This window comes from Pagrus pagrus (assembly GCF_965226575.1).
Source record: "Pagrus pagrus genome assembly, chromosome: 18".
In the NCBI taxonomy this organism is placed as follows: domain Eukaryota; kingdom Metazoa; phylum Chordata; class Actinopteri; order Spariformes; family Sparidae; genus Pagrus; species Pagrus pagrus.
The window spans coordinates 4,849,681-4,993,859 of record NC_140202.1 but is presented as its reverse complement, the minus strand read 5'-3'; the positions used below and the strand labels follow the sequence as shown (position 1 = coordinate 4,993,859).

General features: G+C 42.4%; 3 protein-coding genes across 5 annotated transcripts; all 3 read right to left on the bottom strand.

Moving 5' to 3' along the window:
* Positions 1-5,613: 5,613 nt before the first annotated feature.
* Positions 5,614-8,694, bottom strand: gsc (goosecoid). The gene is made up of 3 exons (XM_084380954.1): positions 8,313-8,694; positions 7,408-7,667; positions 5,614-6,153 (listed from the first exon to the last, which is right to left on the bottom strand). Exons 1-3 carry the CDS (start codon positions 8,626-8,628, stop codon positions 6,004-6,006), a joined length of 726 nt encoding a protein of 241 aa, XP_084237080.1. The 5' UTR covers positions 8,629-8,694; the 3' UTR covers positions 5,614-6,003.
* Positions 8,695-68,462: 59,768 nt separating this feature from the next.
* On the bottom strand, positions 68,463-94,006 carry dicer1 (dicer 1, ribonuclease type III; the record flags this gene model as incomplete). Of its 3 annotated transcripts, none has more annotated exons than XM_084382050.1 (29): positions 93,889-94,006; positions 90,382-90,489; positions 89,875-90,110; positions 89,602-89,764; positions 89,337-89,467; positions 88,019-88,153; positions 87,774-87,934; positions 87,411-87,579; positions 86,618-87,090; positions 85,863-85,995; positions 84,504-84,746; positions 84,170-84,324; positions 83,948-84,080; positions 83,703-83,778; positions 83,460-83,599; positions 82,750-82,929; positions 82,398-82,611; positions 82,133-82,286; positions 81,775-81,957; positions 81,352-81,457; positions 80,964-81,139; positions 79,719-80,493; positions 79,267-79,419; positions 78,070-78,714; positions 77,716-77,971; positions 76,605-76,873; positions 75,452-75,614; positions 75,221-75,296; positions 68,463-75,017 (listed from the first exon to the last, which is right to left on the bottom strand). In XM_084382050.1, exons 3-29 carry the CDS (start codon positions 89,986-89,988, stop codon positions 74,852-74,854), a joined length of 5,742 nt encoding a protein of 1,913 aa, XP_084238176.1. In that variant the 5' UTR covers positions 89,989-90,110; positions 90,382-90,489; positions 93,889-94,006. The 3 variants fall into 3 exon arrangements, with proteins under 3 accessions (XP_084238176.1, XP_084238175.1, XP_084238177.1); XM_084382049.1 differs by having other exon boundaries at positions 89,875-90,078; XM_084382051.1 differs by lacking the exons at positions 68,463-75,017; positions 75,221-75,296; positions 75,452-75,614; ... (15 more) ...; positions 84,504-84,746; positions 85,863-85,995 and having other exon boundaries at positions 86,614-87,090; positions 89,875-90,078.
* A 2,540-nt stretch (positions 94,007-96,546) lies between these two features.
* On the bottom strand, positions 96,547-139,896 carry clmna (calmin a). Its single transcript, XM_084380706.1, has 13 exons — positions 139,497-139,896; positions 111,885-111,946; positions 109,830-109,925; positions 109,592-109,675; positions 109,411-109,503; positions 106,736-106,932; positions 106,438-106,631; positions 106,004-106,086; positions 103,717-105,885; positions 101,279-101,457; positions 100,457-100,547; positions 100,293-100,345; positions 96,547-99,094 (listed from the first exon to the last, which is right to left on the bottom strand). The coding sequence occupies exons 1-13, from the start codon at positions 139,579-139,581 to the stop codon at positions 98,971-98,973; spliced, it is 3,510 nt and encodes a 1,169-aa protein (XP_084236832.1). The 5' UTR covers positions 139,582-139,896; the 3' UTR covers positions 96,547-98,970.
* Between the last annotated feature and the right edge of the window lie 4,283 nt (positions 139,897-144,179).

The following is a 144,179-nucleotide window of genomic DNA, read 5'->3' as shown; positions in this document are numbered from 1 at the left end:
CTCTGTGGTTGTTTTTCTGATGAGTGCATCGCCCTCGTACAAGAATCTGGGGAATTTCAGTTCCTACAAGCTTCTTTTTTAATGCCAATTTTAATAGAATTTTTTTAAAATTAAATTTGAATAATTCTTAACTTTGCCGGTGTTGTAATGTGTATATAAGCATTTTTTCGAGTTAAAAACCAAAAGAGTATTGTAAATTTTTCAAACAACAAAATCCAACTCATCTGTCACAGAACATTTTGTACAGTATGAGCACTGTTTAGCAACATTTTGAGATCAAATTTTCATTTGTTGCTGTGAATCACTGAGTGTCTCCATTAAGTGCTACACAATATGTGCTATACAAATATTCTCTGGTCCATTTAGCTGTAGTGTTCATGAAGACTTTTCCAGGTGTAAAATGTGTGCTGGTGTTCAGTTGTTCTCTGGGGAGGTGTTTCTACGACCAGCACACATTAAGCTCACAGCAACATATAGAGAGCGCCGGCGTGTCCTCCACAGCTGGGTGTTTGCAGGATATCAATGTGGAGGATATTTTATGCTAATTTTAAAATTAAATTATGATCACATTTAAATGACTCAGCTATGTTGGAACAAAGGTGTGTATATAATACATTTCAGAGGGAGCGTGGCTGTAATGTGGCAGCGCTTTGTTCAGTCCTGGACTGAAGTTATTGTGTTACACAGAGGAGGTGACGGTGGACGCTGTGGCTGCAAACCGCAGGACTGTGACACCGGAGAACAGGATTTATGTCCTCCGTCCTGGGTGTTGTTATGCTTAGGCTCAGTTGAGGCTTGAGGTTAAGGAGGGATGGTGGCTTTGCCTGAATATTGAAAGTGTAAATATATTCTGTCTCGTGCTTTAAATCAGTGTTGACGTCAATATTCACAACCCGGTTCCGATTCTGACAATTTGTTCATCTTTTTTTTTTTTTTACATATATTCAACTCAAAACAGTACAAAGACAATATATTTTATATTTCAATGTCTACAAATAAAATAAAAAAACTGTGTTAGTTTATCAGGTTTATTCTCCCTTTAAAAGCTTCAGTGCAGTGTGTGTGTGTGTGTGTGTGTGTGTGTGTGTGTGTGTGTGTGTTACCTACAAAAATGTATACATGTTGAGCTGAAATTACTCGATGTCTAATTATCATGTTTTTAATGTGAACAACAGGGGGTGTGAACTGGTGGTCACCTTTAAATCAGCAGGCAGGTCTGCAGGACGGAGGATCTGCCTTCTTATGACTGTACGTTAGCTGAGAGCTCGTACGTGCTGTGAGCTCCTGTTGTTAACAGCAAACCACTGGCTTTATCAAGATTAACACATACTTTATGATGCATTTATTAGTGGTTAATTATACACTTGTAAACATCTCACTGTGTTTTTTGCAGGTAGCAGATCTAAATTGAGAACAATGTTTTATTTTATTTTAAAGGGTAATAATTAATTAACTTTAACTAGGGATTCATTAACAGTTTTTTTAAAGATGACTTTTTGGGGCTGTTGCCTTTATTGGTTAGTTCAGCTGAAGACAGACAGCAGAGAGAGAGAGAGAGAGGACGACATGCTGCAAATGAACCTGAGCCACTAAATCTTTTACGAGGCCTCAGCTCAGGAGTGAGCACTACGAGAGGTCCGGGTTTATAAAATGTGGAGAAGCACAAAAACGCACAGCACAAAGAAACAAAGCAGTACAATTATTGATGTCAGTACATTGAAGTAAACTGCATTTTGTAAAAGATGTTCTGAATACATCAGTAATCACATAAACACAATTTAATAAAAGTCCACTTGTAACTTCAAAACTGTGAAAGCTGAGATGTTGTTTATCTAAAATGTTCAGATAAAAAAGTATTTTTTTTTAAAAATGCTCGAGCTGCATCAAAAATAAAACTAAGATCATTTACCATTTTATTTGTTCATGTATGATGAGTCTGTTGACTGAAGGTCTGGACTCATCTGCACTGAAGCACGAGGACAAACAGGAGCTGTGAGCCTCTCCTCCATTCTGCATCCTCATTTATTTATCTTTGTACGCAGAATACAAGCCGACAAAGGTATTAACCTGACACAGCCTGTCAGCAAGACCGGCTTTAATATGACGAAACAAAAATACAAGAGCCTCCTCGAGGCAGTCTGGATCTTCAGCGGATTCTCAAGCACATTTTTAATGACTCAAATAATCAAACAGTAACGACAGAGCAGTTGAACCCGTTGGTGATCCAGCATCAAAAACTCAACTATTTTAAAAAATTAAATTTGCCACTTGAACTGTAACAGATTCCATATGGGCACGCTAAAGCTCTGACAACCTGAGGAAGGTGCCATTAAATCCATCTGAATGAAGGAACACAGGCAACATGATTCATGTTCAGCCCTCAGAGGAACAATCCTTTGTTTCAGAGGAACATTTCACTTTGCTCTTCTGACGCAGCTCAGCTGGACTCTAGACGTGGTGGCAGTAGCTGTTGTTTGAGTGTTTGCTGTGCAGATTACAGTGCAGCTGTCAGGACGCACGTCTGCAGCGTTCTGATAATAAAACATTGTTCATAATCACCAACAAACGCACTGAAGGAGCTCCCGCTCATACTGTCATTAACACTGCACTATAACTCACATTACAGCAGAACCTGAAGAACAGAAGTCATCGACCCAAAGGTCAAGAAAAGATGGAGAGAGTGTGGAGGGGTTCACACCAACAGGGAATAAATCATATACTGTATCAAATTATGATTCAAGTCAGGAGACACCTAATTAAAAATGCTATATACATCCACACGTCTGCTGCTCGATGCAGATAATACTTATAATAACACCACTGTAGAAAATATGAACTTGAGTTTGATTGGAGTGACCAGAGTGTGGTGCGTTCAGTGTCCGCTCACATCAACCTCCAACTGTTTCTCAACAAATCTGACATACTGGAGGAACTTTTTTTTTTTTTTTGCATTTTCTATGTATGGAAGCATTAAAGAATGTCCGCACATTCATATTGTTACGCTTTTTTAAGATGACGGGCACATACGTATGTAATTCTGAATATGCAGTGTGATGTATTTTTATTCATAGTTATTTCCATTATTGTTTTTAACCTCTGTAACACTGGATCTAAAGCAGTATTTCTCAGGTGTGTTATTCTCCCCAGTTTCTGCTGTACTGTGAGGCTACAACACACTCTGAATGTGAATATATAAAAGGAGAGAACGCAGCCGGAGCAACGCAGCCGGGCCGAACGCTTCTGGGTTGTTCAAGTGGAAAAATGTGAGGCTCAACAGTTGGACTGTCCCTGCAGCGTGTCCAGTGTCTGAGGTCTGTGGAGTTCACGGGACATTAAAGAGGCAAATTATCATTTTAACAGAATGAGGATCAGTTTACTTTATTAACTGGTGACGAGCACCCGTTAATCTATGAGTCCATCTACAGAAAATCATCTGATGACCTAATGAGTAATTAAACTATTTATTAAGTAATAAAAAATAAATCAGTTGTCCCCTGTGAGGACACCTCCAGAGCTCACTGGTCAGATGGTTATATGTCAGATCAACATGTTGTTATAGTTTAAAATAATAAAGAGCCTCTTCAGTGACCACTGTCAGTTCAGGTCTGATAGCAGCAGCATGAAGGACTGATGTCAGACAGTTTGAGGGACACATTATAACACCAGCCTGAGTGACGCCTGCTCGTCTCATCATTCTTTAGCTTCTGGGCGACTGTGTCTCCCAGACGGAGCTCAGGTCTCCAACCTGCCAGCAGACCTTTACATAGACACCATTTAGACTACTGCTGTCCTTCACAGCGTTAGACCAGTCAGAAGACTGTCAGTGATAGAAGCAACATAAAGTGGAATCACAGCCACAATAAGAGTGAAGCAGGAGGTTGTTTTGTTGTTGTCTGTGTTTACACTGAGCTTCAGCTGAGACAGTTCCTATTAACTGTAACACTGGTGGACGGACACATCCCAAATATAGAGACTTAAAAATATATATTTCACCCTCCGAATAATCATTAACAAATGTTATCATAATCACAACTAAAGTCAACAGATTGTCACTATTATTTATAGTATTACGGTGTGCAATGGTTCTGCATGAGGTTTGTCCAAGTGGTGTTGCCGTAGCCCAGCAAGAAGGGAAGGAGAGGAGAGGAGAGGAGAGGAGGAGAGGAGGAGAGAGGAGAGGAGAGGAGAGGAGAGGAGAGGAGAGGAGGAGAGAGGAGAGGAGAGGAGAGGAGAGAGGAGAGGAGGGGAGAGGAGAGGAGGAGAGAGGAGAGGAGGAGAGGAGAGGAGAGGAGAGGAGAGGAGGAGAGGAGAGGAGGAGAAGAGGAGAGAGGAGAGGAGGAGAGGAGAGGAGGAGAGGAGAGGAGAGGAGAGGAGAGGAGGTTATTATTGGAGGTGTCTGTTATCTTTGTCATTACATCCAATGAAAAAAAATGGGGAAAAAAGAAAAAAACAGATCAATACAAAAACCTATCAGACATTACTGCAAAAATGAAAACAAAGACTTCATGCTAAGTGATTTAAATATATATATATATATATATATATATATATATATATATATATTAATGACAGATTTTAATGCGATTAGTTTGAGGGCTGCTGGCTGCCTGTGTTTCACTTGTATGTGACAGGTATTCATCTTTATCACTTTGAATATTTTACAGACTAATAACTGAACTAATGGATATGATCATTATAGTTGCAGCAGGAGAAAATATGAGATAACCAAACACAGGCCTCCACCCAGCAGTACACACCTCTGTGTTGGTTCTATAATTATTATCATGTCCGCTTTTATTGTCCAGAGATCACACTGAGCTGTGTGTCCTATAAATAAACTTATTTCTCAGCATGAAGGTCTAAATGATATTTATAAGCCTTCTCCATAATTAAAATTATTTGTATCTTGTGTTATTAAGGTATGTTATTACATATTCTAGTGAGATATATTTACATTAGATAAAATAAAGTATCTTTCTTTTACGTACATAAATTATAAAATGAAACAACAAAGACGCACTGAGCTCTGATTTTCAGATTTTTTTTTTGGCCGCAAAGATTTTTTTTTTATATAGTTATCATATAAAATCTGTGATCACATTTTACCTGACACAAATATAATATACAGCTCTTTATTTCCACTTACTGATGCGCGCGTCTCCAGCTTACCTTCACAGCACGAGGACATTTATTCGTTTTTAAAAGTTAGAACCAGCTCGCGCTGATGTGAAACGTCCCGACAGTGACAGTCAGATGTCCTGCGACACCAGCCGTGATGCTCTTCCTCCTGCGGTCTACGCGTTGTCCCTGCTCGGACACGCGCTCCACGCACTGACTGCGCGTTTACACGAAGCGTCCGTGCAACAAACCAGTGAATTGGCCGACAGCGGCTGATGTTCTACTTCTGACGCACACGCTTCATGCAGCGCTTGATCACCGGGCTGATCTCCAGCAGGAGGAGATGCTGAGGCCTACTGTTCAAACCACGAAGAAAGAACCAGACAACGTGTTGATGGTGTTTCATTAGTATTTTAATGTATACTCGTTGTCCTTTTACGTAGGTTTTCTTATTTTTCAAAATAAAGTAACATAGTAAACTGGTGATATTGTTCACGCAGCTCAGTGCGGCTGCGCTCCGCCGCCGGGTGTTTTTACAGTCTCCACATGTTTCCCCTGCGGCTGCTGAGCGCAATGAATAATGTTACAACGGAAGAAAATACCAGAATTACAACATTTAATATCCATAAAAATGTCACATATAACATTACGATATATTCAGACGTGTCAGTCGACCCGCCGGGCGTCACGTCCCGGCGCAACACCAGCTACAAAAGACTTAAATTAAATATAAATAGCGGACACAGATCAATAATAAAATGTAGATATGTACAACTGTGCAACATGGCAACACGTCGGGTCACACCAGCGGCATGTCGTGGAGTCCACTACACTGTGTGTGTGTATGTATGTGTGTGTGTTTGTGTGTGAGTGTGTGCGTCACTATCAGCTGTCTGAGTCCACCTCGCTTTTACTCTCCTCGGTTTTCTCCGCGGACGTTTTGGTGGATTTGTTCCATTTCTGAGAGTTCTCTGATTCCTCTGATGAAGAGCGCTTCTGCCTCCTCCACTTCGCGCGTCTGTTTTTGAACCAAACCTACGTGATGGAGAAAAACAGGTTTAGTTTCTAAACCAGGAGGCTGTTTAAAGGCAGCGTCCGGGCGGAGGAGGCTGACAGGAGGCCGGGCTGCGGGACCCGAGTCACCTCATGCGCTCAGGACGGAAACCTGCCAGCGGGTCATTTTACACAGCTGCGGTTTTTATCTTTTCATCATGTGAGGAACAGTGTCTGTGTGCAGCTTCCTCTGTCTTATTTAGGAATTGATTTTATTTTTTTGTTTCGTTTTATTTAAAAACTTATATAAAATCATTTGATGGCCAATGACCTGCGGGAAGATCATCGGATGAGTTTTAATATTATGTTATATATTATTACTGTGACGCTACAATAACGGAACCCGAAGATTCATCTTATTATTATTATTATTATTATTATTATTATTATTATTATTATTATTATTATTGTTACAGACAATATATGTGTGCTTTTGTAACCCACACGGGAACACGTTGAGCCGCAGTGTGCCTCCAGATGATCACAGCTCTGCTGTAAATGAATTCAAACGTCACACAAAGAATAAAGTAACAATAATAAATCAAATCTGCGGCTGCAGTAAATCACCTGCTGTTGATAACAGAGCTGAGCTCTTGTTTTAAAGTCAGATAATTTATGTGACCTACTTTTAATTTTCTTCCGTCAGTTTTCTTTTTTATTTATTTTATTTCAAATTAGGATGAAGAGCCGTGAAACTGTAGAGAGAGAGAGAGAGAGAGAGAGAGAGAGGCCGAGACCACAGTCTGCTCCTCATTTCTCTTTTTTATTGTCTTTCTTTTCTTGTCTTAGTGTTTGTCTTCTCCCTCAGCTCAGACATTAACCTGCAGGTCTGCGCAGGAACATCTCGCTTTACAAGATGATTCCATTTCATTTAATTACATCTCAGCTCTTAGTTTCATATTTAGTCACCGACTGTACCGGTGATAACATTTAACTGCTCATAATCATTTTATAATCATGACAGTATCAGTCACTGACTGAAAACCTGCGCCGACAGATAATCAGCCGCAGGTTTAATACAGAGCGAAATAATATTATTATCGAAAATGTTCTCATCTTAAAATTCAGTAATAATAATAATAATAATAATAATAATAATAATAATAATGTGAACGGGGCTCTGTGTCTTCAGTCTGAAGTGTAGGATGAGAGCAGCTGACTCGGTTCTGTCTGTGTTGGACCGTAAAACAATCAGAATCATGGAGTTCATGAAAGGACGCAGGAAGCTGCACTGACCTCGACCTTCTCCTCCCGGAGGTGGACTTTGCGGGCCAGCTGCTCCCTGGTGCCGACGTCCGGGTACTTGGTCTCCTGGAACAGGCCCTCCAGAGCCTCCAGCTGCTCGTCGGTGAAGATGGTGCGGTGCCGCCGCTTCCTGCGGCAGTGCAGCTGGTTGAGGAGCTGCAGCTCGGTCCGCGACAGGCTGCTCATGTTCATGTAGGACATCATCTGGTGCGGGACCGGAGAGATCAGCACCGAGCCCGGACTGTCGTAGCCTGCACGGTGAGAGCGGGGAAGACATGTCGAGTCACACACATGTACAGTGTTCATGATGGATGAGAATATTACAAACCGAGCCTTCACTTGTGTTCGTGCAGATCACAGCTGATGCGTAAAGACGCGGACATTTCGGAATGAAACTTCGGAATAAACTTTGTCATTTTATGCGCGCGAATATTTTAGATCATACTTCAAAAAAAAAAAAAGAAAACAAACAGCTCAAACAGTCCTTTCTTCTTCTGTAAATAAAAGTATGTTCATGTGAAAACAACGACGATATGTGTCCCGGTGTCTGGACCGGCACGTAATTTAACGTTCAGTCTGTTATTTTACCCAGAAGATTAGAAATAAATATTTAGTGGTAGGAAGTAAATGTGTCTTTAGATTTAAAGACAACAACATGTCCAACATCATGAGACACAGATGGAAACTTTTAAGGAATCAGTCAGTCAAATAAAGTGTTATCTTACATTTTGTATGTTTATCACCCAGTCTGTAAAAACAGTCTGTAAAAACACTGGTTCATATTTTCGTTACTGTTACTGAGGAAAATGTTCTAATTAAAAGCTCGGTTCTGTTCTGATTTCCACGCTAAAATTGCCAAAGTTGGTGCAAAGTGAGCGGGAGTCTGGCTGTCCTACCTGCCGGGATGCAGGGGCACTGCTGCGGGCTGAGGCCGGGCACAGAGCTGCAGCACGGCGGACCTCCTCCGGCGCCCTGGACGTGCAGCTGTCCGTAGTAGTAACCGTTATATCCAATCCTGGTCCCGTTCACGGACTGAATCCCGGGGGGAGAAGGTCCGCAAGTAGCCGAGTACAGTCCGTTGTAGTCGGTGTAGATAGAGTCCGTGAGGCCGGCGGACAGCACCACCGGGCCGCTCCGGTGCAGCAGCAGCGGCTCCTTGCAGCTCGGCCGGCCGGACAGGATGCTGTCTATGCTGAACATCCCGGCGGGCATCACACCGGTGCGCGGCGGCTCGGAACAGGACGGGCAGAACTGGAGAGAGTGAAAAGTGCTCGGTCAGATAAAATGTCCTCCTGAAAGAGTTCCGGGGAAAAAGTTCTCCTAAAACTGCGTCATGATGACTCTGGAGGCTACTTTTCTTCCCTGCATGCGCGAATCCGCGAGCTCGTCTCGGGGATGCGGACTGTTGGGTTTAGTGGGACCAGTTAGAGCAGGGCTGGTTTTATAGGCTGCTGACGTCACGGCGGAGCGGCGGCTCTGGGATCAGCTGCTGCAGCTCGCGCAGTGAGCGGCCACAGGTCTGTGTATTGAGAATTAATTCAATTAAGATTATCCGCACTGTTTGCAGACTTTTGGAAACTGTGCTGCGGGTCACACGGGCTCTTCTACAGAGTAATCCGATTATTTCCTTGTCAGCGAAGGCATCATAATGTATGGAGCCTGGCTGTAGATGAGGCTGAGGGCGGACTGGGCCTTCATCAGAATCTACAAATTACACTGGACCAACACATACAGTCAGAACCTGGGTCAGAGCAGGGAACAGTTTCTGTTGCGCCTAATTTTATCAAGTAATTTAACCGTGGAGGAAACTCAGCGCGCACATTTAGATTTAAATGTGATTATTAATTCAACAATTGTAATTCGTAATTTCAGGCCTGTTTATTAAAATAAATAAAACGTGTTGAATTTTATCTGATGAATAAAGAGGAAGTATCGCTGCTGTGTGTGAATGATTATTATAATTCTTATTAATGAGTGAGCGGCCTGTTGGTCTGTACACGATGTGAGTGTAGGTGCAGTGAAACTGTCATCGAGCTTTTATTTGTTTGCCTGCCTCCTCCTCTCCTCTCCAGCACTAAATGAATATTAACCATATTTCCATGTCGGACAGAAGCCGCTCAGTATTATATCCGGCCTTCATTTCATTATCCGTGCTCGGCTCTCCGCGGGGCGCAGATCAGCGCGCCTCCGCCGCGGCAGCAGCTCCTCTCTGCGGGTCAACAACAGCCGAACATTTCCCCCCTGACCGGGATAAGATAACGGCCCATTATCGCCTCCATTCAGCCGCAGAGAGAACTTATTGCATATTTACATCGCTAATCAACACGGGCTGAGTGGTGGAGGAGGAGGCGCTCAGGGGGCTGTGGAGGAACGTGGATTCCCAGTTCAGACCTTAATGGGACTCATGATTGCATTTAGCACTCAAAGGGGTCTTAACACATGCTCATGTCAGGCTGACTGATAAGTTTGTGATTTGAAACTGCGCCGCTTAGTTAGAGATGAGGAATGATTAGCGAGCCGCGGCCGCAGAGCTCTATGTGCTCCATTAATGCCTCCAACATCCGAGTCTAATCATCTGAGTTAGTCCATCAGTTTACAGGTGAACACACGCTGACCGTGTCACTGCTGACTCCTCATTAAACCAGAGGACAGAAGGAAGCAGTTTATAAAGTTACCTGCTCAGAGTGTCCTGATGTATTTCAGCCATCAGTTAACAGAGCACACAGCTATTAAACTACTGAAGCACACCCAGCCTTATAATAAACACAGTGTGGTAATATATAACTTGATACTCGGTTCTGTATGTGATATTACACCGTGTGTGTCTTTATGAATTCTTTCTGTCTCTGTGCGGATCTTCGGCTGCTCTCAGCTGCTCAGTCAGGATCATTCATGTTGTTACTAATATAAATCTGATCACAACACACCGTCTCTGACTCCGGACCGGCCGACCACAGGGCCCCGAAATATAGGGTTTTAAATCATTATGGTGATATGAGGCTGTACATCGCACAAATGTTGTTTTTTCTTAGTTTAAAGGCTCATTACAGTAAAGTGACGTCATCTTCTGAACTCACCGGACTGTGCTGCTTCTTCTGATACTCGTCTTTAGTCATTACCTCCACATCACTGATGGTTATCGACCATCGTGTTCATATATCCTCAAAGCACCAACAGTCTCTATCATTATAACTATCTGGTCGGAAAATATTTGATCTCGTCGCTCAGTCCTACATTTAAGGAAGGATCAGAGAGGTTTTAGATGTTTATTCTGTTTCACAGTTCAGCCTAAAATATTGTGATATTATTTCAGAGACCAGCCTCAGATCCTCCCTCACTGCCAGCAGCAGAAGTGAATCACTGTCACACCATAACATGTGTCTGTGTTCATTGTTACCTCTGAGGATTAAAGCAGAACCACTGACCAGGTCGTCATTTTAAATAGTGCATGCATTATAAATGTTTGTCCATCACTGGTTTTACCAGAACTGACTGGAGGCAACAGATGACAAATAAGTTCAGAAAATCACAAAAATGAAAAGTGTCTTCAAACATCAGTCATGTTCTACATGTATGTACAGAGTGGTTGTTTTTTGTTTTCTAGCAGTTTTCCACGTGTGACTCAACTTGAATTAATAATTCAGCCTTACATCAGCTCAGCCAGTCCACTTTATAATGTGTAAAAGTGTACATATTTATAAAACTCTATAATAACCATTGTTAATAAAGGATAAAGTCAAAGTTAATTATTTTTTAGATAATAATTATGTCACCGTTAAAAAACAATAAAATGCTTTATTAACTATTTATTGAGCAACAGTGAAGCTTTATAAACATCAGCTGCAGCTTTATGATGGGCATCAAAATAATGATTATAGATGACCTGCACAGTGTTTATTAATAGTTGTTTAATCAATGATTTATGAGACTTTGTATTGTTTGTTAGCAGTGAAGTGACTCAACTAAAGTGTAGTTAACTACAGATGTACATGTATTAATGATGTTATTATAGAGTGTGAGCTGAATGGGGAACGTGAGGGTAACAGACCTGTTGTTAGCTGAAGGCAGCGCTCCATCAGCACAGGATTAATGCTCTTTACTGTTTAATTCAGAGCCTCAGTTGAGCTGAAGATGAAAATCTCTCAGCTCTTAATCACTTCTGTTAGAGGAGAGTTCAGTCACACTCAGCAGTTTAGGTTATAGTTATTCTATACACGCTGGTAGCAACACAACAATCAAAACTGGATTTTTAGGTTTAAAATAAGATTTAAATTATATTCTCTATCTATATTTCAGCTCAAATCATTTGCAGGTGGGTCCATTTTGAAGGTGGCACATTTTACTTTGTGTGTGATGAGTTTTTCGTCCTCTGCTGCAGCCATGAGTCTGATGGGAGCTCTGCCTGTGTCCTTTTCATATGGAAACACGTTGTTGTTGCTGTTCTGTAATACAGTCACACTGTGATTCCAGCCCAGTGCAGAGTGGGAGAGAAAAAAACAGCCTTATACTGTTATTATTTTCACATTTATTTCTATATTTCTACTTCCAAGTGGAAGTGAAAGGACCGAATCAAAAGGGATTGCTGTAAAACGAAACGTCCATTTGAAAATAAAAGCTGAGGAAAAGTGCAGTGAAGGCAGCACTTATAGGTGAATAGAAGCGTCAATCAGGCTGCAGATGGAGGCTGAAGACTCACAAAGCTACAATAGCAGATGCATCTTTATATATCAGAGCCCTGATCTGTAAAACCTGGTTAAATACGGCACATAAAACAGGGAGACTTGGTAATGCATCCTTCAGAGAGGGGATAAATACATGGTGAGGCTGTCCAGGCTTTCACACTGATGTCTCTTTACATCTGACTGCAGCAGCATCTGCATAATTTACATAATCACAACATCCCAAAATACCCAACACACACACACACACACACACACACACACAGATAGATAGATAGATAGATAGATAGATAGATAGATAGATAGATAGATAGATAGATAGATGAAGAATGAAAAAGAGAGCTGGACACAGTATTCTGGGGTTCAAAACCCGTCATACACAGACGACCCATCAAGAAGCTAATGTTAGCTGGTTTGTGTGTTAGCTTGGTGTTGGAACACCGTCACTGATCAGGACATTTTTTTGTTAATGTGCATCATGAAAGCACAATACAAACTGAAGAGATAAGGGTGTTTTGGTGGCTCCTGAAATTTTACCAGTTTGATGCCGTGTCTTGTCTCAAAATCTGGTTTTAATACGTATACTATTCTAGTTGATGTTAACTCATAAACACATTTATATTATAAGTATATCATCAAATTGTCACAGACTGACACAGACGTGGATCGTGATAAAATGAACATGTTTGGTATGTGATGGTTTAGACTAGCAGATTACTAACAGAACCATTTGTTCCTTTTTATATTAATCATTTTAAATAAACACCTTTCATGCACTGATGATATGATATGATGATATTCATCTTTAATAAATGGTACATTTTATAGTTGCTTAATAAACAGTTTATTAAGCAGTTGTTTATTGTAAAGTTACCACTTTACAGTTACTTTATAAATGGTCTATGAAGCATTTTATTATTTAACTGTGAAGTAGCTGTTAACTAAAGTTTAATTAACTGTATTTTACCATTTATTGATGGTTATTATAGTGTGACCATATTTTGTGATATAATTAAATATGACATGATTTACTTTTACTAACTTTAACTCTGACTTTCACTATTATTATTATTTTTACAATCAAAAGTATTTTCATCATAACCTTTGATATTTCTCACTGTCTCCTCTGAACTAACATTATCTTGTCCGTCCTGTGAACACACTGAAACAGACGCAGGTTAGAGGTGTTCAAAGAAATACAATACAATGAATGCATGTGTTTGAATGTGAGTGATTGACACACACACAGTTACACATACAGGCTGGTGCGGTGCCAGACAGGCCTGTGTGTGTGTGTGTGTGTGTGTTTACTTCCTGTGTATTTGAAAGGAGACTTGGAGAACTTAATTAACAGACCTCTTTAAATCCCATTTATCATGGTGGACACCCACACACACACACACACACACACACACACACACACACACACACACACACACAAACAAACTTAAAATGGCTCCAAGCACTGAGATTTGAAAATATGTTATTTACAGCCTCGCTCTTACACCCACCTCAGACTAGGTGCACGCTAACACTGTTAGCTCAGCAGCTCCAGTGAAGAATTCAACTTAAATAGCATCTGCTCAGATCCGTTTGTGATCTCGGGGCTTCAGGAGACGTATGGAGACATTTTATTTAATTTTATGTTTTGTTTTTTTCTGTTTTAAATCAAGTCTCCAGCTACTTCAGTTGTTTAGCAGAATGCTGCAACTCTGTTTTACTGTGAAGCTCCAGAAATGTTTTGTGGACTACGAGACTTCACCTGACTTTATATCATCAGGAGGAGATGATGACTGAGTGAGTATGTGTGTGTGTGTGTGTGTGAGTGAACACACACACACACACACACACACACACACACACACAGACATCCTGATGTATTGTTCATATAGAGGCTGCAGCCTTCTACACTGCCTGGCTGGGGCTGCGTTCACCGTCCACGATGAAGCCCATGTGTTGCCCAGAACCACCCCCATCGCCTCATTCTCTCTCCACACACATACACACACACACACACACACACACACACACACGCACACACACACACACACTTTGTTTGAGAACTGTAGAACTGCTTGGTTCTCAAACAAAACCACAAAGTGCCTGTGGCCTGACCACAAATGTAATATCTGCTCACACATCAAAGGACACGAATCACAAAATGTAGTTTTTGTTCAGCACTCTTGTACTTCACACATGAGGTTCGAGTGAGTTGTAAACGGAATAATCCCTGCACGTAAAGGCCTCTGCCTACTGGAAACCAAGCGGTGGTGATGAGCGATGCTTCCTGACAGTCCTGTCTTCTCTGAGACACAGAGGTCTTCTTTCACGGCTGCATGAGGAAAATTCATTTGAGCCATTTTATCAATCTGAATCACAAAAGGAACTGGAACAGTTATATGGACTCACCAACTCTGCACACTGAAAGAGGAAGAGCCCCACCACATTAATATACTGCTTAAAACACAGGATCATTAGTCCCCCGTCACTCCTTCAGTATGAGTCAGTGAACCATGTGGCATTAAAAATGTCTTGTACCAAAAAAACAGACAAAAGGAAACTCACCAACACTCTGAAGAGGATCTGAAAATGTCTGACTTTGGCTACTCCTGGTGGTACTATCAGAGATTACACTGCACACACACACACACACACACGCATCACACACACACACACACACACACACACACACACACACACACACACTGCAGCAGCTGTGAGGAACATTTTCATTTGTCTACATATGAAATCAAACACCAACAAAACAAGTTGACAGATGCTGTGATCAAGTTCACACTTGAACATTGTTCCCGTGAGGTTTTTAAAGGGTCAATATCTGTATTTCTTAAAACTGTTGCTACAATGATATCAATCAATCTAATAATATGGCAAGATTTGAGTGATTACTGTTAACATTGTGTTTTTCAGTTTCTAAATATTTCACTTAAATCTCTACACAGAGGAGCTTTACACTAGTTAGCCACTTCCACTGTAACTACATCTAAAATGTACTGTACACACAAGCATAACACAAGTACAATCACAAAAACAATACATGCCAATATATAAAGGCCCCCGGAGCCTCTATGTATATGTATATGTATATCTATATCTATATATATATATAGATATACATATATAAAGGCTCTGAGGGGCCTTTCCCTTTATTTTTCTGTTTCTCCTCTTTTGCACTGATTCGAGCCAATCAGAGTGATTGTTCTCACTGACGGGCTGTGCTGCCGATTGTACACATCAGTCAGCTAAAAATCCACCAACATGGGCTGACTATTGCCAACAGTGCGGCAAACACTGCAACAACTAGGGCCACAGATGCTCACTGACGGCCTGACACTGGCTGACGGCCGACAGTCGGCCCGGTGTGTCAGGGCCCTGACCTCACCTGACCTCCTCCTTTGCTCCTCCTATCATTACTGTGCTTATAGGGCTTTGTGTCTTGAATGTAAACACATGTTGTTTGTGTTTGTGCTTCTTGGGAGGAAATTCTCTTCTTCTCGTCATGAAACTGTTGAGTAAAATGTCAACCAAAAATACACACACCAGGACCTCGAGTGTAAAAATCTTACAGTAAAGAAAGTATTCACATAAATTCTGCCACGTCAAATTGATTTCAACGTCGAAATTGTCTTAACAGAGAATGAAAACAGTGCAAACAAATCAGCGTGTTCTTATTTCCTGTGGTTTTGTCGATGAAATGCACTTTAGAGGCATTTAAGTCTGTCTCCCATTTGGGCTGATTTTCCTAAGAACAGCCCTGAGCTGTTGGCGGCAGCAAGAGTTCAGATTTCAGGAGTCACATGAATATACAGACTATTCAAAGAGGGGGCGAATGCAAACGCGTCCATTTTCAAAATGGCAGTGTGGTACCTGCTATTGAGCCATTGCCTGTGTCCAGTCATTTTCAACTTAAATGGTTTCAATTCAGTGCTAACGTCATGCTGTCAGAGGACAGAAAAGGCCCAGCCTCTTTCTTTCAGGGGTCATCAATCATTCATTATAACCAGAATCCATCAGCCAATCCTGGTAATTACTGATTACAGGCAGCCAGTCATGTGGCAGGATCAAGGAAACACACTCACACACATCTGCACGCTGCTGTCTGACCGCGTGTCATGTCAAGGATCAGAAACACATTTACACATTAGAAGGTCTGAAACATGCTCTCTGACTGCCCTCGTCTTTTCACAGAGGTGCTACTTAACACACTTTGGAATTATAAGAAATTCAAATCAGCTCTGCAGACGGTGGCAGGAACATAATGGAACCTAGAATTATTCTATCAAAACAAGTCAGCACCGAGGCAGCCGGCATGGATTCAACACATTAGAATCTAAAACTCAACACTGCACTGCACTTTAAAATGTTTTTTACATATCCACATAGGATTCCCATGAAAGAGTGTGAAAAAGGCACTTAGAGCATATTTACATCCAGCTCCCTTTACTTCTGACTGCTGTGTACGTTTTCACTTCATTATACTTCTCTGTTCCAGTCATCACACAAGTCTACATGAGATGTTTCATGGTAAACATCTTGCACAAATTATATATTGTTGTGATTATTACAAAAACTAGTGCCTCATGTCAACGTTAGCCATAAGCTACCTGAAATACCATTGCAGGGTGCCCACAGCAATAAGACTCTCCATCGACACTTGTCATTGGTCATAAATCTCTATGATATGGTGCTTTGGAATGAGCATACTGTATCTACATGTAAGTTAGTGTACATCATCATAAATAGCGTCTGACCTGTTCATGTGAGTAAAGGTTGATATCAGGTGAGAAGTGTTACTAGTTACATTAAAGAAAAGCTCTGGAGGAGAGAGCCAGGTGCAGAGCCGGACCTTCTGGAGGAATAAATGCCCAGAGTCACCCAGAGAAATGTTCACAGACAAGGTAACGTTTTAAATCTGTGTGTAGAAAATAAAGCATGAAGACACTCTCAGTGCTCTGATCTCTTTCAGATAGCAGGAGGCGGACCGGCCATCAGAGATATGGGGAGCAAATGATGGAGAGAGAGGTGACATGATGACATAAAGCAGCTTTCAGGTACTCAGCAGCTGCATATTTCAGCATGTGTTTGTGCTTCCAGTAGCTCTGGTATAAGGCCCAGACGTGGACAGTTTCCAGGGCTGGTGGTAATCACCTCTATCACACAATACTGATCTAGGATCTGTTCTCACTGCAGTGGTGAGGCAGCTGCAGTCTGTCTGACCTGAGCACAAAAAAGTAGGAAATCAGTAACATTTTGTGCAAAATTGTCATGTCCACAAACCACATTTCCCATAAACCCTCTTTTTTCTGATTTCAGTCATCTTTGTGATCAGCCATCTGTCCTCAGCAGAGAAACTCCTCAGAGTATATTTGAACAGGACGGAGCTAAATATTTACCAACTGTTCGACTTTAAATAGCTCACTTGACCCACATTTAGAGACGGGCTCATTCATATTACATCTGAGCAACACAACCACTACTATACGACCATTCTGCGTGTTGGACTTTGTTGGACTGTTTCAAGTTTTGTTCCAGGCCAAGACAAAAAAAATCATAAATGGAGATAGATGCAGAAAGACCCTCTCAGAGGAGGAGAAACAAAAAGACCCAACAACAAGGAACCAGTGGAGGAGCTGGAGTACAAATAGGAAGATGTGAAATAAAGAACTAATTATAAAGAGGCAGTGGACAGCAAATCAACAAGGTGAACAACACTACAGATACAATAGACTTTCTTACATTAACAGAGGGAAAAGTTAAAGCATCAGTTTCAGGGACCAGCAGATCTGACTTGGTAAATACTCCCTGTGATACGAGGCCTCTGTGGTCTGGGTTTGGTTTCAGAGTCCAACAATGGCCACAAAGCTGACAGTTGCTCTGATGGTAATGATTTGGCAGTCACATCCACGTTATTTATATCCTAGCTCATAATTTTTGTCCAGATGTGAATGCACCTGACATAGAGTCTGGATATGTTGTTTAAAAAGGACGAAACACGTATGCAGGCAACTGAGGATGAGGAGGTACAGAAGTATCTGTAGCTTCCTGTATCTGTATCTGTTCAACCTGAGAGTATTAAACCACGTCAGCTCATGTGATGTGCAAAAAACTCACATGCTGAATGGGAAATGTACTTTACTGACTTCATGAAGGTAACGTTACAGAGGGGAGAGGGGAAGAAAGAGAGAGAACCAGAGTCTGTGGTGAGTTTAATAAGAGGTTGACCTGAATTCAAACACACACTTAGCTGACAGCTAATGTATAGTAAAGTTATCTGGCTTTCAGGGGAGGACAAACACTCGCATGAGTAACTTGAGAAAACACAAATGATCATTTGGTCAAACGTACTTCGCTGATGGTGAACACACCGTTAAACAACCACTGCTGATGAAAATGTATCTGATGTGAATCATGTTTAAGTTTTAGTTTAGCTGTCGGAACATTTGGGATAATATAACAGCTTAATAAAGAACAAAGGTCTGGTCGTTTTAAGACATTTTATTGCAGAAATGTTGCTATATTTAATAATGTGTTTCCTTTGATTAGTGACCAAAAATCAACAAATTAGCGGCCTACTACTGAACAAAACATGTATTTGTTAAAGATCTGTGCTGTGAATGGTGTCAGAGCCCATTCAAGGCTTCTCAAAGATGCAATAGTGACATCAAGTGGTAATAAACTAATGTTAACTTTACTGTTAATGTCATTTCAATGCACATTGTTCCTCATATCCCTCTTTACTTGTCTATTTCAGTGTTTTAGGTCTTCACAACTGCCATTTGTCCAACCATACTGCCATAGCAACGGTTAACAAGACATGACATTTACCTGCTCAGAGGAGGCAGAAGGTCTATCTCACACCTACATCGTAACTCATTTGTATAGTACGTCCTATTTTTAGTTAATGTGTAACAAACTTAGCTACATTTGAAGCATAGCTGGTGCTACATGCTGCTGGAGTCTGGTGTCCTGTGTACTCTGTTAACTGTTCCCTCCGCTATAAAGTGTGGGGCCGCAGTGATTCGCAGCCTACCTCCACTGTACCTTGAGAGGCTTGATAAATACCAAGTGTGGTGGCATACCACCAAGACCCAGGGCAGCAGGGGAAGGGGAGCACGGTGCAGCCCTGAAACAGAACCAGATTGTTGAGATCTTGGAGGTATTACCTAGCCAGCACCTGGCCTGCGTGGGTCCCACCCCTGTGTGTAACTCAATCTAGAAGCTTAACTCTGTCGAGCTACTGGCAGAGGTCCCCCATTAATCCAGTACAGGTGCCAACAGTGCAGGGAGAAAACATGCTTCATACATATTGTGTTCAATTTGCAGGACTTTTTTCATTCTATAGCTGTTTATTATAGTTCACATGGACGAAATACACAAGGCACATGAACACTGAGTGAAGAAAATAAAGGAAATCAAGCAGGAGGAAACGCTCAGATACTTTTCAACAGAATGACGTAAATCCTTTAAAAACCTTGAGCCCTTATGAGGGATTGATATGAGACAATACCCCACTTAAACTCTCTGCTCACTTCTTGCCCCTGGAAATTAAAGCTGATTTTAACAGTGCCACCATTGTGATTTACAAATAATTTAACAGAGCGGCTGAAAATCTTTAATATCCACTGATGACAGAATGGAATTAGCCACATATTTCCCTCCAAACTTTCAATTTTCTTCCTCGTTGTGTAAGCCTGGGCCCTAATCCCATCTTTATATGGCCTGAGTATTAACCCCCATCAAAAACACTCACACACAGGTTGCCAGCCCGCTGCAGGGACCCCTCTGCGGGGCGAGGTGCATTTGTTCACCAGCCTCAACGTGGCTTTTGTTGGGCAGCTGAAGAGGGGGTGGGGGGTTGGTGCAGCGTGCCAGCATGAGGGGTTATTCAGGAGCCTGAGAATCAATCCAGTATTACAGTTAAGCCATGTAATAATTACCATCATTAGGGGTAACTGGAGCATGGAGATGACCAGGCTCTGCTCATAAACCTGAAGCTAATGCTGAGCGTTCCTTGAGACGTTTGTCATATACATAATTCAATAATCCTGGAAATACATATTAACATTTCCCCGCAGCTGAAAACTGTCAGAGCTTTGCCCTGCAGCCCTCTGGAGCTGCGCTCTCTCCCCGGAGTTTACAAGGTCAACTTCCATGTTTCCCCCCTTCCTTTCCAAGCCCACTCTCAGGGAGGAAGAGAGAGGCTTTTACTGCAACAATCTGTGTAAAATTCAATTACTGAGTTGGTTTTGGGCTAATTCAAATAATCACTCCAATGTATTTTAATCACACAGACAAATGTTGTTTTAAGAAGAAAAACCTCACAGCAGATACCGAGCTCACTGTTTTTACTGCCGTTTAGCAGATCCTGAGCGAGTCATCGTTGTCTCCCCCATTTACAACACGTAACGCCTGAAATCATCTCACTACAGCTGCTGTGTCTGTTGCAGTAAACATCGACTAGTAATGCTTTAAAACCTTCACTCAGCCTTAAACTGCACCCTGTCAAATTAGACCCTCTCTGTGTGTTGTTATTGGCACGTAACTGCTGTAGATTTCTATCACAGGTTGGGTAATTCAATAAGCATGTGGGCATTCTACCGATAGCCTTGAACCAAATCACTGGGTTATGTTATGGTTAATGTAATACTGTTTAATATGCATTTATGAGAAACATCTGGAAGATATGCAGACAATAGAACTTGGAATAAACAGCAAAAAGTTCCAAACACAAGCTGGTTTTTTTTTTCTTTCTGAGAGAAAACACAAAGAAATAACAGAGATGTGCAGCGTCTATAAACCACAGGATGGTTTTCTCATTCCTCACAATCAAATGCTTTAATGCAAAACAGCAAATGTAAACTGGGAAACAATACACATCTGAAATATATGTAAACCTGTACAAAGCAAAGGAACAGAAAGAAGAAGAAACTCTGCCTTTGCTCAGGATCAGTGGTGGAGTGTAACAGTAGCTGCAGTACTTTAGTTTCTGTTTGAGGTACTTATACTTTACTTAATGTAACAGTTCATCCAAAAAGTAAAATCCAGTCATCACCATCTTCTTACACTGCTGATGAAAACAGGTCCAAATCCATATAATGACCTTTGACCTGTCTATCTGCTGCTGCCATCTGACAAGCCGTGTTATGAAGTAGAACACATGCTGAATATTAGAATATTTCAGATGTGTTGTTTTCAGGATCCTGGAGAGAAGAGAAGGGCTGGAAGGTAAATCCCTGGTAGTTTAACCCCTCTGCTAATGTTTACACCTGCAGCCGAATACACATCCACTCAGTCGGAGGGATCAGCCAGGAATTTGGCCGGCTAATTGGGTCTTAACTTTCCAGAGAGAGAGGGAGAATTGTCCCTGGCATACTTTAGCCTGAGTGTGGAAGGGAGAGGAAAAAAAGTCTGTTTTGAACTCTTTTTGCCTTAATTTCCTCTTCAATGAAAGAGAAGGAAGATTAATGAAATATCCTCAAATCCATCCTGTTTCATTTCTATTAAATCAGCAGTGAAATTCAAGCGTCCTGCCCAGGAGAAGGAGGGGGCTCTGGGATAAAGTTTCCCCTCGTTGCTAAAGAGACTCAGGCCGCTTTCTGGTGGTGAGCGATGATATTTTGAAAAATCAATTGTTGAAAAGTCTGTATATCAGGTTACACTTTGATTCCCCCTGTGACTCAAAGTTATTCATTCATGTTGGGGCTCATACAATGTTTGGGATAAATAAGATATATTCCCTGAACCAAACATTTCTTTTCATTTGTGGATCCAGTCGGTGTTAAGCTGTTGTCACAAATGAAGCTGGACTGAGTAGTGTCAATACAAATGCAAACTGCAGCCTCCTCAGTGGAGTCCATTGAAAAACACTGAGACGAGCCAATTGGAGCCCAGGGAGCCGCCTAATCCCATCTCAATTAGAATGGACTAATAAGTAGCCCTGTAATTAATCTGACAATGAGGGAGGCCGGGGAACAAACGTCTTAGAGTGCTAAAGCCATTAGACCTGCAGCTGTGTGTGTGTGTGTGTGTGTGTGTGTGTGTGTGTGTTTGGGGGTGTTGGGAGCACTATAGTCCGATTGAGGGGAAGCTTGGAGTTGTAGTTTAAGGAACTGTAAAGCTCGAAGACATTTAATCAACAGAAGATGAAGTCATGTGTAAAGTGAAGTAACAAACACACAGTGACTAAACACAGACTGTACAGTTCAGTCAGGCAGCTTCACTGTTTTGGATGAGTCTCAATCTCATTTCAAGCACCAGCAGCTGTTTTCTGCAAAAACCCTCTAAAACCCGCAGCATGCTACCAACCTAGCACCAAACAGAAGAGGCTGGTGACCAGCTAGCTCGAGCTGTGTGTGAGCTCAACAAAGTGACCACAAAGCAAGATTTTCCAGAGTTTGGCGGAAACCAAACCAGAGCTAAAGGAGAGGGAATATTGGACTTAATCAGGTGACCAAACACCACACCAACACTCATGTTGCTCCATGTCAGCAGGATGAGTACATAGGAAATTATTTGCTGACACGTTAACCATAAGAACTTGATATGATGATAATGTAGATAGATGTGTGTGTGCGTCTCTTCTCTGCTGTCTGTCTGTGCCTTAGTTTGACACACTCAAACAGCCCTTATGGTGCATTCAGGTACATGTCTTAAACGCTGAAAACTATGTTGCTTTGTACAGCAAAGGACATGTATGCTGACAGAGACGTCAGCGCACCTCATAAAACATGTAAATGACAGTTATCAGGACATAAAGGTCTAATGATAGCATCACTGTCAGTGCTGATGAAAAGTTTTACTTTGAAAACTGAACGTTGACATTAAAATCAAACGTCAAATGGAATCATGGATCTGGACAAGTACTCAGTGTCCATGTTGGACCACACCCATGTTTCAGCCTTCATTCTGATCTCACCTACACACCTTTAAACTTTTGTAACTATCTCACAGGGTGCTGATAAAAAACTGCTTCTCTCTCTCTCTCTCACACACACACACACACACACACACACACACACTAACTGAAAACATGAGACCCGTGGCCTGTTTGCTGGGGTTTGCTAATTCTAAAGTAATATTTGAGAAATATAGAAGAGAAAATAAAACAAATCCGAAGCAACAGATTCACTCTTTGGACTTCATGTCCCACATCCTGTTAGTTATTATCCTGCAAAACATTTTGTAATTGAGAAGAATCAAATAAACTTGCTGAAAGTTTTACTTTGAAGAGCCAAGAAGATGATCGCAATCTCAGGGTTAGAGCCACAGCCTCTGACCATAATGTGATGGAAGAACAAGGTTGGAGAGGTTCAGCAAATGAGACACAGAACAGGGAAACGTTTTAAGTACTGAGATAGAGAACCCAATAATGTCCTACAGTACACTCAGACACTCAGCCTCTGACATGTTTTTTAAAGATAATCCTCGTGTGTGTGTCTTCCTTTTCAAGTTGGGTCAAGTGTAATGTTTCTCAGTGGTGGGAGACATGTTGAGCTCATGAATACACTGTAAAAACATAAAGTCCCACATTCAACTGTTTAAAAGGTAAAAGCACCAGAGTACTGTATAGTGCTGTACGTATAACTGTTTGCCTACACGTAAAATGACTTATTAAGAATGCATGTGGTAACAATAGAACTACTTAAAGGGGCATTCCAGCTATTTAGTATTTCACTTGAAGACGAGGGACACAAGGAGACAAATGAAAAGAAGAATGGTCATCAGAGGACATCAGATCCTGATGATCAGATCCTGATGATCAGTCCCTGGTGTTGAGTCTTGGGAGGTTCCTGCAGAACAGAGGGCTTTATTTAATTTTTACAGGCTGACTAATGCTCCTTATGATTAGTAAAATGATATTGATGTTGTAGAATTGATGGATTTTTCCACTGATAAACTGTTGGTAAGATAGAATATGGCAGTGTATCATGGGCCATGCTGCCAGTATTAAAATTCAGTCAGACTGACATGTATTTTCCCGCTGGATGATGTATCACAACACTGAAATGGAAAGATTTCAAATTTAAATCTTCATCTTCATTTTCAGGTTTTTAAATATCACAGTTGTTGTATTGGGTATTTGAATCTGAATGAGTTCAGCTCATTTCTAGTCAAAAATGAATTGAAAATGGACTCAACTGAAAAAGGCTGAAAAGAGCTGACGTTATGAACACATTTTAAATGATTTTAATGAGTTATGAAACTATAATCATGTCAACGCTAACAATAATTTGCTGATTAAAATTTAAATTAAATTTCAGTTCAATATTATGATTATAATTATTATCTCTCAACTCAGCCAGTCTCGCAAATGGCTGTTTGAGTCCGGTTCTGCTCGAGGTTTCTGCCTGTTAAAAGGCCGTTTTTTCTCGCCTCATGGTGGAAATGTTGGGTCTCTGTAAATGAATGAATGAAAACGTGGTCTGGACCTGCTCCAACTGGAAAATGTCATGAGATGACTTTGACTGCACAGTTTATAAAGAAACTAGGAGCAGAGTGGATTCAGGAGGAGCGTGGTGCTTCTCCAGCAGAGACATCACACTGCTCCTGGTGGTGTAGCTGGTCTGAGAGGCCATGGAGCGATACACAAGGAGGACGGCCTCTTCACCAACTCTGATCACTCAGGCATGTGTGAGCGTTTGGTGGTGTGGGGGGGTTTCATCTGCCGTCAGTGGCAAATTGCTCGTCAGACTGAGGACAGTTAGATGAGTGGACGGACGGCACCTTCAGGATATGTGGCTTTTAAAACCCCATAAACCTCTTGAGCCGCGGGGCCTAAGCTCAGCTCTGATAGTGGACTGACAGTCGGCATATTCTAGTTTGACAATGATTGGTTTTCAGTGGAGCGCACACACATACTCACAATCGTATTACTGTCCTTGTGAAGGCCTTCTCACCTCAGAAGTTTTCCCTCTTCTCCTGTTCCCTGACAGGACATTTGGTTCTTATAAGTATAGAACAGGCTCAGCAGCAGCAGCAGCATCAGCCCTGACGCTCCACCCTAAACTCTGCACTCTGTCATTTGGAACAATAATAAACAAGCGCAGAGGAGAGCATGAAACCTGCTGAAATCTATTACAAGGGAACAGTGTGGTTATATGGCTGTGGAGGCAGGAAGGGGGGGCTTCAGCATCAGTGTAATTCCAAGTGCCATGCTGATCTGGGCCAGGCTTGCCACATACACTTATCTGATCCTTACGGGTGGTCCAACCAGCGCCGTCATGTTAGAGTCGAAACCTTGCAGATCTAGATGTCTCTTCTGTTCCGGCGCTCTCCTCGTGTGGATTTAGAGCGAGCCTGCAGGAACGTTCGGAATGATCCGGACGGGGAGTACATGTGGTTCTGGACCGGGGCTTATATGTCTATTTTAAATGTTGCTGTTTTCTATTTGCTTGATTTGGTGATGAATGTCTTTATCAGAGTTTTTCTCTGGTAGTAGATGTGAACCAGGTACATATACATTTTTCCTTTTCTTTTTCTTTCTTTCTTTAAGTTGTATTTATTCAGGTGAAGGATCTCTGGGAGCTCAGCTCTCTTCTTCAGGAACACCTTGATCACATTTACACAGTTACCCAGGCCAACCACAGCCTGATCTGTTGGCCACTGAGAAATGGAGCAGTCGGGGTTAAGGGTATTACTCAGGGGCAGCTCAGTGGTGGTAATGAGGGTGGAGCAAGCGCTGCCTTTTCCCCAGCCAGATGTGTCCTGCCAGTCAGGGGATTTGTGCTAAATGGAACCACTGAAGGCCCGGTTCAGCCAAAGTTTTACAGTGAAAGGGAAATGACGAACTGTGGAGCAAAATGTAAAACATCCGCAAAATACAGAAGACTTACACATTTTTATGATGCAGATTCTATTTTAATATATTTCTCCAGGCATGTGGAAGTATGAAGACCCCCTTTATTTACTTTCACCATGAAAACTTGATATGAAATTCTCCCTGATGTTCTGTACTGTTGGCAAGATGAAATATGACAACGTATCATGGTCTAGTCACTAGACCAAAAATTTAATTATTCCCTGTTATGTTGAATGAAAATGTATGTAAGTCCATGCTACTGAAATTCAAATGAAATCATTTAATCAAATTCAAATCTAAAAATGATATGTTGTCACACAGAGTTTACATTTCAGTTCACATTTCACATCATCTACATCAGGGTGTGTTTTAAACGGCAGAACACCTCAGAGTCAGGGCTGTAGCCAACATCTTATAAATACCTATAAGGCCCCCAGTGCAACCCCTCCCCCGCAGATCATTCTGACAAGCCACCAGAGTAACTGTGGAAATATTAGACGATTAAATATTATATTTCTAATCACATTCATTTTATTTAGCATCACATGTTCAGGACATTTTACCTCCCAGTGTTGTTTCAAAAGCTGCCAGGATATATTAAATAACACTGCATCATGCTTTTATTTTCATTGATATAATGTCTGTAGAGAAAAGAGACATTTGAAGACATTAAGTCAAAAGAAATGTGAATCAGTCTCCAGAACAAATGCCAACTATAGTTTTAGTTTTTGATCGCCACCCAGATTTTGTTTCTATTTTTCTTTTTCTTTAGAATAACATAAATTAATTCTCAGATTTTTAAAAGGCACCCTGCAGGAATTATTGGTGGCTGTATGTAAACACACCATCAGAAGGTGCAGTAAGTGGATCTGGAGAAGAGTCTCAGTCTAATGTCAGTATCACACCTGACGAACACAAAGAGGAGAAATACTTTATCAGCAGGAATTTACCCAGCAGTTTTTTTTACAGGGTACAGGTGAGTTGATGTTGTGTTAGACACGTTGTAGCTGCACATCAGGTGTTGTTATAACCGATTAACACTGTTACATTGTTATAAAACACAGCTTATGAGTCATCATCATATTTACATCATTGATACATTGTGTAGTGACAGTGTGATTACTGTACATCTCTACATTAACAAACTCTCATTGTTCGCTTTACCACTGTTATCGGTTCATATTAAAGGAGCAGTCTGTAGTTCTGTTGAAGAAATCTTGATGAGCAAAGAAACATCCTCACTAGCTGATTAAAAAACTAAATAATCAAACTCTTTGTTTTCATGACTGAATACACTGAATAAACAAACTGACCTTAGAGGATAACACGGTTTTACTTTGTTTTTTATGTGGCGGACCCTGCCACCTCTCTATCTTCAAACAGTGTTCTGGGACCTTATTTTCCTCTGAGAACAGCTTGTTTATTCACTGATGGAGAAAAGGTTTGTATTATTACCGCATTAGTATTGTAAATATTCAAATTCTGAGTTTGGGTTTATTTTCCAAAACTACAGAGTGCTCCTTTAAATCTCTGTCTTTTTTTTTAACTTATGACAGAAAGAGACTAATATGATTCTACTGACTTGAATCAAAAATGACACAACGCTCTCACTGTTCCTTCATTTGACCACAGGCCAACAAAAAGGAAGAAACACATAAATATATAAAACAAATAAAATATTTAATATTTTTAATCCACCAGAATTTATTCCTGGCAAAGTAGAAAACATATATCTGTTTTATAATTAATACATTTTTGAAAAAAGAGAGAAGAAAAAATTTAAAATCTTCACGTATGTTCCAGTCAGAGCTTCCAACACATCTGACTTTATTTTAAGTGGATGGAGCCAAAATATAACCAAAAACAAAATAATAGAAAATATGAATAATAAATAATAAAATAATAAATAAAAACAAAACAAAAAGAAAACTGCACCTTAAAAGAGTGGTAGTATATTAGATATTTAAAACCTCAAAAAAATGATAGTATAACACTTGAATGAACTGGAAAAGTATCCAAAATAAAGCTCACAAATGATCTGTGGCTGGAGATGCATTTAAATTTACCTCAGTTATTTCTAAAATCATAATTATGGCCCAGAAAGCACATGACGGACTGACAGTACTACTGCGGCAGCATTATTGTCTTTTTTTTCCCAGTAAAGGCTCATCTGAATTGTAAATAGAAAGGAGATCAGGTGTAGATCTTTATTGAAGATATTTACTTTTAATTATGTTCAGGTAATAGACATATATGTCTGTATATCTGTTCTCTGAGTCTTATTAAAGATCTCAACTACTGTGTCTTTATCTAAGCTAGCATGTACATGTGTATCTCAGAGCTCTCTGTTTCTAATGTGTCTAATATCTGTGTCAGCATCTACATCTACCTGAATGTCCAAGGTCAAATCAATATCATGAGCAGTGTCAGAGAGCGACTGTATAATTTCCATCTAAATAAAAACACATGTCGTTTCATCATGTGCTGTAAAGCGTTCACATTAACTGAGCTGTAACTTAGAGCGTTCCACTAAATTCATCATTACTCCCCTGCAGGAGAATTAAGCCGTTGTGACACCGACTTCAGCAGCTGGCGGCCTGTGTTACACATGAAGAAATCAAAGAGGTGAATCTGATCTCAGGCTGCAGGAAACCAGCTCGAGCCTTTGCAGTGAACCCAGCTGGCTTCATGTATGGGCTATGTGTAGTCTGTGCAAAAATGTACATGCTTATGAACAACTCCCCCATTTGTCTTGCTTTCGGTGACAGATGAGAGTGGCTGATGAAACCTGCTTTTTCAGAGCCTCGTCCATATGAAAATGATTATAGAGCGTGAGATGACTGGCTTTGATGAGGAGGAGGAGGCAGAGGAGAGCTAATACATTATCAATGCAAACATTAACATTCGGGCAGCAGTTTCTTATTGTCCCTCACTGTTCATAAAATCATTTCATGGAGTTTTTCACAGATTGTCATTTGCAACACATGAAAAAACATTTAGCTGTAAGTGAAGTTTCACTGTATTATATTTCAGTATGCTTCCTTTACCATGCCAAAGTCTTCCTGAAGAGCCCAGGAGCCCAAAAATGATATAATATTTGAAATCTTATGTGCATAAGCTCTGTGTCTTGTGTTAGTTATTTTATGGAATATATTTTTTAAAGCTACTATACCACCAGACTTCAGAACAGCTTCTTTCCTCAAGCTGTGAGACTCCTCATCCTCATCCTCATAATTCCAAAAGACAAAAAAGTTTTAATTCTGTGACGTATCAAACCCAGATCAGTCAGGATTCAACCTGATGACAGGTATTAAGAAAAACTATAATAATAATTCTACATACGATCTTCTCACTCTCCTTTGCTTCTGTATGTCATGAAGGAGAATCAGTTTTACATGAGACATAACCAGATATAACAACAACACCTTGCAGGCACCAGATATAGATCTTATGCACAAAAGAAACATTCATTTGGGACTTGGAGCCTCTGTAGGGTTATGATCTCATGGTGAACAGCTTGCTATGTCTGAATGAATGTGTCTCCTCCAGCATTCAGTGTATGAGTGGACATTCAGGACAAAGATATCTGTGGTACTGTAGTTTACAAAACCTCTCAGGCAACCTGTTCAGATGTCTTCTTTCCAGGAATCAGTAAAAAAAAATCCATCCTAGCATCTGACATGTGTTCAGTAAAGTTTTAAAAGGAAATGGAAGATTGTTAATGTGCTGTAGTTTAGTTTCCAAGGTAGTTCTGACCTTAGAAACAGTAGTTTGATGTTTTATTCTTTCTCTGGAATTCTGACTCTTTTCTCAGAATTCAGATTTTTTTTCCTCTGAATTATGATACTTTTCTTAGCATTCTTATTTTTTGTCAGCATTCTGACTCCTTTCTCAGAATGTAGACTTTTCTCTCAGAATTCTGAATCTTTTCTTAGATTTCTGATGCTTTTCAAAAAATTAAATAAAAATCTGAATTCTAAGAAGAGTCAAGATTCTGACTCTTTCCTAAGAATTCTCACTTTCAATCTAGAGTTCTGAATTAATAATCAGAAGTATGATTTTCTTTTTAAAATTCAGACTCAGTATTTTGTCTTTTATTAATTCTGCTTTTTCTCTTTAATTCCAAATCTTACCTTAAACTCCTCGGTACCTTAAGAAAGTCAAAATTCTGAGTGTTAAGTCAGATTTACAAAAACATTTGAACAAAAAGAAAAAAGATAATAAAAAAACCATGGTGGGCCTCCTCATCCTCATCTGTATAAACTTAATTTAAAAAAAATAAATAAAATAATAAAGCAAATGTTTTATTTATATTTGCTGAGATTATTTTTTATTTTCCATTTCTAAATGTTTACAATGAAGATACAGTCACTTAATACAGCAGGTGCTTCTGCTAAAGAACAAAATACTGATTAAACAGAGTCAAGTTAAAGCATGATAATAGTTATACACATTGTCCCTTTCTGCAGTGGTCTCTGTTTTATTTTTTTTTTTAGTAAAATGGATTTTACATGCTGCTCTTGGCCATAAAAACAGATGTGTAATACAAATAAGTTTTATATTTCTCAGATAGCTGATGAATGCACTTTTACTGATTTTTGCTGCATTGACATCTTAAACATGTGGTCGTATCTTTAAACTGTCAGATTAAAAGAAAACGTTGTGTTCACTGCCCAAAGAAACTGACTAATTTGATACTGAGATTGTTACAGAGTCATATTATGGACTACATTAAGGTTACAAAATGTCACATACACACACACACACACACACACACACACACACACCTGGAACAGTTCTGTTCTCCTCCTCCGTCTCCCTGGAGATGAGAAGTCACTGAATCCACGACAGTAAATACATTTTCCTGCAGCTACAAACCTCTGACAAGGCGAATAGCTTTGCATTGGCAGGCAATTTAACACACTCATATGTCAAAACAACCAATATGAAAGTTTCTTATCCCTACATGAGGTTTGGGAAATCTCAAGTCTCTGAATGAGAAATTCAAGTTGGAAGTACATATCAGGCACAGGCTATCTGTTACACAGAGTAATGGCTGGGCCCGTCCACTGTAATTCAACAAATGCATTTTAGACTTCGTATCATGTCAGCTTCACGTCGCCAACATAAGAATTTGATAACAGTATGCAGCTGATGAATAAAAAAAAACTATTCATTTGTCCACTGTAGCTTATGAATGCACCATCAGAACAAACATGCACCTCTCCATGTAGTGAATATTGCTCTCAGCCTCGGCTGGATTAGATTGTATTGATAGAGGAAATGTACTGCAGATAGAGAATTAAAGGAGCATACCTCCTGCTATAATGCTTCATTAGTTTCATATTCATTACATGTGGTCCCAGTTACTCTATTTGCTGTTATTTTTCCTCGTGGCAGATTTTAATTTAGTTTTAAGAAGTATTTTTCAAATCAGGAGATTTCCTATTTAAAAAAACAGGAAATGTGATCATGGCACTTGTAGATACTGTGGAATTTAATATTCAGAATATTCAATGATGACACAGAGGGCCAAGAAAAACATTTGACTAAGATGCAGAGACTCCCTGTACTGTAAAGTGAAGATATTTGGTTGTGGTAATGCTTTTGGTTCATTCTTTTGTGTATTTATAAATGAAGAAACAACTCTTTCTACCATTTAACACGCCCCCTACTGGTGTTGGTCTTCCTAAATGAATAGAATTCGACTTTTTTGATAGTTTCACCCTTGCAATGAATTTGGTCATAAAGTTTTCAAGGATGCATTACAACACCAGACCTTTACAGAGGAGCAACAGAAACCATCGGCTGATTAAAACCACCAGAACATCACTGGTACCATCTACAGAGCATCAGTGACATCAATGAAGTGAGATGTCTGCACAGAGCCCAAAGATACTAAAAGACAACACCCACCCAGCCACAGTCTGTTCACCCTGCTGCCATCTGACAACAGATACAGAAGTATCTGCTGCTGTACCACCAGACTACAGAGCAGCTTCACTCCTCAGACTACAGAGCAGCTTCACTCCTCAGAGACTGACGTCATCATCAACACTCTGTGAAATTATCAAATACATTTATAAAATTCATTTTGTTATTGTGCCACTTTTTTACAATAAGAAGTCATTTTTATTTTATTCCAATAGTTTAGTTACAAAATGCCCCTTTCTGAGGTCAGTTTTTATTTTACAAAAGCATTTTTCCTGATGTCTGCTTTATCTCATAATAGTACTTTTTATAAAAAAAAAAGTCTTTGTCTGTCAATCAAAACACACAGACACAGACAGCTACCTTCTACCTTAAAATAGTAGAATGAAAAATGACTATTAAATGAACCTTTGAACATTCAACTTTGTTGATTTCAGGCTTCAATTAGAAAACAATGTGGTGTCAAAAGTGCTAATAGGCTCAGTGTTAAATTAAACAAACTGCACTGGCCTGTTAGCTACTCTATGTAAATTGAGACAAAGAGTAAAATAAAAGACAGTAAATATGTGAGAGTGTTTGGACATGGATGTTAGTGTGCCCTGTGGGCTGAGAGGTGTAAAGGTTCATCTATATATTTAGGAAACCATTGTGACCTCAATCAGGTTGGAATTGTACATTAAAATATGAAAACTATTAATATAACCACAATATTTCATGTAAACGTTTCTGATTCTGCTGTAGCCTGATATAACCACCACTGACCCAAAGGTTTTACGATCCAAGGGCCAAACCTAACCCTGAACCAGGGGTTGTGTCTTTAACTACCTTTAACCAAAAGAATTTTAAAAAAGAACCAACTTCGTTGAAAACGTTTAAACTTACACTTAATAGACAGGAAACAGTTTTTAAACCTGTTAATGTGACAGCAGTTTTATCAGGAGCTTTCATCATAATTTCAAACATATCAGAAGAAAACGGCTATCAGTTTTCTGAGGACAAACATGGTTCTGGATTTCTTACAGCACCGGTCAGTTATTGGCGAATATTTGCTGTTTTAATTTTTAAAAATCAAAGTAAAGAGTGAAGTTACATTCAAATGAGCTGAGTTTAATTGAACTGAACAGACTGCAGAGATTTCCAAAGCGTCTTCGTCCACAGTTGGAGGAAACACTGAGTTCTGAAGGAATATTGAGTTTCAGTGTCAGGTTCGACCATTTACAATCAAACCTGAAGCAGCGGAGCAGATCACCTCTGCAGCTGTGTGGTGATCTCACACACACGGACACCCTGGTTGATCTCATCAGTTCCATCTCGGCCGTGATAACCTGCAGTGTACTGACATAACACCCTGGACCTGCGTGCTCAGAGAAACCACGTCGATCGCTGAACTAAACTGAGCTTGAAATTTTGACCTGATTGCATGGCTGCGTGCCGACTGCAATTGGCCACACTGGGAGTTGATGGTAGACTGCTAAATGCAGTAGACATAATTTTTAACTCGTCGTCCGCCCCCTTCGTAGATGGCTTTTGTATTTGAAGACTAAAGAAATGTTGGTGAAAGCGAGGAAGAAAAGTCTAAATGAATACAGGCCTGACTCATCCTAACCATCCTCCCTTCAGCAGCCTGTTAGAGGCTTTCTTAAATTTCCAATGACGCTACAAGCTGAGCAGAGGCACAGGGAAAGGGATACGAGCCGAGGAGTAGAGTTTCCATCCCACCTACCATGTGGTGCCCTCACCGGGCCTGAGCCCACTCCATAGCCACATTTATCCTATTACACCAATCTGCTGGGATCCACTTCATACACTCAGGAAAAGTTGGAAAATATGCAATGCGATGGAATTGACAAGAACCCACATTTGTGGTGCACATCATGTCCATGAATATAATTCCCATAAATCTTTGGCTGCCAAACATGGCAGACCGGCTTAATACCTTTATATAAAATCCCTCTAAAAGCGTATAATTTCCAGTGATTGCTCACACTTGCAGCCTACTTACATTCACATTGACAACCAAGTGGTGGCACGACTCCAGAGAACACACTCTGTCTCTCTAGTGTTTCCTCGTGTTGCCAGCTTATTTATTCTGTGTAGCTTTAAGTGGTGGCTGTGGAAAAGGGAGGAAACAAAGAGTCATTCTCAGAGCATGTGTAAAGTTTTTCACTTTTTTCACGCTGCTGAGTGAGAACATTTAGCCTGCTTTAAGACGTCCTCAGTCCGCACATATTTCACAGTGAGAGTTGAGAAACTGCAGAGCATTCGACATCATTTAAATGACCGAGTGACATCTCAGCTGTCAGTAAAGTTTTTAATGAATCTCTCTGAGCCTATAAGACTGAGTGAGATTGATCTACATTTCCTCTAAGATCCAATCAATGTCACTCCACTATTGAATATTTGGTACGCAGAGAAAAGTCATAAATTGGACTGAAGTGTATGCAGTGTTCAGAATTAAATAAATAAATAACACATTACAAAATGTGCAGTATAATTTAACCACAAGATTGTGAAATTATCAAATACATTTAAATTACACTTTTTACAGTGTCATTTTCATTTTATTCCAGTAGTTTTAATTATAAAATGCTCCTTTTCCAACGTCAGTGTTTATTTTACAGTATTTTTAAGTCTTTGTCTGTTAAACAAAAGTAAAACAAAAAGAAGATATCAAAAGTCTAGAAATGTTTCCTTTCAAGCATTATAACAGAGCTGCATATGTAGCAGTTTTTAAACATTTTTTAAATTGCAATTGCAAAGTCTCCAATTATACATGTTCCATGAACCATGAATGTGGTTAGAAAAATTATAAACTAAAGTTTTTGACTAATGGTTTTTCCACAGCTGTCTGGTCTGAGACATGGCCTGCAGGGGATAGTTGGAGTCCACAGAACATTTCTGGAGCTTCACAGTAAAACAGAGTTGCAGCATTCTGCTAAACAACTGAAGTAGCTTGAGACTTGATTTAAAACAGAAAAACTAGCAAAAAATCGTAAAATGTCTCCATACAGCTCATCTGGTGTCCAAATCTCCAGAAGCCCAGAGATCCAGAGCTGATATGAAAAGTCATTATTTAAACCCTTTGAAGCCAAAATGTTCACCGGAGCTGCTCAGCTAAAAACATTAGCGTGCACCTCGTCTGAAGTGGGTACACAAGCTCGACCGTGCATCGAGGGCGTAAAATCACTTCCATGGTCCACATTAACTCAAATAAGCCTCATCTCACCTACCAATTACACAAGTGTTTACTTCCAGCAGGAAGGGTTTTTCCATTTCTTTCAACATATGGATGCCAAACTTTCTGATTAATCTGAATGTTCCTTTAGTTCTGTCCACAAACTGCAGATGAGAAATGATTACTTTTCCAAATCTGGGGGAGGTGATGAAGCTCCTAAATCTCCCTGTTAAATGATTCAACACACAAATACAATGGTGAGGTACATCAGTCAGCTGTGTTGCACAGAGACACTGATGCAGCCTGGACTCTATGCTCCGAACAGGACGGGACATTTTCTCATGCTGTCTGTTCCTGGGTCTGTGTTTTGGGACCACAGTGTGGTCAGAACCTGCTGGTGACCCTTTTCTCCACTCGAGCTGAACTCATGACATAATGCCCACTGCAGTGGAGCTGGTGCTCAAACACACAGAAGCTCTGTGGAGCTGGAAGCTGGCCTCTTGGATCAGACTCCTTCTCAGACGTTCTCTAAATCGCTCACTGTGCCGAGAGACGTCCAAATAGAAACAGATCTGGTTACCTTTGTTTGGTCACCGAACGGTCAGCAAGAGTCACAGTGGGAAAGAAAAGCAAGTACTCACTACTTGTGGTGTGTGACCGAGACCGGAGAAACAACCCTGGCAGGCCCAGGCTGTTGTGGATCCCTGAGCAGTCAGCCCCAGCTCTCCATCCTGCCAGACCATCATAACTTCAGTTCTTTGAGATTATCGTAAGTCATAGTTAGAGACCTATTGTACCATATACATGACATTTAAGACAGGCGGCCTTTCTAAAGTGAGTCTATGTAACATTTGAAAGAAGAAAAAACACAATCTTCCTCTTGTAGATGCAAAGAAGAAGTGAGAAAGAGAAGTTTGTGATCTCAAAGAAACATCCCAATGTTTCTTTGGTAGTTTTTCTGTTTTAAATCAAGTCTCCAGCTACTTCAGTTGTTTAGCAGAATGCTGCAACTCTGTTTTACTGTGAAGCTCCAGAAATGTTTTGTGGACTACGACACTTCACCTGACTTTCATCATCATGCAGGGAGGAGATGATGACCGAGGTTAACTTTGTGGGTGAAGTGTTGGTTTGATTAAATAGTTCAAGTCACAAACAGTGTTTACGATACATAATAAAACACATTCTGCAGCCTTCTGATTAATGATGGAATCAAACATACCTCTCATAAAAAACGTACGATCCAGCCATGTGTTTGTGCGAGGCGCTCAGCTGACCCTCAGACAGACAGTTAACTCTTGTGTGTTTGCAACTAACAAGAGATTATGTCGACCACTCTCAGCCTCTGCCCTCCCACTTCCTCGTGGATTAATGTCTGCTGTCTCACCATTATGTTAAGCAGCCACATTAAGAGGAGGACTTGTCATGCCATCACAAGTGTTTTTTCCTGTGTCTAATAGTCGCAGTTAAAGGCTCGCCTCTCAGCACTAATGAACCTATGATTAATTAAAACATGTCTCTGTGGCTGAGTATATAAGGACGGGGGGGTGTGGGGGTTACAACAGCCTCAAGGTTAGAGAAGTCAGCGGCAGGCGAGCAGCTCCAGCTCCCATTACATCACTCTACCCACATGCTGAGCCGGGACTCAGCTGAGTGATGTCACTCAGTTTACTCAGCTTCCAAGCCATTTGTTTTCCTATGAGTAGCCCTTTTGTTTATTTTCATAATTTTGAATATCACTCTCTGCCAGTTTTACATCGACTCTAGAACTCAATTAGCTTAATGTTTCTCGCATTCTACCAAGCCCCTGAAAAGTGCCCATTAAAATGCCATTTCTGACACTGTGTTTGCTTTGCAGGGCTCAATTATCAATGCACCAGCACCTTTTACAGGACCCCTGGCTGTAAGGTTTTAGGAGCTCCAGGAGAGGTTAGATCTGTGATTTTTCTCAGGCTTTCCAGGAGGAACTTTGGGGGGCGCTAAACACCTCCGCTGCTGCCAGCGTGAAAGTCTCCAAACACACAAAGAGGCAGAAACCCCCTGTTTTTCTTGTAGGAGCCCAAAGATGTAATTTCACAGAACAACAACCTCCCTCTTCTTGATAACTGTTAGCCTCCAGATGATCCATAGTGAAATTATACAGCTCAGATGTATTCCAAGAGCATTAAACGAGTGTAGATACAGTATCATGACCTGCCTCCAGGGGAGCTCCAATAGCAGATGGATTGGGCTCAAATTATCTGGCTGTCTTGGTGACTTAGGATGTCAAACTGATAAGACACTGTGACTGTATCCACATGATACACAATAAAACAACACAATCAAGGAAAAAAAACTGCACTTCCTCATACAGAACCTTAACTTATTACCTCACCCGAGGTAATTGTTCAATTCTGCAGGGACATATTTTGAGTGAAGGCATCAGCATCATGCTATAAATTCTACCTATGAGCTGAGGAGGGAAAAAAAAGTGATTGAAAGTCCAAGTTCAGTGAGAGTGCAGGCTGGAGCAGGGGCCTGCAGCCGGCTCTGGGTTTCATCTGATTTGCGGTGGCAATAAAAAATAAAAAATAAAGAAAAAGGGGGAAAAAATCAGCGGGCCACATGCCGGTCACCTCAGATGTGTTTTGGATTGAAAATAGGATTAATGTGCTAAAGTGTGATTAGAATGGTTAAACACGATTAATTGGATTCGACTCCAGTCGCCCGGGGAGCTGGTGTGTGTGTGTGTGTGTGTGTGTGTGTGTGTGTGTGTGTGTGTGTGTGTGTGTGTGTGTGTGTGTCAGGGTGTTTCTGGACAGATTCCAGCTGAACCAAGTGAACAAAGCGCGCTAACTGTCCAGGATTTTCCATGTCTCTCCTCCTGTATGTGTGTGTGTGTGTGTGTGTGTGTGTGTGTGTTGTGTGGGTGTGTGTGTATGTGCATGTGTGCACAAGTGCCTTTTCCCTTTGCATTTTCTCATAGCCAGCTTGTCTCAGAGCAGATTGAACACAGCTGAGAATGTTGGTCTAGGCCTGCAGCGCACCATCCTGGGGGAATAGGCAGGAACCACGAGGCTGGACTTGGCTCGCCCAGCGACGGCTGAAAACTGCCATGCACCCAGGGCAGGGGTCCAGGTGGATCGGCTGGGGAGAGGGGAGTAATTTGGGGGTTATTTAAAATGATCTATTAAACCCCTGAACTTTAATCAGGGTTGCTACTACACTGACAGCCATGATTTACCTACAAATCAGTAGGATGGGGATGGGAGGGGATGGATAGGCTCAAAATGGGACCACTTCATCTGAATTATTTTCTAGGGCACCAAGGTCTGGGCGTTAGCATTGATGAGGCCTGCAGGAAAAAAAAAAACGATAGCGCTTAAGAAATCTGCATTCCTTTCCAAATGCAACAGCTCAACATCATCCGCGTCTGGCTGTTGACAAAGAAATTGCTTTATTACCCTTTTCCATCAGCGTAGCCTCCTGGTATTAGCATGTCTCGGCTGAGAGAGGGCTCAGCGCGGTGAATAGGCAGCCTTGGTCTTGTCAGCGAGAGCCAGAATACCTCACACAGGGAGCAGACCCCCACTTGTTTGAGTTATGTGTAAATACAGGCCGGCTCTGACAGACACCCAAAGTCAAACTGGTTTACGGAGGGCCGACGCAGCCAGAAAGCAGAACCGAGCACTCACAGGTCATTACCACTGCCAGGCCTGTCACTATGGTAATTGAAAAACCACAGGGGTGTGATGTAATCCACCGCCAGATTACAGACAAGTACACACATAAATATACGATCATCACAGAACAAGGACCAGGACAAACCGATAAACACATAATCACGAGCATGGTGAACCTGTGGGCAGCCGGTTTGATAAAAAGGTCCAGTGCAGTTAATATTGTCTCTGATCAAACAGATATCAGCTCCAGAAGATCTGATCAGTTTGACTACCACGAACAAACCACGACCGCCGTTTACAGCTGAAATATGTGTTTGCTTCCATTTCTAAACATTGTTAGATTTTCAAAAACTCATGTAAATAAATCATTAAAATCAAAGTTCAGATGTTCAGTTGATGCTTGTAGCCGCCCATATTTGCTACCCGCTTACAAAAAGCCTTAATATTTCTCTGAAACCAGTCTATCTCTACAGCTGCATGTTCTGAATGTTGTTAACCCATAAAATGTTATTCTCACTCCCTGAATGCAGCAGCTCGTACGGCTTCAGTAGTTTGTAGTTGTCATCCAACCATGTAAAAGTTTACGACGCTTGAAGCTTCGTCCTGTCTGCATCACACGCTCCTTCATATCTCTTCAAGAAGATTTTCTGCCTTCGTAAAAGTGAAAACTGTGATCTTACGCCTCACTAACTCCCTTTTTATTTGACCCTGTCTTTTAATATTGTTCTGTTTATTGTCTTTAATGCTGTTATATTGTGTATGTAACCTACAGCATCATTAAGGGTAGCACATACAGTATGGTTAGGTTTCCTTGAAGTTTTTCTGTGAGCAGGTTTCCATTTTGTTTGTCTCGTCACATTCTCATTGACACATCTGTACCTGCACCCTCAAGACACCTTTAAGCTGAGGCAACTGCAGCATTTGTTAAACATTTGTATTATTTACTCATCTTTGAAGAGAGAGGGGACACTACTTCCTGTATGCACTGAATATTGGCCTTGTACATAAATTATACAATTATTTATTTATTTATTTATTTATTTCGGCATGTTATTAGACAGTCATCATCACACATCATCTTAGTTGTGTGATGATGACTGTCTAATAACATGCCAACATGGATCCAACATGGATGTAATTCTTAAGGGTTCTAGGCTGAAGAAAATCTACATTTTTTGTAGTTTGCTTCAGTGAAGTAACCTCTGGCCTGAGCTCTTCAGCTGATTAGCTCGGAGCGTCAGGTCGGTGTTAAACTACAAATGAAATCTCTAAATCAAAGTGAAAACAACACAGGCAGCTGCAGTCACTCAGATTTAACCTGATATGCTCTCTGGCTGTCATCAGACGTCAATAGTTTCTCACACCTACACATCATCACTGCGCTCAGTCAGTGTGCAGCTGAGTGCACGAGTGCATTCAGAGGAGGAAGATCGTGAGGGAAGTTTGGCTAAATGCTAACAGATACAGTGTGTTCATGAGTGAGGGACAAGGTCAGTGTTTCCGAACTGATACATGCTACAGAGAAGCCGTCATGACATCACAATAACCTCCTGAGTTAATGCTTGGTTTTCACACACTTAAAGATGTAGTATGTAATATCTCTGCTTCAAAAGCCTAAAAACAACTAGAGACTAGTTTTGTTGATCGTTGAGTTGTGTTCTCAGAGAAATCTGATTTATTCAAGGCAACGATGATGTTCATCTGCTCACCTGTCTCTATACCTTCCAACAGAGAGTCAGAGGAGGGAAGTCAACGACTGAGACAAACTTAATGTGAGCAAAACTTCACAACATCACCTCGTCTGAGTCACATCGATAGATCAGCAGTGGCGGCTGTTTAATGATGAGCACAACAACTCCCACAATCCCACTGATGTCTTTTGTTTTGGTTTAGAGAGCCCGTAGTGTCAGAAGTTACATACTGTGCATTTAGTCCTGCTGTGAGGGAACGCAGGAGATGTGCAGGTGTGAAATATTGAAAATAAAGATTGCATTCTATTTTTCCGTCAGGTGGAAGTAGCTCCGTTACTCAGAGCTCCATGATGGTCAGCACAGGTCCAGTCAGAGCTCTGAGGAGAGCAAACACCACAGTGCTCAAACCTGACCTGCATAAACCTTCATTCAGTCATTATATGATATAAGTACTGAGACTGAAGACACAACTATACAGTGGTAAAAACTAACAGGTATGTTAGTGACACACAGAACAAACAGACCACAGTTTATGGTTAATGATTGGCCTTTTTAACTTTTAGAATCCAAACCTAGATTTCTGTCACATAACATGCTGTTTAATCACAACAGACAGGTCATCCAGTTTTATTTTACCTTGTAGAAACATGATTATAACAGGCTCTATTTGTTACATAACCGGGCGTGATGGCTCACCCTGCTGCGTTCACATTGCTACCTGCACATGAAGATTCTTACTATCCTATAAAAAGTATATAGGAGTCCAGCAGCTGGAGCTAATAAACAGCTGCTGAACCCTGTAAAACCTTTATAAGTTCCTGTGAGAGGGTGAACAGGAGAACGGAGTCAAAAACAGGATGAACACAGGGGACGGCACCAATAAATCTGCGAGGATTAGGATTGAAAACAGGGCTCATACGTTTACTGTCAGAATGAGTCCGCTGTGTCTTCTGTCATACTTGCTGGGTGGTTTGACAGAGATGGTGTCAATTGTACGGGTCGGCCACACAGATACAGACAGCTGCATGTGGATTTTGACCTTTATCAAGTGCTCCGACAGGGAAATAAGAAAAAAGCTAACCAGTACTCATTTGAGTGTTCCAGTCCAAATACCCAGCATCTACTTGGCAAACACCCTCACAGTGAAAGAGCCATGCTTTAAGAGAGTGTTAGCTGAATTAACAAATTGCAACGCAAACGAGAAACATGCCTGCAAGTAAAAACAACCCGATATGTTTGTCAGATTTCCAGCAGCCCCCGCCAGCCCCTCCATCTCCTGCAACTGCAGCCCTGATCTTAAAAGTCAAGCATTGTGGGGGCGGTTTGTGACCTCCTTTTTTTAATCCGAGGTGTTTCTCCCTATTAGATTTATAATGTTCTGCATTTTCCAACAGAGCCAAACATTAGCAAGCTGCAGGCTTTTGGCCTCAACAAATGCATGTGGTGGCTGTGCCCTGACAGCAGAGTAATCTGCACTGTCAGGAGAATTCAGACGCGGCAGGACTTAAAGGCAGGCTTCACTGATGCCTGTCTGTAATTGCCCCAGGTCACGGCCGCCGCTTCACTGCAGATGACCCAGGCAGGCATTATATATTATTACAAGACAGGGACTTCAAACCCCTCATAAAGTGAACTATCAAGGGTATTTCTCCCAACTTTTAGCTCTGGAGGCCTGCAGTTTGTAAAAATCAAGAGCTCCCCTCCCTCCTCTCTGTGTAGACTTTCCCCCACCGCTCTGTCTTTCTGAAAATTAATTCCCAACAATAGCACTTTTCATTTGAGTGAGAGCAGAGCAGCACAGGGTGCAGAGTGAGGCCCGCAGCAGCGAGAGCGACTCAGACTAAGTATTTTTACTGAGCAGGATCCAAAGATGACCTGACTAATGGACCTTCAGTGGTTCTGTTAGCAGGTTTAAAAACATATTTTACTTGTCTTACAACACTGGAAAAAATGTGATTTTATGAGTTTATTTTAGACTTTTCCTGTATTTTCTAAATACACAAAAATGCTAATAAAATGACATGAATAGACCGTGAATCTACATGTGTGATGTAAAATAACGGACACAAATCTGTAACTTTGAATAATAAGATAATAATTCCTAATAAAAAAATACTTTTTACGAATTTCTCATCATTTTCCAAATGTTTTTTAGATAGATTAAACTGTTTCATTCAAGTTGAATTAATACTCTGATTACATTTATAAACTTGATAAACATGTGACAACAGTAAGAGAGTATTTCTTCTGTTGTTGTACACAGATGTGTTTGTGACATATCTTTTATTGTCATGGACGTATTCACAGCATAAACATTGAATAAATGTGTTTTGTTTAGCAGCTTCACTGGAGATAAACAGCTGACTGCTCAGTCAGACGGCCTCCTCTTATCAGCGTGCAATGTGCTGAGTAGTGTTATATTTTTAATAACCCAACTAAAAACAGCCTGACTATTTGTATTACAGTTCTGTTTTAAGATAAAGATAAATAATAAAAAAATCCTTAATTAAATATTAGAAAAATAAAATAAAATAAATAAAATTTCATATAAAATTAAAGCTAAAAACTGAATCTCAAACTGGCAACAGACAACTGTTTTGCTGTAACTTCTCACTCTGATGTCACCATGATGGCTGGAGAAGAACGACACCATCCCTGCTGAGATCGGTTCACTGGTTCACTATGCTCTGTGTCCTGCCCACCGGGCGGCATTTACAAGTACACTGGAAATATGAAGGTCAGATTACAGCACAGAGGAAGTGTGTCTGCCAGTACGCAACCAAAACAGGAAGAGGCATTGTTTTCCCCGGTCACTGAAAGACAAAGAAGCTGCTGATGGTGCAGAGGGAGAGTGATAGACACCGAGGTGAAACAAGAGGGGAGGGACATTCACTGGATGGAGCTGCAGTGTTGTGTCAGAGTCTGTTCCATGATCGATAGGTTTCCTCTTCCCACCAGGACCAGAGACAGTTCAGGACCTCCTTCTAGATGCGTAAGTAACAAACCTGCCTACTTATTAACACAACAGGGTGTTTGCCCTTTAGCCTCTTTTAGCACTCAGGGTTTGGAGGTCAAACTGTGATTCTTCCATTGTTTTTGTTTTGGACATTAGCCAGGCAGCTAGCAGTATCCATGATGCTAATGCTGTGTTTCTTGACGGCAGCGCCAACAGTAATACCACAGGGAAACACTGGAGGGGGATTGAAAAGTTTTCTGTTTCCGCTTTAATTATGGGAAATGACAGTTTTTTTTAAGCAACAGGTCTTTTCTGTTATTTAACAGTTATTGTTGGCGCTCCTGCTGCTGGAATATTACCTTTTGTACATTATTTGTAGTGTGAGTCTCGCTCTGCTGAAAGCTTCCTCAGGCTTTTTCACAGAGTACATTAACACTCGTTGCCTGTTCTGCCGATTTGCTCGTTTCGAGACTATCAGCTTTTTAAAAAGCTCCATCTGAAGGGAAAGGGAAGCTCACAGGTCACATGGAAGCTGATTCCAAAAACATATGTGAGCAAGTCAAAATGTCCTGAAGACTGAGGAATCTTAATGAGGTATTTGGAAATGGCCATCAGGCCCAAGTCAACCCTCATTTGATTAATGCTCCCTTTAAATGACCCTCTCCCACCATGTTCACAATCCAACTGTGTATGAGTATGATATGTGGACTATTACTGATAACTCTGCTTGTTGAAAAGCTTTGGTTAAGTGGATAGAAAAGTCCCAGTGAGAGATATCGTATAACAGTTGGAAACCAGACCTGAGTTTTTCATATAACACTTAATCCCTTTTTCCATTACGAAGCTAATGCATGACTTTTTTTATTCTTCAGAAATATGTTGCTATAAAATGTTTGTGATTTGTGACTGAAGAAATGAAAATGCAGAAGGGATCTATGAAAATATCTGATTGTTTAATGGCGTGTTTAACTATCTTTACAGGGCTTACCTTCACATTTAGCATTCATTTAGCTCGTATTAATGCCAGAAACTACACACAGAGCACACACACTTCTAAACACTGTTTACTTTGTGGACAAAAAGTAATACAAGCATATATTTGTAACAACAACAGTTACATATTGGCAATAACACAACTGTGACAAACCTCACAGTATCATCCTTCATCTGCAGGTCACCATCTGCTTTGAGATGCAGACTGCAGTTCAAGTTTGTTAGTGTACAAAAGCAAGTCAGAGTGCCTCACAAAGTATAGTGGTGTGTCCCTTATGTGGAGATGAGGACTGTGAGGTTGTGGAGGTCGGGCATCAATGTTCACTGTTGCCTCACCTTCACCAGCCTTCAGTTTCCTGACCCAACCCTTACAGTCTATTCAACACATTCTCATACCTGGACGGCAGTTAGGTCAATTACAAATGACTCCCAAACCAACCTACGTCACTGTTGCCATGACAACATGACTGTTGCGGCATACCAGCCACAGGTGCACTGGAGCCACAGGTGTACTGGAGCCACAGGTGCACTGGAGCCACGGGTGTACTGGAGCCACAGGTGCACTGGAGCCACAGGTGCACTGGAGCCACAGGTGTACTGGAGCCACATGTGCACTGGAGCCACAGGTGTACTGGAGCTGTGTCAGACAGTCACAGTTGGGTTAGGTTTAGGAAAATAACCAGATGTGGTTAGTAACTAGTTACATTTACTCTGTTACATTTTGATACAATGGCACTACTTTTATGTGTTATTTTATGCACGTTCTGTTCAGAGGCAGGTGGTCAGCTGGTCCCAGGTCTGCTGCTGCTCTGTTGTTGATCGTACCACAGCCACGCCTCCACATGACTCCGATCATACAGCAGGAGGAAGACTTTCAAATCGAGCTAACCGCTCATTTACAGATGAACTAACAGCACACAGCAGCAGTGTAGTAGATCATGCTTCAAAACTACTGCTGCTCTTCTGCTTTCTGCCCTTGTGTCAGTACCCAGGCTGACGCTGTGTGAGGGCCCAGTGCCATGCATTGAACTAGTCATGCATGTTGGTGTAACCTGATGAAAAGAGACAGAACAGTAGAGACCACATGATGCGCATGAACGTGGACATGACTGATAAAATGTTAGAACCACAGGTGGTCTTCTTCAGGTCTCAGTAAAGGAGTGAACACACCTGTATTTAAAATACAATGATACAACATCAGATCCTGATTCACCTGAATAAGTCACTGAACCACCTCTGTAGTCTGCCTGTCTGCATGTGACTGGACAGTCTACGTCACAGCTGACTGTGATGGACCTGAGACGTCTGTACTGGAATGACTGAGCTTTAAGGACACTGTAACATGTGGACACAGACTCGGACTATAATACACAAGATCTGATGATTTATTTGCCAAATTAAAATATAGAACAGGAGAAAATCCAAAGAACGTAACAAGAAAATGTATTTATAATTTTGTGTAATAATTCAATATTTTTGATCACACTGAACACTGTGCTGCTGTATGTTGCAGGCCTTGATCATGTATTTTCTTGATCAGCTTCTATTGAATCCTACCTGATTGGAGTTTTTCTGACAAATGTAATCATTTTATTATTATTATTATTATTATTGTTGTTGTTGTTGTTGTTGTAGTATTTCTGTTTCCATCCTTGGTTTCAGACTGGTCTGAAGCTTGTGGGGCTCGGTTGTAAAGATGTAATGTGAGGTAGTTCAGTGAACCAGTCATAGTTTGGCAGCATTTGTGATGGAGGCTTTTAGGTATTTATATTGACAGCAGCAGAACTGAACCACATCCACACAGTCCTGTTTGGACTCACAGCAGCTGGTCAGTGGCCATGATGATCCACGGTCAACTAATACATTGTATACAAGCTCAGGTTAGACTTTTAAAATAAAGCTTGCTGACAAACAGTGTTTGACTTTATTATTAATGTATTATTGTTATTAATGTTGTCAAATGGTTGCGGTTTGGTTGGGTTTAGGAAAAGACCGAACTTCTCGTCTAAGTGTCGTAACAGATGTTATATTAGTGATGAACTCACATCACATCATGTAAGGTAACCTTCATTCACTTACATAGAACTTAAAAACACATCAGTCTTGGTCACAAACAGGAAGTGAACCCTGGTCTCACATATAATCCATCCAACCACCTCCAACTGTGACTTCTTTCACTCTTTATACTGCAGCACCAGAACTGTGCTTCAAGACGTGAAGCTCCAGGGAACCTACAGTGTCAAACTCTGCAGTAGCCTGCTGGATTTGATGCGTTGGGAGTGAGAACAGGCTGTTGACCTGGATTAGATTACCTTTGACTGTTTCACTCTTAATAAATTTTGAGTAACTATTGTTTGTTCTAATCTTTAACTCTGACTGTTGCTCTGATATTATGGAGGATACATTTGAAACCAAGTATTCAGGAGCTGCTGCATTCATGGATCTTTGGGGACAGTTGAGGACAGAGAAGACATCTGAAAACACAGCAGTGACATCTTGTTGTTGCTCTATATGTGATGAATGTAAGTTCAATATTCACTCTGTGTTTGTCTCCACCGACTCCTGAGAAATATACAGTATCTCTCTGCTGAACCTGCACTGTCTGCTGCTCGGTGGATGATATATAAAACATAAACAATGATCATAAAGAGACGATAAGAACTGCAGAGCTGGCAATAATCACAGATATTCATTGTATTTATTCTTCATATAAAAATCTTGATTTAAATTGAAACCAGATTTGAATCTTGTTCTAGAGCTGCATCACTGTGGAGCTGCAATAACAAACTTATCCAAGTGTTGAAAATCTTTCTTTATATTTCAGAGCGCCGGCTGCGCAGGAAGCCTCACAACACATCACTTGTGTTGGTGCATTATTTAACAATTGCAGCCACAGACATCTCAGGCAGCATTATGAAAGCTGGAATAAATAAGCTTCAGATAAACAGGCCGATGCTTCAATGCATTCAATGCGAGATTGCCGTAATGTTTCACAGCTCTTTTGAAGCTTTCCTGAGCTGTAAGGCCCTTATCATCTCCCCTAATGCATAGGTAATCACATGTGTGTCAGTTCTCACCACTTCCCCCCCGACAGGCCAATCGTCCGGCCACTCCAAACATGAAAAACATCCTTTTTACTACCGGCCCCCTCCCCCCCTCCCCCCAGGGTTATTTTTATTCCTCCAAAGCCTGTGATGGACACCCAGGGAGACTGTGTGACACTGATGGCTGCTGAGGGCATCATTTCCATGAGTAAAATATCAAGCCCCTGTCAGACCTGTCAACTCCTCCACACACCGACACACAAACACACACACAAACTCAAAGCATGCTGGGAAGCCTTTGCAACGCCCATGTCTCCAGATATGTATTTTGGTTTATTCTTGCGTTTTCCTTTTGAGTGTCAAATGGATGCAATGGCTCATGGGAAGAAAGAAAGCATTTGTATTCACATATGTGACAGTTGAGACGCTCCTCTTCGCTCAGTGTCAGGTGGTTTACCATTTGGCTGGCCGGGCCCAGCAGACGCTGAGAAATGGCAGCACTTAGCCCGGCAGAGTCATTTTGTTTTCTGTTGGCACCATTTACAGACACTCTGTGGGTTAAAGAGGTTTGGGGAAGGAAAGTCATTTGTCTCGTCTGTTTTGTTTTCCTTCATTCTTGTTGATTCAGACTCACAGACTTTCTTTAGTTGTGTATTTTATCATGGACATATGGCTTATGATTATTTAGATTTGAATGAAGGCCTCCTCAGCTGACTGACCTTTTCTCTGCTGCTTCCTGCTCAGAGGCTGGAGGCACTGGTTGCTGTAGGACTTGTGCTTTGGACTGATGTGAAGCAGTTTATCAGACCCTGAGGTGCAGAACACCTCTCATAATTTATATGTGTCATAAAGATCCAGATTCACAGTCCACTTCATGCTGCAGCCGCTGCCGGCGAGTGTGAACAAATGAAAATGCATCCTGAGAGTGTAAAGAGCGCGGGTCGTACACTTTAACACCTCTTACACATATTTTATATTGCAAGGTGTTCGACACATTTTAAACACATCAGTCCTCTCTCTCCACATGTTTTCAGCCCTTTAAATGTTTTTTACCTAAGTTTCACTTAAATGGAGAGTCTCACACATCCCAGCATTTCTCTGTAAAACTGCAATAATATATAACTCAACACAACAAACCAGTCTGTGGTGAACAGGAGATCTCACAGCGTCTGTATCTCACCTACATGTTGGACACAAACCTTACAAGGTATTTAGAGAAGGGTGTTTCCAGCTCAACATTTCACAGCTCTCTCTGTGCTGCCAGGAAAATATATGTGAGTGGAGAAATATTAAAGTATTTATTTATTTATGTATTTATTTATTTTTCAGTTTAAATAAATGAATTGACTGAGTAAACACATAACTGTTCTAAGCCCACAGTCACAGACAGACATACCGCACAGACGACTTCAGTGTCAGCAGCTTCTTTTACTGGCTGCTGTTTTTATAAATCACAGGCTTTGATTCTGTCTTCAGTCTGCTGCTGTTGGTTACTACATCACACTGGGAAAATTAACTGAAATGTGTGATTGCATGATGTATAATATAAGCCTATTTTTTCACTCAAATCAATTTCCCTCCATTTGCTACATGCATCATATGATTTGGTTCCCTACATCCCATAATTACAGTTGCAGTGGGCATTTATAGCAGTGTCTATAATAAATAGAGTTGTATTAAATAAAGAAAGGGCAGTGATCAGGGTTATAAAGAATTTAAAAAACAAAGAAGCATTTACCTTCATCATTTATATTCAGTCACATCAAATATGAGCCACAAAAAAAGAACATTTTTATATGAACTCCTTTTTTCTTACACATCAAAACACACACACACAGATATATATGTATGTGTGTGTGTGTGTGTGTGTGTGTGTGTGTGTGTGTGTGTGTGTGTGTGTAAATAACTACTGAAGCATTTATGGATGATCACATGGAGCCAGTAAACACCAAGCTGTCATGATGTTCCACATATTATATTAACTTATCTATTTATATTGTCAGCAATTCATGATTTTCTATACATTTATACAAAAATGTAAAAATATCATTAGTTTTATAAATATACAGATGTGCAGAAGCACCCTTAATTAAATTGTGTGAATCATCGGGTCCATTTTAATAGAGCAAATAAAATAAAATGGCAACTATAAATGAATTAAAATTCAATATATTTAAATATAAAATATAGAACCCAATTTTAAAGGTTTCTGACATGGTTCTGTGCATCATTACATTATCACCGTGTGTTTCCTCCTCTGACACTGAGGTTTTGTTCGGTGACTCATCCTGATCACTTCTTTTTTACGAATCCTCTGCTGTTGTGACGGAGGAAAGTTGCAGCAGGCGGCCGCTCAAACCTCCAGGTCTTTATTTGTCTGCTGCAGGAGTTTTACTTGAATATCAATCCAGCAATTAGCATGTGGACCAGCACCGGTCTGCTCTGTGGGTCTCTGTTAGTCCTCCTCCCTCCCTCCACCCTGCTGTCCGTCCATCCACCTCCACCTCCACTCATTGCCCTCCTGCTGTCTGCTTGAAGGAATCCACTATAAAATGTGATGGGGGAGATTAATTCAGATTATCAGGTGCCGGGGCCCCTCGGCTCCCCTCTCCTGATATGTTTTCCTACATTTGGGGGCCTAATAAGGAAAGCAAACACAGATATCACTGCTCCTTATTTGAGGACAATTGTTGCTGATGAGTTGGAGGGATAAGGAGCGAAGGATGTGGAGGAAATTGGGCTCCGGGGTTCTTTCTCCAGCCCGGCGGGAGGCTGTCGGGTAAAGCTTGAATAATAAATGAGTTTTGCTGAGGATTTGGCTAATCATCTCAGGCCGCTGCTGCCCCGGGACAACTGGACTTATCAGGCAGAGGGGGGGAGACAGAGAGAGTCAGCACTTGAACTGCGGACCCCGGGCCCTAATTAACGGCGACCGCAAATGAAAAGCAGCTGGCAATAATTACATAATTAAAGTGCCTTTGGGGGGAAGAAAAGCATAATTTCTGCAGCCATCGCCATAAATCTTGTGCTGTCCGAGCCCATACGTTTAACATGAACTTTTCCTGAGCAGGTTAATGCATTACTCATAAAAAACACAGTATCCCTTTGTGTTTTGCTTGGACCTGCTTAATAACAAAGAGAGCGGACGACCGCTTCTACCCGTGAACGTCTCAGAGAGCTGCTGGAGCGTGAAGAGCCGACACCTCCACTTACCTCCATGTGTGAATTCTCTCCCCTTCCCTCCGTCCTGGACTGCAGCTATTACTTACTGTACCATAACACACTGTTGCTGGGATAAGACATGTTCAGGAAATCAATCACGGGAGTTACGTTACTGAGCGTAAACGTATCACAGCCCTGACGCTATGAAGCAGGAAATGTAGCTGTGGATTTCTTTTACTTTCCTTCAGGTAGTTCCTTTTGGTTTGACAATTCATTTGACGACTGGCTCCCTGAACGATACCCTGTGTGCTCCGTGGAAAAAAGAGAAAAGCCAAACACATTCACGGTTCCAAATTAGCAATAAAAACCTCAAAGAGAACATTTGGTTTTACTTTGGATAATTCGGCTGAAACTCAAGTCAGACGGTAACTTTTAGCCCGACAACAGCGCAGCCACCAACAGATGAGCAATTAAGCAATTACACCCATTTCACAAAGTAAGCCATAAACACCTCTAAGTGTATTGTGAATAGGCGCAGCACGTTCCACTGGGCCCTCGCCCTGATCTTTTGTCAGACGCTCTCGGGGATGATTAATAGTTTAATTTTTCAAAATTATTTAGACACACAAATAATTTGATACAAAGAGGGGCTATTACCACATCTTGTAATAGACATGTTACAATGATGAAAGCTTTAATTTGTTTTTAGTGCACTTACAGGGGTTAGAAAAGCCAACTCGCTCCCCATCATCAATCATGTGTCACTTAACAGAAGTGTTATATTATGGGAGAAATGCAAATATGCCGGCTTAAATGCATGCTGTCCGACAGCTGGCTTCTCCCGGCTCTTTGAATCTCTGCTTACTGTTTTCACTGTAAAGAAAATTACAAGTAGTCGTCTGGCAGAGGATTTGTCCCGCTGAATGAAGGACGGGCCTGGCAGCAGGCACAACGCCGCTCTCAGGCAGGCTGCAATTAAAAAGGACACTTTGAGGGGCATGTGTGGCCTCTGGAAATCAGATATGTGGAGATTTATGGATGTCTAATAATATGGAGGGAGAGGAGCATGCTCACTTCTCTACCAGGCTGCAGCGCTGCCGGGTCTTAAAATATATTTTGTTGATGAAGCCTTTATTAATGAACACTGTGAGAATGTCAGACTGTAGGTAACATACACTTCTGTAAACCGCAGATATGTTGCAATCCGTAATCTGTTATTTCATTTGTTGCTGGAAATAATTGCTGTCTTTTCATTTTGTCTGCACAAAATAAAATAAATCCCTGAAGCTTTGTCCCCTATTGTGTCTCTGTCCTGCTGCTCAGCAGGTAAACCTACAGTCGTGTCAGTGTGCAGCTAAATCAATGATGTGAGATGGAGAGGATTAACTTTGTGGAAATATTCACATTATTCTGGATTTTTGGGTGAAAAGGACAAGAACAACATCACGGTGACATGTAAGTTTAATCGTCTGTGTGTAGGAATGTGTTTTGGAAAAAAAAGCACCTTCATGGTATTTGTGTTTTTATGGTTTCTATGTAAGCACTTAAAGTTTACGGGGTTATTAATTGTATTTTTAAGCATCATATACTATAAGAGCTGTATGAGTCTGTGTTGTATTGTTTTCATTGCCTTATACTGTCTGCCTCTGCCCAGTTCACTCATTGTTAGCAAATAAGCTAAATAAAGAGCTTTAAATGTTATACTGCGTCCGTCAGGCTGCAGAGTTACTGACCGTGGTGATGAGTGACTTTTTAAAAGTAACGTTACCCAACACTGCTCATGTTGTTGGAACACCTCAATAAACTGTCTAGAAACGAGTACTGTGTTTTTAATAATGCTTGAAAAAGGAGAAAATAACAACAATACCAGGACCAAGCAGCCTGCTCCACAGTCAGAGTGAGCTCTGCACAGGTTCACATGTACAAATGTTAAAGCTTCCTTCACACTTCAGCTGCAGGTCCTACAGAAGCTTTAACATGCAGCTCTGGCCTCTTTCAGCCTCCATACAACCGTGATGCAGTTAGTTCAACCTGAGCCGAGGCTGAATGCTCTGAGACAAAACTTCTGATGTTACAGTAGGAGCTGCACTGTGTTGACCCACAGTAGCCTGGCTGAAGGACACCTTCTCTGTTTAGTGGTCAGAGTAAACAGTGAGTGCACCTCTTTATATGTCAGCGCATATCTGTTTCTTCTTTGGGGCAGAATCTGAGGATTACAGAAAATGAAACAAAAGTAGAACTGTTGAGTAAATTCAAACCTTGATGTGCAGCAGAGTGTTCCTGCAGGAGGCTAAGTGCTGCATGTGCAGTTCAAACAGATTACAGAGCTCCATGTTGTCCAGGAGTCTCCTCAGCTGAAGGTCAGCAGTGTTCCCACCATCCCCCTGCTCCTCTCCTTCAACCAGACCCTGTGTTTTCTTTTCCACGAGCCAAGAAGATGTTGTGTTATATTGTGGATGAGTTCAAAAGGTGACACTGAGTATGAAGCTAAAGAGGGTCCTGCATTAAAGGTAATCACTGCGGCGGGGCCAAAATCTGAAGCAGATTTATCACTATTTATGTTCTTTGTTTCTGCGGGGGAGGATTTAACCAGCGCACATTCTGCTGCACCGAGCCCGTCCGGCTCGGTTCTGTACTGTATGAGTCTCTGTGCCTGTTTTTCTAACTGGCCTTGTTGACACATCAGCGTGCTGCCACACAAACGCAGACCTGATTGGGACCATGAGCGTTCGAGTGCATTTCAAGCGTCTTGACAGACTTCAGGGTTAAGATGTTCTGAATTAGATTTGAATTACAACCACTAAATGCCCCTGTCAAAGCTAATTACGGCTGACACTGCCCATGTGCGTCGGGCTGACTCGCTCTTATAGGAGCGGCTCGGAGCTTAAACAAAGAAATACTCGTAAGGCATCGCCCCAGAAATTGTCACAGTGTAAAAGGGTAATCGGGAGGTATTTCTCAGCTAAGAATGCTAATCCACACTCAGTCTCCGGCCGTGGCCTGGCAAATAAAAGGCCTGCGGAAAATATTTCATGAGAGGTGTTGTTCTGCAGATAAAAGCCAAATGGCATTATCTGGAGGAAAAATTATTTTTTTATTGTTTAAGAACAACAACAGTTTGTTCTTCTCTGAAATGATTTGATGTGTTTAACCAGGTTAAATCACCGTCAGCCCATCAGGCCACATCTCTCATGATGACAGAGCTCTGTGCATAACGCCGCTTCAGACGGACGAGCTCTTGAGATGCAGCTAAATCTCCCTCAGCGGCTGCAGATGTTTAAGCTCACTCTTCCTGACACAATAATTGCCCGGGGAGCTGAGGTATCCTTAAACAACGGTCAGCGCCGCCGAGAAAAATGAAAGGACGATGAAATGAATTAAAATTCTTGTGTGAAACAGTGAAAATAAACAGCGTGCCTGAAATGGCACCAACAGTCCACAGAGAGGGACTCTGTGATTTCTCAGGCGTCCGGACTACCAGCGCTGACGTCCAGAGGAAGCCGGTGCTCTCTCACCCACTCTCTCACTGCACTGACGGCTCAGGTGTGAAAGTTTCACCTTCAGAGAGTCAGAATGCCCCCCCCCCCCTCCCTCATGAGTGGTTTCTAGTCATTATGCAACACAAGACTGTACCATCAACTTTCAGGTGTAATTCTCTAGACTACACACGCTTGACTTTAATCAGCGTGTTTGTTTCTTTTCAGGTTTCATCAGATTGATGATTTCCACCACTGACACGCTGCAACATGCTGCAACATGCTGCAACAAGCCCAGTTAACTCGTCTGGTGAGACCTACATTTCGAGGGGAATGCACCTTTAATGTACACATGATACACTGCCATGATATAGCTCTACAAACATCTCTCTCTCTGTCTTTGGACATTGTGAATATTTGATGGGAGTAAAATGTAATTCCCTCAGATAGTATCTGTAGTATTTGTTAAAGAGGATGAATAAAAACTAAAACCACAGAATAACATTTTGTATTGTGAGCACATCATATTAAATTAATTCAGCAGCGGTATCTGGTCAGAGTCACAGATCTCAGACAGACAGACAGTCTGAAAACCAAAGTTACATGTACGACTGGACAACACTGGAGATAACTAAGAATTTTCTTCTGTGCTCTGTCTGTTTTTTTAATGAACCTTTAAACCTCTTTATTTTAGTTCACTAAGGTCTTCACTTTGAAAGGTTTTAAACCTTTTTTTAACCTTCAATTCAAATCTTTTACGTGAAATCAAGAGTTATAAATATAACTACAGTTCTCTGAATGCTGCCAGAGAAGCTGTCTAATACTTTGATGATGAAGATTCAGTTATTAAACCGTCTGTGGAGGTCAGAGAGAGAGAAATAAAACACCCTTCTTTGTTAAACTTCTTGAAACTGAATTTACTGTTAAACTGGATTTAATTTTTTTTTATTCTGCAGCGTGAAGACAATAAGTGACGGTCAAACAAAGCAAACTTTGTTTTAGTGCCGTACCAGCAGACTGCAGATTCATCGTCAGCTCCACCATCAGAAATAGTCTCGTAGTTTCATGACGGATCCAACCCAGATGTGACGCAGTGAGAATCTCTATAATAACTCTACAGAAGTGGCCTCTCATTGTGCTGATGGTCTTTACTTATACAAGTCATATAAAGACATCAGTATTTAATTAAGACTTGTTCATAACCAGATAAAATATGGAATATCTGCTGCAGTATTTCATTTTCAAATCCAAACCATGTTGTTCATGGATGCATCATCTTAAAGTAGCTCTTTACTTTAATTCAGTGTATCACACCTTTACCTCCAGTCCGTGTTCTCAGAGCAGCCTTAAATTTAACTGAGACGCGCAGATTAAACTCTCGCCTGCATCATATCAGCAGTGTGAGCGCAGGCTGAGCAGCGACATGTTTATGTCCATTACATTTTTGTTTATAGTGGAGAATAAAAAGTTAAATCACCTCCGTCACTGCCAACACACGTTCACAATGTTTTTTAAAACAGTATTAATGCCTTTACGTCATTTCTGTACAGGCGAATTATTGTTTTCTCTCAAATATAGTTGCGGAGACCAGCGCGGTTTATTCGTGTTTACAATGGCTCTCATGAGCTCTGATGTAATTCGACTCTAAAAAACAGGTCCAGCAACACCTCGTTACTCGCTGAGGTAGCCCTGCTGTTGCCTTTGCCCCCTCAACCTCTGGAGGTGGCGTTTCGTGACGCAAACAGGACCCCCTTTTTTTTCAGAGCCACCCCGACACAATGCAGCAGCCTGCCACTGACCTGCGCTGCTACCTCCCTCCCTCTGTACATCGGTGTGCATTACATACAGCAAGTGCAAATTAGGTTACTGAGTAATATCCACAGAGCCGGGGCCTGTGGGTCTCCAGCCAGTGCTCGTGAAGCATGTTTAAGGAAAACAGTTACCGAGCTGTTATTATCAGGGGTAGGATTAGAGCAGGATTTGGCTGGCCATAAATATATCACAGCTTCATTAAACATGGACAGCAGTGGAGGGGAAAAATGAGTCGGACGGGGATTTGAGAGGGCTGGTGTGGGGGCTGAAGTTTGTTTTTTAGCACGGGGCGGTGAGGGTGGGGGTCTGGACAAGGCTTAGCTAATTCTCTTATTCTAGACTTGAAGGGGGGTTGATAGGAGCGGTGCGAGGCCTGAAAAGCCTTTCCATCTGAAAGCCCTTCATTAAGGGCCTCCCCGTGCTGCAGCTCTGCCCCGACTGCTCAGGGAAGGCATTAAACAGCTGAGGGTGAAAGCTGAGAGGCCCGAGCCAATTCAGCCCAAAGTGGAGCCTTGATTTGGTCCGTTTATGCCTCATCATCGGCCGGCCGGGTCTCAGCTTACACTGCTGGTGGAGAGTCACCGTCGGCTTAGGGATATCTCACAAACAACCAGTTGCGAGTTTAGAGGGATTACTTTGTCTGAAACAATTCGGCTTGATAGCCTCCACAAAGAGAACGTGCAAAGAGCAGAGAGGCCGAACAAGACTGGTCCTGAAAATGAGTGTGATAGAACAAGAAGAACATTTAGTCCCTAAACTTCTCTATTGAGATTTATATACATTTAAGTTGCTGTAGTCATGTTTTTGCATATTATGTCTTTAAAGCTGCAATCATTAGGGGGAGATAAGCAATATATTCTCACTTCCTGTAACATTGTGAGATTTGGTTTGTTTCATTAAAAACATCTTGATGAAAAAAAATAATTTGCTGCAGATGAAGAAGGACTGTTGAGTTTGATACTGGATTAGGCTTGATTGAACCCTAACCCTTGCCTTGGTGGAGGTATGCACTCTACTAAGTGCCATTCTAGCTTGGAGTTGTGTCTGCGTGATACATTCACAGGCCAAATATTTGATAATTTGTTAGTGTGAAAAATATGAATGAGTGCAGTTTTAATGTAAGACGTTTGCAGGTTTTCATATAAAACGCGCTGCTTCACTCACATAATGAAACAGTTTGGAGATGTTGTGCAGCAGAACTCTGAAAGAATCTGTTTTCTGCCTGAACGCAGCAGGACATCTGTCAGAGGCCTCGTGCAGATACACCACTGCAGATCAACTCAATGCTGAAGCTGTGTGGAGCCAGCACAGAGGTATTTACAGCAGGGGGAACGTCGCCCTAATAACACTGTAATATTATACTTACTCCTTATTTTTCTTTCAAAAAGTGCATGTGTCATATTAGGCTCCCTCCTACAAATATGAATTGAGGGTATTGCACCGTGGCATTTCTGTCTGGCTCGTGAACACACGATCCAAATGGAACCCAGGTCCCGTCTCTCTGCCCAAAATGGCCCAGTTGTTAAGAAGGAAAATATATGAGACGAGAGGCTCTGAGATCAGATTATCATTAAGTAGCACCAGATCCTCTGGTATTTTGTCAAAGATTTTGGTATTAAATCTCCGCTTCAAAGCGACTAATTACACTAAGTCCTGATTTCATGGTCACAGCTGCACTGTATTACCAATCACAACAGCTCGACGTAGACCGCTGTGGTTTCTCTGCGCGAGGAGATGCTGCGGCTTATCTTTGGTGGTATCGATGTCACCGAGATGCTCACCAGAACCATCTGGACTGATAGCTCCATCTCATCTTCATCAGCCTCAGCAGCCACCACAGACGAGACCCACATTCCAGGGGTTTACCTTCGCTTTTTGTGTTTGAGGTAAACATTTTCTTTCTCATCACCTCCCTCCATCCCTCTGCCTTCACGCTCTATTTCATGACTCACACACACTTTAAGCAACATGTCACAGTTGATCGACAGAGGCACCGGGAGTCCTGTTATACAGTACAGAGCTCAGTGACCACGGGAGCTCAGCCAGTGTGTGGCTGGCCAAGAAAAGATGTCCACAGCACGGCTTAACTTTATGCATCATCAGCTGTCAACAGCCAATCAGATGTGTGTGCTTCCCCGTGTGATTTAGTTTTATGAACAAAAGATCAGCCGTTGAGTATAAAATGTCAGGTTTTACGAGCCATGGCGTCTCCTGGATACTGCAGCTTCATTACAGTTCACAGTCAGAAATAGTTACAGAGAATCAACAGTGTCCTGAGACTGTGGGCTCATCTGAGGTGAGCCTTGATGGTGCAAGAAAGCAGGTCACAGGTCACAGCCTCATTACTTCTACCAGCGACTCCCGGAACATCATACATCACTGTTCACAACTCAACAGGACTGTTGCAGCGTACCAGTGACGGACAGACGGACCTCATATACGCTTGTTAGGTTCAGAGAAACAAAGAAATGTTACGTAGTTATTTAACTTCACTGTACCTTTGTTACAGTAATGTTATGTACGTGACATAACTACATTACTAATTTAAAATAACTCACCTTTGACTTTCGCTCTCACACTGGACCAACTGGTTCCTCTGCTTCCAAATGTGGGAGAAACAAACTGATGTGATTGGACAGTTTGGACGGACGTGTTTACCACCCAACCAATCACAGGAGTCTCCTGTGATTGGTTCACCAGACTGTTCATGCCCCTCCTCCTCCCCATGTGGACTTGTTGCTCTTTACACTACTTTACCTGACTTCCTCCTTTACAGCCGTAATAATCACTCCAGCCACTAGAGGTCACCACCTCACAAGAAACGTAAATATGGGTCGTAATAAGCTGCGTTCACAGTGGAAATATAGGGTTGTTTTTCTGATGAGGACCGGCTGGTTACATTAGCTGACATCTGTAGATTGAATCATCACAGTCTGTGCACGTTTGACCTCCTGTAAGACATTAAACACACTTAATGTTTCTGTCACACCAACACTTGTTCTGTGTTAACACCATAGTTGCTTACTACCAAAAATGTAATCTATTACCTATTACTAGTTACTTTCTTTAGAACTTTTGGCCCACTGATATCACAGAAGTGTAATGATGATGCAGAACAATCAAACAGCCTCGACGTCTTTAAACAAACCAGCGAGGAGATGGGCCGGCAGACAGAGGACCAAAGTCTGGTCAGTTATGTATAAACGTCTCTAGATTGCACCTGATCATTAAGTTTTGTCCTTTTTTCTGTGAAACTCAAAGTAAAGGTAGTATACGTATGTTGAAAACATAGAGTCTGACTTTGCAGTCATTTCAGCATCTTGCCAACACGACTCTCTTTCAGGGGAGATATTTTCTGGCGGAGGTGACGTAATGTGGATAAATTCTTAAAATCATATTAATAACCACTTGATTTTTGTTGGTTGGGTCACTGGATGGAGCAACTGTAATTATATTACCAACATCCTGTTAGACACAAGGTTTAGTACTCCTTTACAGCTTTAAGTAATATATAACTGTAACCTACTTTTGTGTCACATTACTCCAGGCGGTGGTTAACATGTAAACTGCCCTGGCCAAATAGTGCTCATTTCCTCAAAGTCTCACATTTTGATAACCCACTGTGTAAAGGCAGTCTCTCTCTCTCACTCACACACACACACAATCAGATCCTCCATACATCAGTGCCAGTCGGTCTGCTGCGGTGCTGTATGAGCTGCAGTGCAAACATGATACTCAGACCGAGGAGCTTGAAGAGATCAGTGTCTAATTTAAACCGACACACCAATTTCTGTGGTCTGACGCTCAGAGCACACAACAATCACTCGACTTAGTTTCTCTTCTAATAATGCATGTCTGCTGCTCGCGTGAGATTCCCTCAGAGCAGCAGGCACAATCAAGCTAATGTTTTCATCTTGAGTTACTAATGACCAATAATCATAGGCTAACATCGTGGAAATATTAAGTCCAGCCCACTCAGCTGGGCTGTGCTCCTCCACACAGGCACCATAGCATAGTTAAAGTAAGTTTCAGTACAGTCTCTGATAAACTCACTGCAGCTCCGCCATGTTCAGCAGCTGCTGTAGAGACACAGCTGATGAACATGGTGGAGCGTTCAGCAGCTAAAGAGCCAGATGTTCCTCTGAGGCATCACAGAGAGGAGAAGCCAGCCTGAGTCCGGTCGACCTGCTGTTTCAAAATGTTTTATTTCATTTGAATAATTACATTTTGTGCCAAAATTGCACCAAACCTCGATGAAAACAAGTTCCACACAGGCAACACACAAAAAATGGACCCGCACCGGAGGAAAATGACATGAAAACTGTGTAATACTGACAAACACATCAAAAACATTTTGTTCCTCATAAAACATCATTATGAAAGATTGTTTACATCCATGTTGGTCTGAATAGTGAATAGTAGAATAGTGTGAAACACTGTCAGGAGTAAACAGCTCAAATTTTGAATGTGTACATTTTACAATATTAAGGTAGTTGTGGATGAGAGGCCTGGACTCCACTCTCTAACATACAGCACACCTTCAGGCAGGGCTGCTCCTCCCTCCATGTTTTCTTCTTCTACTGATTCATTCAGTTTCATGAGAAAGGTGATAACATATATTGTTAAATAACATAAATTGTTATTTTATTCTTTCCAATATCTCTTTATTATTGTCTCTATTTTTTGAGACTTGCTGCCTCCTATTTCCTCTGTACTGCTGTGTTACCTGACAATTTCTCCTTAGGAGAATAAAGGAACATCTTTATCTTTATACCTCTTTTCCACTGGTCAAAAATCCCACTTAAACCCACTAAGATCAGCCTTTTGTGTGCAATGTGAATATATAAACTCTGCATTTACACCCGGGTCAGTTGGCTCTGCAGCAGACCTGGGTTTTTATCACCTAAATTCTGCCACGTGAAGTGATGATGCGTTATCAACATCCGGTGGTGGCGCATGAATAAAGAAGGAATTTGGGATTCAAGGATGTTTTATTACTGGACACATTACTGGAGGCGGAGCCCCGTTCAGTCCTATGAAAGCTGCTCAGTGGTGTTATGAAGCCAAAAAAGCTCAACATCCCAGCTATGAAAATGCCCTGATCACTGACCGAGCCGGCTGACTGCCGGTTTAGTTCTTCTAGACTTTCCAAATGTTATCGGACCGAACAGCTCAAAGTATAGTAGTGAAACAAGTCATGTTGCTGGGGTTGTGACACTTTAAATAATTTATCCACCGTTTTACAGACGCTTCCTTCACAATGAGTCTGTTGTTGTCTTCTCTTCTGTTACAACTGTTTCTGGCGCATTCATGACGTCAAATGTGACGTCAGTGACGTACAACGTGACCCTTCAGATAAAAGTCTCTTGCCTGCGGGAAGTGGCAATACGCGATGTTTAGCGGGTTGACCCGTGTTTAAAGACCCGTGTAGACCTGCTAATGCTGGTGGAAAAGCAGTTCTGGTCTCATTTTGAGGAGAAGCACTCAGAGATGTTCTGTGGAGCAAAACTTTAAAAGCCTAAGTGTCCTTTACTTAAGATTCAGTTTCCTATTAAAAGATTGGTGCTGTGAGCGTTTTGACAAAATGAATAAGTGCTGCTGGAAACACAAAACAAACTTTGATATCAAAAGATCAAATGGTTTGATGTTATTGATGATTTGTGGTTAATGGTGGTTTGACATCAGCCAGTCCATAAAGTGTCTCTTCAGATGAACACAGTCCTCGTGGGAGGAGATCAAATCTGATTTTCTCTTGTGTTTGAATGAAGTGCACAATTAGTTGAAATGCAATGAGAGCGAGACGGTGACAGCGTGCGGTCCATGAAGACGAGCACGGAGCCAAAGCTGATGTGTTTTTGATATATTATTATCTGTATAATAAGGTTTTTTTTTCCAGGACAGTTGACCGGTGACTCATGTGATAATACACACACACACACACACACACACACACACACACACACACACACACACACACACACACACACACACACACCAGTGATGTGTGAGTATCTCTTTCCATCAGCCAGCCTAATATCATACTTTTAGACTGTGATTCACCCCCTCTAGTTCAGCTGGGCTCATATCATATTTAAAGTCTCTATGATTGAGTCCCCCCTGTTGATGGCATATTTCTCATTTAGGTTAAATCAAAGAGACGTGGTGTCAGACCTAACCACTGCTCATTACCATCATCGCAGGAGTACAGGGAGCAATTTACCTGTGGAGATGTGGTAATGCTGAATGGAAATAGGCCAAGCAGGAGCTGAAATGATATTTTTAATTATGTAGCACCTCTCCCACCGTTCCCATGCTGTTCCCCGAGCCTCCAACGCCCAAACCTCATTTCAATATTTGCGTCTCATCAGACGGAGTGGAGAGGGAAGAGTATCTGAAGGGTGTCAGAGGACCTGTTTCGGCAGAGGGTGGTGAGCCTGAACACGGCGACTGCTACAAAACAAAACAGCAGCGGCCGCAGCATCGCAGAAAGTTGACATTGCGTTGATTATCTGCCTAAGCAGACGCCGTCAGCTCAATTTCCTATTCTCTAACACTCTCTAAGGCTTCAATCAACAGCTTGATTCTCATTTACTTCTGGTTTGCACTGGTTTCTATTACAGAGGCTGAAGGTGCTTTGAGATCAGGTGCTACTGATGACAGCAGCTGAAGCTGGACACAAACAGACTCACACAGAATGAGAGGAGATATTGTCTCCGTCCAGTCGTCTGACCATCTTTAAAATGAACGACAGCAGCCTGAGAAACACTGAGACCAGAACACTGAGACCAGAACACTGAGACCAGAACACTGAGACCAGAACACTGAGAGACCTCTCAGTCTGGTCAGGGCAGAGTGGGAGGAACCTTTGACCCAGACCGGTCTGTAGAGTGATACGTGTTACAACAACTCCTGCACAATGTTATCTGATGACAGTAACTGTAATCATATATTTATATAAATGTGTTATTTATACAGTGTCAGGTGAGATTCTACAGTGGTTTGATAAAACAGCTCTATAACACTGTTGATCTTATAACTGAGTGCTTTTATTATATTTGTAGAAAATTAATTAACAGCCCAAAAGAATGAATAAATCAAATGTTCCGACAAAGAATTAATAAAAAAAGGTGTATGTCTGTCGCAGGCGTGGATCCAATGAGAGATCTGGATACAGCGTGGAGCCCGAACACTGCTGTGGTTGTTCAGTGGAGGATCTTCAGCTTAGCTTCATCACTGAGCAGCTGACTTCAGTTTAGTTCTCAGCTCACTTGAATGGGATTAAAACAATTTGATGCCTCTTCTGCTTTTTTCAAATATTATCGGACCAAATTTCAATCGATCAATGAAATTCTCATGGTGAAACGAGTCTTTTCAAGGGGATTGTGCCACGGAAAAAAAAAAGTCTTCCACAGAGCTAGGCGGATGTTGCTAAAGCTATTAGCGTGAGCACTGACTGTCAGGTTGGGTAGCCTTTTTGGGCCTTCATGAGGGTTATTTTAAGTGGAAAGCTCGTTGAATGCAGCAAACTAGTCGCCCACACATCATCTCCCTGCTGGCCAGCAGCTCTGGAGGGAGGTGGATGTTTCAGAATGTATCTCGCTCCTGCTGGTTTCAACAACCTCACCATCTCTACAGCCGAATGCTTTCACTACATATTACTAGAAATGTTATTTTTAGGCTTATATTCTCTGAGCTTTTCAGCCATTCATTTACATGTTTAGTTGTGTTTATTAAAATCAGCACCAAACACTAAATGTTCCTTGTTGTTGCTGCAGGCCGTGCGACACACGATCCACCTCAGCTTCTTTGTGACCCACTGAAGTGAAACACTGTACTGATGGAGGGGGACAAACTGTGTGCTCGTTTGAAAATATCCCACAATGCCACAGAGCTTTAAAAGCTGGAGAACAACAGGACATTGTGAGGTTGAGGGGTGAGCTGTGTGTGCTGACTGACAGACACTTTAGCACTAGCTGGGGACATCAGCCCTGCAGGTCACTACACAACTTTTATTTCCATCCTTCAGCTCACATATTTATTCATGGCCTCCTTTGTTTTCACAGTGCAGAATAAATGACTCATGTGACACAGCACTAGTCTGCACATTATCAACACAGGCAATAAGTCATCATTAAGCCGGCTCCTTCCCACAAAGCAGAGCTCTGACCCTCCACTGCTCACGGCCGGCTCCACCTCAGGCCCGCTCAGCTCTCAGCAGAACTCTGCGGCACATGTTGATTTCAGAAGTGCAACTTATTGTTTTTAGAGTTTTTAGAATTTTAGAGTTGACTAAAATTAATGAATATAATAATTTTGTCAAAGTGAGTTAATCAGCAGTGCAGAGATGTGTGATGAGCACATGACGACCTGCGGTCCACTGTTTCTGACTTGTTTCTCCGGTCGTTGTCTGGACTGTACGACCCGGGGAACACATCGACGTTCACAGGAATCTGCTTTTTTATTCACAACAGCTTCTTCTGGAGCCATCAGAGCAGTTACAATAATGTATTACACACAGCATTGTTGAATATATATATATATGAGGGTTAGTGTTAGTGTATTTATGTATTTATAGCATTAATGTGGAGTGATGGCAGGACTGACAGCGTGCAGTAAAAACTCCTGCACCAGCTCCGACATGCATCACGTCTGGTCTTCAACCAGCCAGAAACAGCTGGTGTCGCTCATGTTCATTTTGCTCCAGCGGCTCCCTGGTGTTCAGGTCACTCATGCTCAGCCTCAGAGAGTGAGCACAAGCTCACCACTACACCACTGTCTGCCCTGATCCACAGCCGGCACTGGACTCAAACTAACATTTAACTGACTGCAGCACCACTGATGGAGCATCCCTTTAATTAACACTACTCTGTTGATATGATTACAGCATGTTAGCTTCAACATAAGATAAGAACTTATTTATATAAACATTAAATGAAGTGGGTGGAGATTGATGCAGTGTCTGCTGCTGTAGGTGTCACTTGTAAGATAGAGCCACACTTTGAATGTAGCTCCAAAAATATATGGACAGGAGACCCAGTATGGAGGTGATTTACAGCGGCTCTGAGCAGGACTATGACACTGTGGGGACGAGAAGACATGGCAGGTGTGGACAGTAGAGAGACGAGCCTCAGCAGCAGGTCATATCTGACGTCTTACTCTGTGAGTGGAGGACTTCTTTGGACCGAACCAGAGGTGACTGTGGAAAGACTCAGAACTTTGATTTAGTTTCTGTCCAGTTTGAATGAAGTGTGTTTTACGATCAGTTAACGAGGCCGACACTTGAGTTCATCTGTACAGTTGTTTATTTCTGTTTAATAAGAAGAACAAGTATAAAATCATTCTGTCACTTTACTGTTTTTACTCATTAGACTAAAAGTGAACCTCTGAGCTGAAACTACATCAGTCTGTCACCTCTGGAGGGACAAGGTGGTGTCAGGAGACAGGACAGGCCCGTTCAGCTGCTTAGCATGCTAACAGAACATCAACACTGTTGTTTCTTCACATTCAGTTGTTCATTTATTGAATATTTTATACTAAAATCTGGTCAAATCTTACAAATTGCCCCTTTAAGCCAGGTCATCCCTGTCTCCAGCTGAGATGTCCTGATGGTCTCATGGTGGATTCATTGGTACAATAATGCTCATATATCTGTATCTGGAGTTACTGGCTCTGTGTCCACAGTTCACTGCCTTATAAATGTCTTTGTTAAGATAAAACTGCATATTTTAAAGTGGCCTTTTATTGAGAGCCATCCACAGCACACGTGCACTAATCATGCATTTTGATATGTCACAGCTGTCAGGTGGAGGGATTAACTTGGCAGAGGAGAAGTGCTTCTCTGAAACTAATTTAGGCTGAAAATCTGAGAAATAATTATTTTGTGAGCTTAAAAAAGTCTTAAATCTTTGACATGTGCAGGTTTTTCTGTTAAACACGTGTCACGGTTCAGTTATTGTTCAGTGTGCTTGTGCTGGATGACTCTGGTGGGTTGACCTCTTAGCACAGATGAGCAGGTAGATACCAGGAAACTGATCCAAAGGTGAAACAGAGACTGCTGACACCGCTGCTGTTAGCAAAAGTATGAAAGAAAAAGTGTCAATGACAGAAAACAGCACTATGTTACAAAATCATACTTTTGAGAACAATGTATTGATGTGATGATTAGATTTAATTTATCTAAATGATTTTTTGTTTTGTATTGAACTCTGCAGCTCCATGGTTACCTGCCTCCCCTGCAGCTGACCCTCTCTGTACCTGTTCACCTCATCGACCAGGCAGTCCTTCAGATCAGTCACTATATATCTACCTGGCAGTACGAGCAGATAAGGAGGCAGCGGCTCACCTCAGGGTCAGGTCCAGATACTTTGATCAGTGATCCGGGTCAGCTGTAGAACCTCGACCAGTTTCAGAGATTAAACCTTTAATCTGACATCAACATGTGTCGGCCATGTTATAAAGCCTTGTGCATTTTAAATAGTTGATGTACCAACTTGAAACATGTCCACTCCCACTACATCTCCACTTAAACTGTACTGCTAGTTAAATCAACAGTTATATATTTACTCCTAACTGTAGATGGATGCAGAATGAGTGTTATCGGCTGGTACAACTGGATCTGATTTAAAGGTGCGTGGACTGTAAGCCTGAACCTGATCCTGGTGGTGAACCTGCTGTGTGGTCTCCAGGGAGCTCTAACCCTGCTGTCCGGCTCACACTGCTGCGGTCTGCAGTCAGCAGGCACCTCAGACGGAGCCAATATGGTGGGTGCTGCTGACGAAGCTCAGAGCAGCAGCCTGCAGGAGCTGAGCACATGACGGGCAGGCAGCTCGCACAGAGCTGAAGGAGTGAAGACAGAGCGCTGCAACATGTCAGGACGTGGAGACCAAGGGGAGACACGTCTGACCCGAATCAGTGAATATTGTAACAATTCAAGCTCACGGACAAGATGAATGTTTCATCTCTGTACATGTTGTCTCATGTTGTACACAGGTTCTGTTCATGGATAACTCTGGTTTATTACAGTCTGGGTCAGAAGTAGAGCCCGACCAGTTCTCAATGCATGTTTGGGGCATCCCGAGCCTCTTTGTCTGTGTCATAATCAATAATTAATACATAAATAATGATTTTAGACCCTGGAGACAGAAGTTAGACAAGACTATCACAAACTCAGATGGATTCTCCAGAGACTTTCACACAGACTGAGGGGAGCTGTTCTATATGTTGTCTGTAATGTGTGTCAGCAGGTGGTGGAGGACTCAGGGAGGTCGAGTGTCTGAAGAATTAAATGCTCTGCTTCAAAAGTTCTTATAAAATCTACTGAATAATTATTTCAGCGTGCTTGAGCTAATTTAAGGTTGTTTTAATGTTTGATCTTTGTTATCTCTGCTCAAATTTTTTTATTTTAAATACATATTATCCATCACATTAGAAGAAAAACAGACTGGGTTTGGGTTGGTGGGTGGGCCATGATGACTCGTTGGACAGCCCTGGTACACACAGTATGAAGACTGTTGTCATGTTGTTATATGTTTTTGTGGATATATGATTTATCATAAACATCACAATCCTTGTATCAGAGTATGTTCAGTGGACGTCTTCAGTGGACTGTAAACTCAGACACCTAAGGCCTCCTGCAGACTCTGATGCTGATGAAATGTTTTGCCATGTGAGTCTGAACAGGTGAGGAGTGAAAGCAGCTGTTTAGGTAGTGGTGTTAGGCCTGTCTCCAGGTACACTCATGCTACATGACCACTTTGTGTTCACAGTTCTTGTGTGAATACTGAGAAGAAACTGGCTGGTCTGAAACACACCAGGCTGATCCAACTTATTTGGAAGCAGCAGAGAACAACTATGAATTTATTCCTCCTACAGCGCCAGGGTGTGAAGCCTTTTCCCAGAAACACCAGAACATCCTGTTTGAAAACACTCAGCTTGGTCTCTGTGGCCACGGAGCTGCAAAGACTTCTTCCTCTCTCTGACACACAACACTCACAGCTATCTGAAGGTATCCTTCATAGTTATATTTCCACATGACTGTGAAAGCCACCATAAACAAGCAGTTTACAGTTTGACCAGCTGGTGGCAGTAGAAGAACACCACAGTTGTGTCTCTACATCTGCTTGTATTCAACTAATCATACGTGTTATTCAGTGAGTTAAACAGGTGTTAACAGGTGATGGTAGATGCAGTCGTGAATGTTCCCACGTTTCTGCTCGTTATGCCAAGCTTGACTCGTCAGCTGTGTACTCCCACACACACACACACACACACACACACACACACACACACACACACACACACACACACACACACACACACACACACACACACACACACACACACACACACACACACACACACACACACACACACACACGGACAATAGAGACGCTCTCGTCTCAAACACAAATGAGACGGTGAAGTATTGTGTGAATTAGTCTCTTAAGATCTGACCACTTTCAAAGTAGAAGATGAAATGTGCTGCCAGACTAAAGACCAGGGAGTTTCCATATTTTAACACCTCTCATAGAGGTCTGACCAGAATAAGTCCAGTGATGGTTTCTAACATGCACATTGTTAACGTCACACAGCTGTCACACAAACACACAGCTCAACACATCAGCTGACACTCAATGAACCCACAGGATTAATGTAAATGACCATAGCATTACTTTTATTGTAGATATACTGGGCTACAATTATAAAAAAAAAGAAAGAAAAAGAAAAAAAACCCAAACAAAAACAAATTAAAGGTATTTGTGATCCAATAAGGTGCAGACCGCAAACCACTGCAGCACGGTATTACAGTATGAGTGAGGAGGTTCTGTTCCAATGTCCCTTCAACAGCTGCTGCAGTTGTGATGGCCCATAATTCCCCGTTCTGATAACAGTTCATCCATCGATCCGGTTAGCTCCACTCTGCTGGTGTTCTGCTGATCCGTGACCCGCCTAAAGAAACAGTCACTGTCGGTGCCCTGTGCCGGCTTCATGAGACCACTGATCCACCACACTGTGAGCAAAGACATTTCACTTCAACACATCGCCACACACCTTAAAGGAAAAATCCACCTAAAACTCATATTGTTGGAAAACACAGTGACCATCAGAGTGATGTTCTTGTTGGTGTATTTCTTTTTCCAGTTCCTGTGCAGACCTGAACCACACGTAGATGACAACACATCACATCCACATACACTGCTGAGGAAAATGTAAAGGCACTCCAGACTGTAAATCACTGTAGATGTAATCAGGACCAACACTGACCGACAGAAAGCTTCCACTGCAGACAGAACTACTGATCATAATCCTGAATCACTTCATCCCAGAAGTCAGAAGTGAAGATATGTTAGCGTGTTAAATGACCACAGTGTAGCTCCTGGCCACCAGAGACAACTAATCCTGCACCATCTTACATTTCATATCATTTGTACTAATTCTCAACAGAAAAGAAAGATAAGATCTTAGATGTAGCAGAGAAACCGACTCACTATCTAGCAGTGTTGGAAAGAGACCAGGTACACTTACAAGTAATGTGTTCAGGTACTTGTAACTTACTCGACTACTTGAGTTGTAAGCTACCCACTACATTTATCCGACAGTTATATTTACTTTTCTACAGAAGAGGGCTAAGACCACTGTGAAAATAAATATTTGAGTTAGTTTTTCTCAGAATATTGACTTTATCAAAAATATGAGAAAAGTCAGAACTCAGACTTTTTCTTTAATACAGCGTGTGTTCTCTTCTGTAGATGTGAGACCAACATGTTTCAAGAGAAACTTTCTAAAATGCAGCATATTGATCAAGATGACCTGCGTACTTTAATTTATGAAAGATCTAAACACTGAGTTCTGGGAGACAGTGATGCAGGACTGCAGGACATGTTAAGGTGGTCCTGGACGAAGGCTAAGAAGTTGCAAGAAAGGATTCTACACAAATTTGTTAAAGGTTATTGAAAATCACAAATCAGGTAATACAGGAGGAATCCCTCAGAGGACAGGAGATCAAGCATACATTTGTTTGTTTTTTTGAAGAATCTGACAGAACAAAGCCCGTGGACCTGACAGACTCTGTTTCAAGTGCCTCAGGCCACTAGTTTCAGTTTTAGTTCAATTAATATCAAGAAGTCCAAACTACATCAGCAGTGATTCAGCGTTATATCAAAGTTAAACATAATCAAGTCCAAGCACCATGAATTCTTCTTACAGGCAGTGACTTTAAATGGAGCTACAGGTGGTAGAGGTGTGAAGGAACACAAACATCAAGGCCAACACGTCGTCCAGGATCAAAATAGTTAAAGGTGCCATTATTTTTGGTCAACAAACACAAAGTAAAGTTTCACAAAAGAGGCAGGTGACCATATTTCTTCACCTTCTTCAGGAGACTTCAGTCTCAGAGGATGCAGCCTCCAGGCCTGAGGCCTTCAGAGGACTGCAGGCCTTCAGAGGACTACAGGCCTTCAGAGGACTGCAGGCCTGGAGGCTGAACCTGCAGGCTCCCGTCCACCACAATGGATGTTAGGATACTACAGCTGGTGGCAGTTTGAGGCCCTTTCACAGCCTCCATCAGCCCCTGCTGTGGCTGATTCTGGTCAAAAGAAACACACATTAGGGCTGTCACTACACACACACACACACACACACACACGAAGGAAAAAACTTCTGAAATGCATAATTGTATGTATTATACTTATTCATGTTAATGAAGCAACAACAATGCTGACGACGACACAACAGGTAAGTTAGTTAAACTGAAATGTTTGTAATGCTTTAAACTGTTAGCAAGTTTCTTATAAGTGCATTTTATACAATCTAACAATACATGTGTTTATTTTGCTATAATGAACACAGACAGTCTTAGTAATTTCAATACGCATCTCATAAGGACTAAAGATAATGTTTGTATATCTGCCGATGTATCGAAATCCCCAACGACCTGAACATCATCGGCCCCACAGTCAAGTATCAGTCAGGATCCACTGAGAAGTTTGAATCTGAACGCAGTATCTTTTTTTTTTTTTTTTTTTTTAAATACTAATAGTAGTTTAAACTGAAAAGCAAAAAAAACAAAACAAACACACACACACGCACACGCACACAGTGACAGCCCCACTCGACAGGAGTTCACAAACTGGTGTGAAGCAGATGAGGCTGGTGTGAGACCAGTATGATCTCTGCTACACCACCTGATGACACATCAGTGTGGAGCACAGGACCAAGTTTGAGTGGATTTTTCCTTTAAGTTGTGAAAAAAGGGCTGCGGGAGGTTTTCTCTCTTATTCCAGACTAACAGCGCCGGAATAGAAATGAGGCTGGAGCATCGCTTGGAGTGACATGTCCATATCAGAGTAGTCAGAGGAGAATTAAACCGAGCGTCTCAGTTCATCATTCAAGTCATGACTGGACCTGGACCTGGTACTTTCTCTCTCCATTCATTTCCAAACATGTGTTTAAGGCAGGGCGTCTGTCTACGTGACGTCCAGACGTTTTGGGCCCAAATTGCAGAGAATCTTTTTACAGTGTATTTGTCAGACGATGACCTGCAGGCACATTTCGTCTCCTCCCAGAGCCCCTCATTCTCTTTTAAATAGGTTTGTATAATACCAGCAATTGAATCAGCAGCAAAGCCTGAACCACAAGTTAGTCCTCTTAACATTACGGCATCATATATACACGTCTTCTTCCCTCCATCTGACACTCCCTTTCATACTCTGACATGAGGTAAAGTATGGCGCCCAAGTGCAATGCTCAATTGTGCTACATGTACAAAAAGAAAACAAAAAAAAAAAAAAAAAAAAATGAGAGTACAAGAAAACTCAGTCAGCTTTGAATAACAAAGGACTACCTCAACTTCAGCACTCCCACACACACCTCCCTCCTCAGCTACAATGACAAACTAAAGAAATAAAACATACAGGTTGTTGATGTTGATGCCACGTGTGGTCGACAAGATTATTTGAGATTCTCATTTTCATCAGTCACAGACAAAAACAGAGTGGGCATGGCACCGTCTGAGAGATTCACATTCTTATTAGTAATCTCCTCCTCTCTCCTGGAGACTTACACATAATTAGTGTGTTGAGCCAGAGGAAGTGTGTGTGTGTGTGTGTGTGTGTGTGTGTGTGTGTGTGTGTGTGTGTCACACTCCTAAAGTATGACAATATGTTGAACAGGGAAATGAAGCAGAGCCCAGATGTACACGGCTCAGACAGCTGCTTGAGATATAATGACAGATTGCACTCTAACACTGACAGATTGTACAGATGTTCTGGTTTCATTTTCAGAATGAGAACTCAAGTATTTCACTAATTCACACTGTAGTATTTACATGGTTATGAAGTTTTAGGTAAACCGTTCCTTTAAGTGAAGTCCTGACAAATCGATTTCTGCTCAGGTCAACCTGACAGAAGTAATACAGGTGTCACACTGTGAGGTGCCCATCACTTTAGTTTATAATGTTCTGTATTGATGCATTATGAGATTCATTTGCCAGCGATCACACAACCCCAGCCCACTGCTACATGGTGAACCACGGGGCAGGCATCTGCTCACTGTGCCTGATTATAATCTAGTGTTGAACAAAGCACCAGAAACTTTCACTGTAACTACTTTATTCTACTCAGGAACCAGTTGCAGGAGCCGGGTGGCTTCGGCGGCTGGGTGGGTTTAACAGGTGACATCATTACTTGTATAGACTGTTGGGTTGATTTACAAACTGCGGGAGGCAGACCTGATCAGCCTCCCCTGGTTTCAAATCTTTAGTTGAAAAACATGATCCACTCGTCCCTTTACTTTACTAAATGACATCAGAATTATAAAAATGAAACAACTTCCCCTTTATGATTGAATTTAAATCCAGTCTCTGCAGACGCTGACGTCCAGCAGGGAGCACTGAGTTTGTTGGTTTCTCTTCAAGAGACTAATGACTGTGAGGGAAAGTCAACTCAGTGCAGCAGATATCTGTATGTTGTATACTGCGTGTGTGACGAACACACACAGATTACAGTGTGTGTCTCTGTCCTACAGTTATGAACTGATTTGCAGTCTTTTCCAGAAGGTAACACTGAGCCTGCTGTGAGGTAGAAGCACCTGTGGGTGGGATTACATGACTGAAGATAGTTACGCACAGTTTAGAAACCACACGTCTCTTCAACCCTTATATATGAACATCGTTTTGAAGAAGTCAAGTATTTTTCCATCTATGTATGTTTAGAAGTAAATGTTTAAGAGTGCAATCTGATTAACTCTACAAGCATGAACCCGTCTGATCAATCAATCCTGTTTGTTTTACCAAGAACTAAAAAAACAGATTCTCAGCTGATGAAATTAATCGCTAATGAATGTGGAAAAAAAACAGTTAGGCTTCTGTGCAGAGAACACCTGCCTGCCCCCCCCACCCCAAAAAATAAAACATCATCAACCTCAAGTATGGGAGGGGGAAAAGACGACGACGCAGCTCTCCTCTACAGCTTGACGGCTGACAAACGGGACAACCAAGTCAAACAGATTTCAAAAAAAAAAAAAAAAAAAGGTCAAATAAAGAGGTATTATAGTTACAGTGCAAAAAAGATGAGAAATTCAAGCTTAATACAAAAACATAGCACCAAACAAAAAGAAAAAAAAAGAAAAGAAAATGCATGCAATTAACTGAGGTATTCAAGTGAAAAAGGGCTTACTGATGAGAAAAAAAAAAAAAAAGACATTTAGCGAGAAGCAAAATTTGTTGGAACAGAAACCAGAAAAAAAAAAAAAAAAAAAAAAAAAGGCTGGTATCCTTATCCCTAGGAATCAACTTCAACCTCATAGTGTCACATCTGTTATAGCTTTGGTAGGTACGGGATGTGAGGAACACTAGTGTGTTGAAATGAATTGGCCTTTTTCACAAAGACTGTATTTGAAAAGGTTCTGTGTGTCGTACACGAGTATCCAATTAGTAGAAAAGTCTGCAGCATATTGAATGTGTGATACGTCTTTCTCTTATATCAAAACTGGATGATTCGCTCTGTGGAAAGACATTTAGTGCGCAAGAATGACTAATTAAATTCCATCCATTCTTGGTATCAAAACATTTTAAACCAAATCATCAAGATAATGCCATAAACATCTAATCTCGCTCTCACACACTCTAGATATATCCATAGATTTAAACATTTATAGAAGCCATCCAGTTGTCATGGTTTATACATAAGCTACAAGAACATGCAACCTCAAGTGCGGTTAAAAACTAGTTTAAATTACAGTAACTGGGAATGTTGAAATTCCTATCCATTTTGCAGGATATGAGGGTGAGCCTTAGCATCTAAGGCCAAGAATATCATTCATGTTATCATTTTTATATATATTTATATTTTTTGCTACGTATATGATTTTGGTGTCAATGTGACCACACAATTCTCAAAGTAACAGACCCTAATGTAATAAGTGCAAAAATGATTAAGAATACCATTTCAAGACAGATTTCAGACAGAAGTGCCACCAGGTGTTTGCTCCAGTGGTTCTGTTAGCCACGTCTGCCGTTAGCGTTTTAAAAACCGCTTTAAAACTGACTGGCACTAGTGCACAGGCTGAGGAGTTTAGCGTTTTTTTTCTTCCTACTACATACTTTGATTTACACCTTTGATTGAACTATGTACAGTCTAATACTACACAATAAGCATAAGCCTCATCTCACTGACATGGAGGTTAACCAAAACAACACAAATCAAACAGTGAGGAATAGACATTGCGACCTGACCTTTTTTTTTTAAAAACACTTTGCTAAACGTTAATAAAGCACTCATGTGATTACACAAAGCAGAGAGGGAAAGTAAAGATTGTGTTTGCGCAAAAAAAAAGACAAAAAAAAAAAAAAAAAGGTACAAGATCCGATGTGAAATCTGTTGTGAGATCAGTCTGCTTCTTCTGTTGCGTCTCCACACAGTGTTCCCTGGCTGCCTTGGTTGTGCCGTCGCAGGCTGAAGATACAGGGCGAGCATCGCGCTGTGTTGGGAAGCCGACGCTGCTTTTTCTCCGTTAGCATCAATAGCTTAGGTGCTAATGCTGAGCTCAGTTGTTTTGGACCTGAGGTTGATTGGCTTTGAGGCTGCGCAGAGCTCGTCGCGCTGCCGCAGACTTGGCAATCCGGTAGCTGCGGCCAACTCCTTTAAACTTGCCCTTACCGACGACCTCCACCGTCACCCGGACCTTCCCATCATACGTTCGCTCTGCCGGGCTGCACACAAAGGAAAGAGGACAGGGTTTAACTTCAAAAACACATTTTTTTCTTTTTAAATCAACACATGACTTGACATTACATAGGTGCACATCTTCTGCATAAAGACAACCGAATAGGACTTGATAAGACTGCTTGTGTCTGCCTCTTCCATAAAGAACGTAATGACTGATGAGAGTCTGGAGAAGGTTCTGGTCTCCTACCTGAACTTGGCCGTTTCTGGTTCCATCTCGAGCAGCTCCCTCACAGGAGAGCGTGGCACATTAGCAGAGAACTTCTCTGGAAGCGGTGAGGAGAAGGAGGGTTAGGAGGTTAAACATGTGGCATCATTAACATCTTCAGACATTCACTTCTTCAACATGTCGACACAACTGACAACAGTCCTGAATGTTTGTGATCACACTGATAAATAAATGTGCTTTCACTCTTCTCACCTATAAGTGGCCTCATCATTGGATAATACACTTGCCACACCGTCTCCAAAGACATCCTGCTGTCCATGTAAATTGCTCCTGCTAGCGACTCAAAGATATCTCCCATAGCCTTAGGGACCTCGATGTCCTCCTCCTTCTCCTCGTCTTCTTCAGAGCGTCGCAGCTGGAAACAGACACACACAGAGCTGTTAGCTGATCCATCACAACACACAGTTTGAAACATTTAGTTACCAGCTACTGATCTATACCTCTCAGCAACAGCTGTCTTAATAATGAGTCAAATATTTTAAAAATAAATCTGTGAATGTAATAACCACTCAGCTCGTTCTTAAATTAGCACACGCCGACAATGGAATATTCTGCTGTGTCTCCAGAAATAAACATCGCCTCATGCTGGTACAAAGTGGTATTACAGACAGCACGGGCTGAGGCTGGCTGAATCCACACTTACAGTTCACGTCTCCACAACATAACACATACAAGTTGTTTGAAACTTCTGATCAGATCTTACAAATTGCTCCTTTAATTGACTGACTTCCTGTGCAAAGTGTAACTCTGCCTGCCATGACAACAATATGAAGAGACATCAATATTATGGATTCTACCATTTAAAGAGTATATTAACCTCACAAATAATAAATATAGAGTAGTATTTGACTGAATGATCAGTGACAGACTCAGTCCTTCAGTTAATGTACTGACACTACATGTAACAGTTCAAACATGCTACATTAACAGCTCCATCATGCTATTGTTACTCTTGATTGATGAAGAGTGAGCTGTGGATTCGTACCATGTTACTGCGGCACATTTCTTTATTTCTTACAGCTGTTTGTTCAGTGTGCTTGTGTATGTGCCTGCTGTCCCACGGCAGAGAAGTACCTCTCCAGCAGAATGAGAGGAGATCTGGTGCCAAGATAGCCATTTCCCTCAAATTAAATCCAACTGCATTTTCTGTTCAGGACTGAAATCATTGGAATATGAAACAGATTCATAGAAGCTGACAGCCTCGTTATTCAGGCAGATCTGTTTGAATGCTGACCATTATTTTAGGGAACGAAGAAACTATAACAGCAAAGATTAGGTTTCTTCCTGCAGGACTTTGTTGTTCAGGACTGATGCGCACAGTGTTTCTGGTAGAAAGAGGACTCACCTCAGAGTCCATGCCTTGCATCTCGTTCTTCTCCAACTGGAACTGCACAAAGTCGTCAATGACGTGGAAAAGCTCGGGCGAGATGGCCTTGAAGTACTTGTGGTAGTCGTACTTGACGGCCAGAGAGGCAAAGATGGTGTTGTTGACGAGTGCTGAGCGCAGGTCGGTCAGCACGCCAGGAGAGTGCTGCCGTGGATCTTCATAAAGGTGCTTTGTTATGAGGTAGTCTAGAATTGCATCACCAAGGAACTCCAGCCGCTGGTAACAATCTGAAGAGGAAGTACATAAACAACAGTCAGAGCTGTGGCGAGGTGAAATACTAATTTACATAGCACAACAATGAATCATATGACTCAAACCGTGAGTGGATTCCACAACAAATAACGCCTCTTTTACTATCAGGGCCGTGACACACGAGACTGACAGCCAGCTGACATCAGACTACTGGTGAAGGTCTGTTGCTCTAGATTTTGTTCTGCTTGGTAGGTAAGAATCTCTCAGAACTTCTTCTATTTAAATCTCCCACTTGTGGATCGTACACATACCACGTCGCCAAATTTTGGATCACTCTTTGGACACAGATGTCAATTCAGCACTGTTACTATCACCACTACTAACTTAGAGCCTCAGTGGAACAACAGTGACTCCACCTTTGTGCCCTATATACATATATACAGATACAGAATAAAGGAGCAACAGTCCAAACTTTAACAGGCTGTGTAAGAGAGGCTGGTGTGAGTCTATTAACTACGTGAGAACCATTTTCTGTGGTGCAACCGATGTTAATGTAGTGTCAACCTCCTGTTAGTATGTAGCCTGCGGCCAGAGATACAACTCTAGTGGTAGCTAACGGAGTCCTGTTGAATGTGTAAACAGTGATAATACTCTGCATCAGTGTTTACAGCTGGTTCAGCTGTGACCCAAAGGTGGCAGAAATGATTTGCAGCTTTAAACGTCAGTTTCACTAAACTGGACTCGTGTGCGCCAGAGCTGAGAAGTATTGAAGGAAGTATTAAACATCAACCTGTCTCATCTCATCCTTTACAGAATAGTCTGAACTGAACAGTAAACAATGATAAAACTGTCCCGATACTGTGAGCTGAAGTCTGACCTGTGATGGTGTTGTAATGGTAGGAAGCATGGGTGAAGGCTTGCAGGAGATAAGCCTTGTTCTGAAAGGTGTAGTTGATTTTTCTTTCAAAGTTCTCAAAGCCGGAGATGAGGTGGTTGAGAGTTCGCTCTGCGTCTGGATGGTCCAGCATGCAGCGAGGTGGGATCTTCAGCCAGCCATAGCACAGGTCGATGGTTGTGGTCTGACGGCTCTGCACCACTGCTCCTGTCAGGATCCCTCTCTCCAACGGTAACACCTGTTTTAATCAGAAACAACTCTTATATCTCTTCACTCTTGTGTCATTAGTGAATCACACCGTATTGAGACAGAACAGTGTTGGAGTTCCTCACTCACCTTAAGGCCCAGTGAGCAGAGGAACATCTGGGCGGCTCTCTCTCCACAGCTGGTCAGGTAGCAGCCCAGCAGAGCCTCCACACAGTCAGCAATGCTCTTGTCAGCGATGCACTGCTCCGTGTGCAAGTCGTAGGAGATGGACTGCTTGCCAAGCTCGGCGCCACAGTTCTCCTCCGATGGATTCCAAAAACCCACCACAAAGTCATCCTCCTCTCCGGCCTTGCTTGGATCCAGGTAGCACATGGCATCCCATGAGCTGTAGTCAAATTCCTCTGCAGAGGGCCCGCTGGGCGCAGGCTCCGGGGTGTAGTGGGCCGTGGTGGGATGGAGGGGCTTCTTGGGGGCCTTCCACTCATACGGGGACTCCATGGCGGGAGCGGAGGCCGAGGTCGGGGTGAGAGGGGGAGGGAAGCCGCTCAGAGAGATCTTCTTACCAAAGGCACCAGATCCCAACAACATATTGTCGATGAACTTGATGTGCTCCTTGTAATACTCCAGATCATCTTCCATGTTGACTTCATCCTTTGGCTCATCCTTCAGCATCAGCTCACCGTCCTCGTCCACCTCCTCACCCTCCTCGACCTCCTCGTCGTCCTCATCATACTCATTTCCAGACTGCCCGTTGGCGAGAAGCTCCTCTTTGGCCTGAATGATGGACACAAACAGGAGGAGTTCACATAAACCCAGAACTGAAAATAGATTTTAGGTATTCTCCAATAAAATACACCTCCGTGGTTGCAGGGGTTCTAATGTGAGATGCCTAACAAAATGGAAATCGATGAGTAAAACACAAACAGATTACAGGTTTCAAGTGCTACATAAATATATTCTCATCATCACCTCAGTGTAGCAGTATTACAGATTCAGTTCCTTTCATGTAGGAGCAGAAGAAACCAATCGACTTAAACAGTGTGTTTCCAGACAAGGTGAAAGCCTGCCACCTAGTGGCCTGACAGCATCATAACACCAACAACATGTATGACAGGAATGAACCGATCAGACTTAACAAAGCATAAACTGTACTTTGAATTCTTTAAATCCTACTGCATACTCGTATTTTAGTCCCAAACACAATCAAGTCAGAGCCAGGTTCAATGTCCTCACTCTGCAGGTGTACAGTTCACACAGTGTCACACACACACACACACACACACACACACACAGAGGTGATAACAGAGCAGCAGGCAGTGCACTGACCTCCTCTGAGTCCAGCTTGTCTGTGCTGCTCTTGTCCTGGTTGACCACGTAGCCGGGAGGCAGCCAGTTCACAGGGGGGTCGAAAATGGACACCACCATCCTGCTGGGGAGCCCCTTCTTCTTCCCCAGACGGTACAGGTTACAGTTGCTCACCTGGGCGTGGCCAGACCACAGAGGATGAGTCAAGACCTCAGCAGTAACCGGCTAGCTGAGACAGAGACTGACTAACTGAGACTTCTACTCAGTTAGATGGTAATTTTCGTCAGATAGTAAAAAGCGTCAGATAGTTTTCATTTAGCAAGTAAGAAAGACACCGTTTCTAATAATACATTAATATTTACTTCAGCATTCACTGCAGCAATATAATGTCTTGAAACTGTAGATTCTGACCACAACTGGCATTTCACTCACGATGCCCTACTGTCCTCAGAATAAGTCAGGACCTGTCTTACCTTCTTGCTGCGCATGTAGCTGAGCCGTCCCTCGTGAGCGTCGGGGTAAGTGCAGAACAGGTATGTGGTGATGGCATGCTTGAGAAAAGAGTCTCCCAGCATCTCCAGCCGCTCCAGGTTAAAGCCGTCGCTGGCGTTGGATAGAGTCAAGGCCTGCAGGATGAGGCCCGGGTTGGGGCCCAGGCTTTTGGGGGAGTCTCCTGCCTGGCTTCTGTGCTGGGAGACAGTGACCAGGTCTGTACAAGGTGCTGTGGGAGCAGTGGGAGCAGTGGGACCCGTTGCTGCGCTGCTGCAGACTGAGGTAGCTTTATTGGTGTGGTCTGAGGTCCTCCCAGGTCTACATTCATCACTAGGCTGTGGAGGACTGGAGCTGGGCTTCTTCAAGCTGTGAGAGGGCTGCACAGGAACTGAGGTAGTGGTTTGTATTGATTCAGGGCTCTGCAGCTCAGGGGAGCTGGGCTGGGAGCGTTGGCAATTGACATATTGGTGAAGGTGCTCATCTTGGTGGCCGTCGTCGTCACAGTTGGCGAGTAGGGCAGTGCCATTTATTAGGTTCCTCGTGCAGGTGGCTTCTCCAGGATCAAGGGCCGCGAGGGGGCCCTGCTCAGGCAGGGGAGAGTGGTGACTACTGGGAGGTGTTACAGAACTGGGCTCAGGGGTTACAGTCTCTTGGTGCTGACAGAGACCCTCACCATCATCGCAGCAGGACTCAGGACAGGAGATGAACGTTTTGCTGTCGATGGATCTCTTCCAGCCAAAGTCCAGGTTTGGATACCTGCCGCACACAAACAAAGCATCTATACATTAGAAACTTTAATCACAAATGATCAAAATCTGAAGTTTACTGACACACTCAGATCATAAAAGGCTCCATGGCGTCACTTGTGGTGTCACAGAATTCCTGTAGAACTGGACTCTGGGTTTGGAAATCCTATCAGGTGTGTTATAGACACTTCGCTGTGTGTTTAATGTGAACCACCTGCAGCGCTCACCTGGCAAACAAATCTCTTCATTCATTCAGACAGATTTATCAGTTAAGTGTTTCCAGGTGCTACCAGCATCATTCTTATGTTGCACTGTAACACTGTAGGTGATCACACATGCTTTTACAAGTACAACTGTAGTATCACAGTAGAGTATCAGTAACAGTGTAGGGCTGAAGAAAGTCCTGAAGTGGAGTAACTGAACGGGCTCATTTTCTTTACACACTGAGCTCATATGTTGTGTAGTGTGTCTGACAGGGACCTGAAGTCAGGGGGCAGGGTCTGGGCTCCCACTCCAGCTTCGCTGGCTGTCTGGGCTCTGAGCTCCTCAGCGGTCAGCAGGCAGTGGAGGCGGTAGAGGATGCTGGGCAGACACACTGCTTTCCTCCACAGGGAGGCAGGGATGGGGTGGATGGCACACAGCTCTGGAACCAGGATCTGACAAACACAACACACTGTTAGACTGAGTGTTGTAGTACAGAAAGTATGTCAAGAGATGTAGCTGAAACTTTAGTAGCCAACTTTACACTCGCACAAAACACCACATCTACATTTATACCAACAGCAGTTAAGGAAAACCACAACTTAGGTTAATCACTACAGTGGATTTGCGCCAGTGCAGAGTCACTGACTACAGAAGCAGTCATTACCTGTTTGTTCTGCAGACTCTCCCACTTGGCCTTCCTCTTCTCTGCACTGCTCAGCGGCAGGGCTTTGCCCTTCTGGTTCAGGTGCCGAGGGGTTAACAGGTTCAGTCTGACAACACAAGAAAGAGTCAAGACAGTGTCAATAAGAACAATCCATGTACAAAGAGAAATGCTTACAAAGTGCTGTTATTACGCTGGGATATTGATTCTGGGCTTTAAAATGTGGCTGTTTATCATATTATAAGACCAGACCTACAGTGGGTACTTTTAGTCTATATTGTGATACCTGAGGAGAGTTTCTCAAACTCTTTTACATATGCAGCAGTACTCCACTTGGCTAATCAGTTGAACAATCACATCAAACTAATAGAAAGTGGACAGTGGTTCACAGCTGTATTAAACCATCATGACTCCTGTGCTGCTGACCTGGAGGAGGTGTGGTCTACATCCAGAAGCGGCTGGTTCAGGTTGGACAGGTCCAGGTTGTACTTGGTTTTGTAGTACTCTGCAAATGTCTCATACTCTGGTGAAGGGAACTTGCTGAGCGGCGTCAGGTCTGTATACACGTCAGCAACATAGAAGCGATGAGGCTGGTCGAAATTGCGATACCTGTGAGAGGAGAGTGTGACAGTCAGTGTCCAGCTCAACAACACTTATACTTTATTATAACTGTGTCATGTCACTTTGTTCCTGCTATATTAGAGCATCTATACACAGTGTGAAGCTGCTGTTACAGAATCCGATATGAAGTGACTTCAGTATGTATCAGAAGGTGCAGTGGTACCTTGGAATGATGACAGCATCCTGGTAGTCCTCAAGCTTGAAGGTGAAGGGGTTCTGCTTGGTGTACTGAGTGGTAGGAATGCCGGTGCGGGCCTCAGACTTCTCGATGTCCTCCATGAACTTAAAGTCCATATCTAGTGTGTTAGATTCTCCAACTGAACGAGCCAATGAAACAGCAGAGGGAGGATAATAGAAGGAAATCAATAAGCATCTGCACACATCTTATAAATCACTGCCCAAGCTCGACTGACAGTGATTCTACTCACCAACATTCAGAGGTAGAACGCAATAAGCCGAGTCAGCCAGTGTGGGCTTGAACTCCAGGGCAGGTTTCTCCAGGCGGAGGATGTGGGAGAAGATGTACTGGTGTAGGCGGGTGATGAGGTCGAGCTGTGCGGCGCTGAGTGTGAAGCCAGATTTCTGCAGCTCGATGGAGATGGTCACCTCACCCGAGCGAGTGTACACCGGGAAATGTGGGATCTGGACAGAAGCACAGCATCAGTTACCAGAGGATGGGCTGGAGACATTGTTTCTTTTGATAAGTGAATATAAGGACAACAGTGAAAACATGTTTGGTGGTCTGAAAGAACTAAGGGGAGTGTTGACCAGGTGACATACTCGAGGTATGGGTTTGGCAGTCAGGATGCCGAAGCACCTGGTGGTGTCCTCCGGTGGGTAGAGCTTCCTTCTGCGGAAGTTGAGTTCATCAGGGAGAGGGGTGGTGAGGACCATCCCAATCACATATAGGTAGTAAGTCTGCTCCGGTACAGCATAACTGTCCCGCAGACACTCTGGTATCTGGACAGGACAAAGAGAGACAAGTTACTACATTTTACAAGAACATTTCAGTTTTGAAGTGATGAGTTTAAAACAATATGTGCTGTTCAGTGTGTGCCAGCTGCCTGTCATCCACTCCTCAACAAACTGCTGTGTGGAAATACTGTGATCTCATTGAACATTTTGCTGTAGTTAGTAGAATAGTAGCCAAATCATGGAATTGAGGTTTATCACTTCATTTACCTTTATAGCCAGTAACAGATTGTTAAGACATTTAAGATTTAAATTCTAATTCAAATTGTGTTTTAAATCTTAATGTTAATATAAAACATCTATGATGCATTTTGAGCAGCTATCAAATAAAAAAACTAACAATTCTGTCTGTGAAGGTGTTTTAATGCGAGTGTATCTGTGATAAAGTTTGTCTTCTCACTTTGTCCCTTAAACAAACCATATAAATAAATTGTATGAATATTGGTTTTGCCTTGAGAAACTAAATGTCAGCATCCTGTGAGATTCAGTGAGGTCTAGTTGTGAAGGGCCACACTTACGGCTTTAGGGTAGCACTGCCTCCTCTTAGTAGAGCCGGGCCGGCCTGGTACACTGGTCTCTTCTTCATCATGAAGGTCCAATTCCTCCTCATACTTCACTGTCTCCTTCCCAACTGGCATCAGGTGATCGTCCAGCTCACCTGGGAAGCAAAATAAACCAGTTCAAATAGATACAGAGAGAAGTTTTACAGAGACTCACCAAATCCAAACCAAGGCCAATCATGCATCTGGTTCTGGCTTTACCTATTTTGTGGAGTTTCTCACAGCATACTAGTGCAACCGCTTTCTCTGCCAGTCTGGTGCAGTTCATTATAGGACCCTGTAAAGACAGTGACATGTCAATGAAATGAATTCAAGGAGGGAGGCTGAAAAGATTACACTGCATTAGTGTACGTGGATTAAATAAATGAAGTAATGAAGTGTTGAAATGTGGGACACAGCTGCTTCAGGCTGTAACCTTTAAAAAAATGTACATGTTTCTTGCTCACCTTGACAGGAACTCTCAGAGGGGAGTTGATTGGTAGGTAGAGTGTGGACTGGAAGCGTCCGTCCCGTGTCTCCGCAGTTTTACACTTTGGTGCCAAGTGGGTGAATGGATCACTGGGCAGCCGAGCACAATACCTGAGTATCAGAGCAAAAACATTAATATCTGTTCAAGTTATTTTCTTGAGAACTAAGGATTTAAAGACTTTGCTGAAGTACCAATTGACCTGTTAATGTGTCCGATGGCTGTGTTGATGGTGACCCTCGGACCTCCATCCTCAGACCGCAGCACGTAGGGTGGGAGGATGTTGTCATCGTCCATCACCTGCTCCACTTCAAACTCGCTCACTTCCACTGACTTGGAGCACTTGTTCCTTAAGATCTGCTCAAAGTGAAATGACATCTTCATCAGTTCCTCACTCCTCTTCACATTCTTCTATTATATACTTTGTACTGACGATCAGTCTTTCTGTCTCATCAAGGATGTTAATTTCTAAATTTCCTCTAACATCATTAAATCAACTATTAACTAAATTGAACGAGACAGAGACGACAGGTCACCTTCTCTATGGCCTTGTAGGTGGTGAGATCGTCCTCGAAGGTTTTGGTCCTCTCACTGTCAGCCAGCATGATGTAGTTGGAGACAGGGGCCCGAGCTCTGCCTTTGGACTGGACGTAGGACCTGTACTCTGTGGGCAGGTCAAACCGCACCACCAGGTTACACTTTGGAATATCAACACCTTCCTCCACGATGCTGGTGGCGATCAGCAGGTTGGTTTCATGAGCCCGGAATTTGCGGAGAACCTGTGAAGGACAGAAAGAGGGCCATAAATATACTTTATTAGCTGCTGCATTAGTTAAAAGAAATCCAACTACCACCATGTGATGCTGGTCAGCTGAGGAGAGAAGCATCAGTTGGTGCTGAATAAGTAGAATCTTTTTATTGAACAGCAAAATCTGAGTCCTGAGTCGGGTACAGCCCGTTCACATCATCCTGATACACTCGTCTACAAAATTCAGATTAACTAAATAGTGGTTTATTTCTATGGTTTCAACACATTGTGTCTCCTGAACAGTGAAGCACCTTCTGTCAACATCGTCTCAGAGAATACAGAATAAATCAGAGCCGATTCCTCTTGACGATGACCCAGTTAGTTTATTAAGGCTGAAACTCTGATAGTTGAAATCTGTGCGTCGGGATTGGTCTGTTGCAGCAGAAAGTATGATGTCATGATGATTGAGATATGCACAAAGTGTGCAGAAGGTCACAAACACTGACCAGCTGAGTTTTTGTCTTTCTGTTTTCTTTTATAATTATTTCAACACCGATTTGTTGTTTACAGTGAAGCATTATCAGGAACAAAATATGTACAGTTCACTGCTTTGACAATATGTTTCATTTGTGAGCAGCTGTCAGATGGAACAGTCTGTCCTGTGTTCACTGTGTGTGTCTGTGTTTGTGATGGTGTGTCCTCTGAGTGGGCTTTTGATTGTGTTGATTGAAACTGAAAGTTCAGCAGCTACGCAGCTGCAAGTTATCAATCACAACATGAACTCGCCGTTTCCTGTTTCCTCTTCAACTCTTAGAATTGTTCCACGAAATCTTTGACACGTCATGATTCAAGTTAAAGCTACAGAGTATAAAGGACCTCTGGTTGAAAAGGCTGCTGCTTCACAAAGCAGACTCACACATTAATAGTTTCAGCTGGTGTGGACAGTGTGTGAGGATGACAGTGTGAAGTGAACTGAAGTGACTACAGCTGATTACAGCAGCATGTCTCTATGTGACAGTTCTGAGACAAAAGAGCCCCTGTGATGGTCAGGTGTTCAAAATAAACAACACTATGTACATTTAAATATTACATTGGCAGTAAGAAGCATGAGTTTGTAACATGGGTATATATGTCAGTGTCAGTGTACCTCCTCTTGTTTCCTGAACTCCACCTCCATCTGTTTGTTCCGCGGCTGGTTCTTGCCGATGCTGTGGCCGGTGATGAAGTTGCTGCTGATGTAAGCCAGCTCCGGGTCCTGTTTCCCCGCCTCTTTGATCAAACTGAGGAAGACACATCAGTTATACACAGTGTATTCAACAGGGTCATGGTTCTGGTTGAACTAGGATTACAGCATCGTGGTTGTTGTTTGCCTCTGTGCACAGTCAAGTTGATGTTCCTGAGCTGTGGCATTGAATAATAGCCAGACCAGAATATGATGATGTCACAGTGCATTTAACCTCTGACCTTTTGAACATCAAATGTCATTAACGCATCAGTCTATCCTGTTCGACATTTGTATGTGAAGTTATATCTTAATTATCGTATGAATTCTTGAGTTAGGGCCAAATGTGTGTTTTGTGAGGTCACAGTGATCTTGACTCTGGCCACCGGATTCTCATCAGTTCATCTTTGAGTCTTTGTGAACGTTTGTATGAAATCTGAAGAAATTCCCTCGAGGCGTTCTTCAGATTTTTCATTCACATGAATGGGCCACGGCTGTCGCCGGCTCGGAAGCCATTTTTCGGAAGCCATTTTTCAAGCATTAAAGGCCACGACAACCAACAATCATGTTTTAAAGTCAAATAAATAGAGAATCTGGATTATTTTTCAGTTGATAAACTCTGTGTGAGGCACAGCTGACACAGCTCAGGGCAGACAGCTACCCAGAAGACGGAGGCCTACCGATTGAGGACGACAGCTGTGTATCGCCTCTCCACGAAGATGATCCCACACAGGATGTTGGTGAACGGTGAGGGAAAATTGGCTTCTGGCCTCTCTTTGGCCTCCACCTCCTCATCCTCATCCTCATCCTCAGAGTCACTCCAGGACACATAGTTGTCTTGGTTGCGGTTGTTGTACCACTCCACACTTTCAAACTGCTGCCGCTCAAAGGGCTTGTATTCATGCAGGATCTCGAGCAGTCGGAGGACCTTCGGTGTGACGAACTTGAGGTCCAGTGAGGCGGGGGAGAAGTGCTCCTCGCAGAGGGCGTGCACTTTGCGCAGGATGGTGTCGGTGAAGAGCAGGAACTTGCGGCTGAGCTCCTCCTGCTCGTGTTTTATGTACTTCTGGAGCTCCCGCACCATGATGCCCGCCGCCTTATCTGCACACCAGGGTCCCAGAACCTGCAGCACGGCCCAGCAGTCACTCAGGACCTTGGTACGACAGGGTAACAACAGGAGGTTAATCAGTGCTTTTTTTACTGAAAACAGCTGCCTGCTGCCAAAGACTAGTTTGACAAGGGCAGAGTTTGCATGCTGGAAACCTGAAACAATAAGCTAAGTCAATAAGCAGTGTAGAGCTGAGGAGACCTCAGTGGCGATAACTCTCTGTGGGTTTGTAACTACAGACTTCTTTTACTTTACACATCATTTCCAAAAATGACAAAATATAGTAAATGGCAAGAAATGTGATCACATGTGAATTTGCAAAAAAGGGAGAGTTATATGATCAAAGAATAAAAGGTATCACAGACCTGTTTGGAGATGAATGTGGGATCACGGTCCTCTCTGGCAACAGGTATGTTGCAGTCATTCAGGAAGTGGAGAGCTTCTTCCAGCTCCACCTGCAGACGGGAGGAGAGGCCACTCTTATCCAAGTACGGGCCACAGTCCAGCACCACTTCTCTGGGCTGAGAGGCGTATCTGAAACATAGTACACAGCACAGGTTGGACTCTGACACACCTGAGTCTGTGTTGTCTTCAATGTTCATTCATCAGGTGAATGAACAGTAATCAGTGAAATCCTTTGTTCAGCTGTAACTAACAACCCTCTGTGCACATTTATCCACAGATATAGTAATTCAGCCTCATATAGGTCATATACAGGCTTGTTGTACCTGTCCAGAACCACAAGGTCAGTGGCAGTTTCAGCATTGCTCTTCAGGATTCTCTCCAAATTCTGGATCTTCTGCTCCAGTTCCGACGGGTCACACTTTCCGTTCAGAATGGAGGCTGTGAGACCGAGGACACGAGGACCACCCGAGCATCCTTCAAACAGCTGCACACACAGAGGAGAGTCAGCTCATTCACAGTTCTCTTAGACAACTTTTACACACATTCTGCTTTGCAAACACAACCTCACCTTCATTATCTCACAGTAGGGGTGGTCTGTGATGGCCAGGTGACAATCATCAAAAACCACCAAGTTGATTTTAGACAATTGTAAGATTTTATTCTTCAGAATGTGCAGGAATATGTGGCAAGTCATGACCAGCACCTGTGTGAGAGGAAGACAAGAGGGAAGAAGATGAGTCATGATGATGAGTCAAGAGTGATGATATCAGATTAACAGTTTGACTGAAGTTGAATCTTTGACAAATGAACATGAACTTCCGAATAACTTTGTATTTGGTTAGTCCTCATTTTGCTTTAATCACTTCATTCAGTTGAGCTGCACGGACTCCACACGTTATTGTAAAACCTGCTGACTCATGTTATGTCTGACAGTGTCCACAAAGCTTCTTGTGATGTCACAGACTGATGGTCTTTCTCAGTCTTCAAGTGCCCCATAAATGTTGACTGTGGTTGAGGTCAGGTGACCGTGGAGGACAGTCCAGGACAGTGAGGACTTCTTGGTCTTCAGTAGTTGTGTCAAAGCTTTGAGTGCTTTGTCTCTGAAGAATGAGGTGGTGCTTCATCAGTAAATAGGACTTCTTCACCTCTGTGACATTCTGGTATTTCTCAGCCCTCCTCAAGTGCTTGTCCAGGTTTCCCTCCTGAGAAGAGGTTCAGAAACTGCTGCTGGTCCTCTGAGACTCTACAGGACAGCTTCTTCTGACAGGACGACTGCTGACTGGAGCCTTGTGTTGTTTATGTATCAAATTCTGTATCTGTGAGTAAGTTGGTCTTCTGTCTCTCAGGGAATTAATACAAATATATTGATCATCTGATGGTGTGCTCACTTTGGGTGCTTTCCATGTTCCCTTAGAAACCTTCAGTCTGCCATGATCTGACACTGAGAAAGTCTCTCTTTGCTTGATCTGCTGGAGACTTGAGGCACGGCCATATTTATGTCAGGTAACACTGGCTGCAGGTGAACCAGCCACTGCTGAGTGAAACAAACCCACCTCAGTGTGACCTTAGTGATTCAATGGAAGGGATACGATTCAAGGACATCTGACCTTTTGGAGGTAAAGTTGGTCAGATCACACATTTCTTACTTACAGTCGCTGCTGACCTAGAAACAGTGGAGGATCATAAATGTATCTTCATCTTATGTGTCATAATGTAACTGTGTTCAGCAGGATAGGTATAATGCCCTCTGTGGTGTCTGCTCAGTTATGATGCACTTCACTGTGCTGTGATTGGGTTGAGCCCGTTAATGATGTATTGTTTCTTTCAATACCTTGTTTACTGTCTGTAACGGCTTCTATTGTACATCTGTGAGAAAAGGACCGTACCTGTTTCTCCATTATCTCTTGACTCCACTGTTGGTCAGTCCATGCGGACGTCTCCTCCAGATCTATGTACTCTCCCACCTGGAGGTCAGAGTGAGTCCTGACTGCAGCTGCTTGCTGAACCACAGACAGAGCTGGACAACAGAGACAAGATATACAGTCAGCTACTTGGAAAAATTAACAAAGAGGTGAAAGCAACTAGAGAATTAACAAACTTCTTTTTACTGTTTCCAAAGGTGTACACAGAACATTCAGCATCAGCAGGTACCTGTGTTCACCAGAAAAACAGTCCTCTTCGCATTTTCTTGGTAATGTCCACGGATTTGGTGGGAGAGCTCTTTTGTTAGAAGTACTGCAATAAAGGTCTTCCCTGAGCCAGTATTCAAGCAGACGATAGTATTATGTTCAAGAGCTGCTTCGAGAAGTTCTACCTGTGGAGGGGCAATTAAATAAATACAATACGAATTAATTACAACAGAAATCAGCGATCAAAGCTCTTAATCTGTGATTCTTTAGTAAACACATCCAACAGTGTCCTCACCTGATATTTCCTAGGCGTATAGATGTTATCATGGATAGCCTCCTGCTGCCATGGCAGACCAAAGAAAGGCCCCATGGGTGAAGTGGCAGGGGTGACAAGCTGTAGGCCTGCCATGCTTCAAAGAGGTGGAGGTGGAGGTGAGGGGGCTGGGCTCCTCCAGTCCACTTTATCTCATTTCATCATCCTCTTCTGTGCAGAAGTTCACTGGTGGGGGATCAGGGTACTGTGTTTATGTACTGAAGGCAGCAGATACAACACTTTCTCTCATTCTCCATTCACAAAGATGAAACACCACATCAGTGAAGGTAGAGGAGAAGAGACACACAGACACAGACAGCAGGTCTGGAAACAGAGTTTGTGTCAGATATGTTTGATTAGAGACAATGCTGTGAATAAGCTGCTTAACCAGTCGACTGGTCCAGAACAGAGAATGAGAAGATGACCTGGTGAACAGGATGGAATAACAATAACAGAATTAATGTGTTAAGAAATCAGAAATATACTTACAGGTAATAACTGAGACTTTCTGGATAGGCAGACAACACTTAATCTGGGCTTCATGATAAAATATCTCAATCAACTCCTGATGCTCTCCACATGTAGGTGGAAACAGATCTGAGGAACCAGAAACAGAAAACATTGTTATAGTCATGTACTGAAGACGTAGAACAGACGTACAGAAATCTATACAACAGTGTAATAAATCATCATGAAACAGTGATTGTGGATGCAGACAGCAGAGCGGAACCAGAACGTTACACTGACATCATGTTTTTTCATCATCTTCTGCTGCGTTACACCTTCACTCCACTACAACTGAGACAAATATTGTACTTTTTATAACAGTCTTTACTAGTTACTCTGTTTCTGATGCAGCATGTGAAGCAGTGCATCGTTCCATTTATTTATTTTATTGACAATCTGACAGAAAACACTGACACCGATAATCAGAAGAATGCTTAATATAGGATCTGATAATACAACAGCTGGTTGACCTGTAGTTTACACTATACAGCCTGTATTCATTCAGAAATATGTGCATCATCATCATTTACTTTTACTTTTGATACTCAAGTATATTTACTGTCAGATTCTTAAAGACTTCTACTCAAGTACTATTCATGCGAGTCACTTCCGCTCTCAGCAAAGTCATATATATTTATTTTTTACTGAAGAATGACTTATGGGTGCTTTTAACAACACTGCCTGCAGTATAGTGTTGGCATCACTGGGTACCAGCTCCACTGGTGTTAGCACCACGGGGGATATAAAGACCGTAGACTATGGGATATGGATCAGTACGTGGATCGTCAGGATCGGATTGCGATACCAATATTGGATCAAATCAGTCCCAACTCTGATAAAAAGCAGCATGATTAATGGTTCCAACACATGAATAAGATCATACACCAGAATCTCTCCACTGATCTCTAATACAAAGTAGAGGAAACACTCTGCTGCTTCATGTTCTGGTAACAATACTGTGAGAGCACTGTTACCCTCTACAGTATCTCCTGTCACCTCTACACTAACAGAAAGTGACTAAGTTGTTTTCTCACACAGACCCGAGTCACCATCAGACCACACGGCTCTGCTGTGTTGACTGCTGAGCCTCACAGCTGTAACTGATCCCAGCAGTCATCTCAGTGCAGGAAACACAAGTCTTCACACTGATGCTGGTGATTAACAACACAACACAACCTGATGCTCGTCTACCGAGCTTCATTCAAGCAGTGAACCTGAAGAACAAAGTCCAACAGCTCTGGAGTGACTGACTGAACCAGAGCAGAACCACACCAGTGATTCAATTACTGACAGCCTCAAATATTTAAATGTTGTTTTATTACTCAGTTGAGAGGAGAAGCTCAAGCTCAGTGGGGTTTAATGAATGTGATCAAATCAAATCTATTTTATATATGAAGCCTAAAATCACAAGCACATCACCTCAGTGGGCTTTAAATCTGTACAGTGAACGACTTCCTCTGTCCTCTGACCCTCGATTACAGTGAGGAAATACTACATACTGAAATAAAAAACAGGAGGGAAAAGATGGAGGACACCTCAGGAACAACTAAACAACAGAGTTTGCAGGTTTCAGTGACAGAGTATCTGGTGGGGACAGAGTAAGGGAGACACTAGAGGTCCTGGACATCTGAAATAGCTCTTTTAATGAAGACATCCTCTGTTTTGTTCAATCAAATGCAAGTCAACAATTATTTTGCTAGTGTTTGTCAAACACAAAGACTATGCACTCTGCAGGACACAACCTCTCAGTGTAGCGCACACACACACACACAAAGCATGTGTGGACAGCACTGATACAGACAGCATTGACACGGACAGTCATTATGCTGGTGTATACTATCACGTTACACAGGATGATAACCATTCACTGCAGACTAAGGCCCAATCCCAGTGCACCCCCTGGGTTAGGGTAACCCCTGGTCTACCAGGATCAGTGCTGGTCTAGGACCTGTGATGTTGCTCCTTCACTGAAGCAGCCGGTCGCTGCAGGAGCTCTCCGGTGCTGTCAGACTGTCCTGTATGTGCTGGGAGTCAGTCTCCATGTCTTTTAAAGGTAATTCATTCTGTCATCTAAAACTATTTTTTCCCAACTTTTCCTCTGTTTGTCTTTTAAAATGACAGTTAGACATGTTTACATATTTGGACCTGACTGTACCTGTGGATGTGATGCACTGGTTACAGTTGGGAGTTGTGTGAAAGTTACAGAAATGTACTGCTGGGTCCGAACTGGTCTGACCGCCAGAGCAACAGTGTTACAGGGACTTAACACTGACAGAGTGGAGTGCTGGTCTGACAGGATCATAACCTTCATCCCAACATGTCACCTCTTAAATACAGACTCTTTCACACGTGTGAGCTCCTGCTGACATTTCAGTACATCTGCTGCTGTCCCACAGTTTGTTACAGCTGCTGCCACAGAGAGGACAGTGCTCCTGTCAGCTACATCAGGCACAGAACACAATGTTCTCAACATCATCCACAATAATTCATTTTTAATGCATCAGATCCAATAGTTGATTGACTCTGTGACCTCGGGCCACTGTGACGTTCATTTCCACCAGTCTGTCCTCAGTACTGTTACACAGAATTAAACAAGCTGGTATCACACACACGTTACACCATGTAAGCTTCCTCTGTCAGGATGTAAGCAGGAGCTGGTTACAGTCAGCTGAAGCTCTGTGTTAAAGTTACTGGCACAGACCATGCTGAGTAACATTAGCTAGCTAGTTAGCAGATAAGCAGCTCAATTTCAGCAAAGCACTTACTAACTAACGTTAGCACAGTTAATACACATGAACACAACATTAAGGTAATTTCAGGTCATATTTTGAGGAGCTTATTTGAATTATATGTAAACTTAAGAGCAACAAAGCCTCTGAAGGTCTTTGGCCTCATTACTGGTGGCAAAGTATGAACCGTGACGTGAGCTAGCATACATTAACAACCCGCTGGCTGCTTGCCTCACCGCATTACAAATTATTTTATTTACGCTGTGTTAGCTGCCTCAGCGGGGAGCTGTGCTGTAAAGAAACGCTACAAATGCAGGAGCTAAACAAAGTCTCAGATAGCCTGTTAGCAGCTTACATAGCGGTACCGACTGAGCACAGACTCGCATGACTGCGATGGAAACCCTCTCGCAGCGTTCAGCGGGGTAGCGTAAGCTAGCATGCTAGCGTCTGGTGAACCATACGGATCGCGCCTGTCTGGAACCCGTTATTGACCCGGTTATTTTAATGGCAACAGGCAGGTCTGTCTGGGTGTGTTCGTCCAGCCCCGACTGTGTGATTTATAAAGCGACACTGAAACATGGCTTCACCCAAAATGTACAGCGTGCAAAGCAACACAACGTCTGGGACAGGACCTGCAGCACCACGCACCATCAACATGTCAGCCAGCTAACTAGCTAGCTAATAGCTAGCAAGGCCAACACATGCACAGAATAAGGCTGTTCCAGAGACACAAATCACACAATACGGTACATAATCTCACCTGCTGTGTGTTTTTCAATTGATGGTCTTGACTAAAAAGATTTGAAAGTATTCGCTGGATATCCTCAGAGCCATTCACTCTAGCTATGTCGGTCTGGAGGCTACTCGTCCACGGTGGGACCGCTTCCTTTCACCTGGGCCTGTGCTACGTCAAAACACTACGTCAACTGCGTAACTGCCGGACGCGCTCCGGCGCGAGCTTGTACGACTGAACACAAACCAACATGTCTACGTAAAGTTCTGACGTGTGCGCGGGCTGTAGATAAAGTCAAACAAGTGGACCAACTCAACAGAACCAGAACACAGTTAAAACTTATTGTTATTATTTGTTAATCATATACAGAAAATATTAACTGTGAAAGAGTGTGAATCTAATCTGAGTAAATGAGTTTTATAATTATTATAGTTATTAAAAATAAGTTGAATCATTTTAAATAATAAGAATAATAGAAATATATTTAATTATGTAACTTATTCTGTAAAGCTCACATTCACATGTGCTATTAAAACAAATGTGTCCAGTCCAGCAGGTTCTGGATGCTCAGCCAGGTGTTCTGGATGCTCAGCCAGGTGTCCAGGAGGCCCAGCCAGGTGTTCTGGATGCCCAGCCAGGTGTTCAGGATGCTCAGCCAGGTGTTCTGGATGCCCAGCCAGGTGTTCAGGATGCTCAGCCAGGTGGTCTGGATGCTCAGCCAGGTGTTCAGGATGCTCAGCCTGGTGTTCAGGATGCTCAGCCAGGTGGTCTGGATGCTCAGCCAGGTGTTCAGGATGCTCAGCCTGGTGTTCAGGATGCTCAGCCAGGTGGTCTGGATGCTCAGCCAGGTGTTCAGGATGCTCAGCCAGGTGTTCAGGATGCTCAGCCAGGTGTTCTGGATGCCCAGCCAGGTGTTCTGGATGCTCAGCCAGGTGTTCTGGATGCCCAGCCAGGTGCAGCAGTGGGAATATTCAGCTCTCCTCCTCAATGTGTTCATCTCTTCTTCAGTGCTGACTGTGTGACATGGTGTCCTCCAGATGGCAGCATCACTACACATACACACAGCGTTTCTTGATAAGAGTGGTTGATCAGCATGTGTGAGGCAGGTATAGTTGTGTTACAACTTTAATGCTTCACAAATCACAATGACTCATGACCAAACTACTTTACAGTCATCAGGCAGCATTAAAGAGGCAGCGAGGCTCATAGTTCTGATCCGTCAGGTTATCATGGTGGTGAGACAGCTAGTGGGCCGATCCAAACACAATGCAAGCAATCTCAAATATGTGCATGTTAATTACCAGTGCAGCAGCATGATGATTATAATATTACACACCAGACCTCCAGCTGAGGCACCTCCTTGTGTGTGTGTGTGTGTGTGTGTGTGTGTGTGTGTGTGGATCTGCCAGTATAAGTGAAAACAAAGACACACATCGGGACACTCGGGGTTTAAAACATGTCATTTATTGCACTTGACTGGTGCTGTTCAAACAATTAGAGCGACTGAGGTTCACATAGAAGACTGAACGGATCTGCTTCTACTGGGTCAGTCCTGGAAGTGTTCTGGTGGTGGTGATGGTGGTGGGTTGGGGGTGGCTGGTATGGACGTGCAGCCATGGTCACTGGAGAAACACACACACATGCACACACACACACACACACACACACACAGTCTACTGTGTCCTTGCAAAGACCTTAAAGTGCCTTCCCTTGTCCCTCAGCTCCTGTCCCGACTCTGAGGGACGACCACAGTACATCAGGTCCAGCTGCTGAGCTCACCCACTGTATGTTGGACTGAATCCATCTGTGCTTGATAACACTGTGTGTTCAGCAGGTGCGGCTGCTGAGAACCCAGATATAGTTTTACAATCTATATGTTGATCTGGTGCAGACTGACACATGTCCAGAGGTTTGGTCATGAACATTAACTCATTTAAATCTAATGCTAATAAACTAAAGCACCAGTTTCACTTAACTCAGATCTAAAGTCAGTTCTGTAACTAATATGACCTCAACTCTCACCTCAGTCTAATCCTTATCTAATCTCAGGTGTTACACTAGAACATAAAGTTAAACCTGTAACTTAAAACTGACCCTAATTCTGTGCTCAACTGTAAACTCTACATGGTTAATACTGCAGGAGTCATTATTCTAAAATGATTGTGTCATCGTCAGAAAGTAAATGAGCCCTTTGTTAAAGTGACAACTGGCTGAATGTCTTCTGTAAAACTGAGCTCTGTCCCACTTCCATACTGACACACAAGACTTATATATATATATATTATAATTATGTACTAAGCCTTCAGGCAGACTTGATTTTAACATGCCTGTCTTTTAGAAATGATTAAGGTATTTGTGATGTCACTGAATTACATTTTCACATATTATATCAAATAGACAGCAAGACAGTACATTAACTGAAGGACTGTGTGTAAAGTGGAGTATTTCCCTTCATGCCACAATGTTTATCTGATAGTTCTGTTGTTACTAGTTAACCTTTCCGCTTAAGATTTAAAATTGGAAAACATAATAAGCTTATTAAATATATATACAAAGTAAAAATATGCAAACGGAGCATTAAAACCTGCCGACACTTGAACAATAAAATGCAACACGCACATTTATGCTCCTGTCACGATCTAATAAAGCTGTACACATTAACAATCAGTCACAGGGGTCAGTAAGTGCCAGATATGAACTTTTATTTTAGATATGTTGGGTACATGTGCAGATAATACTTCTGGAGCCTCCTCACGCAGACTTTTGAATGCAAGACTTGACGTTTACCTGAGCAGCAAAGAACTGTGTGAACGTTAAGAGAGAAGATGGTGGAAGCTTCATGTTCACGGTGTGACAGCTGGCTGTGGGAGAAGTTGACTGGAAGTTTGTTTTGAAGTGTTCAGGTTCAGTGTGGAGCTGTGTGCAGCGGGTCAGTGTGGACCTGTGTGCAGCGGGTCAGTGTGGAGCTGTGTGCAGCGGGTCAGTGTGGAGCTGGGACACAGCTCCGGTTCTCACAAGGATAAAAGTACAAAAACACATCCACACACACTCTTGAGATGTGGCTGTGCTGTCGGGACGACCCAGTTGGTGCTGGACAGGAATGAATGGCTTTTTTGCTGCTCCTCAGTCAGAGGACGGAGGAGCTGTATTATATTCAGTAAACAGACACGTCACCAGCGGTCGGCTGGCGTGGAACATATTCACTCTGTCTTAGTGCTTCACTGCAGACATGGTTCAAAAATAACATAGAAAGATATTTCATTGTAAAGCGTTCTGTTTCCACTGGCAGGCTGGACAAGCAAAGCTCAGTCGCTTAAAACATTTCTTTGTCATAAAACTTTTTAAAAATCCATTCATACATCTTATGAGCCATAAAATATTACAAATACATGTTCTGCCTCCACTATTATACAATGTAGTGATAGAGCTGGCTGAGGCTTCAGTACAGGAGCTAACTACACTCTCTACATGTTAGAAACAAGAGTTGTGGTGAGTTGTGTACTTTCTATTCAACACTATCTTTGGCAGTTTTATTCCTTTAGTCAAGTTCAGCAGATCCACAGTCCACCTTCATCCAGGCTGATGAGTTCTGGTTACATTAGTTCAGGTATATCAGCCCAATCAGCCTCATCACAGGCTTTATCAGATATATTCCTGTTTTCATTCTTCACTATCTCCAGTTTTTATCATCAGCCTGAAGCAGTTACACTTTTAACATCTCCATCTGGGTTAAATGGCTATTCAGATAGGCAACTGTGCATCCATACATCCAGAGTATATACTGTATCTATCTACAGATCAGAGTGTGCTGTACAGTCATATAGTCTTAAAGGTCAGCTCTGTCAGCTCTGCAAAGCAATGAACCACAAACTAAGTGTTTTTATAAGAGGAGCACATCTGCAGCAGTTATCAGGCCACTGTGTCCTGAGACTTCACAAGGAACACGCTCATATTTTGAAGGACATGGCTTTGTTATGAGAATATTATAATGTTACACAGAAACAAACATTATTTGCTAGAGTAAATAGTAATAATGAGCATCGTCATAGTAAGCATGTTGAAAATAAAGTGTCAACTTTACAAGAAAAGTCTTCATATTGAGACTAAAAGGTCTTTTTTTCCATTTTCATTTTTCTCTTCATTAATAATGACTCTTTATAACATTCTGACCTTTTTTCTCATAACAGGAAAACTTTATTCTTACATTTATAAAACCTTTGCTCACAAAAAATACCACTTAAAGAGGCTACATGTAAGAATTTTAGTTGAAAACAATTAAAACTAAGACGATCAACACAATGTGAAGAAAAAGCAGTTTGAACCTCACGATGTGACCTGTGTATTGAGATAGGGTTAGTGTTACCGCTAGCTGCACGGCTAACTGAGCTAACTAGCTAAGGGCAGCTACAGTTAGCGGTGACTCAGGTGATATACTGTCCTCTATTGTTTTAGTATGAATTCAATCTATAGCCAGTTCTTACAAATTGCACCTTTAACTGTAATGAGTTTAACCTTTAATATGAGCTTTTCCTTTACATTTACAACTACTTAACTTTAGTCTTAAACTATTATTACTTTACTTCTCTGAATCATTTATTCTTGAAATATTATGACTTTTCCTTGTAAAATTACAATTTATGTTGCAACTTCATGATTTTATTTCTGAAAATATTACAACTAAAGTCTTCAAATTATGACTTTGTATCTTGTAACATTATGAGTGTTCTTACAATTCATAGTATTCTGACCTTTTCTCAAAATATACAATGTTTTTCTCAAAAATCCCAGACTTCATTTCCAGCAGTGGTCCTGATACACTGTACAGATTACTTCAAGCCACATCAAAAGCTGAAAAGCAACAACCTATAAAAGCTGCAGTAGTTTAAAATACACATCTTTAAATGCCTTCACTTGATCTGAGTACAGTCAGTGTGATGAAAGGAGAGAGTAGAGTGGCAGTAGAGCTGTGTGCGTGTGTGTGTGTGTGTTTAAGTGATGGTGCATTAAAGTTTATATATCTGACTATATTCTCTTTATCCTGTAACTATGTATGTGTGTGTGTGTGTGTGTGTGTGTGTGTGTGTGTGTGTGTGTGTGTGAGTGAGTGTCTCAGTGCTGGAGGTTCAGCAGCAGGCTGGGCAGTGTCTTCAGGTCCATCTGAGGCAGCAGCCACCAGCAGTAGAGCAGCAGCCACAGCAGCAGCAGCAGGTACAGCTCCCAGCTCTCTCTCCACCTGCACACAAACACACACACACACACACACACACACACACACACACACACACACACACACACACAGAATAAGGTCAGAATACAGTCAGCGAGATACATAACATAAAGAGATGACTGTGAGCAGCCCTGCAGCCACCAGGTCACAGTCATTAGTCAGAGGACAGACAGAAAACAACACAGTGAGTCTGGATCGATTCTCATGTGTATTTTGGGTTTCCTCATGTGCTGTGTCCCAGTTAAGGAGCCGGGTCGTCTGCAGTTTGCAGTTCAGCACTCACTAAGTCACATCTAGTCGACAAACACTAAGGACAGAACCAGAGGAACCACAGAACCAGAGGAACCACAGCAGCCCTCAGTGTCAGTCAACAGCCCCAGCTGATCAGCTGTTTGATGATGCAGTTAATATGTGGGTATATGTTAAATCTGTGAACTTGACATATTTAACAGAATCTTGCCTTTAATCTTTGTTTCGACAGCCTGACACCCATTAAACTAACCAGCTAATATGTAATAAGCAGAATGATGTGTTATAACAGAGGAGCTTTGCTGTCAGTCCATCAGCGTCTTGGCTCTGAGTGAGGACCACACTCGTCTCACACAGCTGGACCTCCCACACCTGGTTTGTCCCTGAGCCAGAGGTGAAGACAGGAGCACAGTGAGGCGCACCTGTCAGTCAGCACTGATGAAGTTACAAGTAACCACAGAAGCACGACACAAAGCTTTCTGTGTGTATTTCATGATACATGTGTTTGAATATACCTGGTGGTTTCTACTGAGGTTAGCTAATGAACGCTTCTTCATGTCTTCAGCACCTCTTGACTTCATGGATGAAGAGAATTATGATTACATCTCTATAAAAGCCTGGAGGATGGCAGGATATAAAACAACAGGGACTGACTGCAATTATCTTTTCTACTGATAAAAACCTCTGGCAGCACTCTGTAGTGAAGGATAACACATGATGTACCAAAAACTGCTGACATCCACTGAACTGTAAATCAAACCTATACCAGTATCTATAGCAGGACTTCTAAGCCTGTGTGCCAAGTATAAATCCATGTGTTCAATATCTGCTTACTCTACATGACTCCAACGTGTGAACACATGTGACTACTAGTGGACCACTACTTTGTAGAAATGTGTAGCCATTAAAGCCCTGTGCAGTATATATTATAACTAAAGGAGAGAAAAGTTCTCACCAGAGATCAGAGTCTCCATTGTCAGCTCTTCTGGCCGCTGCAGGCTGATTGTCCTGTGAGTGTGGAAAGATGAAGAGCAAACACTCAGTATACAGTATCAGACAGAGTGTTTATCTGAGGACGGTAATACGTCCATAGAGAAGGAAATGAAGTGTCAAACCAACCGTGGACTCAGTGAAGCGGAGCCCCTTTCTGTGCCGGAGGACTGTTGGGATCTGGCTTTCATCTTGTCTGCTGGATCTTAGAGTGTCAATCCTGAAAAGACAAAATCCATGAGTTCAGGTGTCAACAGGAGAGAGCAGGTCCAGGAAATGCTGTGGTAAGAGCACCTAATGAACACCATGGACCTGGTCCAGATTCTGATAGTATGAAACCAAAACTAACCAGAACCAGCCCTCCCTGCAGACACTCTGTCTGTTCACTCTGCACAGCCCAGAGCGACTCTGAGGATGAACGTGGTGAGTTCACAGCCCAGAACATGTCTCAGTTTTTTAATAACAAATATTTGTATTTTCAGTGTTTCACACCCTAAACTGTAAGAAATACAATGACTTGTTTAAGAACACATCAGTGACACAAGTAGAACAATGACTGAACTTTGACATTTTGTCTTCTATTTTACAACCTGGTTCCAAAAGCGTTGGTAAAACATAGAAACTAAATGCATCATTTGCAAAAGAAACTGTGCTTAACAGTTCTCTGTGACCATGAACAGAATCAAGCTGGCTTGCATTAATTAAACTGCCCACATTAGTGTCTGCAGCCCTTCTGTTCATGCTACAGTCTCTCCACCCTCATAAGGCCTGTCTTATTTCCCATCACCAGCCTACACTGATAACTTTGTTCAGTACATTTAAGGAAATATCTGAGCAAACCGAGAGAGGCCGGGTCAGAGCAGTCCCATCCATTGCCATAACAGTGGTTTCCTCCAGGGTCCAGTGTGTTTCTCAGCGCACTAGGGAGCGGACTAAGAATAGAAAGCCTACCTCACGGGCTCCGTGCTTTCCCTGGCAGGGCCTGAGATCTGCTGCTCAGCCTCGCTGAGATCGCTGCCATCTACTGGAACATCACCACCCCAGAGACCTCCTGTCTTCTCCCCGGGCAACAAACTGTGTTCCTGGGGTTCAGATGCGTTGTCAGTCTCCTGGTTGGTCTTGATGATCATCTAATAAGAGTGAAAAACAACAACAGAGTATTTTAGCACCTTAATAACCTACAGGAGGAAAATATGGCATCCAGTGCACGTCCCACTTGCAAGTTTAGCACGAGTACGATGCAAACCTGCATACTGGTCTTTCTGTACATAGTGTGGGTCATCAGTCAGTCACTGATGTCCAGAGCAAGACATTTCAGCAACTACTGGCCAAACTGCCAGAGGTCCACAACAATGACATCTGCTGTTACTTTAGTCCTGGTCCCCAGAGGATGAATCAGTTTTGTTCGACCTTTTCCTTTACCACTACCGTCAGACCAGAACTGTTTACAAAGTGTTTCTTTTAATGGGCAGATTGCCTTGAAAGATAATGTTGCTCTGTAGAACAACAACACCTTCTGTTTTGAACACTATGAGTAATGTGGTTCCACCCTCAGGCCAACACTTGCAGATTTAATCAGCTATCTCATTTACACCCCACAAATCTGCATTTCCAACACCAAGATTGGCTGCATCAGAAAATACTTGTAATTGTCTGACAACCATAACCACTTACACAGTGACTGGTCAAGTGTCTGGTGGTGTGGAAGTAAGGATTTAAACGTCTCTCCTGAGCTCTCTTTTATTCAAGTACTTCCATCAATTTACATGTGAACAACCATTTACAACGCCTTGATTGCCTTCAAGGAATGACTGTCCGAAGGCGTGCACTGTTGTCCCTGTCATTACCCTGTTTACTCTTTGTCTTGTGACAACGTCATAAAAACAGCTTTGTCTGAAGCCTGCTGAAGACTCGTTTAGAGGAAAGATCAGGAGAAAAAACATAATCTCATGTCCTTCTTATCGAATCTTATTTCAACTAAAGTCTCATTTAAGAATATTTTTACAATCCACATGTCCAAATGAAGAATAACAAGTTACAACTTTACCACGATCATCACAGTGTGACATCTTGACTGTGAACCCTGAGAGCCATGATTCTGATTCTAAAGTGAAATCACTGAAATGAGAGAGGCAGCTGTAAAAGCTGTTGTTATAAAAAAAGAAACCTATTTTCCAAGGAATCGTGACAGCCCTACTGTGAAGATGTATTTTTTGAAAAGAATGGGATTTAAATCTGGTAAAACACGGAGACAATCAACACTGGATGGCTCAAACAAGAGTTTAGATAATTGTCCCCACGTCTCTGAATTGTCATTTTGCCACTCCTTGTAACTGCTGGTTCAATCTTTCAGGCAGTATTCACTGTTTGTTTAACTTTGAACATCCAGTTTTTCTTGTCAATTATTCATAATTACAGAGAACATTTGCATCATCATAGTGACAGTCAAGCTTTCCAAGAACATCAGTGAACAGAGTGATGGTGTGACAGTGGGTGATGAATTATAACAGGTCATCTGGTCATTAGGTGAGATACTGTGGAAGTGTGAACTGTCACATTGCTTCATGTTCCTGTTTGGGCAGTCACACACACACACACACACACACACAGAAGGTTGAAGGCAGTGTTTTCAGAGATGCATGCTGAGTGTCAGGATCCCACAGTTTTCCATCCTTCCTGCTGAGACCTCGTGTCTTATTGCCTCTAACCTCTTTTGTCTTCTTAAAAACTCAGGTTTTGAGTTCAGCAGCTTATAAAACTTAGTCCTGGGTTCTGTACCCTGTCTGATGTGCATCCTAACAACAGTGTTTGGACATTTCTCTGTTGTTTGCTAGCAGACAGAAATGACATGGTGCACCTTCACACAGTACAAAGTCAATGGAGAGCACCAAATTGTTTTTACAATTAATGACTTCTTGCTTCTTCACAGAATTTTCTGTTGGTACCCCACCCGCCATTTTAGAGAAAACTGAAATGCAGAGCAAGAGTACTGTTCACATCAACTCTTGACCAACACTTCATGTCACTCCTTGACACATTTTGTTTGTAGGGTTTACCCCATTTTGCTGCACTACGGCCAAAAATCTCTACAGCCATGATGATGATGGGGCTGGTTAAAAAGTCAGGGGATCACCAAAGTTACTCTTATTCATTCTGTGGAGAAGATACAGTAAAAACATACGTAGCAAATTATATCACAAGCAAGAAGCTGAGATATTCACTCAAAACCAAAAATATCAACTTCATCGTAGTGCGAAGAAAAAAGTAATCAGGACTTATCCTCTGAGGACTAAGATTAAAATTTAAAATGTAATGTCAAGTGGCACAAGTATATATGTCTGATATTTAAAAAATAGTTCAGTCTTGACCAAACTGCTGAACAAACTTACATCTGCATCGTCATTCTCTTGGACAGAATCCACTCCATTCCTGAAGTCTTCACCAAGCAGGGCGAGTGATGGGTCATCTGGCAGAGTCTCTGAAGTCGGCGCTGGCTGCAGAGGAGATACACTCAGAACAGATGGCCAACTCTGCATCTCAGTATCAGGTGGCTCTGAGAACATGGGCTCCTCTTTGTCAGGGTAGAACAGATCCATGGGTTCAATTGGGTCACCAACTAAATCGTCTGTGGGAGAACTTCGATCAAAGCCTGTATAAAACAGTTCCATGTCTCTGGACACACTACCTGCGGTACCATTGTGTTTGGAGTCGACTGGATCCACAGTGTTCTGCTGCGTGGCAGCCTCTTTGTCAGACAAGGTGCGACCCAGTCCGACCTGGCGTCCATCCAGTTGGGTGGTACCTGTCTGAGAGTCATGCTGAGGAGACACACATTCCTGTTTGACTTCACTTCTTTCACTGGTATCTGTTGTGTCTGGCCCACATATGTCTGAGTTTGATGATGTGCTGATGTTGTCATCCAAATGTCCACTTTTAATATCTCTTATTTGTTCTGAAGGAATCTCGACAGGGGTTTTGTCTTTATTGTCACTGGAGTTACAGCTCGATTCATCTGGATTTTGAGGGCTGTTAACATCTGTGTCAGATCCCTTGCTGCCAGCTGCATCTGCCTGATGTGCCCCATCATCCCTAGCATGACCTTGTCTTTCTGGGTCACATGTTCCCTCTTCGTCTGGCTGCTCTGGCTCACTGGAAATAGAGATCAGAGGGATATTCATGCCGGTACTTGGGTCCAAACTTGTTTTTGAGGCTCCATCTTGGTTGGTTGGATGTGCATTTGCTAAAGCATCACAAGTCTCTGAGCTAAAGCTTTCTGGAGGATCTGGGTATTCTTTTAGAAATCCTTCACTTGCTTTGTCTTCTGTTTCTCCAACCCCTTCATCCCTTTCCTTTGAAATCCCTGTCCTCTCTCCTGACTCCCCTCTTGTCACGTCTGAAGAAGACTTTGTTTTCTGACATTCGGTTTCCACTTCAACTTCCTCAGATTTATTTCTCTCATCCTGACTTTCAGTTCGACCATTAATTTGTCCTGCATGGTTTTGAGCATCCCCGCTGAAGTCCACAGCTTTCTTTGAAGGTTCTCCAGTGCTCTGTTCAACACTGGTTTGCTTCACAAGTTCTTCACAATGGTCAGAGGGTGGTAGCTCAGTGTTGGAGGCCAGTAGGGACTGGTTAGTTATTTTTTTAGTTTCAAGGAGATCTTCAACACCAGAGTTGGCCAGTGCTTCTGCATCAGTCAGTCCAGAAGAAGGTTCTTGTTCTCTGGGTACTTCGCCTTCATGAAGTAGACTTACTTCGCTATGATCAGGTACCTGTTTAAATGCCGTGTCCTGGTTGTGCTTCTCAAGGTTGGCCTCTTTCTCCCTGGCTACTTCTGCTTCCTTTTCCCCAGAATCCCCTTGAATTCTCTCCTGCGAGCTCTCCAATGTGCTCATTGAGTAAATCCCTTCATCAATATACGAGTCTGTGATCAACTGATCATCAGGGGCTTTATCCTCCGTGGATGGGACGAATCCTTCATCGAGCGCGGTGATCTCTACAGGGGTTGCACGGTACACATCCCAGGCTGTTCCACTGTCACACAAAGAACTGTCACTTCGGCTCTCACAAAACTTCTCTGGCGTGACCCCAAACTCGCTCTCCACCCAGGAGTCTGGTGAGCCGATGGCAGAGTCTTCAATTACTGAATCAGTGTTGACAGACTCAGGCACTGATGAGCCAGTAGGTGAGTGAGTGTAAGACAGTTGTGGGGAGTTAGAGGTTGAGTTGATTAAGACCTCACTGGAAGTTTCCTTGGGCTTTTCGACCATACTGTTGGCAGTGTCCTCCATATGGGGGGAATCTGCCAAGAAGTCCTCACTGGACCATGAGCGAGCTGCAGTCCGCCTGAAGGAAGATGGCATGGTGCTTCTGTCTTCTGACACAGAGGAAACCAAGATTTTTGGTGGAGGTTGGGCAGAGTCCCTCTGGAACATATAGGACCTCTCCTTCACTCTGCTTCTGTTAGCACCATTCCTCATGTAGTCCAAGTCACTGTCACGGAAGTTGAGTCGGCACATGGAGATGCTTCTTTCAATCACCTGGCTGTGCTCTTCCGGCTGAGGAAGAAATGAAGAAGTTGGTAGAAATCTGTCAGTGCTCACTTTCAGAAGTTGGTGATTTGTCCAAATCTGATGTTAAACACATCATCCACACACTGTAAGAAGGGACTCTTACCTCCTCTATGCCGGGGAAGTGCTCCAGGAACTGCGACACATATGTCATGATTGATTGCTCATCTGGTGGGCTGATAGCGACATCTGTCCAGACAAAAAACAATTAACACAATGGCATTTTACCTATAGCCTCCCCAGTCAATAAGGCCTCCTTCTCACACTTATAATGTCCACCTTATTACGTAAAAGTGCTGCAATTTTACATGGAGGTCTCATGGCAAAAAAAACCCAATTAGGTTTGTAAAATATGTCCGGAATTCAAAGGTAGCTCCAGAAACAACTGACAACTTCTGCTCTTTGCTGTACCTAGCTATTGTTAGCTACTTGGCTCATGACTCAGTGAGGAAAATACACTGTAAACGTGGTTCATCATGGTGTTACAGTTCAATGTAAACAGGAACCAGATTTATACAAAGATAGCTATTTTCTTGTTACCCTCAGGCTCCAGGAGGCGTGGGATACCCAGGCTGTAGTGGGCTATCCTGAAGGCGTCCTCCAGATTCTCTCTGGCGGTTCTCAGCAATGCCTTCCTCATGTCCACTAGGCTGGAGTCAATGGACTTAATGACAGCCAGGAAGGCCAGACCACTTGTCCAGCTCTTCCCAAAGTCCTGCACTGCCACACTGAACCTACAGGACGACAGGATATATTCAGTGGACAGAGTCAGAAATCAGAAATTGTTACATTTTGTTAGACTTCACAATCTTTATTGAAAATGACAGACCACACTCACTTGCGTGTTCGCTTCTGTACCCACTGCAGCAGTTTCTTGATGGCCCTGCCGTGTTCTCGCATGGCCGTGGACGCCGACTGTCTCTCATCAGACGGCGTGCTGCAGAAGGACGTGTCAGAGTCGGAGCTGGTGGGGATGGACGACAGGCTGGAGGTGGAGGGGAACTGGCTTCTGATGTTCCCGGTCAGCTCCTTAATCTGGAAAGCGTTGGATTATATTCCGCTTTAGTCGACTGTTTTACCTGTCTGGTCAGCTGTTGAGTATCAAATTCATCCATGTCTCTTCAGCAGATCATTTACCCAAGTGTCAGCATAAAACACTTTTTGCTGAACTAAAATCATTTTTAAAAAAGTTATCAGCAACCAAAACTTGCTTATTGGGTTACTTTCATCAGAGTGTGAGACTGACCTTGGACAGGTATAAAGTATCATTGTTGTGGCTAGAAATTCCTTGAAAAGACTACAAACAGACGAAAGGCCAAGTCAAATTCAAAGCCATTTAAATACTGAGAGGATCTTTTCAGAGCCGAGTCATTCATCTTCGAGAGGAATTAAAGTTTACACCTACAATCAGTTCATTCATAAAGGTCAGTCCTGCTCAGCCAGTCAAAGCAGAGTCACTGCAACGTCTTCTGTGGCACAAAAGGAGCTTTTCTACAGTCTGAGAAAATAACTCTTGTAAATGTCACACTTGAAGACTACAAATGTATAATTTAAAGCTGGTCTGACAAACCCGGGATGGGTATCACAAGCCAGCTGACAAAATAAAAGGAATTAGAAGCTTCTTGCGCATGTTATCATGCAACATTAACCATCAAGTAGTTGAGTCCTAACAGGTTAGAATCTGGAATCTTAACATGCTAAAAGCACATTTACACATTTACAGAAAGCAAAACATTCCAGTGATGTAACAGGAAACAAGACCCCCTTTATTTCTTGTATATTTATGCAATATCAAACCACAGACTGGTTTCGCTTCACTCCCTGTAATACTTCTCTCTTTTTCAAACTATTATTTGAGTACAAATAAAAAAATAAAGGGGTTAGTAGATTCATCATCCTGAAGTGGTCAGCCTGGCATGGAGTAACCACAGAAAAACATTACAGCTAAGCAATAGCCATGTGACAGCCAGGTTATTATGGATCCCACTGATTTTCTTGTAAGACCCACCCCACTCCATGTCTAATTGGCTTGCATCTATTGTTTTCATATGATGAAAGCCTTGATAGCTTTGTGGTCCTGCTACTCCATCCTAAATACATCCAACACATTTTTCAACACGAGAAGGCAAGAAACGGGGTGGAGTTCAGCCGATGGGGGCCTTCTTCCCATCAAAAAAACTGACAGAGATTTTTGCGGCCCTGGTAGTTGTCAGACAACTGGGGGATGAATTTACTGTTTAATCACACCACAAATAACATAAGAATAGCTAGCTAGCATGCTATTTTCCAACTGTATGTTCAGTGGTTGTCTGGTATTAATAGGTTGTGTCTGTGTTTTTCTTGTGGTTGGTTTGTAAATCAAACAGCCGGCAGCGGGGCTGATACAGCAGATTGTGAGCTGTAGTTTCCCCGGTAAACACACCGACCCCTTTAGCTGTCAGTGCTGCAATGTCTCTGGATTCATTAGTAAACCAGCAACTAGGCAGCCCGCCTATGATTTAACAGATTTAACAAGAACAGAGACTGCAACCAACCAAAGTGACCAAGTAGAAGTAGGGCAGGAAAGAAAACCAGTGGGATCCATATTAATGTACCTCAACTTAGCCAGAAACCTGAACAGATACAAGAGCCACGTAAGTGAGTGACTTTCCATTATCCATGTGAAATAAATGGGGCCATCACTTTGTTAAGTACCTTTTACTATCGGATACTGGCTTGAAACAGAATACAGGCCTACACGCAGGTATCATGGAAAAACATAAAAGAAAGAATGACGAGAGAGAAGCCAGTATGGTCAGTGGAAGCTACTGCTCCCAATGTCTATCATTAGCACCTACGTATTTATTTATTCATTGTCTCATTCTCTGCTATTAATTGGGCAAAACAAGCTGAGAGAGTACATGGCAGAGCTGAGGTGAAACAACAGAATTGTTGGGGTTTAGTGATAAAGGCGAACAGTAGCTGTTACTTGTAGGTTTGTTCTGGCTGGCATGGGTTCATTTTATCAGACACTGTGTGTGTGTGTGTGTGTGTGTGTGTGTGTGTGTGTGTGTGTGTGTCAGACACAGGTGATGTTGCCCATCAGTTGATCTGAGTAGATTATAGACAAATGTCTGTAAAAGGTCCTGACAGGCGCTCAGTGTATCTTTCTCATTATCGCTATTAGTCCCAGCTCAGACCTGGCAGTGTAGACAGTTTGATACTGTGGAAAGCCTGCAGAATGAGAGGACAGTCTGTGTGAACTGCAGAGATAATTGTTTCCTCATGGTGTCTGTCCAAAGCATTGAACCGCATTGTGGATTACATAAACTACTCAGCGAGCTGCACTTTGATGGGCTTTTGTGAATGGAAAATCCACAGACTGTGAAGTAGACACTTTATTCTTACACTTGACCTCATTTTGAGTGAAAAAAGGGGCAGAACGGAGGGGAGATAGAAACTCAAAGAACAGATAAGAGTAGATGACGAGGTATTAAATAAGAGCATAGATAAAACAGGGGCAAAGCAGATTACCTGAAAGAAGAGGATGATGTTCCAGATGAGTCCCAGGATGATGGAGGAGTTTCCATCAGCAACATCAGCTGCATCAATACTGACCAGCTTCACCTGAGGTAACACATATATTTGTTAACAGTTCAGCCAATCAACAAGCAGCAGGTAGACATGTCTTGAAGCTACTTGCTGTGGTACTCACATTTCTCTCCTCCAGGAAAGAGAGGACCTTGGCAATGTTGTTGAGTCTGAAAATACGATGGGAGGACTTTTTGAACCCATGAAGCTGCAAATGATTCAGAATGACAAAGGTGTTATTGAGTATTATAAAAATGATCAACCATATCAGCTCCTACCAGCACTGCTAAAGGAGCTACTATTATGATTATTGTGCACAATGCTATACAGTTACATGTGAAAACAAAGTGTCAGAGTCTGACCAGCTTGCAGCCAGAGAGCTCCTCCAGCAGGGCCATGAGGATGTGTCCATCCTGTATGTCTCTGAACAGGTCATGGACCTCGATGGGCGGGTCACACTGAAAATGGAGGCAGAGAAAGAGAGAGCACAGAGGTGAGAGGTGAGAAGAAGAGCTGCAATGATGAGGTAATCAACTACACAATCAAAAAAAAGTTTAGCCAATTAGCAACCATTTTGATAGAGACACGCAGCTAATAAGCTAGCTAGCTGCTTCAGTTCTGGACTCTGGGGTGCTCTGTTCTCTAAAAATGTAAAAACTGTCAGCAGCAGTAAATTGTGGTAGAGTAATGTGCTGATCAGAGGTATGAAAACAGGCTATTGTGTCACAAACGGGGAAAATGTGAAAATCATGTATTCATTTCAGGAATGGACCCTCAATGGACCCTCAGGGCCACCATCATTTCCTGTGATCTGTTCCAAAGATAACATAAAGGGCTAAATCAGTGCTACGATCAACGCTGTGACAACGTCTCTAACACACCCTGGAGCTGAGATTCAACACCTAACATGACACTCAGTAGCTTCTATCAGCACCTGTCTGTCACCAAAACTAATTAAAATCAAAATCAACACAGTCATTTCTGTATGCTGTCAGTAACAATGAGGACATAAGTTGAGATGTTCATGCTGTGAAAAATGTATGTAATCAAATACACCGACAGATGCCACTAAAGTAAACTGTGCATATTTATCTTTACCAGTCAGTCAGTAGCTCCCAGCATGCACTGCCTGAGTGTAGTCTGTTATCACAACCAGTCGTTACTAACTCAGACATGTGAACGTGTCTGGACATGGTGAAGGGTTGAACAGTGGACGGGAGGTCGGGGGTAAAGTGACTGGAACTTTCCAAGATAACAGAAGACAAATGTATGATTGTCAATTAGTGGGTCAGAGATTTGATGCAGGGCCAAACAGTGAGTAAGACAAGAGAGGCTCATTGTGTGACAGAAAACAAAAGATCTGATCAGACGCTCAGACTCAGCTCACACTGACTCACCCCTGGCTGGGACTGAAGCCAGGGAGGACAGACAGGCTCAGGAGTGAAACTCCACAGAAACACAGTACAGTGAGTCGCTGTGTCTACAGGTACAGGTGTACTGTGACTATGGCAGGCAGGGAGATGTGCAGTCATTCAGTATGTGCAGACTATCAACACTACACATGAGTGAGAGAAGAAACTGATTAACCATTTAAAACAAGATAAAGCATTAAATATTCTCTGGTTCCAGTCTCTCTGCTTCTGGATCGTTTGTTGGAGAAAACAGGACATGTTAAGAGGTCAGGTTGGACTTTATAATGACATTTTATAGATGAAATACTTTTAAACAATTAGAAAAATAACTCACTCATTCAAAAATCACTCATTCATCTACAGTATTAAATCTAAATATTATATGATGACCATTTATTTCTAATTTATCCATTATATTATCATGCATTTATGTCCCCTTTGGGCCTCCATACGTCCCCTGTCTGCAGCCCCATTCACTGACTGGATTGTCATTGGTTACCTCAGAGCATTTCTCCAGGCAGCAGAGGAAGGGCCCCTCACCCACTCAGCCATTGTTCACATACAGCAGCTAGCTGGGTGGTGTGGAGCACAACGACCACCTTGGGTTGCCAGACCTGTAACACTGTCACTGTTGTCTCAGATTAACACTTTACTGCCTAATAAAACTTTAATGCTGCACAGAGGCGGCTCCACAGAACCACATGTATAATTCACAGAGCAGGAAGGAGCGACTGCAGCGGTTTACGTACAGCACGTGTCTCAGCTGCAGTGCAAACACATACATGAGCATGAGGAGTAACTCAGCATCACGACACAGTCTGTGGTGAAGATGGAGCGGGCCTGGGTTTCAGGGTGGAGCCGCAATAAAAGAAAGAAATTGTCTTGTTCCACCGAGGTAGTAAATGAAGAGTCAGCGAGCAGCTCTGTAATGAGTGAGTGTGCAGACTGAGCGTAATTACTGTTTCTCCTCTCTGCAGTCACAGCTTCATGAAACTATCCACAAACCTTCTCTAAATGTAGGTTCATCCATCGGGTGAAGGTCCTCTTCTGAACCACTTCTCTTTCAACTGCAACACAGAGGGAGAAGAAAAACAAGTTCAGTCGTCAGGAAACTGAAGCCAGTGAAGTCGCAGTACACATGAGACTGAAGAAGAAGTAGACAGGGAGCATGAATCACCTCTCGCCAGAGGCTCATCACCACAACAAAGACACATCAGGAGAAACAGTGGGCATGCACACACACACACACACACACACACACACACACACACACACACATGGACTCTCTCTCTCTCTCACACGCAGACACTGTTATCTAACCATCTCTCACACCTCCTGACAGAAACATCAGTTTCATTTTGATACGTTCAACAGGACACACTTGAGTTGTAATAATCTCCATACTGTGGAGTGTGTGTGTGTGTGTGAGGCTAATAATCAACTGCGGGACTAAAACAAAGAGTCAGTGCTTCAGTTACTTGAACTGCTGCAGACTCGGGCCAGTCCAGATGTTTATACAGATTCTTATGACAGGTGGAAGCACTGGTCCACACTGGAGCTGCTGGAAACAGTCTTTTGTTTCGTGTTGTATAAATACAATAAAGTGAATGTGGATCTGAAGCAGACCATAATAATGGTGCTGTATATCAAATACAAAATTAAATGTAATATTTGTTACGTTACGCGGGGAAAGTTATCATGCTATTTACTCAATTCTTATTACTTTATAAGCAGATTATGACATCATCAGTTGTGATGACATCATCAGTTGTTATGACATCATGCACCAGAACATTATCCACATTGTTACATCATGAGTTTCTACAGCTAGAAAATGATTCAGTATCACCTGATGATACAAACATTTGAAGTTACTGTTTCATAAAATGATTAAAAAACAATATATGTTTGATGTTTGTGTTTGTTAATGTAATGTATTCCTGTTGAACCCACTTCTTTACATTAAACATTATTTTATATGCTGGATTAATTTTGCAGAGCTTTTCAATATTGTTAAACATTTACAGTGAACAGTTCATATTAATATTGTTATATTTATATTTATTTATATATTTATGCAGCTGCTACATTAGACAAGATGGCGAACATGTTGATCTGTGTACAGCTTCACATGTTGCTCCTATAGTCGGGCTGATAGACCCACATGAGAGCCTGCAGAGTGAAGGAAGTTAAGACGCCATTTCATTCAGTTACAAAGTCAGTTTAGCAAACATAGCATCATATGAGTGCAAACGTGCTGCTGGTGAGTCGTCGATGATATATTGTTTCTGTACTGGGAGGGGGACTGCAGCCCTGAGCGACTCTGCTGCACCAGAGCACTGACAGCAGACGTATGGGGGGGGGTTAACTACAGAGGATGGGAGGACCTCTGGAGGGGTTACCATGGCAGCAGTCAGCTGTTATTCATCTTTATGTCCAGTACAGCTCGCTGGAGGCACTGGGGCTAACTCTACATACACATCAGGATGATGAGAGCTGGATGGTATTGATTGTTTTTCCTCTAGTGGAGTCATGACTGCTTCACTGAGCCCTGATGGAGAGGACGGCCCGGTGTTACAGCAGGAAACACAGATCAAGGTGAAGAAGGTGTTGTTCTTCATCATGGGAGGTGGGGGGGCGTACTGGACTCTGAGCTGTAGAGCAGTGATGTGGAGGGCCGAGCCACCGATCTGTTAATGTGCCACATATCTATGGAGAAGCAGTCTGTCCTGTGTGGTGCTTCCTCACAGGGAGACGCCTCAGACACAGAGAGTTTCCTCCAGTGTTCTGCAGGAGTTGGGTTGATATTCAGGAGGCGTAGCTGAGGCTTTAATGCATGAATCTTTGTCAGAGCAGACACAGGGAGGTGGAGGAGGAGAGGGAGGTGGAGGAGGAGAGGGAGGGGGAGGAGGAGGTGAGAGGAGGATGGAGGTGAGAGGAGAAAGAGGATGACAAGAAGCAGAGTTGATGGGGAAGAAGTGAGAGACAGCCTGAGGGGAGAGGAGCGCTATAGAGAAATAAATGAGGAGCACGTTCTCATGAAACAACCAACACTACAAACACACCAGATGTGGGCTGGGTTCTGAAAGCCGGCTCCATTTTGGATTTGGTTCCCAGTTAACACAATACCTCGTAGATTTGCCCAACTCCAACACTAACAGCCCTTTTTTGAACAGCAAGAAGAGCAAAGTAGAAAGCATCTAGTCTGCACTGACCGTCACTGTCACCTGTTACAGTGACGAGCTGCTGTCTGCACACAGACTGCTGAAAGAGAAGAAACATCCTCTGACATCACTCTGACATCACTCTGACATCACTCTGACATCACTCTGAGACTGACAGTATCTCTACATGTCATGATGGACAGTAGAGATGGAAGAGTCTCATGTTCATGACATGTGAGCGTCCACGTCATCACAGCCCTTCAGACGGTTGGAGGATGAGTTCATATGTATGTTTCTGTATCTGATACATGATTTATGTTGTTTCAGGACCATCACTGCAGCCGACCAATCACACAGTGGGTCTACAGGACTCTCAGTAAGGAGGCGTGGCTTGGTGTACAGTTTGGAACGTATTATACAGTTCACTTATTCTTTTTACATTAATTTCACTGAGTATGTTCTCACAGTTTGGTTATGTTTAGGAAAAGATCTTTTTCACAAAGCTGGACCCACATTTGAAAGGAGAACTTTGTGTGTTGCTCCAGTCATTTTCCTCGAGTCACTGAGCTGTGATCAGTCAGCTCCACTAATGGTCCTGAAGCAACACCAACACAGAGACATCACATCGGGCTGAATCATCCACCTTCGTTTGGTGTTGGGTCACCTGTGTATAATTCGGTGTCAGAGATATGTGAGCTTTCAGAAAAGTCTTGCTGATGTGAACGAATTGGATTTATTGGATTAACAAGTTGAAAACCGATGAAGACATTTCTCTGATATGACACAGAGTGGTGACTGATCTCATTTTCATCAGGTCAATTTCAAGAGAATGTCCTAAAACTAAAACTAAATCTAAACTTGACTGTACACTCAGTGTTTGAGCTGATCAACGTGATAGTTGTACACTAGGACCTCCAGTATTTGGATCAGGGAGTAAAGTCTATAAGCTTCAACTGTGTTTCTGTCAGACAACAACAGGTGACAACATACAGTATCTCAATTGAATATCTGTTACTTCAAACACTGATGGCTGTACCTGATTTAACACAGGGGATTCAAAAGGATTCAGATTTGAAAAAAGGATTTGATATTGGCTCTTAGGGCTGGGCAATATACTGATATATATATATATATATATATATATATATACATACTGTATGTTGTTGTTTATTGTTGTGTTTCATATATATGTTTATGCACATCTATTTTTTTCCCCTACTGATACGTACTGTCTATAATACAGCAGTTAAATGTTGGTGTCTGTCTCTTTATAACGAGTAATGTTCAGTGTACCTGTACATACTTAATAAAGCCGATCCTGATTCTGAGTTTAGGTACACTGCACTCTGTGGCAGGAAGGGTCTAACTGAGCAAAAACCAATAGCACAGTGTGAAAGAAAATGAGTTATGGCTACAACAGCAAGAACAGGCAACCAACAGTGGAGCGACTACATAAAAATGACAGCTCTCTTGGCCACTTCCATAAAATAAATGAGCAGAGCTAACAATACACACATTCATAAGAAGTCCCTGCTGTGTGTGAGCCGGTCCGGATACTGTGACCTAATCTTTCATAAAAGTGTCAAACACTGAAGCCTCTGCTGACGTCAGACGCCGTGCTCCCAGCAGTCCTTCCCTAACACAAACCAGAGCTCCACTTTGGATTATATACCTGGAAAAATGACATGAGGTGACATCACTGTTACTGCACATAATGGGCTTCTTTAAAACTTATGGAAAGTTTTAGTTCACCAGTCTGACTCCATGTGTTTTCTCATGGTGACAAATTACATAATTACTCACAAAACAGGTGTTATTAAGGTAATGTGGAAAATGGAGGCTTTGCTAAAACACAAATAAAGTGCTTGTATGTGCTGCAGTGGATCTGTGGTCATGTTTGTCCTTGTTAGTCTGGTGTGTACGTCACCAGTGGAGACTAAGTCTATGTTTTCTGCACGATAAGTCAAATTCAAACATTCATCACTTTTCTAGTAACACATATGAAAGCAAACAGCATCCGTGCACGCAGGAGATGATGCTGAAAGTCTTTTAAATGTTACACGTACTGATGAGTGGGAGACAAAGTATACAGAGACAAAGACATCGAGTTAGATTAACGAGCTTCAGTGGAGAGGAGCTAATTACATTAGACAAGTACAGCCCTTTATGTTGATGTGATTTATCTGAGGTTTTTTATTTCATGCCGCTCCACTTCATTTCAGAGGGAAACACTGTACTTTTAGATTTTTATTATTTCCCTCCTCTCTCAACACGTACATGCAAATTGTGTTGTCTTTAACAGTAAAAACAAAAATGTCCACACTGGTGAAGACATGTTTGTAGAGCCACTCAGACTATAGACGGACAAAGATTCAATCTGATGTCATGACAGCAGGAACTGTGTGCTGTACATGTAATTCTTCTTATTTTCCTTCTCCTACTTCTTCCCCTTATTCTCCTTCTTCCCCTTCTCATTTCTCTCCTCCTTTCTCCTTTCTCCTTCTCCTTCCGGCCCATTATGTACATTTCCTATTATTTGGCCAATAATTTATTGCCATGATATGATATATTGGGCATCCTTAATCAAAATATGCCCATAATGTTGTGAGAGTGTGACTTAAGTTCACAGAGATGTCGTAAAGGTTGTGTCAAACAGGGATTTAGTGATGAGGTCTTGAAGCCAGCGAGCTCTGCAGTCTGGTTTGGCTCGTAGCCACCGACTGGAAGTTCAAACACAACAGAGTCCTCTCCATTAATCATACTGTGTCTGTGTGCAGGGCTGCCCCGGCCTTTATGTGAGTACTGAGTCCAATGTATTGATGGGGCTCCCCTCACCATCACGACTACCATTGAGCCTTTTTCACTCATTCAGCATCCACTTTTCATAGCTGGGAACAAGCCAAGCCTTGGCACTGTGACAGGAGGAGGGGCCTGGGAACAGAGCCCAGCCTTCTGGGATAAATAGGGACGACTGGATTGTATTTCTAGAAACAATTCCACTGACCTTTATATAGTGAAATCATTTCCAGAAACCAGCTTTTACTGAAGTTACTGTAACAGTCACTTTGACCTACGAGCACGATTTGTTTCAAGCGATGAAGAAAACACAAAACCAAAAACATGTTGTATTCTACTGGTCAGAATAGATGGTCAGAGAGTGGTTTATCCCAATCCCAAAAAAAGGAACAACAAACTCTTTTGTTTTTAAAACATTATTATCAGGCTCCAACATCCCAGACCTTCTCAAACACTACTTTCAATGTGACCAGTGTTCATTTGTTCATGGAAATCACAACAAAACACATGCGTTACACTTTCTGTGACAAAGATGAGACTATGACACAAAACAGTAATATACATATATATATATATATATATATATATATATATATATATATATAGATAGATAGATAGATAGATAGATAGATAGATAGATAATTAATGTATATATACACATATACCGTATATGTATATATACATATATATACATACTGTATATATGTACAGTATATGTGTAGAAATAAATGATGAAAAAGTCATCTGGAGAAGCATTTTTTCTGATTGCATTTACATCAATCCGGTGCTTTTTCACTGTTAATTAGGGTCTGGGCAGCTAAGCTGCCAGGAACCTATTGTATTCCTAGGAATTCTTTCTTTCTTTCTTCTTCTTCCGAGGAAGTCATACTTCCCATGGGCGAAAACTCACCAAACTTTACAGAAATGTCCGGCCCCATGCCAGATTTACTTAATTCCAAGGACATGTCAATATTCCTCCTGGGGGGGGCACAATAAGCTTTTAAATTTAAAAACTTTAAAAATACCTACAAAATCAACAGTACATGCTACAGTTTTGAAACTTTCACCAAACTGTAGCCCCAATACTGCTGAAACTTTAGTCCACTTAAACTCATTACAAATTATGAAGTCCATCACTCAGTTTTTTTCAAAACCTGTAAAACTTATAAAACCTATCTCCTCCCACAATTTTTGCCCAATTGTCACCAAACTTGCTAGAGAGCATCTTCAGACCGTCCTCCACAAAACTTGTTTCTCGGATTTTTGATTTATCAAAAATTAAGCCTACAGTGCATCAAAATGTTTGATTGTAAACAGTACTATAAACATATACTATCAAATTCTTGCTAAATACATTTTCAATCTTCCTGAAAAAAATTGAGAATATTTTGCAGTCATGGTTGATGGAGTTTGGCAAATATCAGAATTTTATCTCAAAAACTGAATTTTTGAGAACATTTTGAATTCTGCTCTCATGGGAACAACTGGAGTCAATGGAAGAGTGGCATTTTTAAACATCAAATTTTCTCTTATGAAGCAAAACACTTTAAGTTAAAAACAAATCACCAACATTTCCATGCTGTCAAGATGCAATTGATGTATTATCAGATTTTTGTTCAGGTAACAGAATTTCTGACATTTTGACCATTTTTGAGCTGGTGCTTGGTGTCAGGGGTTGTGGGTTCAAGACCCAGCAAGGATGATGATGATGACAGATCAAAATATCAGATGTCCTCAACATGAAACACAAGACAATTGTCCTGACGGTGGCATCACAGCAAGCCTCTAAATTAAATAAAAACAAAGAGCTTGGACTGGACCATGGACGAAAGCTAACCAAATTTTGCACAAAGGTCCAGTCTCATGCCAGATTACCTCAGCTGTAAACCCAAGCCAATAGTCCTGATGGTGGTGCTACAGCAAGCGTCTAAAGTTCAAACCTTTGAAAATTCATAACAAATCAACCATACTTGCTGCAGCTTCAGAACTCAATATTGAAGAAACTTTTGTACATTTAAACCTATTAAAAATCATGAAGTACATCACTCAGTTTTTTTTCAAAAACTGTAAAACTTCTTAAACCTATTTCCTCTCTCCTCCTTTGATTTATGAAAAATTGAGCCTCAAAAACTGAATTTTTCACAGCATTTTAAATTTTTCTTTCATTTGAACAATTGGAGTCAATGCAGTATTTTTTTCCTAATAACTGAATTTTTTATTACTTTGTGTTTGTTTTGTGGTGATGTAATTCCAGTCCAAACATAGGTGGCGGTAATGTGCTTTAATGCTGATTGACACCCTCAATTTAAACTGAAGAAGGAGAATCACTTAAAGTTGATCCAGCTGAGAGTAGGAGACAGGATCAGTGATCTAGTTCAGTGAGTGGGAAACATATATATAAAAAAATCACAGCAAAACAAAGATTAAATCAAGAGAGCAGTATTTCAAACCAATCTTTTTGGGGGGCATTTTTGCCTATATGGATAATACAGTGAGAGACAGGAAATGTGGAGGCAGAGATTTTTTTTTATTTTTACAGTGGTTACAAATATGCCTGCATGACAGTGTATAGCTTACTCACTTTGTGAAGCCTCACATGATCTGTCACTAGCCAGTTAACTAAGTGAGATAGAAGATGGACTTAGGTGTCAAAGGTTGTAAGTTCAAGCCTCAACTAATGCAAAATGAACATTATGATGTCAACTGTCTGTCTTCCTGTTCTACACTTTGTTGCTCAGCCTCAGAGTTGCCTAAATTTGCCAAAAATAGCCCGGACCCGACCCATCGCTGCGCAGCAGCTATAATTCTACTCTTGTGTTGTCAATTGTTGCATCATATGGCAAAATGTGATGCAGCAGCTGATGCACTGTAATGCATTTGAAGAACGTAACAGTAAAAGGTATATGGCAAACTAAAAAACACAAACAACTGGAAACAAGGCTGAGCTCAGGGGATTAATGAACTACAGGTAAAACTTTTCATACTGTGTAAAGCAACTGTGTACCGTGACACTGTAAGAACAACTCATCTAATCTACAGTACAGATACAGACTGATCTACAGGCCCGTCTACTTTAAACACTTATTTGATACATCTTTAAACACAGTGCGAGTTATTGATTCAAATCGTTTATTAACATGAAGCATTGCTCTCTTACCTCTGAACATTTGCTGCACGTCTATATTATACAAACACAGGATATTGTGCTTTACCGCCTTTTCTTACATTTCTGAGTTAGTCTGTGTAAGATGAGCTCTCTTTGATTTGATTGCCATGCAAACAGGCGAGGCTCAGCTGACACCACATGCTGCAGCAGCCTTTTGCCAGGTGCATGAATGATGTGTTCAGAACGACAACTCTTTTATTACATTTCTGTTGTCAGAGAGGTGGAGGGAAGGGCAGACAGGGAGCAAGCAAATACAACTGAATGGCAATAAGCTCTTTGCAGGGCTATAAATGAACACACTTCTATAAAAAATGAGACAGATTACTCTTTCGTGGGGTTTTGTGGCATCAGTGTCTCTTTGTTCTGTGAGTCCCGACCAAAGCACACAGGGTAATTGTCTTGTATTCCCTCAGAGGGAGGATGAAGCAAGATTCAGAAAGAGTGATATGGTTTATGGGTGCAAGGCGTAGTGTTTTAAAGCCAGGATAGAATATAGATAGAAAACCCATGGACTGGGTCTAATCTACATTTAAAACAAGTATAGATCAAGAATTACAATCAGAAAGCAGCTATTGTAACAAGATGGGAGCTATGCTAACACGATGGCAGCAATGGTAACATGACGGCAGCTGTGGTAACATGACGGCAGCTATGGTAACATGAAAGCAGCGAAGGTAACACAATGGCAGCTATGGTAACGCGATGGCAGCTATAGTAACGTGACGGCAGCTATGGTAACAAGATGGCACTATAGTAACGTGATGGCAGCTATGGTAACGTGACGGCAGCTATGGTAACAAGATGGCACTATAGTAACGTGATGGCAGCTATGGTAACACAATGATAGCTATAGTAACGTGACGGCAGCTATGGTAACACGATGGCACTATAGTAACGTGATGGCAGCTATGGTAACACGATGGCACTATAGTAACGTGATGGCAGCTATGGTAACGTGATGGCAGCTATGGTAACACGATGGCACTATAGTAACGTGATGGCAGCTATGGTAACGTGACGGCAGCTATGGTAACACGATGGCACTATAGTAACGTGATGGCAGCTATGGTAACGTGAGGGCAGCTATGGTAACACGATGGCACTATAGTAACGTGATGGCAGCTATGGTAACACAATGATAGCTATAGTAACGTGATGGCAGCTATGGTAACACAATGATAGCTATAGTAACGTGACGGCAGCTATGGTAACAAGATGGCACTATAGTAACGTGATGGCAGCTATGGTAACTATGCTATGGTATGGTTCCACAGAGGTGATACTGCACACTGAAAACATGGAGTTACCTCTTCACTTCTTTGTATGAAGCTGTGTTTAGTGTCTAGTATCCAATCCACTTATCCATCCTTATCAAATCTCATTAGGTGTATCTTCTGACATTTGCAAGTAACTAAAGGCTACAATCAAATCAAATCAAAGTGTTTTCATTAATAACATGGAAAGAAACAACCATCACAGCAAACTGTGAACGTATTTATTTAAAAACGTTTTGAGTTTTGTAATTAATGTCATCTGAAAAAGGTTATTATTTCGGGAAAGTTGCAGTTAATTTGTATATTGTGTAACACAAAATTTATTACAATTTTAAAACAAATTGCAGCTTTTAGTCCAAGTACAATCTACATTAGCACTGACCATATTATTTACAAGCCTTTGATTCTGGTGTCATTTAGTTTAAAGTCATTTCAGTATTTCACTATGTGTGTTATATTCATATGGAGGAACCAACCAGGCTCATTGTGACCCCAGGATAAAAACATCTTTTTAAGTATTATTGTCTTTCAACAGGGAGCATGTAGAGACACTGGCCTCAGAGTTCAACTTGTACATAATGTGAAATGAATGATGTTTATATAAACCTACACAGCACACACTACAGGCAGTTATAGCACAGTGTGACTCAGGACATACTGTCAGGATGACAAACAGCAAACACCTGCTGCCTCCTGTCTGCTGTCTGTTTCAGGAGCAAAGGAAACTCCTTTTTCAAGTGGAGTCTCCAGCCAAGCGTTGGATGTCACAGCAGCAGGTGGACTTTTCCTCCTTCTCATGATGTGCACTGCTGCTCGGTGCATCACATGTGATAAAAAAAACAACTAATGATATAAGTAACTAAATTAATAAGGAGACAAGTTGTGTCAGAGTAGTATGAGTCAGCTCAGCAGGTGACACTGATTGACCAAACCATCATACGTTAGCTGAGCATAGCAGGACCTCATCATGTTTTATGCTTTCTAACTTTGCATGATTGAAACTGACCTGATAATAACTTATTTAAAGTATATTTAAATCTAATTTCTTGCAACCCTATTTGACAAGGATAGATATATAGATCAAATCTAATAAATCAGCAGCTCTGATTTCATGTGTGAGATGAGTCCAGTTTTAACGTCCATTACATTTGTCACTATGTCAGCTTGAGATCTGTGATAAGAGCTTTTCTACGTCTGCTTTCAGTCCAGTGACACAAACAGGGTGTCCTACTTCTGCCCTGTTATTTCATTCAGTCTTCCTTGGTGCCAATTAGAGCACAAAGATGACTTCTTCCTCTCTGATGGAGTACAAAGAGACGCCTACAGATGTTCTGGATCCACAGCTTCACTTTGAACACAGGAGATGAAAGTGATAGATGCTACGTGATGAAGCCACAGCAACATCAAAATCAGACAGGAAGTACGATTGTAAGTGCGTCTGAATGTACCCCAAGGTACTTTAACAGAATATGAAAAATACAGGAGAGCCCGTGTACTGAAATATTCATCCAGCAGCTCTGACAGGGGCATTCCTCCATCCCTCCATCCCTCCAGTCTCCAGCCCTGCACCGTGCAGAGGTGTTACATAACTGCTGAGTTCAGACAGGCTCCAGCTCCTCGTCCCTCTGGGGCTAAATCGTCATCTTACCTGTTTGTCATCACTATTTCAGATTGGTGGCAGGAGAAGCATGGCTGCAGTTGTGAGTTATCATTATCACAAAATTATCCAGATGTAAATACAATCAAATGAATATTGTTTTTCCTTTCATTTTTTAAAATTCATGTCCACCAGTTCAGACTTTGTTGCAACCAAACTGTGGTTCTGTGTGGTACTAATGTAGTTCTATCACATCTCAAAGCTATTTGGTTCTGCATTAAAAATTGAGTGCCACAGATCAAATATATGTTCAGAGCTGAAAGATAAGATGTGTTGACTCTAGGTGATGTGAAACTGTTGATATTCATGGCAGACATAAAGAAATATATGGAACATTACTCCATCATTTCATTTTTTGCACATAGCTCATTTTCATACTTTTCACTGTAATAATACATTCATTGGTTTTCTTTCATCTGTACATAGTCAATGTTTCCTATCTGTGTGATACCTATTGAGCCTGTTTTTCATTGGGTTCTGGAAAAAGATGGTTAGTTCTGACTTGTCATAGCAGAACAGTGCAGGAGGAACTACAGTCGAGTGACATTTCAAATTCATTTGATGAACATTTTTGTGTTAGCAAATGTCTGCATTATTACCATGTAGCTGGGTGGCTAATGATAGCCAGTCAGGCACGTATCAGGCTGCTGTCTCATAAAAACACAAACGACAGGAGCAGATGAATTCAAGCACATTCGTCACTTTACTGTGCAGTGCTGAAACTAGCTGTCTGTGCTGTACTAAGCTGAAGCATCTGGTGCTGACAGAGTCCAGTTTGTGTTTGGTGGTGCAGGACTGATAGAATTATTGCTCAGCTGTCTTGGACAGTGATTTCCTAAAAGTGTGATGTATCAATCATGTTTTAGTTTTCCTGCATTTTAAAGAAAAGACTGTTACAGTTTGAAAATATCGAGGTTTTGTTTTTTGGCCGTGCTGCACAGCACTAACAGGAACTGATGAAACTGAAAATGCCTCGGTCCCATCTGAGTGCCAAAAATGCACGTGTGCCAGCATGAACAGTGCCTCTGTGGCAGTGCTACACCTGAATGGAATGCAACCATGATCATGTTATCAGTTCTACCTGTTTGACAAGTCCAAACGCCTGTGGTGAGAACTGCTTATCATCCTCTGGGGCCACGGATATCTATCAAATTAATGCCAACCTGATTCGTACTTAACAAGACTTTTTCTCTGCAAAAGTGTGATTACATAATCTGACTCAAAAAGACTACAGGAACATTGAATCAATACATATCCACATGCAGTCACTCAAGTATCAATCATAATAACATGATCAATGAAGCGTCTCACTCAAACACAGGCTCAGCTTCCAACAAACACATAGTTCACCTGGCATATGACTAACATCATGCTCACCTCTGAGCAGGAATAATAAAGCTATAAAGACTCATTTCAGTGGTTATTGTCTGCAAATGATTGGAGGAAATGAAAACTGAAAGATAAGACGTGAGCCAATCAGCATCTGTGCAGCTGACACATCAGGCGTATCTGTTGCAGAGGGTTAATAAGTCGTGAGACGAGAGGAGACAACTCAACAACAGCTACGTTTAAAACACACAAAGAAGAGGTTTAACACATTTCAAACATCTGAATGTTACTTTCTGACTTAAACTTGGATACTGAGCAGTATAACTTACAAACTGTCCCACTGACAAGACGACAGGAACAACAGGAACGACAGGAAACAAGTCCAGTTACCTTCGATACAGTACTTAGAATGACCATGACCTGGATGACTGAGACCCTTCATCAAGAAAACAGGGTTTCTGAATTCACATTTACTTTGCTGGACTGTTCTGCAGCTGGCTCATTATTAAAGCTCAATCAGATAGGTTAAAGGAACATCTTACAACTTGGCAACTTTCCCGGAACGCAGCTTTTAATCTGGCAAGTTTTTTTTACTTCAGGGAAAATGGCCAAAACTACAACTACAACTACCAGGAGTTTCTCTCTAAGGCCACATTCAGACTGACAATCAGTATTGCTTGAAGAAACAACACTTTAATTCAATGAAGCCAGAGAATTTAATGCCACATCATGCAACAGTCAGCCCCACCACATGATGTAATACAGCACAACACCCCTGTTCAGACCTGGTACTACCATCCTCCCTGAGTGATGTGATCACAAGTGGACGGCTCTAAATACAGGTGTGAACACCACCAAGATGTACTGAGGACCCATTTGAACTGTGATCAGTCAGACCACATCCGGAGGAGGTCTGAGGTGCATGTGACCACATTCTTCTAGCAGTGTGTTCAAGCATGTGTCCTGGGCAACACTGAAGGACCGCCTACTCAACTAACCTCCTCTGTTTTTAACTACTTGGGCCTTTTTGTAAAAGAAGTTCTGTCTTTGTGTGAAAAGAAAATTGTGTCTGTTGTCCCAGTGATGGACGTGTTTATTTCATATAGAGCAGGAAGTGAGATCTGACCACCAGTGACTCATGTTAATCAACTCAACATAGTCCAGCAGCTGACTGCACTGGCAAATCAAATCCATACAAGTGCACCTTCAGAGCAGACTGCATGTTCAGGTGAACAGGGTGTTTGTGGTGTGAACCTCACAATCTTCATGACAGAGAGTAAAATGAACTGGACCTGTGAATATTACTTATTATTACATATTACTACAGCTGAGATACAGTGGAACACCACAGATTAGTCTTCATCGTTCTTCTTCTGAATCATCTCTTCACAGTCGAACAACAGAAAGATGATATTTCTCTGTGATCCAGTCAGCATGTTTGTCTTATCACTGGTCAGAGGCCAAAGACAAGTTCTGGTTCCTGTGTCATTGAACCGGACCACACACTGTCTGCTCAGCACGCAGTCGCAGAATGCAGTTGTTTTCTGTTGCCATCGCATTAGAAGCATTTGTAGAGATGAGGACGTATCAACAGCAGCAGTATCAACCCTGCTGACATCCACGAGCAGGACCATAAATACCTACATTAAAGATGAACTAGATGAGTGCTTCTTAGCACACGGAAACATTACCTCGCCTCCTTGATGTTCAGGAGATCAGCTGATATAAGAGGTCGACTAAGTGACAAATGAGTTTTGCACAAACTATCTAAAGGTTCAACAGGAGATAAACACTTCTGTCAGAGGAGCTATGATGAGAGAATAATGTGACGCTTTATTCCAGTCCATCAGTGTGGGTGGACTGAAACCCATCACAATATATAACGCTTTAGAAGACACTTAAGGACATCGCCTAAGACATGTTTACATATTAGGTAATACTGCGGGGGTAGGCCCTCATCATTATATATTTCCATTCATCACTTGTACGTTGACAGTCAGAGTGCATTTACACAAAGCATAAACAGAACATATACAGAGGTCTTAATCTGAGGCGTGGCTCCAGAGGGGTGAGGGTGTAATCAAAAATCAACAGAACATGATCCCAGGAAGACATGATTTATGGGTTAATGCTAATATTCATATGTTTTTTTAAGAGTCAGCACTGAAAGGTGAAGGCTGTAGCTTTTATCCCCAACTAAGATAGCTTCAAGTAACGCAGAGTGAGACCTGCTCTGAAAATACCTCGTCACAATTCTCCACAGAACATTGAACCCTCAATAGTTACTAAGTGTGTTCGTGTTGTAGTGATTGATTTAAAAAATTGCAAGTCTACATTAAAAGTTGATTTTTGAGTCCTGTTCCCAACTCGACAGAAACTGAGACTCAAAAATCTACTTTTCTTGAAAACAGGACCGTTAAAGTCCAACTGAAACTAAACTGCTACCAAACTTCTACATATTTACTTCAGATTACCAAAGGAAAGAGATTTCATGGATACATGTTTCTGCATTACCATCCTAGATAAGTGTTTACAAGGTTGTGAGAATTTTGTCACTGTATAGAGATCTCATTACTGTAATTGAATTGGTATGTCATGACTGACATGATGATATGTAAATAACTGAATTTACATAAGTGATGTGATTTTCATGATGTTTTCCTAAACCTAACCAAACTGCGAGGGCACGTCGGTGACGGGTGTGGAACGTCTGTCGTGGTCTGCAGCAGAGGTCGTGTTGTTGGGAGTCGACCTGTTCAGATGTTTGATGTGTTGGATATAAATGAGCAGATGTTTGAAGGAGTCTCAGCCAACAGTCAGTTCAGGTGCTTGTCTCTCTTCAGCTGATCCCAGGTTCACCCTCTTTACCACAATATGCTGACTCCAGGCTGGCAGAGACTTCAGGTAACACAAAAACATCACCTCAGAGAATGTGATGATGTCATTAACTCTACCGCATGTTTCTACAGCCTGGACCGAGGCAGAGAACATAAACTAAGTGTGATCGTATCCTCAGCAGGATGACATAAGCTTGATGAATATGATGGTGCGTGTTTATAATGAGGGTAGAAGACAAGATCTTCTGAGCTCCTTCGTGTTAACTGCAGACATGTCATCCAACAGACAACACAAAGTGATACTGGGCTTTTGATCCCTCAGATTAAATCAGACAGATTGCCTTTGAGCAGGCTCCTGTCTCAACTGTTTAAGTGACACATAATACACAGTGGCTGATGTCATCCTGCATCAAACATCGTCCACATTCCAACAGATTACACAAACCAGCAGCTTCTCAAAAGGTACGATTAACAGATAAGCTCATACAACACCGGAGGATCAGGAGCAACTGGAGGTTCGTGACCAAAAACCAAAGCAGTGAGTTCAAAGAGGATGGATTAGGTTTCTAAATAAATGAGTCTACAACAGGTGCTTAAAGGTGAACTGAACATTATCACTGTTAGTGTGCACTGTTAAACTTCTGCTTTTCCTTTGAACAGGAGAAAAATAAAGCAATGATGGTATAACACGTTTCCTGGCTGCGAGGGGAAAACAAAGTGAAACATCAGGAGAGAGACAAACAGCAGCTCAGCACGAAACCCTGGAAAATTGAAAAGCAATCCCTGGTGGGTGTATGTTTTTCTGCAGTTCTTCTACCTGAACGCCGCAGGTCAACCTGAGAGCATCGTCTCTTAGAAACCCTGCGTGGTGAGAGCAGGGCTGTGTCATCACTGCTGTTAACCCTTCGATGGCAGCTGTGCTTCAGTGTAGAGCTGGTGTCTGGCAGCAGAACCACCTGCATCTCATAAAAACCAGCCATAGACCGGAGACAAAGAGTGAACGAACCCAGGCTTACATAACCCACAGTGGAGGTTTATATCACACTGACCTCTTAAAAGGAGAAGAGGTATTTTTAGAGAGGGCATGGCTTCATAAAAGGAGCACTTTCAGACTGTTTCTGAGCACTTCACAGGCAACAGCTTTACAGGGAATCGTTTGGTAAAGCCTGGGAGTGAATTAAAGCTGCACTCGGCAACACTTACTAATGTCAGTTGGATAACAACTGAAAAAACCTTTAACTGTGTCCACATTATATCAAAACAGCATGAATGCTCAGCTCTCACTGCTTCTAAGTGTGATGCTGTGGCTGCCCCTTTAGTGCAGCAGTATAGAGAAGGAGAGGTTTGAATGGCTGAGGTGGGCAGGCTCATACACTGGATTGTACCTGAAGAGAACAGGGTTTATTCTCTGTTCATGACCGAGAGTCACAAGTGATTTGAATTTAAGTTATTTACTACTATTTACTTTAAGTGAGTTAATGTACGTACTGTACATGATGTTATGTATATGATGTACTTGATACACTTTGTTTATGTGAGGTGAGTTATGAGACTAAACTGAGACTAAAGTTATTCTTTTAACTCAAAGTCTGATCTTCTCCTAAACCTAACCAAACCAAACTGCAACCATTAGACAACATTAATACCAGCCCAAAAGTCATATCAGATGATCAATAACACATCTGTTATCTCTTTCTGATTCACAAAGTGCAGAGATCTTCGGCGCAATACCCTCTCTGATGTAACCAGCTGGGTGCAGTAGGCAATAATAAGAGTGTGTTACTGGCAGAAACCAAACATTAAAGGGCTCTCATTGGGATCTGGACAAAGAAACTTGACTGGGACATCTCTAACATGACACATACATTATCTTTGAGATAGATATTTTCAGTGAGAGCTGTAAGGTCTAAAAGACTTCATGAGACGAGGATACCTTCAACAGAATCTGTGCAACATCGTCCCCTCCAGTGTCTTATTGCTGTGTGACACTGCTGATGTTTCATCACCTCCTCCACAGAGACCAGGTGCTTGTTCATCATCTGCCTGTCAGCCCACACCTCAACACACCTACACTGCAGAGCCTGTGTCTCACTCTTCAGTTCCTGTTCATCACTTGCTGTGAGAGAAGGGATGTTAAAGGATCTAAATATAGTGTCTATTAGAGAAATGTATAACATTTTAGATGCATCACAATGCAGACGTTGAAGATGCAGTGACAGAGCAGAATCAGGAGTCTGGAGCTTACACAAACTGACAGCCGACTAATGTTGATAGTTGATTTTCCTGCTCGGTGGGACAGTTTAGTTTTGGAGTTATGTCGCTCTTTTGCTTCAAGTTGTGAGCAAACATTAAGCTAATGTTACTGATGCTAGGAGATATGGCAGAGAGAGGCAGAGATCAGCAGCAGTGAGCCATAGCGTACCCAGTATTTTGAAAGCAGACATCTGGTCACATTTCATAGTTCATGAACTGAAAACAGCGATTTCATCTCCACCTGAAGCTCACGTTTTGAGGACGCTCTTGCCGTCCAGCTCTGAGAGAAGAGTGCGATGTCTGACAAGTTCAGTCAGTTCCAGAGGTCTGAGATGCATTGAGAATCGTTGTGAATTCTAATTGTTGACAGCTGAATCGTAATCAAATCAAGTTGTGAGGCCAGTAAAGATCCACATCTCTGATGTCTAAATGTTTCCACAGCATACAACTGAGCTGCAGACTGTTCAATGTGTTTTATACAGTGGCCATGAATGAGAAAAATACATGTGCAGCATTTAGGAAATGTGCTGTGATATTCTCATTACATTAGCTACGACAAGCCCTGTACATCAAAGCAGTCTGTGGAATGAAAATGACAGACTTACATCTTACCAGTTTGTCCTTAACTGAATGGACACCTGCCATGGTGAGCATGTTAATGTGACTCATTATGAGCCCCGTCAATTATCACGATAATCATTTTTGGATACTATTTGGAGACAAACAGCATTTAAACTAATTTCCACATTCAGAAAAAGCAGTCAGTGTCAGAAAAAAATCCAAAATGGGACCAAAGTCTATCACAAAGCAGAGCAGAGCGTTGGTATGCTGACAAAATGACTCTTCCTTCTTTTACAGTTTTCTTCTCAGGCGGAAACGAATGTGTGTACCAAGTTTCATAAAATCAATCTCAACAACTTTGTGACATTTTACTCAAAACAACAAATATCCAAATCATGCTGGCACTAAAGGAAAGGTCAAGAGATCATCATAGTAGTTAGGATTCATCCTCTGAAGCCGTGAATATCTGTACAAATGTGATGACAATCCATCCGACAGTTGTTGAGACAATTCAACCCGTTGGTGGGACTAACGGACCAACACACAGACAGACATCGCTGTGTATAGAGCTGTGTATAGAGTTGTGTAGAGAACTGTGTATAGGGTTGTGTATAGAGCTGTGGATAGGGTAGTGTATAGAACTGTGGATAGGGTTGTGTATAGAGCTGTGTATGCCGCTAACAAGGCTAACAATAAAAACAGCTGTTTCATTAGTTCTTTAAACACTGTCTTGCACCACAATTTAAAATGTGTTGAAATTAAAGCCCTGCCTGTGGAAAGGAGAGTGACTGTGAGTCAGTAGTTTTGCTGTGAATGATGGGTGACTGAAAGTGTGTGTGAAACAGCTGATGGATGACTGAATCACTCTCTGAGAATTAATGCACACAGAAAAAAGGATCCAATGACTGACAAACGTATAAGAGGCTCTTGATAAAGCTGCAGGATTATAACAGTGTAGCTTTCAGTCGTTACAAGGAACAACAGGTGGGAAATGTGTCATCCAAAGGCATAATAAATTAAAAACACTGTATTTGACTTATTTGTAGGACTTTCCCATCTACGCCTTGTTATTAAACTAGTCCATGGAGCTCCTCTGCTGTTCTGACCTCAGCCTGTGAAGAAAATCCTCTGCTAAGGAGCCAAAAAGGGAGCTGGATCCATGCTAAAAGAGCCTCTGACAGACTTCTGTCTCATGTACTGAAACATTACCAGAGAGGCAGCAGCTGCTTTGTCTATGCAAATAAATATTACATGCAAAGTCTGGAACTGGAAAGCCTGTGTCGACTGACTGCTGCAGTTCTGTTGACATCAAGTCCTCTGAATTCCACTGCGGAGACTGGAGACTGTACAGCTGAACAGCAAATAATCTTTAGAAGCACCTGTTAACATAGGAAATGACGACACTTTCTTCTTGTTTTAGCAGTCTTTCTATGTGATGATGTTCGGAGTGAATTGCCTTATCATAATTTTAAGTAAGTCCAATCATTGTTTGGTTAATCAGAAGTCAGTTTAATCATTACATCCAGCCCCTTCTCACTCCCAGTGCATCAAATACAGCAGCCTGGCCAGTGGCCATGCACTTCTAAGTTTGATGCCGAAGGCTTCTTCAGGCTTTCCTCCAGTACAGTAGTGTAAAGAGTGAATCGGGGAGGGGCAGGGGTGGTTGGATGGGTCATACACTGCACTTTCCCTCCGGAGAATAGGGTTTGTGTCCCACTAGTGACCAAGAGTGAAGAATAACATCTTTAAGTTTTGTTTAATTCATGTTACCCAAGCAAGTTAACATGCGCAAATGACGTAACTTGTGCCACTTATGCTAGGCAGAGGCAGGCCTGGGCAAAAATGTAGCAACAGATGGAATATCAGCACAGTATCAGACCATCTAGTTTTAGCGTACTGACCAGCATGTGGGTTCAGAATTTCAGACACAGCCAGTGCAGCCAGTAGTTTTGACTAACACTGGTAGAAATGCTAAGATATCTTCAACCAGGACAGTGAAAAAAGCCCAGTTATCTCCAACAGCAACTTCTACAACTAACTAATTTATTACATAGAGTCGATCATGATGCTGATGCCTCGTCAACCATGTAGGAGGCTTCAACTCTCCGTGAACCAGTGCAGTGCTGGCTGCAGGCGTGCTAACATCAGCTGTGGCTGTTGCAGGTACCTGGCTTTCAGGCTATCAAACAGTCCACTCTTCAAGATGTGGAACTAGCATTGCAGCATGTAAACCAGCATCTGCACACAGCGCTGTATTTGAAAGCAATCTGGGGGCAAACACTATTTAATTTGCAGCACACTGCACAGTCTACTGTCATGGTGCATGTGCAACATGTGCTGCCTCATCATACATTCTGCTGCTGCCCAGTAAGTATCAGCCTGAGGGTTTGTGCAGAGAGAGCGTATTTGCTGTGAACCCAGTGGACATCTGAAACAGTTTATAAAAATCTTCTCAGCAGGAGGAGAAAATTCACAAAGGACGACGGGATGAACTAAAGAGAAGGGACCTTTGTTGTCACCACCCCCTCTAACCTCCAGAAAACTCACAGCAGAGTGTGTGAAGGCTGAGGCTCTGTGCCATCCACAGCTCCCTGCTCCTGGATGTAGGGGGACTGGGCACACGTTCAAGAACGCCACATTCTGCCCAATGTGAACAGCAGAGGCTGGGCTGTCACTGCTGTTGTAGACAGTCCCGTTCAGACAGAAGAGTCAACAGAGCACAGTGGGAGAAGCCTCTTTGTTTGGTTTGTCTGAACTCTCCTTCACATGCTGCAGTTTGCTCTTCAACAGGCTGGTTTATGGGGAATCCTTTACACATCACTCTGCCCCTCAGAATAGATACAGATTTGACTGTACACACCTCCCCACAGTCTCAAAGAGCAGACACACAAAGCACTCACATGCACAACTTTGTGCAAAGTGCCTTTTGTCCAGAGAGGTACAGGGTTATCTAACAAGATATCAGATTAATTGAATTGTCATTATGCAACACACGATTGTATAATGAGATTTATGTTTGCAATTCCCTAAGTTACAAGCACGCGCATGCATGTGCGCGCACACACACACGCGCGCACACACACACACACACACACACACACACACACACACACACACACACACACAAAACTAGACAAATTAATTGATTAATAATCAGTAAGTCACAAAATAAACAGTTCATGGTGGAGTGTTGATGATGAGTTCAGGAGTCTCACAGCCTAATGAGTGAAGCTGCTCTGTAGTCTGAGGAGTGAAGCTGCTCTGTAGTCTCAGGAGTGAAGCTGCTCTGTAGTCTGGGGAGTGAAGCTGCTCTGTAGTCTGAGGAGTGAAGCTGCTCTGTAGTCTCAGGAGTGAAGCTGCTCTGTAGTCTAAGGAGTGAAGCTGCTCTGTAGTCTGGTGGTACAGCAGCAGATACTTCTGTATCTGTTGTCAGATGGCAGCAGGGTGAACACACTGTGGCTGGGTGGGTGTTGTCTTTTAGTATCTTTGGGCTCTGTGCAGACATCTCACTTCACTGATGTCACTGATGCTCTGTATATGGTACCAGTGATGTTCTGGTGGTTTGGATCACCCGCTGAAGAGCCTTCCTGTCCTGGGGCTGTGATGATACAATTTAAGATTTTCTCAACAAAATATACCTCACAGGTCTGGTCCTTTTTAGACATTTTAATGTCTGTTTGTATATGAAATGTTGAATGTATTTAAGTTGCTGCTACATGGTCACAGCTGTTAAAGTAAAGGAGTGACTTTAATTGGGGCTTGATAAATACAGTGCCAAGACAGTACATTTAGAAAGCAAACTGCCTAAAATACAAACACATATTTTTTTATGGCTAGCAAGCAGTCATTGTGTAACCAGGAACAGCTTGAAACAGCTTGTTGTGGATTACTTATTTCTTACAATGGCTGCAAACATGTAAAGACAGATGTTGGCTATGCAGGAACATCCCTGCACTTCAGCTGATATGCACTATGTTCACTGGACGCATGTGAAGCAAAGGGTCAAGTACAGCACAGGATTTTGATAAGAGCCAAGCTGTTTACGCAAATGAACACCTGTCACTACTTTCTGAGGATTAAAAGAGCTCTGTCCCATATTTTGAGGTGGAACAGTCTTTAAATAGAAACTCTGTCTTTCTCAACCTTGCCATAAATGTTACCTTACAACTCAAACAAGTGGGAGAAGCTGTAGCCTAGTAACGGCCAAAACAGAGTCGAGTCTGCCAAGGCTTCATGTTTATCCTGTTCTACTGTGGTCAGTTCTTCTATCAAACTCACATTTATGCGGATTCTTGATTCGTTTTCCATCACCATCTTCTCTTTTCTTCATTATACATTTCCATAAAGGTTGAATTTTAAAAGTGGCACATTAGCGCACACTGCTCTTCCATAAAGCTTGGATAATATCGGTCACAGCATGGCTTTCTGTCAGGATAAAGGTCTAAGTCCGACACGCTGCACATGCCCCATTTGAAATGAATTTTTTCTGAGTGACTTGATGACATCATCAGTCACACAGTCATCTGATAATAATGCAGAGTTTCATACTGTGATATAACTGCTGTATAAACACAGAACCAGCAGAGCGCTTCAGCTCACACCAGTAATGCTAACTGTACTCAGAGAGAAACCTGCATCTCAATGAGGTGGGAGGCAGTGTGTGTGTGTGTGTGTGTGTGTGTGTGTGTGTGAGAGAGAGGGAGAGAGAGAGAGAGAGAGAGAGAGAGAGCTGTGTGGGATGTGTGATGTGGGTATGTTCAGCTCAGGGACTCCAGCTCTGTAGTGCAGAGGGAGCTGCCTCCTTCTCTCCTTGTCTCATCATGTTATGTAACAGCCTCCAGGCCTTTGTTTTAAAGCCCTCGCTGCTCTTCCTGCTTTCATGCAGGGAATCACAGCCACTCATCAGATGGTTCATCAGATGGTTCATCAGATGGTTCAGGCTCATCTGTGAGTGTTGAAGAGAATACGGACAAAAGCATTGAACTTTGCGTCTTTTCGAGAGGCTGTAAAAAGTCAAAGTTCACAGGAAAAGTTAACTTTAGTGAAAGAGGGCTGGTGCAGAGGTGAAGCCTTCATGCAGCTCACATGCAGTTAGAAACATCAACCTACTCATTAGTGCACGTTCTCCAGCAGAGACAGCAGGTTGTGTGGCTACTGTCACATTCTTATGGGCTCGACACACAAGCTCATGTTGCCTCCGGCCAATCGAACGTATACTGAGCAAACATGTGATACAGTGACACACAATGACACAACTGTACAATGTGCTCTTTAATATGAACATGGAGGAGTGACTGTGGTCTGAAGCTGGTCCTATGGCACAGGTTATATGGACAAACCACTTAGTGTTGAATCCCTGTACATGTACAAGAAACAGTGTTCAGAAAAAACTCTGACTTACTGCAAATTTGGTCTTTAACACAGAAAAAACAAAATAAATAAATAAATAATTTGATAACAATAATAATTTAAACTGTCTTAGTCTGATGTTGTCTTTAAAACCTAACACTCCCTCTCTGGACGTGAACTGCAGAGCAGTGTCTGAACTAACCCTTTCTCCTGAAGTGTGACAATAAACATGTTAACTTTAATTCCTCATTAGTTGCACATTCCAGTACATCTTCTGTCTCTGAGTCACAGCCACCGTGTTGCAACTCACAGTTATGTGTTTCCAGGGCAACAGTTGCTCCACAGGTGTAATCAGATACGCAGTTCACAGTGTAATCCACTTGTTAGTGTTGTTTTTGGCCCTAAAGGGTTTAGTGTCAGACCCTGAAGAGTGAGGAAACCTTCTCACCTGTCATCACACTGATCTCCTCTATGAGGACTGTATATTTGACTGAGACTACAGGACTTCTGAATCACAAATAATACTTTATTGTTTCATATCTAAGCCTCGCTCAGCTCACTAACTTTGCTGCTACTGTCTCACCGAGCAGAAGCTTGCAGGTGTTATATTAGCAAATGTTAGCCAACTTTAGATGGTGATTGCTGTGTAACAAACATTGATTAGTTGCTTCTCTGGCTTTATGATGTTTCTTGTGCTCTCTTGTGCTCTGTAACCTTATACTATGAGTTTCGACACTGATTGATATTAACATGAATCAGCGCTCTGTAGTCCTGATGTAATTCGGTCTGCGCCTTTAAAAGTAAAGCGTTCAGTACCAGACCCTCAGCATTACGAACAGGCTGCTGTTCACCACGTCTTGCTCGAAGCCTTTTCTCTTTCAGCTTTGATAAACACTGAAGTCAACACTTGTTGAAAACTTTACGTTGCAATAATCAGGGGCTCTGTCAGCTGTACAGCGCTGTAGATCTTCCTTTAGTCACCATTTCATTTTCAGTGTCACTCACTGCTCCCATCAACCATGTTTCCAGCAGCAGGCAGCCGTTTCCAGTGAGACAGCTCTGATGAACCCACTGTGCCCAGTGTGGAGTGTGGAGACAGCGTGGAGCATTAAGCAGCTAAAGAGCCAGAGAAGTCCTCAGGAGCTGGTTGGGACCAGACTGATGATGTTGGCTCTGTGTCTGCTGGATGTGTAAGTTGGTTATTCTCTTGCTAACACGTTAGCCAGCCAACTTTATCAGGTCACGGTTGTGATTTTGGGTTCTGCGTCCTGAGAGACCAGAACAGAACTGAATACTGCAGCTTCAATTCAGCACCATGTTTAAATATTGTAATCTGTAAACTGTCACTGTCCTGACAGTATAAATGATGTCCTGTTGACTCCATGTCAACATGTTGGTCCACTACTACTCTAGTACTGTGTACCAACTCATAATATGAAGTGATGGTTGGCATGCACCAGGAGACGTCTAGCTCTCGCCTCTTACGGGCTTTGGGATGAACTAGGTTAGAGCTGAACAAAGCTTTCATTCTTACCAGACTCATTAAATCAATTACTTCCACTTTAAAGAGCAACTGTTGTTAGTCTGCTCCTCTAATCTTTGCAAAGCCCTGGTTGGCATACTTGCAACACTTACACTATATTAGATTTTCCCACATGATTCACAGGTTCAGTCCAGTTGAGCAGAACAAGTCATTTATCTGAAACTTGTTGCTCGTTATTTAAATGTCTGTGTTGCACTGAGGCCTGCAGTGTGTACAGACTGCTGTACTGCTGTCAGACGGACCTCTGTGGTGCATTCAGACACGTCTCTCCAAAGAAACCCATCAATTATTCAACAGATACATTTTCTATTATGAAATGAAGGAACAGCTCTGTGGCGTAAACTTGACACTGTTGAAGAGAACCTGAAAGGATTTAGTGCCGGTGAGGTTGCAACCAACTGAACACCCCCCGTCCCTCTGTAAAAGGCTCGTTCTACAGTTCTTAGTTAAACACTAAAACATAACTAAATCCTGGAAACACTGGACCGTTTAAGTTTATATATTTTTCACAGATGTGGTTTTTCAGTCATTTGTTTTAAATAATAAAAAGTTAACTTCTTTAGTAATGTGCATGAGTCACTTTATGGCTTTGTTCTGTTCTTTGAGTGAACAGCTGGCTAAAGGTAGACGATGTGCCTACAGTCACAGTGGAATATGTTTCACTGATCTGAACAACAACATGGACTGAACATCAGGTCTCATGTGAGTCCAGCGAGCGCAGCAGCAACGTGGGCTTCTTTCAACTCGCTCTTACAATCACACAGGAATAAATCCGCTGGAGAAGAGGCAGAGAGAACAATGTCTACACCCACAGCAGCAGAAAATAGACCAGAGTGTAATGCAGCCCCACCAGCAGGACTTTTACTTTTCAGTAAGGAGCCCAGCACTGATGATCACCACCAACTGGCTGCTTATCTCACAGATTCATGCTCAAACCTTCATACAGCCACTTCTGACTGAAGAGCCCCCTGTTTCTGGTGAGAGGAGTTCTGGGAAATGTAGGATTTCTGAGTTTCTGAATATCAGTCACAGGTTGACTAAACAGAGGTACAGAGAGTGGTAGTTAGTTCCTTCTGTAACACCGTCTCACTTCATTTCTAAAGACAAAAATGAAAATTCAGTCTTTATCCTCGAACCCCACAAAGTGTTGTTGTCCACAGAACATGTCTGGAGCTTCACAGCAAAACACTGCTGCAGTTTTTCCAAACTGATTTGAAAAGATGTTATTTACAGAACTCATACATGTTCACACTTCATCTTAATAAAGGGAGTAAATATGGTCCCCTCGGATCAGGCTGTGATCTCTGTGATCACAGCAGACGAGCTGTATGGAGACAGCTGATGTTTAAATCCAGTCTCCAGCTGCTTCAGTTGTTTAGCAGAATGCTGCAACTCTGTTTAACTGTGAAGCTCCAGAAATGTTTTGTGGACTACGAGACTTCACCTGACTTTATATCAGCATGGAGGGAGGAGACGATGACTGAGGTTACATCTCTGATTGAACTGTTCCTTTAAGACTGGTTTGCTTTTGTATAGAATACAATTAAAGTTATTAGAGACTTTTATTTGACACTGACATCTGAGCCAGTGTTTGTGTTCTGACTGATACTAATCCACTGATGATATATTGCTGATCTTGATACAGATCCCTGACAGTTGACTGTTCTTGCTTAAATTGTGACCAAGATACGAAGTGGAGGAACAGTCCTCCTGTCAGTGGCAGTGCTCTGTGGTGGACACATTCAGTAATGGGGACTAATGCTGATCACTGTAGCAGTGTGGATACAGGACATGTTGTCTGGCCGCTGCAGGTAAAGCTGTTCTACACAGGGTGAAAGGGGGAGACGCCACACATTGTTAGACTGTCTCCTGGAAGATATGCAACCTAATCACACACACACACACACACACACACACACACACACACACAATGCAATCCATAATTCTTCTTTATGCAAAGCATATAAACAATATAGGAACCACAGCTTCATCACTCAACATGTTATGAGGATCTTTCTGAGGGTCCAGAGGAGAAGAGAGAATCTGTATGAGTGATATAATCAATAACTCATAAACTGATCCCCCACCACCCGGAGATGATGTCTTAGAGGACAGATTCAACAAATGCGATCACCATCATTCTTAATACGCAGTCAGAGGATTGATCTGATGACTCCAGCTCTGTAACATCACTGCAGCAGAGCCTCAGTGTTCACACACACTGTTCACACACACTGTTCACACACACTGTTCACATTAATCTACACTTTGATTATTGTTAGATTATTACTGTTCATCAGCAGCTCAAGTCCAGAGGAGCTCAGTGACAGAGCTGTGTGGGAGGATGCAGGTCTGTGTGTGTGTGTGTGTGTGTGTGTGTGTGTGTGTCTGTGTGTGCGTGTCTGTCTGTCTGTCTGTGTGTCTGTGCGCCATCTGGAAACTTTGGGACTGTGAGCTGCTGTGAACACGATCCAAAGTTCCCAAATCTGAAAGTACACGCTCCGAAAGTCTCTCTCACACACACACACACACACACACATACACGCACACAGGCACACACACAGATAAACACACACACACACACACACACACACACACACAGCTTTGTTGCGGTGCTGCATGCGTGGCCAGGCCACTGAGCGCGGTGCTCCAGCCCGCAGCTCTCACGCAGCAGTATGATGCTCTTACCTTGCAGGTTCTGGACCCGCATGTCGCTGATCTGGCCGATAAATTCCTCCCGCTCGAACCAGTCCTCCCACTCGTGTCCAGCCATCTGGAGCGGCGCAGGGAGCTGCAGGGACCCCGGGCAGGATCACGCACAAAGCCTCCCCGGTGGAGGAGGAGACGCTGCTGCTGCTGCTGCTGCTGCTGCAGCGGCCGGGCGGGCGGGCTGTCTATTGTCCGGCTGGCCGGCCGGGAGCCATGCAAGCTGCTTCCACAGGCTGAGGGACCGGAGGGTTCACTCAGCGGCCGGACATCGCTGCTGTTTACTGCAGGACTGATCCGCCACAGAGCAGCGGGGGGCCGAGGAGCTCCGTGAGAACAGCCCGGAGAGATGAACGGAGAGCGGGGAGAGAGCTGCAGCACCTGGTTGGTATTTCCGAGGTGGGATGGAGCTAATCCAGGCCCCGCCCACCTCTCGCTCTCTCTCTCTCTCTCTCTCTCTCTCTCTCACACACACACACACACTCACACACACACAGAAAGGAGTAACAGAAAGCAGCAGCAGTGAAAACAAAGTGACACACTGACCCGGCCCATCTCTCTGTGACCCTCCTGCCTGGTTTTGGTTTGGAGAAACAAACATCAGAAGTCTGAACTGTAGATGAAAATAAATAAATGAATGTGAGAGTTATGATGAGCTCAGTGTCTGAACACTGTGGACTCTACTTTACTGTGTCGACTCATCAAAGTAGAACTGATACAATCATAATGAAAGCGAGGTATGAATTAGTAAAACACTCTCCGAACAAGTCAGAACAGAACATTCCCAACTCATCACAAAGTGACGTGTTGGGTTGGCGGCCAGCCCGACCGACCCATCAGTGTCTGACGAGTTGGGATGAGACTGAAAACTTTTCTTACAAACAGGACCTTTAAGAGCTGAACACCTGGGTTCATCTCATGATCTCTCTCTGAAGTTTCAGTCCAGTCTGTTCAACTCAGCACCAAACTCACCTGTCGGCCCCTTCACATCAGAAACTAGTCTCCTGGTCATCAAAGAAAAACTCTGTTCATGTTATGGAAGATTACAAAACACGCTGGTATATAGAGAAAGCTTGAGGTTGGATTGTGTGAAAACCCATCAGTGTGTTCCGGAGAGGACCGGTTCAGGGTTTCTTCTCAGTTCATCTGTGCGTGAACGGCAGCTGAGGAAGCTTCAGAGTGAATGTGCAGCTGAATAATTGCGATGCCTCTCTTCCTGTGCTGTGTTCATTAAGTCCGGACTGAAGCAGCGTCTGGACTCTGTTCACTGTCACCACACGGGAAATAAGGATCATATTAGTGAAGCGTGTTTATACACTTCAGACACACAGTGATGCTTCAGTTTACAGTGGAGCTGTGGGCCTGAGAGGTTCAGCTGCACACAGACACACTGAAATACTCTTTAACTGGCATATTGTTTAAAGGATAACACCAAACCAGTTCAGCTTAAAGGCTTCCCCATACTGAGGAGTGATAGATAGATAGATAGATAGATAGATAGATAGATAGATAGATAGATAGATCGATAGATAGATAGATAGATCTAGTGTCATTGTTAAGTCTTGTGTCAGTGGGAGGAAACACTCGGTCCTTGTTGCAGCACAGTTGGAGGAGCGTTGAGCTGAAGGCGCTCTGCTGCCTGATCGGCAGGTCGTGGGGAGGATGTGAGGTGTCGTCCATGATGGTCAGCAGTTTGTGCAGCATCCTTCTCTCCATGACCACCTCCAGGGGCTCTGGAGCTGACCCCAGTACAGAGACAGCCTTTTTGATGACTTTAAGTCTCTTGGTGTCGCTGGCCCTCATGCTGCTCCCCAACAGAGAGCTGCAAAGAAAATTGCACTGGCGACAACAGATTGATAAAAGACGTGCAACATCTTGCTGCACACAGTAAAACATCTGAGCTTCCTCAGGAAGTAGAGTGTGCTCTGTCCTGTCCTGTATACAGTCTCAGTGTTGCACCTCCAGTCCAGTCTGTTGTCAAGGTGAACACTGAGGTGTTTGTAGCTCTCCACTGCCTCCACCTCTTCTCCCAGGATGGAAACAGAGCTCAGGGCAGTCCGGGTCTGCCTGGAGGCCACAACTATCTCCTTCATTTGAGCTACAGTTAGAATGAGATGGTTTTCCACCAGTCCTCTGCTCTCCTTCTCCTCTCCACCACTGATACACCTCACAACTGCAGAGTCACCTGAGAGTTTCTGCAGGTGACAGGACTCAGAGTTGTGTTGACAATCTGAGGGTTACAGGTGAGAGTACAGTCCTCTGTGGTGCTCCTGTACTGCTGACACACATCAGCCTCATGCACTGAAATACATACACATATGATGTTTGTTTCAATTATTAATTTCCTTCTTTTATCATTGAATCTCCAACTCCAATCTTTAACATTAGTATCAGCAAGTGTAACTGGTAAGATTGCTACAAAATGCAACAAGAAGTTGCTGTTATACTCAACAAAAACTGTTAATATAAAGTCAGTATACTACTTCACCTGACTCCCTCCTTTGCTGCTGTAATAATTACTACAACCTCTAGATGTCGCTGCCTCACAAAAACATAAATATGGGTCGTAATAAGCTGCTCTCACAGTCCACCTCTCTGGTCAATTTCTGATGAGGACAGACTGGGAAGTTAGTGAGCATGGATGTAAACAATGTGCACATTCAGGTGATGCCATCAAAATGACATGTTTGAAGTGTTTCCACGTACACTACCACAGTAATGATGGCACATGAGGGACTTGAAGAGTTGTTCCATTTCAACCACTACCCAACATACCTCTGTCCTGATGGCGAAGGGGCGACTCCAGAACGAGGGGTAGGGGTAAAGATTGGAAACAGGATTGAGCAGTATCGTTGTACATTTTCTCTGTACATTAGCAGGAAACCATAAAGCTCCACACAGTGTCTCTCAGTGTTGTGGGAGGATCTTCCAGCTCTGGTTGTGTTTACTATTCAGTGACACTACATGAGCTAATCTGGCTAAACCAACTAACATGCTACAGCTGATAGACATCAACTGGTGCGCTGCAAAAACTTCTTTGAAAACTTTTCAAGGAGCAGCCTACACTCTGTCCAACCCACACACAGAGACCCACACAAGATAACACACAACTGGCAAACAAACTGGGATATCTATAAATACATACAGATGAAAAAGAGAGCACATTTGCATTTCGACCCACATTAATGCACTCTAACGGCTCCGAGGTTGTTTCATCCCTCTACCATAATATCTTGTAAACAGCAGAGTCAGAGCACCGCTGCCCACACAATGCAGAGCAGAGGCAGATGTTATGTAACCATCTCAGAGAGCAGTGATCGTCCTCCTACTGACAAACCGTGATGTTTTTGAGGCAAAGACACTGAAGTGAATTAACGTAGTTGATCCTAATCTTTGGTGAACTAAAATCAGCAGCCACTGGCCGATATCACCGAGTCTAATCTGTTTAAAAGCCATCTGGCACATTTGGCTGCATGCAGCTGTTCATAACAAATAATCAAATCACACAGCAATAGGCTACTTCCACCAGAACAATGTATTTCTTATAATTACTGTCATACAATCAGCACACAACATAAGTCATCCAGTCACAGGGCTAAAATTAGTTCTGCATGTTGTTCCAGCGCAGTCGTCGTCTCGCTGATGTGGATTTTTATGTGGCTCGGTCTCATATGTAATCACATACTTGTGTTGGTCTCATTGACCCTGTTGGTGTGTGTGGCTTCTATCAGTAAGTGCATCAGCCTTGTAATTGCTTGTGGGGAATGTAGAGAATGCCACAGATGAGAGGCAGCCGTGAACCGAGACTTCAGCCTCATTTTGTGAGTCAGAGGGCCGATGAAGCCCCTCTGAAGGGACCGCTGCTGAACAATAACAAGAGAGAATGAAAGCTGCAAGCTGCTAAACTGTTAGCAGGATCAGGTTCTCCATTAAATGCTGATTCTCATGTTTCAACAATGAAAACAGACGTTTGTGACCCATTTAGAGTGTGCTCATTATTTCAATGTGTAAGTACTTTTACAAGAGTCATCTAGAAACTGTGTGAAGCTGTACTTAGTGGTGCTTTGATCTAAATGCTAGCCTCAGCATGCTGACATGCTCACTATGACACTACTTACTACTACTGCTGCTGAGCAGGGAGGTGTTCCATGTTCACCATCTCAGTGGAGCATGTAAGCATGCTAACTTTAGCTGATTAGCAGTACAGATGAGGCTGATGGGACTTTCAGAGCTTTAGCCTGCTGCTGGTGCTGAATGAAAAGCTACCAAGATACATGGTGTTCATCCTCTGAGGACTTTTAACATTTATACCGGTGTTCATGGCAATAAATGCTACAGCTGTTGAGAACAAAAAAACCTTTAATTATTGAATAACCATGGTGACTTGGCTACATTTGTTTGTTTTAATGTGGAGATTTGTAGCCTCATTACTGAAGCACATATAATGACAGACATATGTCATCGACGTGGGAAAAGGATGTGCAGGGATTGGATTAAGAGCAGTGGACCCTGAGCCGGTAGCCCTTTTCACACAGAGACTCTGCATTATCTCCACAGCAGAGGTTCGCCAATTCTCTGCCTTTATTTGTTCATACAGAACCAAGCAGCACCAGCGTAAAGTCGCACCAGTGTGTCAATTCATACAGCACGCCAGCACTGCGGATC

Bases quoted from the DNA above. Each gene is read 5' to 3' on its own strand.
- gsc (XM_084380954.1), bottom strand. From the start codon at position 8,628: ATGCCCGCCGGGATGTTCAGCATAGACAGCATCCTGTCCGGCCGGCCG. The intron at 7,668-8,312 runs GTAGGACAGCCA...CTCACCGTGCAG, and splicing joins GTGCCCCTGCATCCCGGCAG to GCTACGACAGTCCGGGCTCG. The intron at 6,154-7,407 runs GTCAGTGCAGCT...TCCATCACGTAG, and splicing joins TCCGGGAGGAGAAGGTCGAG to GTTTGGTTCAAAAACAGACG.
- clmna (XM_084380706.1), bottom strand. From the start codon at position 139,581: ATGGCTGGACACGAGTGGGAGGACTGGTTCGAGCGGGAGGAATTTATC. The intron at 106,632-106,735 runs GTGAGTGTGGTC...GTCGTCCTGTAG, and splicing joins GTACAGAAGCGAACACGCAA to GTTCAGTGTGGCAGTGCAGG. The intron at 100,346-100,456 runs GTTGGTTTGACA...CCACACTCACAG, and splicing joins TCCGCTTCACTGAGTCCACG to GACAATCAGCCTGCAGCGGC.